Source organism: Phaseolus vulgaris, chromosome 1, assembly GCF_051622355.1.
Source record: "Phaseolus vulgaris cultivar YP4 chromosome 1, ASM5162235v1, whole genome shotgun sequence".
Lineage (NCBI taxonomy): Eukaryota > Viridiplantae > Streptophyta > Magnoliopsida > Fabales > Fabaceae > Phaseolus > Phaseolus vulgaris.
In genome coordinates this window covers 47940401-48062639 of record NC_143498.1, presented here as the reverse complement: position 1 = coordinate 48062639, position 122239 = coordinate 47940401, and the positions used below count along the sequence as shown (strand labels likewise).

General features: G+C 31.3%; 14 protein-coding genes across 25 annotated transcripts; 5 read left to right on the top strand and 9 right to left on the bottom strand.

The window, feature by feature from the left end:
• Positions 1–19083: 19083 nt before the first annotated feature.
• On the bottom strand, positions 19084–20991 carry LOC137814519 (large ribosomal subunit protein eL24). Its single transcript, XM_068617305.2, has 5 exons — positions 20926–20991; positions 20278–20353; positions 20059–20160; positions 19659–19807; positions 19084–19393 (listed from the first exon to the last, which is right to left on the bottom strand). Exons 1-5 carry the CDS (start codon positions 20934–20936, stop codon positions 19240–19242), a joined length of 492 nt encoding a protein of 163 aa, XP_068473406.1. The 5' UTR covers positions 20937–20991; the 3' UTR covers positions 19084–19239.
• A 2555-nt stretch (positions 20992–23546) lies between these two features.
• Positions 23547–24750, bottom strand: LOC137814517 (uncharacterized). Its single transcript, XM_068617301.2, has 2 exons — positions 23923–24750; positions 23547–23851 (listed from the first exon to the last, which is right to left on the bottom strand). Exons 1-2 carry the CDS (start codon positions 24655–24657, stop codon positions 23630–23632), a joined length of 957 nt encoding a protein of 318 aa, XP_068473402.1. The 5' UTR covers positions 24658–24750; the 3' UTR covers positions 23547–23629.
• A 2014-nt stretch (positions 24751–26764) lies between these two features.
• LOC137814518 (Exostosin family protein) lies at positions 26765–30679 on the bottom strand. Its single transcript, XM_068617303.2, has 4 exons — positions 30007–30679; positions 28231–28466; positions 27809–28157; positions 26765–27726 (listed from the first exon to the last, which is right to left on the bottom strand). The coding sequence occupies exons 1-4, from the start codon at positions 30349–30351 to the stop codon at positions 27043–27045; spliced, it is 1614 nt and encodes a 537-aa protein (XP_068473404.1). The 5' UTR covers positions 30352–30679; the 3' UTR covers positions 26765–27042.
• Positions 30680–38313: 7634 nt separating this feature from the next.
• EMB175 (Pentatricopeptide repeat (PPR) superfamily protein) lies at positions 38314–41418 on the bottom strand. The gene has a single exon (XM_068617299.2). It carries the CDS (start codon positions 41350–41352, stop codon positions 38728–38730), a length of 2625 nt encoding a protein of 874 aa, XP_068473400.1. The 5' UTR covers positions 41353–41418; the 3' UTR covers positions 38314–38727.
• Positions 41419–41786: 368 nt separating this feature from the next.
• UPL7 (ubiquitin-protein ligase 7) lies at positions 41787–52555 on the top strand. 8 transcript variants are annotated; one of them, XM_068617295.2, is made up of 15 exons: positions 41787–42082; positions 42256–42378; positions 43630–43870; positions 44125–44714; positions 45443–46408; positions 46498–46832; positions 47517–47795; positions 47901–48153; positions 48626–48796; positions 48886–48978; positions 49264–49371; positions 50384–50500; positions 50955–51044; positions 51621–51714; positions 52164–52555. In XM_068617295.2, exons 1-14 carry the CDS (start codon positions 42059–42061, stop codon positions 51702–51704), a joined length of 3474 nt encoding a protein of 1157 aa, XP_068473396.2. In that variant the 5' UTR covers positions 41787–42058; the 3' UTR covers positions 51705–51714; positions 52164–52555. The 8 variants fall into 8 exon arrangements, 4 of the variants coding, with proteins under 4 accessions (XP_068473396.2, XP_068473395.2, XP_090160589.1 ...); XR_016523047.1 differs by having other exon boundaries at positions 41880–42082; positions 48669–48796; XR_016523052.1 differs by having other exon boundaries at positions 41922–42082; positions 45433–46408; positions 48669–48796.
• A 4247-nt stretch (positions 52556–56802) lies between these two features.
• LOC137814513 (protein CHUP1, chloroplastic) lies at positions 56803–59266 on the top strand. The gene is made up of 2 exons (XM_068617293.2): positions 56803–58011; positions 58404–59266. Exons 1-2 carry the CDS (start codon positions 57175–57177, stop codon positions 58857–58859), a joined length of 1293 nt encoding a protein of 430 aa, XP_068473394.1. The 5' UTR covers positions 56803–57174; the 3' UTR covers positions 58860–59266.
• A 5685-nt stretch (positions 59267–64951) lies between these two features.
• Positions 64952–67275, top strand: LOC137814512 (wall-associated receptor kinase-like 20). Its single transcript, XM_068617292.2, has one exon. It carries the CDS (start codon positions 65103–65105, stop codon positions 67011–67013), a length of 1911 nt encoding a protein of 636 aa, XP_068473393.2. The 5' UTR covers positions 64952–65102; the 3' UTR covers positions 67014–67275.
• Positions 67276–77002: 9727 nt separating this feature from the next.
• Positions 77003–82387, bottom strand: LOC137814511 (cactus-binding carboxy-terminal, cactin). Its single transcript, XM_068617291.2, has 13 exons — positions 81916–82387; positions 81744–81835; positions 81507–81606; positions 80506–80577; positions 79993–80055; positions 79768–79908; positions 79552–79647; positions 79016–79300; positions 78781–78928; positions 78526–78671; positions 78270–78446; positions 77571–77837; positions 77003–77490 (listed from the first exon to the last, which is right to left on the bottom strand). Exons 1-13 carry the CDS (start codon positions 82132–82134, stop codon positions 77371–77373), a joined length of 1926 nt encoding a protein of 641 aa, XP_068473392.1. The 5' UTR covers positions 82135–82387; the 3' UTR covers positions 77003–77370.
• Positions 82388–85426: 3039 nt separating this feature from the next.
• LOC137814509 (polyadenylate-binding protein 7) lies at positions 85427–90915 on the bottom strand. The gene is made up of 10 exons (XM_068617288.2): positions 90501–90915; positions 90161–90279; positions 89858–90051; positions 89486–89745; positions 89275–89381; positions 89001–89190; positions 86883–87175; positions 86543–86695; positions 86079–86264; positions 85427–85989 (listed from the first exon to the last, which is right to left on the bottom strand). The coding sequence occupies exons 1-10, from the start codon at positions 90694–90696 to the stop codon at positions 85792–85794; spliced, it is 1896 nt and encodes a 631-aa protein (XP_068473389.2). The 5' UTR covers positions 90697–90915; the 3' UTR covers positions 85427–85791.
• A 1731-nt stretch (positions 90916–92646) lies between these two features.
• LOC137814510 (aspartic proteinase 36) lies at positions 92647–98961 on the bottom strand. Of its 4 annotated transcripts, none has more exons than XR_016523043.1 (10): positions 98563–98952; positions 98181–98310; positions 97826–98076; positions 97283–97510; positions 95690–95852; positions 94203–94276; positions 94033–94124; positions 93873–93936; positions 93350–93421; positions 92647–93272 (listed from the first exon to the last, which is right to left on the bottom strand). XR_016523043.1 is itself a non-coding variant. In XM_068617290.2 (10 exons), exons 1-10 carry the CDS (start codon positions 98802–98804, stop codon positions 93097–93099), a joined length of 1497 nt encoding a protein of 498 aa, XP_068473391.1. In that variant the 5' UTR covers positions 98805–98961; the 3' UTR covers positions 92647–93096. The 4 variants fall into 4 exon arrangements, 2 of the variants coding, with proteins under 2 accessions (XP_068473391.1, XP_068473390.1); XR_016523042.1 differs by having other exon boundaries at positions 98557–98950; XM_068617290.2 differs by having other exon boundaries at positions 94033–94129; positions 98563–98961.
• A 3333-nt stretch (positions 98962–102294) lies between these two features.
• Positions 102295–103805, bottom strand: LOC137814508 (protein PELOTA 1). The gene has a single exon (XM_068617287.2). It carries the CDS (start codon positions 103776–103778, stop codon positions 102456–102458), a length of 1323 nt encoding a protein of 440 aa, XP_068473388.1. The 5' UTR covers positions 103779–103805; the 3' UTR covers positions 102295–102455.
• A 1515-nt stretch (positions 103806–105320) lies between these two features.
• Positions 105321–106117, top strand: LOC137814507 (Pollen Ole e 1 allergen and extensin family protein). The gene is made up of 2 exons (XM_068617286.2): positions 105321–105505; positions 105598–106117. Exons 1-2 carry the CDS (start codon positions 105343–105345, stop codon positions 105960–105962), a joined length of 528 nt encoding a protein of 175 aa, XP_068473387.1. The 5' UTR covers positions 105321–105342; the 3' UTR covers positions 105963–106117.
• A 172-nt stretch (positions 106118–106289) lies between these two features.
• Positions 106290–111496, bottom strand: LOC137814505 (vacuolar protein-sorting-associated protein 37 homolog 1). 2 transcript variants are annotated; one of them, XM_068617284.2, is made up of 8 exons: positions 111406–111496; positions 110792–110986; positions 110540–110627; positions 107273–107312; positions 107132–107178; positions 106923–107043; positions 106613–106815; positions 106290–106481 (listed from the first exon to the last, which is right to left on the bottom strand). In XM_068617284.2, the coding sequence occupies exons 1-7, from the start codon at positions 111417–111419 to the stop codon at positions 106655–106657; spliced, it is 666 nt and encodes a 221-aa protein (XP_068473385.1). In that variant the 5' UTR covers positions 111420–111496; the 3' UTR covers positions 106290–106481; positions 106613–106654. The 2 variants fall into 2 exon arrangements, with proteins under 2 accessions (XP_068473385.1, XP_068473384.1); XM_068617283.2 differs by having other exon boundaries at positions 106290–106815.
• A 5077-nt stretch (positions 111497–116573) lies between these two features.
• On the top strand, positions 116574–118463 carry LOC137814506 (protein RGF1 INDUCIBLE TRANSCRIPTION FACTOR 1). The gene is made up of 4 exons (XM_068617285.2): positions 116574–116780; positions 116875–117054; positions 117156–117371; positions 117778–118463. The coding sequence occupies exons 1-4, from the start codon at positions 116778–116780 to the stop codon at positions 118006–118008; spliced, it is 630 nt and encodes a 209-aa protein (XP_068473386.1). The 5' UTR covers positions 116574–116777; the 3' UTR covers positions 118009–118463.
• Positions 118464–122239: the final 3776 nt, after the last annotated feature.

The following is a 122239-nucleotide window of genomic DNA, read 5'->3' as shown; positions in this document are numbered from 1 at the left end:
TGAGTGACCAAAATTGTCTTGAACAAACTCAAGGCAGCAACATAAACATTCTATTCTTGGGCCAAAAACTAAAAACCCGAACAACCAAATCCAGCAGGAAACGTATTTCAGATTCTGCATCTGTAAGCCTATTAGTGGCCTTATGCCTTTAGCTCCTACTGATCCCTGACCATCAATCCAGCTCCAGCACACCGAAGCTTGACCAGGTTGACCAATGTTGTTCACAACAGAGCACCTGTGAGTATGCAGTGACTGAAATCCAAGACAGCACACCACTCATAGCAGTATACACTCCCATCGAACTCCTACCTATTTGCTTACCTTTCCTGTACACTCATAGAAGGTTTCCTGTGCTGGCAGAGCTGAGCTAACATCACCATTATTGGTTATTTAGCCTAGTCAACTTAAACTGCATAGACAGCACCCCTGCCATCCCTTCCAAACCTGCTCAGCCTCCCAAAAACCATTACTCTTCACTTCTTCTATGTTGTCCATCTAGTTGACTAATTGGCAAAACTCCTGCAACTCCCTCACCTACTATACCTGCAGTACCACCACAACTACCTTCACTTCATGGAAGCTATACCTCCCGAGAACCCCATCCTTGTAGAACTTTCAATCCTCCAACACTACAAGAACCTGCCGCAGCATACTAAGATCCATTGTGAAAGCATCCCTCTCTTTGTATTTCAGCTTTCATGAACTGTCTTTGGGACTTCATGATTTTTTTTTTCTGTATAGTAGTAACATTTTACTTCAATCATAAATGATGGATGTCTTTGTGAGTTAACACGCAATTAGGCAATTAAATAATAAGGATACTTTTAATAATTTTTGAAATAATAATTTTAAGAAAGAAAAAATAAAACATTTTTTTTTATCTAACACTATTTTATACATAAATTAATTAATAGAAACGTTTTTATATTAGTTTTCTCTTGAAGAAAATTTTTAACTCATTCGTAAATTAATTTTAATATATAAAAAATTTATTTTATTTTTTATTTTCATGAAAGTGTTTACATACTCACCTAATCCTTTTTTCTTTAGAATAAATTATTAAAAAAATCAAAAAAATTAGAAAATTGTAGGTGATTCAACAACAACAGTCAAATAACATATATATGATAAACCTAACAAAACTCACTCCAGTATTATGTTTAATTTACTAAAAGAATATTAAGGTTAACACAAAGAATAAAAGACATTAAATGATAATTAGAGTGAGTTTAATTTCCCTTATTAGTTTTTGTGTGAGTTGTTTTTGAAGAGATTAAAATATTTTTTCTTCTAGTAAGGAAATGTGTTTTGACTTGTAAAATGGTGATTGATCTTATATTTACTTCATGACAAATTTCTAACAAGCAGAAAATGGGTTGAGTTAGTTTTATTTTGGATAGCACGTAAATGTTGGGTTAGTTTAATAAAGATAAATTGGTTAAACTGTTCGGCAAATTGTGATTCTCCCATTAATTGATTGACTAACAAAATGACTACAAGTCTTGGGGCTTCAAGGTTATAGTTATAATAATGTTCAGGAGCAACAAAGATACTTATTAGTTTTATTTCTAAATTTGAGAAGTTTCAACCAAATTGTGTTTTTGTTTTCACACTTTTAACAGACAGAAAATTCTATGTCAATCCTATCATGCCTCTTAAATTCAAGTCAACCCAAGTTTCTAAATCTCTGTTTATTTATCAGTAAGGTCTTCTTTTTCATTTTTATTACCAAGTAGAAAAGGAGATAATTTCATATTGTGATTTGCATTTTGCAACTCAAATTGGAAATATGAAGTCTGAAATTGTAATTAGATGTAGCGATTTTAAATTTAACATTTTATAATGCAATGCTGCAGTTCAAGAACGGCTATGATGACTTTATCTGGTCTGTGTGAGGACACTACTTTTGTTGATTGCTACAGCATTGATGTTGAGTTTCTAGACCTGAAGATAAATGTGAGTTTCTACACATGATTATGTTTTATTTTTATATGATATTGATGAGCTAAATATTATATATTTTGTTTAGAAATATAAGGATTTTCCTTTACCTATACAGTCTTTTAAACACTTTTTTTCTTGCATAAGATTTTGTTTGAGAAACAAAACCCTCTTCACACACAAGGAGGATCAAACAACACTACAAAGTAGAAGTAACGAAAGAGCACAAATTTAGCTTGTTTCGACACCTCATGCATGAATCCAAGAAACATTTCGATATTTATTTTTTTAATTATTTTATTTTTAAAATATATTTTGAGAGTTTTTTAATTTTACCCTTAATTTTTAATAATTTTAAACTCATATAATCTTCTATTTATAGTTATATATTTATCTTCTTATTTTAATTATATGTATCTTACTTTCGTTAGTTATATATACTGTGTATTTATTATTAATGCTATACTAAATCTTAGAATATTTTTATTCAAATTTAAAATGAAATAAAATCAACGGATTTTAAATAGATATAAAATATTTAAAATAGTACGAAATAGATAAAATACGTATTGCAACATAAAAATATTTAAAAATAATAAAACAAGTCGACAATATATCAAAATTATAATGTCAAAATAGTAAAATAAAAAGTCAAACAAATCATTCTGGGTTGTCTCCCTCCGCATTCTTATTATATTAAAATAATATAATTTTAAGGAAATATAAAAAAGATAACTAATTTTGTATAATAAGAGTTAGAGAGATATAAATTATTTTGATTTTTAGTTAAGGATGTAGTTAATTTGAATAGAAGAATGTATTTTATTAAATAATAAAATTATTTAATTTAATAGAGGATAATGTTATGGAAAATAATTATAAATTTAAATTTGGTAGAAAAACCTTGGTATCTAGTTAGATATCAATTTATGAATCATTTAAAAATAATAGAAACTAATTTAAAAATCAAAATTTTTTTAGTCTCTAAAATATTTCAAATTTAGTTAATATAACAACTAATTATTTTTTTTTCTAAAATTAGTTTCTAATCAATGATTTTCTTGTAGTGATAATCTCTTTATATATGGTATGGATATAATAGTTAAATAAATTATATAATTTAAAAGTATTGCAATAAAAAAAATATAGTTTTTTTTATCATTGTCCTTATTTCTTTATAAAATATTAAGAATAAAAAATATTTGGTTAAATAGGGTCATACAAGTTTTTCATTAAAAAAATAGCTAGAAGTCGGCTAAGACGAGGTGTCAAACAAAGCTTATAAATATATTTTTGTTAGAAATAACCATTACATTTAAAATACAAATAACATTTATTATATCCATCTTTATATAGTTAGGAAAATGCTTTTTCTCTAATATCTTTTCACATGGAAATGGTAGGAATATAAATCACCAAGGATTTTAATAAGCTCAAAAAGTTTGGTGATCGGGTTAAGTTGAAATAACCAATTCTTTCGCCACTTGCATTCCTCCTTTCATGTGTAGATGTCATCATGCAACAAAATCAATCTTTTTCTCTAAGTTACTATAGCACATAACGCGAGAGAGGAGTCCAACAATTTGATAAAGAAGAAATACAAAGAAATGAAAACGTTGTTGCAAGTATTAAGAAATAAACTTGAGGTTTGCATCTTCACCCTATAAACCTTTTATGCTTGAGACTCTTCAACTTTCAACTTGTGCGTAACACTATATATTATAGATGACTCGATAATATGATCCGTTAACAATTTGATAATGGATGATATGATACTCTCATTTTGATGGACTCTAAATAATTGATACCATATAAAAAAGTAGAATTTAAATCTAACTCAATATCATAAAATCGATTTATACGTAAGATTTGTATCAATTTATATATATATGAAATGTCTTAATCTCTAATCGACTTGCATCTATACCCATCATTCTATAATCCAATTTAAATTTTATAAGATTAAGTTTGAGGTGCACAGTAAAATAATAATAATAAAATATAAAAAGTTAACATGCAAAAAAAAAAATGCTGAAGAAGATTTTGCAGCAGCGGTTGATGGAGCATAAATAGCATTCGAAGCTTGGGGATTGCGATTACGCCAGTGTATAATTATTTTATGCCGTACCGTATCCGTACGTCAGAATCAGAACTGATCGATATTGAAAAGTATGTAGTGTTGTTGTCATGGTGCATGAATCATAAGTTATGCAGGTTTAGGCAAAGTTATGCAGGTTTTGGCTTTAGTAAGTTCTCTAATTGGTCCGACAGAAGCATGGATAACAGGTGGGCAGCAGGTTTTGTGCTGGGTTAAGCATGTTCTGTTTTTTATTTAGCCAAGGACGATAAGTGCATAGCTAATCTGTAGCAGCTGAGGCAATTTCAGGTTTTCAGGTTTGATGGGTTGTTCCGAGAGGGAGCAGAACCAATGCAGATTTTTTGCTGTATAATGGCCTCTGTGTTGGTTGCAGCTGTCAAATTATGCAGAAAATTCTTTAGTTTTCTTTGTCTTGTAAGTCAAGGGGTGTAGCTAACATTGCAATGTGGATGGTTAGAATTAGGTTTTTTGTTTGGGAGGAAAGTTTTAAAACTTTTTCTGTTGAGGGGCAACGGCCTCTTATCTATAAATATAACAAATAGAAGGCACTTCTGGGGTAAGTTTTTAAAAAAATTCAAAAAGAAAAAAATTCAAATTTTAACTAAAAATAGCAAGCTGAAACTCATTCTGGGAGTGACAAGTGGCACTCTAAAAACTCTGCCAAACGTGTGCAAAATCCCATTTCTTTAAATACTCCCTTTTTTTATATACACTTTCAGCGTTTCTCTCTCCTATTACTCAACTTCCCCGATCTCTCTTATCTGGTTCCTGCACCGTTCTTCTCTTTGTTTCCTTCTCTCTCCTATTTTTCAACTTCCCCTGTTTCTCTTCTCTGGTTTCTTGCACCGATCTTCTCTGGTTTTCCTGCGTTGTTCTTCTCTGGATTTCCTGTGGTTCTCTCCTATTTCTCCAGGTTATTATTTACTCTTTTTGAGTTTTTCTTATCAAAGTTTAGTTCTTTTCATGTTTCTGATGATTTTTTTCTTCTCTGGGTTTCTTGCGGTTCTCTCCTATTTCTCCAGGTTATTATTTCTTCTATTTGGGTTTTTCTTATCAAAGTTTAGTTCTTTTCATGTTTCTGATGATTTTTTTATTCTCTGGATTTTTCCTGCAGTTCTCTCCTATTTCTCCAGGTTATTATTTCTTCTTTTTTGGTTTTTCTTATCAAAGTTTAGTTCTTTTCATGTTTCTGATGATTTTTTTCTTCTTTGGGTTTCGGTTCTTCTCTGGGTCTTCTCTGGGTTTCCTGCGGTTCTCTCCTATTTCTCCAGGTTATTATTTCTTCTTTTTGGGTTTTTCTTATCAAAGTTTCGTTCTTTTCATGTTTCTGATGATTTTTTTTCTTCCCTGGGTTTCTTGCACGCTGGGTTCCCTGCGGTTCTCTCCTATTTCTCCAGGTTATTATTTATTCTTTTTGGGTTTTTCTTATCAAAGTTTTGTTCTTTTCATGTTTCTGCTGTTTTTTTCATCTACATTTCATTTCAGTTTCTTCCGCAACCAGTAGTGGAAGTTGAATGGATTTTCATTCATATCCATTGTATGTTCAAGCACCAAGGTGAAATCTTTTCCAGGTTAAGTTTGTCTGTCCTCATGGTTTGGACTTCTACTCAAAGACATATTTTGTTGGATTTTGCTTATCAAAGTTTCTTTTTTTTCATGTCTCCGTTGATTCTTTTACCGTTTCTTTGCTTCGTTCTTGACATTGTTTTGTTCTTGACATGTTGATTCTGTTTTTTTTTGTTACGTCTCATAGCATAAAAATTATATTTTTTTTTTGTTTTTCTTATCAAAGTTTCATTCTTTTCATGTTTTGATTCTGTTCATCTCTTTTACCGCCGCTTCTTTGTTTCTTTGCTGATAAAATCGTTAATGGAGTTTTTTTTATTTAGGATTTGGACTTCCACTCAAAGAGATCTCCTTTTTTACACATTTTTTCATCTATATTTCAGTTTGTGTAGCAACCTGTAGTGGAAGTGGAATGAATTTTCGTTCATATCAATAGTACATTCAAGCATCAAGGTGAAATTTTTTCCTTCCTCTTTTCTCAGAATTGTTTTCATTGTTCATTTTTTTGCTAATAAAATCATTAATTAAGTTATTTTTGGGCTACTTAGGATTTGGACTTCCTCTCACAGATGTGCAGCAAAATTTTGTTGGGATGGAGGAAATTTTGTCAGATCCATGCACTTTGTGAAGACCACAGATTGATCTTTGACAAGTGGAATAACCTCAATTCATATTATGGTGTTGTTAGTGCTATGAAAATTCAATATTGTATTCTTCTGAATTTAATGTCCACCGGAGAAAATTATTTGTTTATTTTATTTTAGTTATCAAGTTTTGTTTAGATACATGGTCAAATTTTGTAATTTCATACTAAATATTATTATGGAATGTTATTTTGTATTTTTTATTTCAATATGTTACTTTATAGCTTACTTTGAAAAGAGACATGAAATGTGTGTTATTTCTTTATAATAATGTGTTGGCATAAATAAGTTAAACTTCATAAAAAGTTATTCTTCAATTTAATGTATTTAATTATATTTAATGTATTTAATTTTATTATTCACATTAATGTATTCTTTCGAAAAACTTTAACGTTAAGATTATTCGCATTATAATATTATTCAAAATTCAAATTCAAAATTTAAAATTCAAATTCAAATTCAAAATTCAAATTTGTTCAAAATTCAAAACTTTAATGTATTTAATATTCAAAATTTACAATTCCAAGATCATTAATTACTTTTCTGACTCATATCTTCTTTTTTCTGACTTATTCTGCTGCACACTTATTTCCAATTTCAAGATTATAATTATTATTATTATTAATCTTAAAATATTTTCAAATTTTACAATTCCAAGATCATTAATTACCTTTCTGATTCATATCTTCTTTTTCTGACTTCTTTTGCTGCACACTTATTTCCAATTCCAAGATTATTATTATTATTAATTTTAAAATATTTAATTTTTCATATTTTCAAATTTTACAATTCCAAGATCATTAATTACCTTTCTGATTCATATCTTCTTTTTCTGACTTCTTCTACTGCACATTATTTCCAATTCCAAGATTATTATTATTATTATTAATTTTAAAATATTTATTTTTTCAAATTTTACAATTCCAAGATCATTAATTACTTTTCTGATTCATATCTTCTTTTTATGACTTTTTTTGCTCCACACTTATTTCCAATTCCAAGATTATTATTATTATTAATCTTCAAATATTTAATTTTTTAGATTTTCAAATTTTAAAATTTCAACAACATTAATTACCTTTCTAACAATACTTTCATTATCCTTTCTTACTATTTCTGGTCCTATTATTTATTTTCTATTATAAACAAATACAAATATTAAATTAATAAATGTAGTACTTAAATAAAAATTTACAATAAATAAAATACATAAATTATTGAAAATTAAAAATAAATACAAATTATAATTATTGAATGTCATACTTAAATAAAAATTTATAATAAATAAAATTCTTAAATTATTTAAAAATATAATTAAATACAAATCCTAAATTATTGAATGTCATACTTGGATAAAAATTTATAATAATAATATTTTTAAATAATTTAAGAATTTTAACATAAAAATCCTAAATTATTTAATGTCCTGCATAAATAAATAACTTTTTTAAATTATTCTAAATATCAAAATAATAATAATAATTATAAATGATTTAATTCCTATTTAAATGAAAATTTGAAATAAATAAAATTTCTAAAATATCCAAAATCCTAAATAAACACAAATCATAACTTATTTTATGTCATACATAAATAAAACTTCAAAAGTTTTTAAAAATCCTAAATAAGTACAAAATCATAAATTATTTTATTTCCTACTTCAATAAAAATTTAAATTGTTCAAAATCTTAAATAAATAAATATCTAAAGATTTGTAATATCATTCTTAGATAAAATCAAAAAATAATTAAACTTTATAAATTAATCAAAATTCTAAATAAATTCATATCCTAAATTATTTAATTTCATTATTAGATAGAAATCTAAAATTAATAAATTTTTACGTTTTCTAAAATCCTAAAGAAATATAAAACCTAAATTATTTTATCTCCTAAATAATAATATCAAAGAAATAAATTTTCTAAAATTACTAATTTGGATATACTTATGTTTATTTCTTATATATTAATATTTTCATTGTATTTTAGGAAGAGTCTTTTTCTACATATAACTCTTTATTGTTACTAACTTTCTTAACAAATTTTATCAGTTTGTTATACTTTAATTATTTATCTCTGTGTATTATTTATGTTCATGTATTGTATATATTATTTTAGTCTGTTTATTTTTTTATTTATTCGCATATGCTAATGATTATTTCTTATATATTTTTAATTTTTTTATTTTGTCATTTACATTTATATATATATATATATATATATATATAAAATACAAATACTAAATAAGTGAATGTGATACTTAAATAAAAATTTACAACATATAAAATTGCTAAATTATTTAAAATTTTAAATAAATAAAATTCTAAAATTATTCAAAATATTAATAAATAATATTTCTAAATTATTTAATACCCTACTTAAATAAAAAATTTAAATAAATAAAATTTATAAAATATCCAAAATCTAAATAAATACAAATCATAAGTTATTTTATGTCATACATATATAAAATTTCAAAAGTTTTTAAAAATCCTAAATAAATACAAAATCATAAATTATTTTATTTTATATTTAAATAAAATATAAAATAAATAAAATTTAAAAGTTTTCAAAAATCCTAAAGATTGTAATGCCATTCTTAGATAAAAATTGAAAATTAATACAATTTTAAATTCATCAAAATTCTAAATAAATCCATATCGTACACTATTTTATGTCATTATTAAATAAAAATTAATAAATTTCTATGTTTTCTTAAAACTTAAATAAATACAAATCCTAAATTATTTTATTCCTTACTTAAATAATAATCTCAAATAAATAAAATTTCTAAAATTACTTATTCGTATATGTTCATGTTTATTATATATATATATATATATATATTTTTTTTTTATTTTTTTTTTTATTTTTTATAAAGTTTTCGTGTTAGGCATCACTATGCAACTTGACATCTCAGCTAAGCTGACACCTCAAGTAACAACAATCATCTGCCATCACATGAAAAAATATTATTAAAAAAAGAAAAAAGAAAGAAAATACAAAAATATGGGGGGACAAAATATATATATATATATATATATATTTGCATTATAATTTTTTTTCTCATTTATATATATATATATATATATATAATTATATAAATTATATTTTTTACATAAAAGTGAAAGAAAATGCGTCAAATAAATCAACAAAACTTAGAGCGGGATGAAATAATTTTATGTTAAATGACTTTGAAGAAGACAATAGTATGGTTTTCGAGCCAAAGGTTGACATACTAAATAAATGAAATTCGGGTTATTCGACTGTAAAGATGAGTAATTTTTTACATAACTCTGTATTGTTACTTACTTTTTCAAAAAAATTGTCAGTTTGTTATACTTAAATTATTTATTTATGTTAATATATTGTATGTTTATTTATTTTTATTCACATATGCTAATGATTATTTTTTATATATTTATATATATATATATATATTTTGTCATTTACATTTACATTTATATATATATATATATATATATGAAATAAATAAAGTTATAAGATTATTAAAAATATTAATAAATAATAATTCTAACTTATTTAATGCCTACTTAAATGAAAATTTTAAAATCAGAAATTATTTTATTTCCCACTTAAATAAAAATACAAAATGAATAAAATTTTAAAGTTTTCAAAAATCCTAAATAAATAAAATTCCAAAAAATTGCAAAGTCGTTCTTAGATAAAAATAAAAAATGAATAAAATTTCTAAATTAATCAAAATTCTAAATAAAACTACATCCTACATTATTCAAAATATTAATAAATAATAATTATAATTTTTTTAATGCCCTACTTAAATAAAAATTTGAATTAAATAAAATTTCTAAAATATCCAAAATCCTAAATAAATACAAATCATAAGTTATTTTTATCTCATACATAAATACAGATCTATATATTATATAATTATGAATTATATAAATTGACAATAAAGATTTATTTGCACAAGTATTAATTTATATGACAAAATGTAACATCATCATTTAATATGATTTTCGCCTACGATATGTTTCTGGAAGAAATACAAATTTTTTTATTACTTTTACTATAATTGTACTTGGTATAATATAATGAATTAATTTTTAAATTGCAATAATTATTCTAAGAGATTTTTGCATATTAACTTAGCATGAAGTTGGTGAACAATACTTCATTTTCTTCGTAATATATCTTATGAGAACATAATATTAGATAATTATTTATATATTGTAAATTTGTTCAAATTATTTTTTTCTATTGTAATGTATTTGTTATGAGAAAAATTTATTCATTCCTTTTTATTTATAACTAATTTGTGAACTACTAATCTATGTAGCATAGACACTAACACGGGGACACGGGACACGGGGAAACAGGAACACGGGGACACAGGAACACGGATCTATATATTATATAATTATGAATTATATAAATTGACAATAAAGATTTATGTGCACAAGTATTAATTTATATGACAAAATGTGACTTAATGATTTAATATGATTTTCGCCAACAATATATTTCTGGAAAAAATACACATCTTTTATTACTTTTACTATAACTGTACTTAATATAATATAATTAATTAAAATTTTTAATTGCAATAATTATTCTGATAGATTTCCATATTAACATAGCATGAAGTTGGTGAACAGTACTTCATTTTATTCGTAAATATCTTATGTGAACATAATATTAGATAATTATGTATATAATGTAAATTTGTTCAAATTATTTTTTTCTATTGTAATGTATTTGTTATGAAAAAAATTTATTCATTCCTTTTTATTTATAATTAATTTGTGTACTACTAATTTATGTAGCATAGACACTGACACGGGGACACGGGGACACAAATCTATATATTATATAATTATGAATTATATAAATTGACAATAAAGATTTATGTACAAAAGTATTAATTAATATGACAAAATGTGACTTCATATTTTAATATGATTTTCGCCTACAATATGTTTCTGGAAGAAACACACATTTTTTATTACTTTTACTATAAATGTAATTGGAATAATATAATGAATTAATTTTTTAATTGCAATAATTATTCTGAGAGATTTTTCCATATTAACATAGCATGAATTTGGTGAACAGTACTTCATTTTCTTCGTAAATAACTTATGTGAATATAATATTAGATAATTATTTATATAATGTAAATTTGTTCAAATTATTTTTTTCTATTGTAATGTATTTGTTATGATAAAAATTTATTCATTCCTTTTTATTTATAATTAATTTGTGTACTACTAATTATGTAACATAGACACTAACACGGGGACACGGGGAGACAGGGACACAAATCTATATATTATATAATTATGAATTATATAAATTGACAATAAAGATTTTGGTGCACAAGTATTAATTTTGGTACGTCAGAACTGATCGGTATTGAAAAGTATGTAGTGTTGTTGTCATGGTGCATGAATCAATAAATTAACTCAGTTCAAGACAAGTTGGAATATTAATCTATTCTACAATGACCTTTGTCACACGCTGTGCTTTCCATCACTATTGTCACTTTCACCATATTTTGGGCCCAAAGGAAAGGACTTCCCTTGTCGTTTGGAACCCTTAATCACTTTTGTGTCTACCAAGTACTCCAAAAGTCCAAACACGCACAGTCCTGTAACTCAAACACATAAACTGCATAAAAAAATTTAGAAAGGAAGATACCGACAGAAGAAGGAGTGAAGTTGTGCTGTCTTCAACAGTGCATGAAACACAATTAAGGTGAAAGGGAAATGGTGTTGAATGAACATAAGATGAGCCCAAGTTGGTTTATTTACCGTCCTTCACTTGCCTTTTAATGGTGCAGCAGGGTTATTGCAGCTTCTCTGTCTTCCTCGGTGTTGCAATTTTGGAACTCATTTCACTTGTTTCCCTCTGTTAAATCTCTTTCTGCATTATTCACTGCATCAATTCACCCACTCATATCATATTCATGCCATATTTTGTTTTATTTTAATTATAATTAATTTTTTAAGACAGTATTGCTGGTTTGCTCCAATGCGTATTTTTGTCAAACTTATCACCTAATTTCATCACTCCTTAATATATTGAATCAATCACCTAATTGCTAATCAAGGTGTTGCAGAATTAGTAAAAGACTTATAATGAAATCGTTATAAAACTACAGTTTAAATATTACTAACTTTAGGTTTGCTTATTTATGCAATGCTGAGATCTCTGTATACAATTGACCAACCTGTTTATAAAATATTATATTAATAATAAGAATATTATTAAAGTTATTGATGATTGTTGTTAGTTGAAGTTATCTTCAAAAGTATAACCTTCCAATGAATAAAAGTTTTTATTTTATTTTATTTTTGTATTTTTTTATCAGGAAATATTTGTATTTTTCTTGATATTGTTAGTCTAATGATTAGTCTTGTATGTGTATGGCTTGGATTTCAAAAAAGAATTTTGCAATCCATGAATGACTCACACTTGGAGAGAAGATTGAGAGAGAAATTTAAATATAAAAATCTCATATATTGAATGAAGATGAACAAGATAAACAATAGCTAAGGAAAAAAAACTCAAAACTTAATATTTTAAGTTTTGTGTTGAAGATGACATTAGATCTTATCCAAATAACTTTTAGCTTGTGAGTTATTGGATTGAAATCTCCTTAATTTGGTATAAACAAAGAAACCAAAATGATATACGAAGAAAATTTGTTGAGACATAAGAGTTTTCATTTTAATGTATAACTATAAATTAAGGAATAAACTAACTATAAATTGTAAGAGGCACAATCTACTCTTAATAGAATACACAAATGTATAATTTTGAATCATGAATTGCTTTTATAATAAATTTTCATAATATCATTTTAACTCATAACATAATTTATTTGACCACACTTCATGTCAGAAAGTATAGAAAAATTGGTTTCAAGGTGTGATAATGGATATATAGTAATTGTAAGAGAGTCCATGCTAAATAGTTCCTTATTATTTCTTATTATTTTTTATATACGGATTGAAAAATCTTGAAACACTCCATTTTAGTTTTGATTTATTTTTTATATTAAAAAAATCTTACAACATGTTTATCATAAAACACTAAAAAAACATTAAATAAAAGTTAATTTTAAAAAATAATAATTAATTATTATATTGACTAAATTAGATATTATTTCGGAGATTAAATAAATTATTGGTATTTAAAGTAATTTTTATTGTTAGTAAAATTTATACACTAATTTTTAGATTAGTTTTTAATTAACCTATGCAATTTTAAATTTAGTTTATATATTTTATTAATAATTATTATTATTACTTTAAATATTAATAAAATAAAATAGTTTATAATATTTAATTTAATTATTATAATAATTAATTATTTTGTTTTGTTTTTCTTTAATGATTTTGAAATTAGAAGAATTAATGTAAAAGAAATGGTAAGAGAAGAGACTTTTTAAAAACGGAAGGATGAAGGGTACTGAGTGGGCAACTCATCACATGTTTCTTATTTTATCAATTAGAAACCAATTTTAGAGTTAAAATATAATTAGTTTATGTAATGACTAAATTATAGACTATTTACATTAGATTATATACAATTTTAAAATTGTATTGTGTCACACATTTATAAACTGATATTTGTTTTTAGTATACTTGTGATTAACATTTTACTTCAATCATAAATGATAAATATTAAGGATATTTTTAATAGTGTTTGAAAGAGAAAATAAAACATTTTTGTTATCTAACATTATTTTATACATAAATTAATTAATAGAAACGTTTTTAGAATAAATTTTTTAACTCATTCGTAAATTAATTTTAATGTATAAAAAATATTTTTCTTTTTATTTTCATGAAAGTTTACGTACTCACCTAATATTTTTTCTTTAGAATAAATTATTAAAAAAAAATAAAAATTAGGAAATTGTAGGTGATCAAGAATAGTCAAATAGCATGTATATGATAACAAAACTTAAATAGTATATATCTTATAAACTTATAATTATTCTTACAAAATCAACCAAAATAAAAGTGAGTTTTTACTTCATTATTATTTTAATATGTCTAATAATCATTTAAGAGTTAAAGACAATAATAATTTATATATTTCTTCATTTTTCAATCCACCAAAATGTTTTTTTTAAGGATAAAGCCGAAACACTGACCCCCAATACACTCAGTATATCCTTCAGAAATCGAGACGGAAGACAATTTTTTTTAAAAAAAATGGGTTGAGTTAGTTTTATTGGGATAGCACGTAAATGTTGGGTTTGATTTTGGGTTAGTTTAAGAAAGATAAATTGGTTAAGTTGTGCGGCAAATTCTGATTCCCCCAATAATTGATTGACTAACAATGACTGCAAGTCTTGGGGCTTCAAGGTTATAGGTTAAAATAATGTTCAGGAGCAACACAGATACTTATTAGTTTTATTTCTAAATTTGAGAAGTTTCAACCAAACTGTATTTTTCTTTTCACACTTTTAACAGACAGAAAGCTCTACGCCAATCCTATCATGACTCTTAAATTCATTCAAGTCAACCCAAGCTTCTAAATCTCTATTTATTTATCAGTAAGGTCTTCTTTTTCATTTTTATTACCAAGTAGAAAAGGAGATAATTTTATATTATTTTTTTATCAAAAAAAAAAATAGAATCACTTTTCAGATGTAATCAAACTCTTATACAGCTCATAAAACTATAGCACACATCTCGAAAACACCACCCAAAATAGAGGAAAATAAGTCACCACCTAACAAAAAACCAAAACACAGCCTCAAAAAAATATAACAAAACAACACACTAGACAAACAAACTAGAAACCGTCTGAAAAAAACACCCAATCCAAATTCACAAACAACCAACACTCAATTCACACAGAACAACCAACCAAAGACTAACAAAAGTGAGATTTTCAATCACTTATATAGTACGGAATGACTTTATCTCTAATCAATGTGAGATCTCCATTACACCCTTCTCACGTCGAGACCTGTCAACTCGTGTATGGAACTACATATTTATGGGTAATCCAATAGCAGCTTGATAACGGGTGACCTGATAAGGACAACTCATAGTATATAAGTGAGTGCAACCTCACCTTATGAGTCAATCTTATAAGGTTGAGTTAGGCTTAAAGTCCCCTTTTTAAGATGATATCAATTTCATTTAGAATTTATTATAGCGAGAGTTTGTTGCGCTTATCAAGTCACCCGTTATCAAGAAACACAATTTTATAAGGCAGTTTCTTCCTACACCCCTATATTTTTCTTTATGCACCCCTATAATATTATGCAAAGACAAAACTATCCCTATTATTTTTTAAAAATCCTAAAATGCACATAAGACCACACTATTCTTACTTCTTCCTTTGCCCACAGATTGCACAGACAGACTCCATGGACTCCATTTATGAACAACAACGACGATGCTCCATCTCTTGGCACAAGAAGACTTTTTGTTGGTGGTGGTCGGTGGTGTCACGGGAACTTGGTGGTAGTTGGGTGGTTTCTCTTGATGGTTCCCTGTTCGGAAAAAAAGGTAAGTAATTTTTTTGGTTCAAATTTATAGCTTCGTTTTTTTTTTTTTTCCAAGATTCGTATGTAGCATTCCAGACAATGCAATCCGATAGTTTTATGGAATAGAGAATCCACATTTTTTTTCCACATTCCGAATTATTGAATCCATAAAAATTCTGGATTAGGGAATTAGTACATCTTCCAGATCCAACAATCCATAATTCAAACAAATATTCTGAATCCACCAATCCATAATTCAAAATATGTACTCCGAATTCAGAAATCCATAACTCAAAATAAATTTCGGATCCATCAATCCGTAACCCAAATTAGGCTTCTGGATTCAGCAATCCGAAAATCACAATATATAAAAAATTTGCTCCTGGAACACCTTCTCATCCGGAAAACAAAATGATTTACTTACGGTCTGGCGCATTCGAAAATCACATTTTCTCTTCCAGATTGATCAATCCGTAGCACACTCTCGGATCCCAATTTTTGGTAACCACAAAAACTACATAACCACCAATGCTCTTAAAAAATATTAATTCTTATCTCTAAAAATCAAACAACATTTCGGCAAAGCAACTCACTCCTCCACCTTGCGTCGCACAACTAAAATGACCCTCGTCAGAGCTTGAGATGAATGAAGAAGAAGAAGAACAATGTCAAACCAACTCCACCAAGGTGCCCTTTTTCAAATAAAAGGTTAAGGCTAGTTTTGGATTTTTTAAATTGTGGGCTGCAGGAAGAAAAACGTAGGGGTGCAGGAAGAAATTGCCATTTTATAAACATCAAGGAATGGACTTAATGAGATAATACAATTTTTAGTTAAAATTCATGTGGTATAGGAATTTTAACTTTGAACAAAGTTTTAAATGATTTTCATATTCCACACTAGTGATGCATAATTTGCAGCATATACACTTAATGAAATCACCTATGTAAATGTCAAGTGAAATCACTTGTATGAGGTATTGAAAGAATCTCTTGAGCACTCATGAAAATCATACATGTGTATGGTCTAGTTAGTCAACACAATGATAACAAGAATTATGAGGTGTAATGTGATTAATTAACCGCCAGTAAAAGTGTTTGGGCTCATATAACTTGTTACATAAACTACATTGTGTGTTAAATTTCACAATCTAGGAATGATTCATATATCTTATTATACTAGTTTGGATGCATGTGATCCATGATTCTTTTTTATTTTTTTACCTTTTACAATATCTAAGGATTGTTGTACTATAAATATTAAGGCATATAGTCCATGTTGTTTAGTTTCCACATATCTAACTCGGACACTCCTCTTAAATGGCGTGTCCGTGTAGGACACGCGTATTGGACACCGACACTCGTAGGACACGTATCGATGAAGTGTCCAATTCAAAAAATATTTGTTGAATTTCTGACAATTCTAACACGGGTCTAATACAATTTTAAAAATAAAAAATACATTAATTTTCTAAAAACTCAAACTTATTATATAAATTTTTATTATGATTATAAAAATAAGAAACAAATCATTTTGAACAAGCAATAAAAAACATGTTTGTGCTTCAAAAAAAAATTGAAACATACTTAATACATATAAATCTTTATTATCAATTTATATAATTCATAATTATATACTATATAAATTTGTATCTTCATATCCTATATTTTAAAAATTATACATATCTCCTTTTAAAAATTATACATATCTCCGTGTGTGTGTTCGTGTTGTATCCGTGTTTGTGTCCGTGTTGTATCCGTGTGGATTTCCACATTGAGAGGTTTATATACAATAAATCTGAATGTATATTTAAAATAGGCAACAAGGGAGGTAAGTTTTGTTGGCATGAAATTATACATTGAAGCTTTGGTTTACAAATTTTCTGGTTTTCAAATAAAATAAAATAAAAACTCTATTTAACACTCGATTTTTTACATCACTGTTATCATGATTTGTAATGTCAATTATTTTCATTATGTTTTTTTATTTATTTTCGTTGTTATTATATTGTTATTGTTGTTACTTGCAGCAGTGACAAAAATATTAATAAAAATAATAATAAAGAAAATAAAATTATGGTGATAATATTAAAAAATGTCGTAATAGTTTCAAATATTCATATTTTAATTTAATTACAGTTTAATCTTTATTATATTGATCTACTTGTTGAAAATACTATTTTGTTTTCGTGTTTGTTATTATTGTTAAAATTTTGAGTTTATTTTTTATACTTTCATTTATAATTATTGCAAATATAAAATTTAATTTAATAGTTAAATAATTTAAACTGTAATAATAATTATATAATTTTTTAATTATATATTTAATTGTAAACATTAAATTCTTGATTCAGTATTTTATGATCTTTAATATTCTTTTATAATTTTGAATTGAAACTTGATACATAACTTATTTAAAAGTATTTAATATATATTTTTATCTAAAATGACATTAGGAAATTAAATGTGTGCAACATCTATATCGGACTCTAGGGTTTTTCAAACCTTACAAAACCTGAAGACAAAGTAATTAAGTTTAATCATTTTTTTATCTTCGCCTCTCAAATTCAACCACGAACACTTCATTACTATTGTGAGAAAGATAATGCAGAGACAAACCCGTCAAATCCATGTTGTCATGGTTAAACACTCCGGTTAACACCAATCAAAGAGACGAACTCTTTCTATCTATATCGAATGCATAATAAAAAGACAATCTGAAAATTTATAGTCCGTCACATTACGTAGAATGTTATTCAACTTCTAAGTCAATACGTTGATTGAAAAGTTTTAAATACATTAATTATAAACAAAAGAGTTTGAAATTGAAATAGAGTATTACAAAATAAAATAAAAGTAAACGACATTATACGAACTAATGTTGAAACAAGAATTTTCAGTGACCATAACAGAATTGGATACTGATGTATAATATTAGGTGTTTTCAACAACCTTTTAACCACATTCTACATTATCTTCACCAAAACGAGATAATGTGAATAGGAGTTTCATTTGGCCAAGCTAAGCCATCAGCCGTAGCAGAGGAATTGTTCATCGTCGGAGAAATAATCATGAGTGGGAGAATACAAAAGGTCAATACGGGGTCACCGTTGAAGAACAAAGATATCTAGGACTGTGGCTGGTTAAATAAATTAAATAGATGCTTAAGATCAATACGGGGCTTGGTAACAAAATCAATTGAAAGTTTCAAATAAAGAACACAAATACAAAACATGAGTAGCAAGAGCATTGATCGTTCCCATCTCTCTAGGGTCAGTCAAGTTCAAAATCCAAACACGAACCAATAAAAACAGTTTATAAAAGAACGACTAACGTGACTAAGGCGGAAGGCAAAAATAGGTACTTTCTGAAGTATCAAACACAAGTTTAATTAAACAGTAAAATAAAAGATTAATCATGCAAATAAAATATCAGTACATAAGTTTCAAAACAACACTACTTAAATTGTAGCAAAAATAGGAACAAAACTTAAGCTCAGCGTTTCCCGCCTCCACCGCCGAGTTTAGGACCTTTAGGCATAGCACCCTTGGAAACATTGCCTTTCCCTCCTTTTTGTGACTTAGCTGCAACTTCGGCTTTCTTAGCCTTCTTCTCATCCTTTGTTTTCTTGATTCTCTCCTTAATTTCACTGTACCACAACATCCAAGATTCAGATAAATGTGTAATTCATATTGGAAAGCAAAAGAGATGTTGAAAGTTAGTCTCTGAAAATTTACGGTTTCAATTGATTAAAATAAAAAGATTTTAGCTCCTCTAAAGTGAGACATTGAGTAAAGAGTAATTATAGTAATTGATCAGAAAATAAATAACTGAGAATGTGACTGAATATGCACACATCTACAATAAATAAGAGCGCAAATCCAATGTTAGACAGGAATTAACAAAATACACACCGAAGGGCAGCTTCCCTGGCTGCGTCTCTAACTTCTGGCTTCTCAGTCCTCTTCTTCTGGATAACTTCCAGAGTGGCACCGACAATGGACCTAGAGTAAGGCTTCTTGGCAGCGCGTCTTCTCTTCTTCACAGCTTCTTGTGCAATGTCCTACACATCCCATTCACACAAGTAAATGAATAAATGCAGGAATGCTTAGCACAACAACATGTTTCTATGTGAAATTATAACATCTATGGACAAAGCAAAATCAGATTATCAAATTCAACTCAAGTATGAAAGCAACATTTTCATTTCCTAAACGGGTTCATCAATGCCAATAGAAATTCTAATTTAACAAGGTCAGGTCGTCGATATTGATTAAATGTAACATCTTTCAGACATTTAAATTTAATAAATACCTTCTTGTGTTGCTTCCTGTACATTGCAGTCCAGGTAAGCTTTGATGGCTTCAAACGGTTGTGGAAATACCTCTTGCATTTGGAATTGGCAAATAGGAAAACCTGTAGATTCAACAACCAAAAACCGTCACAACTTTTTGCCATTTAATCATAGCAAACAGAACCAGACTCAAATAATGTGATACAACGATCCAAATTAAATGAGACATTTTAAGTCACCTGAGAATCACCACGAACAAATCTGATGCCTTTTCCTGGGTAAATCTTGGCACCACTGAATCTGCATAGTTCAGTTCTGAAAAAATAATATAAAATATTAACAAAAGGTACCCAAAGAAAAATGATTATCCATGGATCAAACAAAACGCTAAGACACTGAATAGTTTAGCTTAAACTATTTTCAACAATCTACAACAGTTATGCGTCTGACATATTTCAAAAGCTGCTTCTATGAAAGAACACATTCTCCAACATTTAAGATTAAAGAAGCAGATGCAAAAAATATTTCAGAGACTGCGTTGAGGAATTGAAATCAAGTCATTAAGCAGCAAAGCATAATGATGTACGTCTTGTGGATTTAATTTTCGGCACATCGCAAATTGTTCCACAGTATGCTCAACAACCACACAGTAATACTAATTTAAAAGACAGAAATTAAAAACAAATTACAAACCACGGAAACAAAATGAGAAGTAAACCGAGTTCACAAAAAAATTAAGAAAAAAAAAACGAGATTAACTGGAACAAACAACGATTTTAGAATACAGATAAGTGCATGCATCAGAACACAGGACTGTTAGAAGAAAGTAATTGCTATGAAATCCTAGAAAAGAAGTTGATGGAAGAAAAAGAAGAATGAAAACGCACTTGAGCACCATGGCTGCTGCTTGAGGTGTGGCCGCTCAGTGTAAACCCTAAAACCTAATTCTTCCTGATTCTCTCTATACCCCGAGTATAAAACCATATAAATGAACTGCTGGGCCCAATGTGAAGTATATTGGCCCAAAGTAAATAGTCTAGTCCATAAGAACCTGTATTTTAGTATTTAGTGTTTCTTCCAGCACCATTACATTTGTCTTCCTGCACCCCTAACTTCATGTGCAATTACAAAATTATACCTATAACTTTTTAATTTTTTTTCCTTCTCTGCTATTGTGCATAGAGCAAACAAAGTGCAGTGAGTGCACTGCGTTCTTGTACTTTTTTTCTTCTCATTTTAAGAATCAAGTATAACATTTACAATCATTTTTAATAAATTAAAATATTTATAAAATTAAAATAGAAGAAAATTTAAAAATTAAATATATACAAATTTATGAAGAAATATCAATGAAATAAAATATTTTATTAACATTATTTTGTTTTTATTTTTATAGTAAATTTGAATTGTGAAGTATAAATTATAATATTTTCTAAATATATTTTTATAATAAAATTTGAATAAAAAAATTATAATAAATTATAATGTTGGTATTTTTTGTTTCTTAAAAATATATTAAAATAAGTAATAGTAAAAATTAAATAAAATTGTTTAAATATTTTATAAAAGAAATAGTAACTAAATAGTTTAAAAATATAAAAATAAAAAAATTAAGTTACTTATGGATGGATGATAATATATGTAATAATAAAAAATAAATGAATAAATTTATTATTAAGTTTAATAAAAAATAATGTATAAATTATAATTTTAAAATAAAAATTAAGAAAAAAATATATTTAAATTAAAAAATTATGAAAATAATGAGTTATATATAAATATATGTCATAAATTATAATAATAAATATTATATAATCATATTTAATTATAAATAATATAAAAAAATTATAAAGAAAAATGAAATATGTGGTGAATACTAATTAAAATAAAATTTATATATTAATTAAAAGTAAAAAAAATAATATATAAGATTTAAATAACATAAATATAAATTATTTTTAAATGTTTTTATGTTTATTAATTATAAATTGTTATTAATTGTAGAAATACTGTATATGTTGAATATAGGTCCTTCAATTAATATTTTTTTAATGATATTGTTCTAAAAGGTTTAGCTTCATAACTAATGCTGTGCAGAAGCACATGATTTTCATGTATCATTTTGATGAGTTAAAAAACTTGATTTATACATATTATTGGTGATTAGAAATAAGATAATCAAAAATGACTTCTACCTTAAAAAAACCTTGATTAACTTAATTAAAATAAGTTTAAAATTCTAATTTACAGAGATGTTTTTCGATTTAGATATTATGAATATTAACCTGATTCAATTTAACACAATCTAAATCAATTAAATTAAATAATAATAAGTTCAAATATTAAATTAACTTTTGTATTACTAATTATTATGCATGGATTATAATAATATTTTTAATTGATTTTTTTTCATATTTATATAGCATGATATTCCAACAATTAACCATTCCTATTAATACCCCGTACATATAATATCAAAGTTTTGTTTGTTCCAACTTGAATAATAGTATATAATTATTAAAATTTTCTGTATAATATCAAAATTTTCTATTCTACATGAAAGGACGTGGATTACATACATGATAAAGGTTTATCTTATATAAAATTTTAAAATCTATATTCCTTTAAACATATAAAATTTTCATATTAAAATAATTTTATTAATATAAATTATGTTTTTATTCCATAAGCAATAATATTTAACGATGTTTTATCAACTATTCTCTGTTTTTATTCCATAAGCAATAATATTTAACGATGTTTTATCAACTATTCTCTATTTAAAATCGTGTTTAATCTTTAATGTTTAACTTAGTTGACTATGGTGTTTATTGGTCATATTCTTATAAAAGAAGATATATGTTTAGTCTTAAAATATTGACTGTGATTCATTAATTTATTACACTTAGTACAAAATAATTATATCTTTATTGAAAACTAAAAGAATCCTTACTAATATTTTAGCACAGAAGTTAACACCACAGTTAATAACATCATTTGATGTTGATAGAGCTGAGCTTCACTTCTTACAAGCCTAAGATATAAAGTTCCATTGACATTATCATTAATTAAATCCTTTTTACAACTTTGGAACGTGATTTCCTATTATCTGAACTGGAATTTACCAGAAAAATATATTTTATCTGGTATACTTACAAGATAGATCTATATATTGAACTTCTACTTGAAGTAATTTATCATTGGTTAATTAAGGCAACTGATAAATAATATTACTGAAGAATGAGAAGAAGTATGTGATTTGATCTGGTTTGCGAAAGCATGGGAGTAGAATGAGTGCTTCACATATATAAAAATTTCTGTGCCTATATCTTCCATGTTAAACTATGTTTCTTAACTGTTAGTTATCTTATAAGCATATTTCAGTATCTATATGGGGCTCTCTTAGTTTAAGAGAAGTTTCTGTGCCTCTTATTTATAAGAATTTACGTACCAAAGAGTGTATATTCTATACAGAAGTGTAGAAGAGTAATTATTGAAACACCCGAACAACATAAAATATATTTATTTATTTATTATACAAAAACAAAACAAAACACGCTATTATTATTATACTTGATCCATCACACACGTTCACATCTTCTCTCTATGACGCTCCACACGAAGGGTCCCTTCTTCCTCCATCACGCCGCCTAAGGCCCTCTCCGCCGCTTTCATCGCATCCGCCACCGCTCCCGGGCGCGACTCTTCCATTTTTATCACCAACTTCTCTCCTCCGTGCCCCGTTCCATAGTCCTTATCCTGCACCCTCACCTCTTCAATTCTCCGCTTATTATCCTCCGCCGTTCCACTCACCTTTTCAAGGAAGCAGCAATAAATAAATAGTCAACAAATACATAGAACAAGTATTGGAAGTTGATGTTAACCTTTGTTTCGTCTCTCGTGCCCGTGAAGAAGCCCATAGCTCTTTTAGCAGCATCAGCAGCAGAGTCCTTCAGCTCCCCAAGCTTCCCAGTTGCACTGTCCTTCTCTTCCTTTGCCTTCTCAGCAGTATAATCCTTGTACTCTGCAGCTTTCTGCAATGTAGCATCTTTAGCCTCCTTTATCCTCTCCGCATAGTCCTTGCTTTCTTTTGCTTTCTGGCTCGCAAAGTCCGTGTACTCCCCAGCCTTCTGCATCCTTTCATCCTTCCTTTCCTTCGCCTTCTGAGTCGAATAATCTGCATATTCCCCCATCTTCGACCCACCTTGCTCCTTCGTTACCCTCTCTCTGTTGGAATCATTACCTTGCTCCTTCGTTACCCTCTCTCTGTTGGAATCATTACCACTTAGCGAGGCCTCAACTGTATGAGGCTTCCCAACCACGGCTTCCTTAGCGGCTCTGAACATCGACCCTATCACACCGGGTCTATTCTCGTCGTAGCGTTGCTCTTTGAATGTGGTGGTAGAGTGGGTGTGGTCCCTCATTCTGTTAACATCCTCCAAATCCTTTGCGGCGAGCTTCGCGGCTGCTTCGGCTCGTGCTTGCCTAAAGTTGGTCTCGGAGTGCAAGTCGAAGTTCTCGTCTCGCTCGTTTTGTCTGTTGATGTCGCCGATGTCTTTGGCAGCGAGTTTGGCTGCTGCCTCCGCTCTGTCTCCCTTGAATTCCTGTCCCGAAGCCATCGATCTTATGGGTTGATTGCACGATGTTGTTTGGAGTTTTAAACCTGGTTGTAACTTGAGTTTGAAAGAACTTCTTGTGGAAGCTGGTGATGAATGGACAATCACTGCGTGATGATATATATATGGTTTGGAAGCGCAAAACGATAAGGGGGGAGAGCGACACGTGGAGAGAAAAGAGGCATGGAAGTGTGACACGTAGCCTGTGATTTTACTCGGTGCTGACATGTTTCAAACCGTCTCCTACCTCCATATCTATCACAAGCATAATCTTACACGTGTCCAACAACGTGGCGTCTGCAGAGCTTGTCTTCATTCATGTTCATCATGGAGACTCTCTTGACCATCCATGCCATTTCCTACTCTCTTGTGCCCACTTGGTTTTCATTAATTCATTTTAAAATAATAAAGTACACATATAAAATTAATGATATCAAAGTATAACAATAATAATTAACTAAGGCTATTTCAGGTTAAGTCCCAAGGCTATGGGAGCCTAATTACTAATTTCTGTTTAAATAAGAAAAAAATTATTTAAAAAATTATTTTAAATATAAAAGTAATTAAGTATTATAATGACTAAAGTAAATATAAAATAAAAAATGTATTTATATTAAAATTAGTTTTCATTATTAATAAATAATTTTAATTTTATATTATTTTTAATTTTAATATTTAATTAGATAACAATTTAAAATTTATTTATTAATAATAAAAAAATAAATATTAATATTTTTGTAATCAGTAAAATAGTATATAATTTATTTAATATAGTAATTGTTTTTTTTAAATGAGTTTCGGTTTAATAATTTTTTCGAAATTAAATTTTAATTATAAAATACTTTTTCTTAAAATTTAAAATTATTATATAGATTTTGTTAAGTTAATATTATTATTCAAACATTTTTTAATTTAAAAATAATTTTATTATTATTATCATTTAAATTTGTTATATATATATATCAAGATGATTGATCGAATATCCATTAGACTTGGTCAACATAGTTTTAATAGATACAACAAATATCATTTAACATAGCATGATTAAGGTAAGACAATTTTTTCATGTATCATACCAGTTTGAACCTGCACCTTATCACCTTTCAAAATTTCTAAAATTACTATTTGTTATATGGATTTGAAAATCCAAAATTAAAAAATACTTAAAATTTAATTTCAAAAAAAGTAAATTCGAAATTCAACATGTTGGAAAAGAAATTCAAAACACAATATCTGAAAATGTATTATGGAAAAGAATTTTCAGAAAATCCAAATCTGAAAATCTATTATGAAAAAGGAATTCTGGAAGTATTCTTTTATCCACATCCTTCCATTTAAGGTCATTTTTATCATTTTGTAAGAACATTTCCATTATTTCACTAATAAATCAGGTGTAAGTTCAAATTGATATAGTGCAGAAAAAAATCATCTTAAAATAATCAAAGTATTTTTCAAGGTTAATTTGATAACCTACCCTAATTTAGGTAGAGTATCAAAGGCCCACCACGGTGTTATAAATGTGTCTACCAATCAAGGCAAAGTACACAACTTTCAACTGTCTTATACAAAGGTCTAACTTAGGCATTTCGGAGATATACAATCTTTATGACAAAAAACTGAAGATCTTGCAACATTACCGATTAGGATCAACAAAATGAGACTAGAGAGAGGAAACACCAAAACCCTCTGTAAAACATACATACAAAAAAATGTTTTAGCTTCAAAAGTGTACATGTGTAGTGGGGTGAGAACCATGTATAACATTAATCCATACCCATGTTATGATTGTTTGAAACCAGAATAAGGACTAATGGGGGAACATGGAATGGGAAGGGGAATATGTCTTAGTTTTATTGCAACGTGTACAAAATATTTTATTATGGTGGATCCCTCCTGGTTAGGGTCATCTTCGATATGATGTGCTTTATTTGGATGTTAGACTTAAGGTATCAAATCTTGCTCTCTTAAACAACACAGATTGAGTCTATATATTCTCATCTTTTCCTGTTCTGAAAACTGCCAGAATCACCTCATGGTGAAGGACACATAACTCACAGTTGTTAATTAAAGTTGCAATTTTAAAGGGCTGCTACAGGACAGCAGAATCGCCTTAAAAGCAAGAAGGTGCTTTCAGATAAGAAAGCATTCCGATGAAGCAAAAATAGCCGGGATAACATGATTGAATCTGTTCTACCAATTTAGTAAGTTCGCAACGATTGTTTGCTTTATATTCATCTATCAAACATATTGGTACCTTAGTAGGTTGGTTTTGATACAGAAATTTGTACTTTATGCAAATAAAGATATTATTTTTGCTTCTGACAATGGAAAAGAATGACAGTCTATTACATAGGATATGAATGAGAAAATAAAATGTTGATCGTGGTATTAAGAGAGTTGTGATTGATGATGGTGGTGGACTTTAAAGTTCAATCTTCTAAGCCACACAGAATGAAGGATCATGTGAAAGACATCGAATCTCTTGGGAGGAGAGTGCACCTCAAAGTGCCTCCTAACTTGCACCACTCTCCTCTGCATTCTTATATACTGTGTTGGAGAAATACTCAACAAAATATCCTTCAATTTGGGAATGTCCTCAACCGAAACCTCAACGGAAAAGGACTTCCAATTCAAAACATCACTGAAGGGAGGGACATAGTGATCTGAAATGAGAACTGGGACACACCCTGTGTAGATTGCCTCCACTACTCTGGGACTTGCTACCTCGTACCCACTAGGACAAAGGCAGAACCTGCTCTTCCTCAGCATCTCATAGTATGAGACACCCTTGGGGAGGTACCTGTGAACCTGCATGTCCTCCTGCTTGTTTTCCCAGTGTTCAAGAAGAATGGGCCTAATTGGGCCGTGAAGCCCACCAGCAAAGAAGGCCAAGAGTGGACGTTTAGAAGCAGACGGCCCACCAATCAAACCGTTTATGGAACCACTTTGGAGATTGATTTCCGGCAAAGAAACATCCTTGGAAGGCTTGAACCCCTCAGAAGTGTTGGCATTGCACAACACACGTATCGAATTATCTTGCAAATTAGGAACAGAACGTGAAGTCTCTGGCCCCTGAAAACCAATTTACAATTATTAATTATTTTCTGACAATTATTAAAATATAACAATAATAATAATAATAATGTTTAATTACCCAATCGTGGCAAGCAATATAGAAATGATCAGCTCCAAGGCTTCTGTTCCAATAGGGGTATCTTCCTGCGATGACATTGACGTAATCCGTGACAGTTTTTTTTATGGGGCCAAAGTCATGAGAGTCACGTACATACACGAATTGGACCAACATTGCCACACTAAAAGGTAAGAAAAACACATGTGCTTTCTCAGGATCTCTTGTTCTGAACTTCTCATTCATCTCAATACCATGGATGAAATTCCCCTCCATCGAGTATATGCTCTTGCAGGGTCCGTTATGAAAAACTGGAGCCTCCCCTTCCTCGTACACATACACTTTCAACTGTTTCTCCATTTCCAAGAAACTCCTGTCACATACAAAAATCAAATTACTTACTTATCTTAAACCAACAAAGCCCTTATGTTATTTGCTTCTTTTACCTGTGAAATGCTTTGGCATTCATGTACATTGGTCCAATAGGAACGTAGTCTGCATCTTGCGTTTGATTTCCGTTTCTTGCTTCTCTAATTGCAGCTCGAGCTTTTACTAGACCTGCTTCAGTTCTATCTAAGATGCTGAATTTTCTTTGCAGTTTTGGCCTCTCTGCTGCTACATAAGACTCATTCACGGAACTCAGGTTGCCCAAATTTTGGGGAACGGTTTCTTCATCCCTGTTCTGGTAAATAAAATGACGGGTCGTCACCACCTTTATTTAAAACTCACGAATGGACAACATTTTAATTTCAACCATACTACAATGCTCTACCTAACAAGTTGTCTCTTGTCTATTCCCCTGTCTTGAAAAGGAATTTCACAACTAGTTTCTTAAAGCCAAAACCTTTTTGTAATCATTACTACATGTGCAGTGCAGGGGTTGAATGTATAAGAAATTGAACTAATTTCCATCTAGAATGGATATGATCCAAAAACTAATTTAGAAGATAAACACAGTCAAATATTTGTCACTCCAATTTAGTTTCGTAACTTCTAGAAACAAATTGCACACTGTAAACCAACTAAAGTATCTGAAAAGTAAAAACCCAAAGGATGGATCATGGAGATACGTATTTCTTTTCGTATTTACGAAGTCACTATATTCAACAAGGGGAAAGGATAGTCATAAATTATAGGTCTGAAATCCTCAAACACGTAAATAACTCATTGGATCGCAACAATTACTATGTAACATCCAAGTTGATACATCAATTTGCATTATTTCAATTCCTTCCGTTCCGTTTCACCGAGAAAACCTGTCTCGAAAAGATGAAAAGATGAAAACAAAGCAAAAATATTTCTCTTTTTTTGTGATGAAGCAAATATATTATTATATTATAATAGCAGTGCGTAGACGTAAGGTTCAGTTAAATGTCAATTTTTAATTCCTCATGACGAGGAACGTTCCAAAATTATATTCATTCTACAATTTCAATCTGGAAAATTTTAAACAACAACCAAGTGCTATGTGAGCTCGATGTTTTCCTCTGCTATAACTTAAACTGAGCTATTGCATCTCCTTACTCTGTAAATTTTACTATAAAAATAATAGAATTAAAATAACTACACAGTCAAATTATATAATAATAAGATAAAATCTCTCTCTCCCCCTTCATTTGGGTATTATGCCTCAACAAATTTTTTCAAACTCCTATATCTTTTCTGCAAAAAGTTTAAGAAAAAGTTAAGGTATCTGGTCTGTAACATTCTCAATGGTTTTGGTTACATTCTTTTCTTTCTATCTGTACATTCTTTCCTTCTTAAATATAAAAATCATCTGGCATTTTCACGAAAATTTCATCTTTGAAGCTTCCTTACTCCAGAGTACTACCTATTTTTCTACCGAACAAAACTTGGATAGATTACAAGTAACTTGGGAAAGAAAAGTTAAATACCCAGATATAAAGTACTAATAACTCGAGGAAGAAAACTTAAACACAGCATCAGATTCAAGTTTGACCTTAATTAATTCGTATAATCTTTTTATTCAAAACATTTATTGCACAGTTCGGTGTTGTGGCTCTGATTCTCATAGCAGAGTGTCTATCCTTAGCTTTATTATTTGGATTATCGCTGTGAAAATTGGATTCTTTATGAGGAAAGTAGAGTTGTAACCAAATTGGGTCCAATCCTACCCCTGTTGTAATGGCTTTTATATAAAGAAAAAGAAATGACAAACTTAAGAGTTGAATTATAATAATTAAAGAAGAAAAAGCTCTCACATGTTGTTGAGGTGTTTGTATGGCCTGAACAGAAAATGGAGGGGTAGAGGAGAGGTTGAAGTGAGTGTCATCAGAGATAACATTCTCTCCTGCGCGATTATCCACGGCAACCACCACCAACCCTTCTCTCTGCTTCACCTCAGAAGGGGTGGTCACAGCACCTGTACTACCAGTTGAGGAAGTAACAGAGCTGAATAATAACGCAGATGGCTTTGCAGTGAAAAGCCAACTAGAGGGGTTAGGACCGAAAACAGAAACAAGCCCTGCAACAAGCACAAGAGGCGCCATGAACAGAAAGAGCTTGATGGATGAAGATGCCCCTGGACCCCATGTAGCAGTACCCATTGGAGCTGTTTTTTAACCTTTTGCTACAGAATTCAGAAAGCCGGTGGTTTCTGTTGTCTACCTAGACGGTGGTTGCAGAACACATGATTGTGTTTTGTTTGTGAAGAAAGAAAGAAAGAAAGAGAGAAAGAGAGGGTTGAGATTAGAAGAGTTTTGGTTTTGGTGGCAGAGACTGAGAGTGAAGAATATGACATTGAAGTGTTGGTAATAAATGGGTGCGATCTCAGGCCAAGCGTCCTCACACTTTGCCCTCAAAATCTGAGTTTTTGCATGCAACATTTTGCATTTCCGCTTTTACCCCTCTTTTTATGCCTCTTACCAACAACTCACCGATCCACTTATTAATCACCTCTTTATTTTCTTCCCATTCTCCAACCCAGGTGTTTTAATCCACACGTGTCGTTTTGTTACTTCGATTCGCTTCAAACGTGTCGTTTGGATCAGAAATATATGAGTATAATATTAGACTATACGGACCTGATATCTTATTTCTAATTTAATACAATATATTATTATTCTTCCCTTATTTTAATTTAATACAAATAAAAATAATTAAGGAGTAAATTAAAGTTGTTCGTTTTAATTAGAGAGTCCAAAATAAAAAATAGGCTAAAAGTATGAATAAAAGTGAAAATATCAAAATTATAATTTAATCAATATTATAAAACGCATAATTTGTGATTAATAAACAGTGGAGCACACTAAAAACAGTGTAGCACACTAAAAACAGTGTAGCACACTAAAAACAGTGAATAAACCGTGTAGCAGACTAAAAACAGTGTATAACAGTTGTTTATTAATTTCATCTTCATATATATAGGATAGTATATGTTCGTATGTCAAAAATTAATACACAAATAACAAAATAAAGTATTATAGAAAGAAAAAAACAGTGTTTTTAGTTGAATAAACTCCGTCAGAAAAACTTCTTTAGTTGAATCACGCTTTTACACCATTATTAAAATTATTATTGTTAGGTTATTCACAATACTATTTAATTTCAATTTCATGACTCGTTTAAATTATATGCACGTGTTGAGTTATTTTTATTGTTTTCCTATTTTCTTAAAGGTATGTTTTCATTTCATTAAAATATGAAAATAATATTTTATCATAAATATGTGATATCTTTAGGAAAATGGAGGATTTGTTTTCTTTTAAAATAATGTTTGCATATAGATTTTATTACTTTTATGTAAAGTTTATTTTTTAATATTTTATAGCAGTTTTTCAAAATGTAATGTTTTGTAAATTAAACAGCTCCTAACTGGAAGTAATGATTGGCAAGAACAAAAGTCCAAAAAAATAAATATAATATGAATAGTAATAATTGAGAGTAAAAAAACAGAAGACTAAGAAGAAAAATAGGAGAAAAAGGTAATTTATTAGAAGTTCATAAGTCATAACTCTGATGCATGCCACCTCCCATTTATTTCATCAACGGGGGTTAGAGGTCAAGCCATGATGACACACTTTTACAATTTTACAATTTTTTTAACTTTAATATCATAGTTGAGAAATTCACCATCTTTATTTTGGTGAGTAGAAACCTTAGTCTAATTTGTGTTAAAAAAGGGAAAAAATGTACCAAGATGGTAACAGTGTCTTTTCCAAAGAGTCCAAGCACAATCAGACACAGTAGCTTGTCTTGTTTTAGAGGCTGTAAAATGACATTATTTTGTTACAACATAGGTGTTAATGGATGAGGTTTGCTATAAATATGCTTTGGATTTTTTCTAAATTTGGTGTTGTGCAAATTACAATCTCTCTTCAGAGTTTAAAAGAGAACAGAAACATGAGGTAATGACCTTTTAAGAAAAAGTTTTAAAATACATTGCTAAATGTAAACGTGCATTTATCTTTTACATCATACTATAATAAAACATCAATGAACCCTATTTTAATAGGCCGCACCACGACGATGTCGATTTCCAAATCATGTAATTTGAGTGGTCATAAAGAACTTCTACTTAAGGCACTACCACTCCCAAACCTTTTATTACATTCTCTACATGTACTAATCTAGTATTTTTATCGAATAATCATACACTTAATGCAATTGTTTTAATAGATAATACTGTTTATTTTTTAATACACACTTTAATTATTTATTTATATATTATATAACTAAATTAAATTATTATAATTATTCAACCTTTTTATTTATAATTATTATAAATTTATATCTCTCAATCATATTATATGTGTTTTTTTTTAATATCACATGTTCAATAAAAATAAGATATTTTATAATAAATAAGTTGGTGTGAAACTTTATAAGATGATTTAAATTTAAATTTCATTTTTAATTTGATATTAAAATTATTTTTAGAATCTATTTTATAAAAAATATGTTAATTTTATTGGATCATTCTCACTATTGGATTATTTATAAATATATAGTTTTGAGTTAATAAATTTTGATCTCATTCTATTAATCGATTTTATAAAATTAAAATAGACTTAAATTTTACTTAATACTATTTTTTTTCCTTAAACATATATTAAAAAATAAAGAAATTTCTTTATTTCATACACTTTTATACTCGTTGAATTGTAGTTTTTGGGATTACGCTAAATATTTTTTAAAAATATTTTTAAATTTAAATTAAATTTTCCTTTTTGAGATATGGTTTTTAAATAATTTAAGTATTAAAATTTGTCCAATTAAATCAATCTACCTAAAAGTTATGTAACCTGCTGTAACTTACGAACCAAAAAGCACCACAATCTTTCTAAAAAACGCATAAAATAAATTTAAAAGACAAAAATAGCGTGTTGTTCACTCAGTTCATTTATATTCCAATCCTTAACGCAAGGGCACCGAAATCTCTTAAAAAAACAAAAACTATTTTCTATTCTCACCATTTCTTAAACAAATGCTACGAATCTTATTGTTGACCCTTGTATTATTAAATATACAAAACAAAAGTAGATCTGAAACCAACAAATTGAAGAAAAAGAAAATATAGGTCCCAAAACTGAACAGCAACACGAAGCAACAGCCAGATAACCTAATATTTCTCACATGTTAACGTTAACAAGCATTGTTTGGCTAAGATTGTTCTTTAATGGTGTGATGTGGTGAACACTAAACATGCGTAATGTTTCTTGTGAAGAGGATAAGGAGAGGTGGATGAGGGTGAGGCATGCCCATTTCTCGTGTTCAATTCACAGGTTGAGGGAAAATTAAACGTAACACCATTCGTCATAACTTTTATTTTACTATATGATTTGGATTTTATTTTAATTCATAGTCATATAGTTTACAAATAACACTGTGGTAATGTAAGAAAATAAGGATTAGTCACAAAGAATATCAATTGCTTACTTTGATTATTCAATTCAACGCTATTATGACTCAGTTGAGTGGGATAAACAGTATAGAACAATTTTTTTAACAACAATAATTCAAAATACTCAAATTAATGAAATAATTAGAAAGTAATTAAGACTTTCTAAAATGTATATTTTTATTTTCTTAACGAAGGAGAAAAAAAATTCCAAATACAAAACTCTAGCAAAAAAGGATAAGAAATATTAGCTTAAAGATAGAACAAAAGAAAACCCGTAAATAAAACAAAATATCATTAAATCAACTCTGACCATGATTACAAAAAGTGATTGGTGGAAGTGGTTGAGTTTGTAGTGATCGAATATTAGAATATTAAGAACGTGCAAAATTTAAAACCATATTTTTACTTTTTTTTTACAATAGAAGTGTATTATGAAAATTAAAATATTAGGAAACCTGCAAAATATAGAACCACATTTTAATTTTATTTTTTGACAATAGAAATGTATTATGATTTATGAACATTAAAATTTCAGTAAACTTGCAAAATCTAAAACCATTTTTTTTCTAAAATATATTCTGAAAACTATTTTTCAGGAAAGATATTTTTGTCAAAAACAAAAAATCCAAAATTCCGTATTTTCCTTCACCCCTATTTTTTTAAAATGCCTATTTTCCCCTTTTTTGTTTTATAATTCATTCAAACTCCAAAATATTTATCATTGTCCTTAATGTGTGTCCTTATTTGCGAACTATTGCTTTCGATATTGAATTCAGTAAAGAATATATCTGGAAGTGAAAGTTTTGTAGGTATTTGAAATTAGTTAAATCTTTTTGGGTAATTTTTCGTTTTTTTTCAAAGGATTTGATCAGTTGTGGAGGTGACATTATTTTCAAGTTATATTTGGATTATGCAAACAAGAAGTCGCAATTGGGAACAATAACTTACGTTAAAGTGAGTTTAAGAATCATACGATTTTGACGCAAATAGTCTAATTTGTACTTATAATAAATTGTCCTCCAAATTGCACAAGAACATCATCCCACTAGAAAGACTATGCATTGTGTAATCTATAATTATAATTTTGACTTCCAAAGAATTTGTAAACTATTTTCACACTGGAGAATCTATAAATATAATTCTGAAATTTTGATTATGTAATTCATAATATATTTTTGGAGTGTGTGATATAGAATGAATTTTCAAATTACATAAAATGCATTTTAAAATTACACAATCTCAAAATATATTTCAAACTAATAATTTGAAAATAAATTACATGGAAAATTTAGATTTTTCACAGTAATGGAGGTGCATAAATAAAGAAATCATGTGGTGTAGGAAAAAGAAGTGGGAAAAATGTTGGTACACTTGTTCCTATTGATTGACAAACATTTATTTAAAGTTATTTATTTCTGCACAACATAATTACATAGTTTTCATGTGCACTCCCACGGGTGGTTAAAAGACCAAAATATTCTTAATCAAATATATATTTTTATCCTATTTTTTTCTTCATTTTCACTTATTATCCACTTGTCATTGTGCACCTTTTGCTGCTTCCTTTGCTTCAAGTGTTCCAAACCCATCGCTGGGACCCATTGTTTGTTGTTAAGAACCACCTTTGCCATATGTTATCCCATCACGCTAATGTTATCGTTGCAGAAGTTTGTTTTTGAAAAAAAAAACATTTACTGTTGTTTAATTTCATTTTGGATTGGTTCTTTAGGAAAGTCTCTAATTACACAATCCAAAATGTACTTTTCAAATATTTAATAAATTGTTTATTTCACAATTCATAAGACATTTTCATATCCATAAATGTATTTTGGATTGATTAAGAATGTATTTTTTCAAAACTTGAATACATTATGGAAAAGAATAAATTATGGATTACACAATCTGAAAGACATTTTGGATCTAGAAATGCATTTCAGATTGCACAATCCAGAATGTATTCAATTTTAGAAAAATACATTATGAATTTGAGCAATCCAAAATGAATTTTTATTTTGAAAAATATATGTATTAAAATTTCCTTCTAATTTAATTTATGAAATAATAAATTTGAATAATATATGATTTATTTAATATGCACATATATGACTAGGATAAGAGGTATTGTCTCTCGAGGTGTTGATAGATAGAGTTGATTTGCAGGAAAGATTGTGTACAAGTTGTTGATGCTAGCTAGTGATGATAATGTAATAGTTGCACCTATAAGAAGACTTGATACTAGGATGGATTTTTTGGAAGACATGTTGATACATTTGTTAGTGGGAGGGTGAGGTAAGAAACAAAGACTGCACTTAATTGTGATATTTGGATTTGTGGAATTGTTTGTACTTACAAACACCCATATTTTTTTCTGTTAGGATTGAGGGAAAATGAAGTTGGTCTTGAAAGTTAAATAAACTTGGGACCCTTTATTGGCATATCGAGGTTGCGATGCTTAACTCTAAGTTATTGTCATTGTGCAATAACAATTATAAGACCACTGATAAGTGGTTGATATTTGACTTTGTGGAGAGATGACACTAAGACACCAATAATTTTCACCTTCTTATTAGTGAGATGATGATCACTTTGAACAAAGCGTTGACATTGCTTTATATCCCTGGTGTGGGATAGTTTTGCACACACACCACGTTGGATTCAACTGCGACTACAACAATGTTGGTTGAGTTGTTAGGTGTGGACATGGGTAATGCCATGACAAAGATAAGGCATTGTCGGGGTGCATACGTGAGGTTGACTTGGCTTCGAGAGGTACGAGGAGTGTTGTGTTCACTAGAGATAGATTGTGCTATAAGGATTTTTTCGTTGTATCTTATTGGAAAACACAATTTTTGCTAATAAAAGTGTGATACCAATCAATGTGTTGTACTTGAGACTCTTAAATAATTTGTGGATGGTGATGGATATTCATGAAGACTTCCGCATTGATGCACATGTATAACTAACTAGAAGACGTCAACTTTGTCCAAACGAAATATTGAAGTGGTTATGTCACACTTTTATAAATAAATACATTATTAATTTGTAAAAATTACATTTGTTTTCATATCATTATGAAAATAATGTTTTTAAATTGTAACAAACATGTACATAAGAACACTTTTTCAAAATGTACTGGAGGAATTTGAATCTCATTTATAAAAGGTCTATTCGTGGGTAGGACAATATGTCATTGAATAACATATATCCACTGTTGGAGTCATGCACTAGATGGTTGACCCATGTTGGACGAAACAACAAAGTTAGTTTCCCTCCCTTCACCATCTTCACTTCATCACAAATTCAGAAAATGAATATCCACACTACACTTTAAACATCACCACCAAACACCACCAAGTGTGAAATACTCAAAGAAGTCACAACAACACATGAGCAAAACAAACAATCCCCTCTGCTGTCATTTAATACCACAAGAACAAACTTAGAATTTTAAATTTGCAGGGTGCAATTGGATGCAGAAAGCAATGACCTTAGAATTCTATACTTCCAACTCTCTTTCACAGACATCAAGTCCAAAACCATCAAGTCCAAAACCAAATTAGGGTAATTTTTCTCACTATATCCATCATTTGGGCTCGAGTAGTATCCCGATGAACTTCGTTTTTTATATAAGCACCTTGATGAACTGGGTAGACATCTAACATTGATGTTTGTTGGGATTAATGATGAAAATAAATATGTTAAAACATAAGTGTACCGGTATGGCCGAGAGGCCGACACCTTAGAAGACTTGGCCGAGTGGCCGACACCTTAGAAGACTTGGCCGAGTGGCCGACACCTTAGAAGACTTGGCCATGTGGCCTAGAGGCCGAGACCTTTGAAGACTTGGCCGAGAGACCGAGAGGCCAAGACCTTTGGAGACTTGGCCAAGAGACCGAGACCTTAGAAGACTTAACTGAGACGGTCGAAGACCACAGGTATTTGGCCGACGGCTGACCCTCACCATGACAATTTGGCCGATGGCCGAGCCCCATTACAATTAACGCTCAAACCGGGATCAGTGAAGCTAATCCATCATCAAGAATTAGGTAATGCAACCCTAAGCAGTATCCACCTCGATAAACGGGCCCAACAAGGTAGGCCCATTAGAATAATATAAATAGCACGCATTCCAAGGAGTAAGGTATGTCATTATTACTGTTCACCTACCTGAGAGCTAACCACCCGCTTTATTGACTTGAGCGTCGGAGTGCCTTCGCAGGTACCCCCACCATCCGGTGTTCACCCGACGACCGAGTCCTGCGTGCCGAAGGATAAGCAGGAGGACGAGAAAAATCCCAGTTCATCACCCATTCACTTGCCCGACCGAAGGAGGAAGAAGAAGACTTCAATAGTTCTCTAGGTCCCATCTCCTTAGCAGGAACAATAAGTATTTTTGTTGAAAAAAGGATTGATTAATTTTACGAAAGTCATGTGAAAAAATTAACCTTTATTTAGATATAGTGAAATTATTATAAAATAACGAATAATATTATTTGAGTTATAAAAAAAATTGCCTTTATCTATTAAATTGGTACAAGAGACGAAGTGATTGAAAATGTTGTTGGTTGAGATAAAAGGTGTTTATCTCCCAAAAAATTTTAAATAATGCCAAATCAAACTATTATATTGCATCAAGTGTAACCTTCGAGGAAAAAAGGAGATGCTGTTCTCATACAATAAAAAAGTCATCTAACATTAAAAATTTATGTAGTTGGAGTAAATATTTCAATAGTCAAAACTCCGACAAAATACCAAGCTGAGTTGGTAAATACTTGACCGTGTTAGATCCCAGACAGCGAAGGTTATCAATAAACTCACAAAATACATCTTTGTTCAGATGAAACTGTGCAGTTCTAACCCCTAAATTTTTTACAGAAACATTTCTAAAAGGAGAATCTTTCTTCCACTTCCTCTTGCTGTTTTACTCATTTTCTCCTTAGATGATTGGTTCCACCAAATTCGTAGTAACATCTACAGAAAAATCTCTCATACAACTCTTACCTAACATTGCTATCCTATAACTAACAAAATTAGCAAAGACCACTGATATAAATCACGACCGGCTACAAGAACCAGCGTTTCACCAGCAGTCTTTACACGAGCACTGGCCACCGGAGAAACAATGAAATCCAGAAGAATCTCTCAGAAATATATCTTTTTTCGTGACAATTGATGCATATTTTAAAAATGTATGGCAGTCCCCACAAAGAAGGATGTTCTTTACAATTCGAACGGGCTTTCCAGGCTTGGTCATCAGTATCCCGTAAGTTGCTGCCAGTTTAGCACTGTGATGGAATAGAAAAATTTCCTTGTGATGCTCCTCTACTTCATGGAGAACAAAGCTTGTGTCAGGTTCATATCCAACTTTTAGGCACTCCAAGATCAGAATTTCCAAACCACTGTATATGTCTTTCTCCCGAGGATGTGATCTATCTCTCGGATAAAATGTATGTATTTTCTTCTCAGAAATGATCCAACTTTGAGCTGGGTGTTTGCGAATCCCCTTTTGTCTCATCTCGTCCCTGACCATTTCGGAGCGGTCCCATCTCCCAGAAGCAGAATACAGATTTGAAACAAGTATAAACGTTGAAGGATCTTTAGGTTCGAAGGAAAGAATATTCTGAGCAGCCCATCTTCCAATGATATTATTCTGATGCTGTTTGCAAGCGTCCAGCAAAGCGCGCCAAACAAGAGCAGAAGGCTGGAAAGGCATTTTATTGATAGTTTCTAATGCTTCTTGCAGAAAACCCCAGTGACCCAAAACACTGATGAAGGAAGCATAATGCAAGGATGTGGGCTCAACTTGATAAACAGTTCTCATCGAGTTAAACAAACTACGACAATCATCAACGAAATTTGAGTTAGTTTGCCTGTAAGCTGAAATTATCAAAACAAATGTAACTTGGTCAGGCTTTATGTTCTTCTCTTGCATTTCCACCCATACTTCCAATGCTCTGTTCCCCTGTCTGTGTATAAGATTTCCCGAGATTAAAGTATTCCATGTAACTATATCTGTATAAGCCATATCATGAAACAACTTCATCGCATCATCCACGTTCCCACACTTAAAATACATGCTAAGAAGTGCATTTCCGACTTGCAAATTAGATCCCAAGCCACATTTAACAACATGACCGTGAATTTGTTTACCCATATCATGATGGCCAACAGTTCCACAAATACCAAGCATCGAAGTCACCACAACTTCATCCATAATCACCTTTTCATTCGATCGACCAACGTGGAAAAGAGAAATGGCCTCCTCTGGCCGCCCGTTTCGAGCATAGCCACATATCATGGCTGTCCAAGACACAGAGCTAAACTGCTCCACCTCCCATCTCAGAAACATCTTCTCCGCATCCACCATGCTCCCACACCTCGTGTACATGTCAAGCAATGCCGCTTCAATACAGGCATTTGATCCAAACCCAAACTTCACGGTAAACCCATGAACCTGCTTGCTGACCCTGGGATCACCAAGCAGTCCACTAGCATTTACTCCACTAGTCAAACTAAAATCCGTCAACTCCAAACCCTCCTCCACCATTTTGACGAACAACTTCAGCGCCTCTAAGCCTTCCTCGTTTTGACAAAATCCAGACAAAACGGTGTTATAAGACACAGAATTCTTCTCGGGCATTTCATCAAACACCTTCAGAGCCAAATCCACCAACCCAAACTCCATATACACGGTCACCATCTGAGTCCAAGTTATAACATCCCTCACTTTCATCTCCTCAAACAACCACTCCACATCCTCAAGGGTTCCAAAGTTAGTATAAAACCCAGTGAGTCCATTCCCAACGTTCAAACTAGTTTCCAACCCTAATTTAACAGCGTGCGCGTGAACTTGCTGACCTTCCACAAAAGACGCACACGCAGACAGAAGTATCGACAAGGTGAAATCATCGACTTGAAACGCATCCGTCGTCTGCATGTCATGGAATAACTGAAACGCAGTGTCGTACATGGATTCCTGCACCGCAGCAGAGATAATAGTGTTCCACGAAGCAAGGTCCCTCTGGCGTGTTTGGTTGAAGAGTTTAAGCGCAACGTGGAAAGGGGCGTGTTTGGCGTAGAGAGAGACGAGGGCGTTTGCGACGAAGGTGGAATCGAAATGAGCCGTTTTGAGAGCGGCAGCGTGGACCTGGAGGCCCAACTGGAAGTGGAGGATTCTTGTGCAGGCAGTTAAAACGGCGACGTATGTGTACGAGTTGGGGATGAGGTGGGAGCGCGTCATTCGGAGGAAGAGCTTGAGCGCATGGCGCTCGTGGTGGGGCCGCTTGGATAGGGCGGAGATGAGGGTGGTGTATGAGACGGCGTTGGGTGAAGGGAGGGAGAGGAAGAGACGTAGCGCGTGAGGGAAGAGGCGGAGTTTGAGGTAAGCGGAGATGAGGGCGTTGAAAAGGCGTGTGTCGTGTTCGTGGAGTTTAAGCAGCGTGGCGTGAACGGTCTTGACGAGTTGGGTGTCGGCAGCGCGGGAGGAGACGTGGAGTGCGTGGACGAGGGAGTCGGAGTCCGGCGGTAGGTAGTGTGTGACATGGCGGAGGTTGCGGCGGAAAGAGAGGGAAAAAGGTTTGGAGGATGGTGGTTTGAGGGAAAGGGAAGAAGACTTGAAGGATTTGCAATGGAGGCTTGGGTGCCACCTATCCCCACCGGTAGCAATACCATATCTTGTGTTGCAACTGCAATTTCCACTCTCCATCCTTCGCGCGTAAACACACACCCTGTCATATATTTACGATTTCTCTCACCAGCAACCAACACCATCACTTCTAGGATCTACTCATTTTTTTTATATATATATAAAATATAAAAAAATATACATCTTTTATTTTACAATCAAGTGAATTAGAGTATAAAATAAATATTTATTTTGTTTTTTTGTCATCTTTTATTTATAGAATTTTTTATAAAAATAATATCACAAAAAAAATTAAATAATAACAAGCATATTATTTTTTATGTTCTTAATAATATCATAACAAGTTTAAAAATAATAATAATATAATTTATAAAGAATAAAAATCACATAAATATTTTTTTATCAATTAATATTTTTTTTTTTTTTTTATCTCCATATAACTAAAAAATAAAAAAAACCACTAATATCTTACGTTTTTTTCATGTAACTAAAAAATAAAAAATCTCTCATATCTTACAAGAATGTAACAACCATTCCCACATTTACCTTAACAGCCATTATAACCCGGATAGTACACATTTTTTCACAAATCACAAAATAAAAAGAAAATCAGCTGTCGACTTCGTGACGAGGAAACTTAAAACAAACTTCTTGTTCGGAATTGTTTTTTTGACACCGAAATTAAGTCAAGCAAAGAAAAAGAGGGCGATGGAAAAGGGAAAGATAGGGAATTGAGAATCGAGGCTGAGCTCTATTAGTGATTTCCATGGACGCACCTCGTAAGCAGCAGGTAGGTACTCACTCACTCTTCTTACCTGCAATCAATCAATTAATCAATCTCGTTCTTTAATTTCGCATGAATACTGCGCTCGATTTTCCTCCGCGGTCAGTTATTCAAGTAATTCGATTTGATCATTACTCGGTGTTCTGATTATGGAGGTTTTGTTAATTTTCGCCGTTAAGGTGTCGTTGAGAGGAGCAAGTGCGAAGGAGATAACGCGAGACGCCCTTCTTCAGAAGGTCTCTCAGGAAAGAGAACTTCGCAATTATGCAAAACGAGCTGCTGCTGCTGCTCTCTTCATTCAGGTTTTTTCCATTTTCTCTCATTTTTAAAATTACCACACCACTTGGGCGCGGGAATACGGTAAATTGTGGCATTGCAAACTTACAGCATGCATAAAATTAATTTAGTGGTTTTAAATTCGAAACCTAGGTAACCAATGATATTAAATATTCGGAGGGAGAAGTTTAAAATGGTCTTTATCTCATTCAAACAAAATTGTCTTATGCAGAGGATACATATGACTTGTACAAAAATAATGTTAAATTAGTATAAATAAAATCTTATACAAAAGAGAGAGAATTCGTGTTTTAAACGAGTATGGATCATTGTAGACATAATAAAATGCTAAAATTTATCTAGTTGTTATTGTACTCAATTTTATAGCGATGTGAAATTATAAAAAAGACAACTAGAAGTAATTAAAGTGTTAATGCAATGTCTGACACTGATACTGGTTTGACACATTATGATTACAAGTTTACGAGAAGAGAAAATTGAGAGAGAAAAGAAAACTCTAAGGTTGAGAAAAAAAAATAAAAATCTGTAAAACTATTATTCTTCTCTTTTTGACATAGCTGTGGTTTCTCATATTTGTAGATGAGCGAGCCTCAACTGTGAGTTAGAGATCTGGTAAAGGAGTAAAAATAATTAGCTGTATAGCAACTGTATGTAACAACTGTCTTTCACAACGGAAAACTATTAGGCAAGTATAGGGAGGAGTGATAGAATCTTATTGATATACTCTATTACAACATGCCTACCATTTAGAAGTTTCCATTGTTTCTTAATGAGCCTCGGCCCAGTGGAAATTTTTTAGCTTGATGTGATCTCTTGGCCATGAGTTCTGGTTCTGGATCACCCTATATGATCACAACATCTTACTTTCCATAGACATCAAAATGGAGTCAGTGTTGCCTTGCTACTTCCTTTTGATGCCAATTTTTTTGTTTGTGAGCAGTTATTCATCAGTGTCATTTCTTGACTGCTTATAGAAGCATTGGGTTACAAAGTGAAACGCAATATTTAGTGTCCAAGTTTTCTTAGGATATTTTACTTGATGCTCTTAACAATGCTTGGTATTGTTTTGTTCAACACATGAAGCTGATAAACTTAGAATCATTGAAAACAAAAAAATGTGTACTTGAGGTGTACTTTGTTATAAACAGAACACTAGAAAGTTGGAACTGCAATTTGTTAGTACATTATAGTTTTCATCTGTGGCTTCTGTTTGTATCAAAATGGAGAAATAATGGCTATTTTTTGGATGTTAATAGAGAGTATGGAGGCGCTTCAAGGTCACAAAGACAGTTTCTCTGCAACTTCAGCAAGAGTGGGAGATGGCAGTGAATCATTATACTGGTCTGATGACAGCAAATTGGATTTCAAACAATTTGTTGAGACCATTTCTGTTCTTCATTACCCGTATCTCCACTCAACATGAAAAGGTCCACTGCAAGAGAATAGATTCTATGAAACTGTGCTTTACAATTGTACTGGAAAGCCTGAAATCTTCTGGTATATCCTCTTATTTGGATGTTATTTTATTGGATTTGATGTTCACTTTCCGATTATACAAGTCAGTTTATTTTAATTACATGACAAGAGATTATATGAAATAATGAATGCCAAGATACTTTTTGTTGCGCTGTTTTTCTTAGTTTTGAGAGTTCAAAAGAGCTGTCCCCGCCCCACCCTCATCACTCCCCCTTTTTCTTTTTGTTTAACATACTTAATACATTACTAATGGGTCTATATTTCTCTTTGGTTAGATTCAAAGCTGAACTTTTGCTTTCTGGCAATTGGTACAACTGAAGAAAGAAGAATGTGGAGATACCAGGCACGCAAGCTGACTTCTCTTAGTTTTCTTATTCTTTCAGAGTTCAGTGAATGTCCTTCGGGGGCCCAAGATATTACTATTGTTACATCTCTATCTATGCGTGTTCTTGTAATGTTAACTGATCTGAAAGGATGGAAAGGAATTACAAATAACAACCACTTTGATGCAGATTTAGCAGTGAAAGATTTAATTCAGTTCATGGGCAGTGATAAAAGTGGTTGTTATGTGTCTATTGGCAGATATATTAGTGCATTAGAAAATCATTCTTCTCAGTCAAAGACCATCACCCAGGCAGATGAAATTTTTTTCGTTACTGCAAGTGCAATAACTTTAGCTGTACGGCCTTTTTATCTGACAAACTATGATGCAGAAGCGCCTCATATGCTGGATTTCAACAATGCTGCTGAGCAGTATATTGTTTCTCTGCTGACTATACCTTGGCTAGTGCAACGTCTCCCCCTTGTTCTTCTACCAGCCTTAAAGCACAAATCTATTTTGTTTCCATGCTTCCAGACTCTATTGGTAAGCATCTTAAAGTAGAACAATTTCACCTGCTAAATTATTGGTCTGCTTTTTTATTTCAGTGACAACTTGGTCTCTTTAATTGTTCTTTATTCTGTTTGAATATTTACTTTCTTCTTCTTCTTCTTCTTCTTCTTCAAGACAGTAACAGATCATGTAAATGTAACACATGTATAATTTAATTAAACTAGTGCCAACTTTCAACCTACTGAGTTGATGATTGTGCGGGCACATTGGGCTTCTCTATGCATACATATTGTTTGATGTTGTAGTTGTATGCCTGCAAAATCAAAGATGGATCTTTCTTGCTTTAAAGCTAAATTTTCTTCCATCTAATTATTTTTCACTATTTATATGCAGTAATATATAGATATAATATTTCTAACTGAAAACACTATATATTTTTCTATAAAAGTGAAAAGGTAATCATTGAAAGGTGAATTTTTCACCCTTAATTATCAAATAAATTATATTTTTTTGTACCTAAATGCATATTTTATATTATTGACGGTGAAGAAAAAATTTCCCTTGTATATATTTAGATGCTGCTTTCCTGTGACAGCTGGAATTAAAAATAACGAGCCTTAATTTATTAGATTTTGAACTTTATTCTTGAATATGCCTTCCTTTAGCTTTCAACTCAAGTCAATAAGATCATATGACTTCATAGTCTATGATTTAGGATTTAAACATATCAGAACTGATTAAACTCTGACAGGCAATGACAGATTTTGAAAGAGAAAGTTTTGATGGAGATGTCAGGGTTCATCAAATCAGAGATTCCTGTCTCTTTCAAGGCTATTCCACCAGTTGGTTGGGCCCTCGCTAACATCATCTGCTTAGCAACAGTGAATGAGAATGAATCCTTCAATCAAGGTTTAGACCATGGATTGTATGTCCATGTTGTTATTACTCTATCAGAGGCTCTGCTGGCTTGTCTTGATAATATTGGATGGGTCAGAAAGAAAAAGAAAGCCCTTCAAACTGATGTTGAAAATTCAACACAGCCAATTGATGCAGTTCAGCACGAGGGTGAAGCAACCGATGAATCCTTAATATTGTCATACATGGATCAATTTAGGCCTGTTTGTCAGCAGTGGCATCTCAAAATTCTTTTGGCATCAATTGATAGAGATTCCAATAACAAGGCTGCGACTGTGCTCTCAAGTAGCCTGGAATGTCTGGGAAACCTTGAATTGTGTGATATTGCACTTTTTTATTCTAACTTACTTAGAATATTTTCAGTCTTGAGTCCAATTCGTGGCTCATTATCAGTTCTCAACATGCTATCATTCACTCCTGGATTTCTTGTGAGATTGTGGAGTGTACTGGAGGGTTCCTTTTTTTCTGGAGACAAACATAATTCTGATAATTACACAAGTGAAAACAGCAAACATAAAGTCTTTGAGAAGATGCAAAAACAAGTCAGTAAAGATGGACCTAATAAGTGGGTCAATGTACTTCATAGATTTACGGGTAAGACACAAGCAGCAACAGATTGTACTAATTTTATTGACAATCACACTGAGTCTAGCAGAGTGAATGAGGATTCATCAGACGTATGGGACATAGAACCTATGAGGAATGGGCCGCAAGGCATTCCAAAGAATATGTTTTCTATGCTTCATCTTTTCTGTGCGACCTATTCTCACCTGCTTTTAGTTCTTGATGACATAGAGTTCTATGAGAAACAGGTAACTGATCTGTTGCTCCTTGTCCCCTTCCTTCTTGTATGAGTTAATTCACATTTTCAAACTAACTTTTAGCAATATAATGTTTCTAGGTTCCATTCCAAATAGAGCAGCAAAGAAGAATAGCGTCTATGCTCAATACCTTGGTTTATAATGGCTTGTCCCATGTTGGTGGTCATCATAATAAGCCCCTAATGGACTGTGCTGTCAGATGCTTACATTTACTGTATGAAAGGGATTGCAGACACCCATTTTGTCCTCCTGCTTTGTGGCTTTCTCCTGCTAGAAAAAGCCGGCCACCAATTGCTGTTGCTGCCAGAACTCATGAAGCTTTAGCAGCCAACCTGAGATATGATGATTCATCCGCTTCGCTGAGTGCTGGTTCTGTTGTCACTATTGTTCCTCACGTTTTCCCTTTTGAGGAGAGGTAACTAATTCCATGACCATTAAGAAGACTGATAAATGTTTTCTCTAGTTATGCTATTCTGTTCTTTATATCTTATGACATTTCAGTTGTTGCATTCAATTGATTCCTTTGAAGGATAAGGTATAAGTAAAGAGCTAGATGATCTGTGTTGTAGCCAAAATGAATTGATTTCTTAAATTTTATCATGTGAGCCGAAATTACAAGTTACATAAAAAGATAATCTTAATTTGGTTGTCTAGTCACCTGGCCTATGTAAACTAACTTAACTGTTCAAGGTACATTCATATATTATATTTTGTTCCCTCTACTCTTGGCTGATCAAATGAAAAATCTTTAAACTGAGTACACCGTAGAAGATTATTGATAATATCTCTTTATCTTTCAAACTATCTTAAATTTGATATGCTATGAAAATCATTTTGAAATAATATTACTCATTTATATTATGAAATAGTGGATATTTTATTACATAAGTGGTTGTATTTATTTATCAATTATACACTATATGATACGCATTAGAAAGACATAACTAAAGAAAATAAATTGGAAAAGTAGAGTAACTGAGTTCAGATGGGATATTTGATTGCAACTTGTCATCAAAATCATGTCATTTGTTGAGTGTAAGACATTATATGGTCTACTATAGATTATAGAAAGAACTCATCTATTTTATCACTGCAATAGAGTTGAGATGTTTCGTGAATTCATCAAGATGGATAAAGCATCTCGAAAAATGGCTGGTGAAATTTCTGAACCTGGTTCACGAGCCATTGAGATTGTAGTACGCCGGGGGCATATTGTTGAAGATGGATTTCGGCAATTAAATTCCCTTGGGTCAAGGTTGAAGTCATCCATCCATGTATCATTTGTTAGTGAATGCGGTCTTCTTGAGGCTGGCCTGGACTATGGTGGATTATCTAAAGAGTTTCTAACTGACTTGTCAAAAGCAGCATTTGCTCCTGAGTAAGTTTGACAAACTATTCCAGACTTTCTTGATTTTATTTCTTGGTTATTGCCTCTTTAAGGATTGACTTTAACAAAAACTGACTCCTCTTCCTTTTGTCTTAGATATGGTCTCTTTTCCCAAACCTCAACTTCAGACAGGCTTCTAATTCCAACTGCATCTGCCAGATATTTGGAGAATGGTCTTCAGATGATTGAATTCCTTGGAAGAGTAGTCGGTAAAGCTCTATATGAAGGGATATTACTTGATTACTCTTTCTCCCATGTTTTTGTACAAAAGCTTTTGGGACGATATAGTTTTCTTGTTGAATTATCAACACTTGATCCAGAGTTATACAGAAATCTTATGTATGTCAAGGTAAACCATGAGAAAAATCCATGTTGTTTTGCTCTCGTTCTTATAATATTTTGTCAAAACTAATCAGAATTCAGGACATTCAAAACGATTCATTGGTTTATATTAGGATCCATGTTTTTTAAATTTGAACTTGGTTTAGTGATGGCTTAACCCCTACAGTTTTTCTTCTTCAGTAGACAAACCAGGTCCATTTGCAATCCTACTAAAAGCATAAATAATATTGTATATGAATATTGCTCAAATAGTCCACGTCTTTTGCTGGCTAGGTGTAGTAACTGGATGTTATATAGCTCTACAATAAAAGTATTATTCATGACATCCTTAAAATTTCAGTAATGTTCTTCATTCTGCATTTTATTGTATCATTGTTTTTAAAATTTAGATTGAGTTTGTTTGACTTTGGTGGATACTGTGTATACGTGTTCTGGCATTTTACCATTCTACTGGAAGGTTCACATTCTCATTCATGCAGAATTATGATGGTGATGTCATGGAGCTCTGTCTTGATTTCACAGTTACTGAAGAATCATTGGGCAAAAGGTATGTGGTTGAACTGAAGTCTGGTGGCAAAGATATTTCTGTGACGAATGAGAACAAGATGCAGTACATGCATGCAATGGCAGACTACAAACTCAACCAACAGGTTTTACCATCATTTCATGTAGTTTAATGCAGGTTATTCACTTCTGTATTGTCTGTTATATCATGGGTATATATTTGTTGAAATTGCAGATGTTGCCTTTTTCAAATGCATTTTATAGAGGGTTAACTGATCTTATATCTCCATCCTGGTTGAAGTTATTCAATGCTAGTGAATTTAATCAGGTATCTTCTTTTTCTCAATGTGTTGAAATGGTTTTCTTAAAGTTTACCGCAGGACATTTTTATGACAAAATTTTGCATTGTCTTATTGTCTGCTGTATCAGTATTGAAGTAGCTATTTAATTTGTTCAAATGAATATAATAAGGCAAATATATTAGAGTCCCCAAATCAAGAGGCATTTCTCGCCAACTACAGCAAAGCAAATGTGAAAAATATTTTTATAGTGAAAAATCTATTTTAGTCAGTTCATTTTACCAGAAAGATTTCTTAGATATACAGGAATGCAGTTGCTTTCAGGTGGAAATTATGATATTGATGTTGATGATTTAAAAAATAACACTCGTTACACTGGTGGTTACAACGAGGGAAGCCGGACAATCAAGATTTTTTGGGAGGTATTGTCATCTCAATAAGCTTCTTTTTATAGATGTGATCATTGAGATAATATAATAAAATTCAACGGTTGGATTGATTAAATTTGTATTCTATAGAGAGTTATTAAAAGTGTAATTTGACTAAGTTTTACACCATGGGTACATGGATCCTAACTCAAATATATTCAGTTCTCATGAATATTTTTCCAGTTGTTTTGTATTAAAACTGTCCGCGCATAGCAAATTATTTAAGTTGATGATACTGCTTCTGCTTTATTTACTATTATCAAACCCAATTTTTTGCATTGTGATCATATAACTAATACCTGGAAAATTTTGTAGATTTTTTTTTTCTGCTGATTTTGCTTGTAAGGAAGAATTAATGATTTGATCTAAAAAAATTGTTTCCTTAATTATATTATTTTTTTCAATAAATTTGGGTAAATTGGACTTGACGTGTTAATAATTCCATTCCACTGATGGCACTGTCAAAAATAATTAAGGGACTTTAGTGCATTAGTTTTTCTTCGAGAAGAGGGTAGAGTAGAGCTACTGAAAACTTCACAGGAAAAGATAATTTTATTTTCTATTTCAAAGCAAACAATCAAATTGTTCTTCTATTAATTTAAACAGGTCAGATACACTCAATGATACAATCGCTGTGTTACTATGTTGATGTTTGACAAGAGTCAAAGTTATTTCTTTAAATTTTCTGATGTTTAAGATCGGTAGGTTATAGATAAGGTAAATCCTACAAAGTTAAAGTTTCAGGTGTCTTCCATTCCTCTTTCCCTCTCCTAGAAAGGGCTCTAGGTTCCATTTTTTTGGTTGAACTACAGATCCTCTCTCTTTCCCTTTGACACATGGACAAATTTGCTACTTTCTGGATTTTTTACGTGTTGATTACGAAATGTGACATTTGACCATTTTTCTCAGCCTCATGAATTATTAAGGAGTCTATTCATACTATTTGTGCGTAGGCAAATTTTAAGTTATCTTTATTCATTTTCTGCTTTCTGCCAATTGTGTACAGGTAATTAAAGGCTTTGAACCTGAAGAGCGTTGTATGCTTCTTAAATTTGTCACTAGTTGTTCTCGTGCTCCATTACTTGGGTTCAAATACTTGCAGCCACCACTAACCATCCACAAGGTATGTTCTCAATCTTTTATGTTTTATGGGCATTCAAAATCATGTATACTAACTCCTCTCTGTTCCCATTCTGCTGTGTTCTTTAATGATTAAGGTATGTTTGAATTTTTTCTGTTGCTCACGCAAAGTATATTAAGCACAACAATTGAGTTAGGAAGCAAAACATCTTGAACTATTCTAATCAGCAATCTAAAATAATTTGTTGCCCTAGATGTTACGAATGAGGTAGCTTTCCATCAGATATTTATTGTTTTAAGTGCTTGCTATGAGATACTCAAGCCTGCATCTTGTACCACTCGCCTTTGTTTTCTAGGATTTCTGTTTTTCTCGTTCTCTCATATGCAACATCAAGGTCCAGTTATTAGAAGAATCCATAAAAAAATATGCATTTTTTAATGATAAAACGTCTTGATTTTATTGATTAGCTAGCACTCATGTCTATTTGTTTACACAGGTTGCTTGTGATGTTCCTCTTTGGGCAACAATTGGAGGACAAGATGTAGATCGGCTTCCATCAGCTTCAACCTGCTACAATACTCTCAAGGTACTACTAATATAATATAGTAACGGCGAAACACATTCCTAACTTTGCGCTTAGGAGACATTTAGCATGATAGAATCCTACATTCCCAAGGTTTTTTTTATTTTATTTTAAATCTATGCATAAGGGGGAAGAACCTTGACACAAAAGTAAAGTTTTGCCTTGGTTACTTGAGGATTCCAAAAACAGCTTCTTTGCTTGTGCAATGGGGGAAGGCTACATATAATCACCCTCCCTCGATGCATTTGCGAAGTGAGGAGCCTCCAACACAGGGGGTTTGTAAGTTTTATGAATAATGTATTTGGAATTTGGCATGAGGTACATGAAAGTCAAAATCTTTATGCTGTTTATGAGTATGACATCACAATCTTGAATTTTTCATAATCTCATTTCAAAATATAATATAAATAGGTTTCTTATTAAAAGTATGGACATTTGGATGTCCACTAACTAACCAAGCCCATTTAGCGATGGAGTCACTTGAGACAAAATTGTTGGCATTTTCAGGCAATCTCTTGTCAATTTGTCATACATCTGAATTATTTATGCTTTTTATTTTCCACTTCTCAATGATTACAGCTTCCAACATACAAACGTCCAGGCACCTTGAGGGCAAAGCTTCTCTATGCTATCAGTTCAAATGCGGGATTTGAACTTTCTTGATCTGCTTCAGGTGCTCAGTATTTTTATGTTGTATATAACAAAGACATGACCAATTTCTGTTGCACTTACTTTGATTAGTGGTGGCAAGATCAGGGCATGTTTCTGGGTTTCTGTTCACCTGCCCTTTATTTATTAGTCTTTATGGTTGTGTCCTTTTTTTGTATTAAGGATATGAAACAAAGTTCTTATGTCTTTATTTCATTCAATGAAAAAGCCATTGGAAGTGAGGAGGTAATATTGGTGTCAAACAAGTTTCTTAAGGAACTGACATTCATTTTAAAGGCCAATTTAGAAACAAGCCAAATGAGAGATGATTGTTTTCTAGAATAACGTCATTTGATTTCGGATTACCAGTTTGAGTTGTGTGACTCTGAAAATCATATACACATTGGGGAGATTTAATTTATTAATACTCAAATGCCTTAGATGGTCTTGTTAATCCCATGCAATGTTTTGCAGTTTAATTCATATTTAAGAAATTTGAGAGCTGTCAATTGAATATTTGTTCATGCGACTTGCCATTGTTCGTGAACTGGTGATCACATCTCAAAGAGGCTAGTATATATCAATTAACAAAGATGCTGTTTCAGTTTTTGTTAAAGAAAAAGGCATCCTGGTTTGGTCTGGGAAGATATTGGTTGCTTCCAGAGATTTAATAATGATAGCGGGCAACACAGCCAGTTTCAGTTGGTGCCGATGTTACTCCAATCTTCCATTATCCCCATGCAAGGAGGTTCTTGTATGTTCATCTTGGAAACGCTGTTATTAGATTGGTTATTTGATTCAGATGTTTGAGAATAATGATAATCATGCAATCAAAGTATATAGTTATAAGTTTTTTTATGACTGAATTAACCTATTTAAGTCTCAATTAATGTATTTTTTAGAGAATCCATGATTTTTTAATTAGTTTCTTAACGAAGAAATATGCATTGAAGAGATGTTTTGAGATATATTCAGTTTCTTTTAACTTAGGATTTTTTTTTTTTTTGCATAAGAAATAATTTCTTTAAAGTAAAAATAGGAATTCTTAAATAGAATAAGACCAATTCTTGAGTAAAATTTATTTCAAACACAATTAAATAAAAGTTTTAGTTTTTTTTTTTTGAGTTTCTTGAAAATTATATATTAGATTTTTAAAAAAATGTAATAATGCGGGACTATAAAAAATATTGTAGGAATAATAAAAATTGGTTTAAAAAACTCTTTTAAGATTTTTTTAAGATGTTTTTTTAGTGCTTTTGAATTGAATCTTATTAGAATAAGTGTTTCATATTTACATTTAGAGACCTAGTATATTACGATTAGTCTTAATGATAGAAAAAGTTTATTATTTATAATACTAAAATGTAAAATTTGGGATAAGTCATGTTTTGTTGACATAATTTTATTATGGAAATGTCTTGTTAAGAACACACAATTTCATCATGACACAATTTTAGTGTAAAAGTAATAGAACTAAAGTAAGAACCAATGATAACTGTGATTGATTTTTAAATTAATATTTAATTGAAGTCATGTCATGGTGATATGATTTGAGTGTAAAAATAGTTGTGTCACTTATGCACGTTTTCTCTCTCGTAAGTTTTAAAATAAAAGTTGAGAATTTGAGGAAGTGATAAAGTTTAAAATATTTGGACTTTAGTCGCAAGGTTTTTAGGGTTAATTGATTATGGGGATTGAGATTTTGTGGCTAAGATTAATGTTAAGGTACATGATAAATGAGCCTTTAAGGTTAGAGTTGAGGGGTTAGAGTGGAGGTTAAGGGTTTAGGGTTTATAATTATAGTGCACAAAAATTATATATATATATATATATATATAAAGAATGATTTTTTTTAAAATATTAATAGTGCATTAATTATAAGTATTTGAAGTTTTCTGTATTATCTACATTTGGTCATGACAAGAATGAGTTTAATTACATGTAAATATGTTAAATAAGAAATATAAGAGAACAAAATATATTTATCATAATACAATAGTTTTTTTTTTATAAATGACAACATGTTATTTTTTATATTGTGCTCCTATTGTACCCTTCATTTATGCAAAGTAAGAGCATTTTTTTTGGTTTGTTTCGATCTGAATCATCCATTTATTATGGGTGTGTCTAGTTATTAGTCTTTCAGATTATTTTCGTTTCATGTGAGGGTTTGGAATGAAATTCAGTCTAGTGTAAGTAGACCAGTAATCCTCATTCGACATTAGATGAAATTGTATCTCATAAGTCTATAAATACTTCAGAGACAGAAAATTGGATGAACAAATGTCGTTAGTTGCAGATGAAATAGGAGCAAACAATAATGACATGAATATAAGAAAGATGAAGAACTTGAAATTCGCCACAATCACACCACCATTCATTTAATTTGGTTATGAACGTCATAAACTATCATACTATGTTTTCCCACCCTCCATACCAACAATTTCCGTCAAGTTTCACCACTTTTGCATCACAGAAAATTATGTTTTCTACGACTTCAAACATCTTTGGTATTTCCACCATGACACTTCTATCAACATTTTGTCCACTTTTGCCATCACATTGTTATCGACCACCACTGTCTTCATACAGGTTTGATACTCCACCTCACCTGAACCAACTTCAACTCACAGAAGATGATCCAGAACCAACCGAACCTGGGTCTCCACAACGGCCTCAAAGACAAAGAAGGAGACCATCATGTGACACATCGTCTCATAGATAGTCTCTTTTCCTTTTTTTATTCAAAACAATAATTTTTTTAATAAAATTTATTTTACGTTATTACTTCATTCTTATCTCAATCTATTTAATCATACTTTTTTTCCCCGATTATAACAATACAAATCACAATATAATTAAAAAATAACTAAATTCACAAATAATATACTTAAAAAATCCTAAAGATAAACCATTACATTCATCAAACTCTTTCAACATTTCCCTTAAACCCTAAAGTCTAAAAAAAACAACCAATAAAACATTCACTTTATCCTAAATTCTACAACTAAATCCCTCATTGAAGTTATAAAAAAAAACCGTATTTAAAAACTAAACGTGATTAAAAAAAGAGAAGTATGAGTATAAAAAGAAAAAGAAATATCTGTCAAAACATATAGTTATACATTTAGTATTAAGTAACACATGGACAATCATTTTTCTTTCAGGTTAATTTTTTTACGAAAAATTAAGAATAAAGACTAAGAAATTTCGAGTGCTTCATCAAATTAAACTGTTACAAGAATATAGAGAGTGTTGTGCTCTTATAAGTCACATAATTAATCTTTTACACTCAAGATGTATGAAGTAAGTGATAGGGATGTAAAAATTAAAATAACCAGTAAAATACACATTAACAAAATAACATAATTGTTTTAGAAAAACTAAAGAATACTTTAAAGCATAAAAAAAATTCCCTTCTTTATATAAGGATAAAATATGCTTCTTTAAAGTTAAGTGGGTTTATCCTAAATTATGAAGCTTCTAATTTGGGGCTAAGATTTTTTCTACTGACTATAATTCTAAAGATTTAATGTTGTCCTCTAAGGCTCCCTTTGGTTCAGAGCGAAGAAAACGAAAGATTCACTATTTGCGAAGAATGCTTAAATATCAATGTACATACGGGCAAAATCACACGGAAATCAAAAAAAATAATTTCATCAAAACTTTCTTCGCTGGACTACTAAATAATATATATATATTTATTTAATTAATTGCAATTTACTTTCTTAACCTTTTTATTTTATATTTAAATTATTATTATTTTTATTTAAAATAAAATTATAATTTAAATATAAAATTATAATTTAAATATAAAATATAATTAAAATTATAAAAAATTATTATTATAAAATAACATAATTAATCATGTTATATATAATAAATTATAAATATAAATAATAATAAAATAAATATATTTTTTAATAATATAGAAATAAATTTATATAATAATTATATTAATTACAAAAAAGTAAAGATAAAAATAATATTATTATTTTATATAAAAATAAGTTTTTATTAAATATTTATAATTATAAATATTTAAATAATATTTTAATAAAATTAATTATAATTTATAAATAAATAAATAAAATTAATTTTTTAACAACTTTTAGATATAAAGATAAATTTGTAAACTTATATTCTTATCAATTAAAAAATATATAATTTCAATCACACCCATCACATCACTCACAAACTTTTTTCACACTTTCCACTCTATTTACCTTAATCCAAACACCTCAACTTTCTTTACACTTTTCCTTCAAATCATCTCACATTCACTCCTCGTCCAAACAAAGCCTAAAAGTGAGGCTATGTTTAGGAGTATTGAACATCACAATAAATAAACTATTAAACATTTGATGCTTTTTTATTGTGCCAGATATTTCGCGTTTAGAAAAGGTCAGAATTTGATACTTTTAATTTTTATTAAAAATAATGTGGTAAATTTTATAATTTTTTAAATTTATAACCAATTTGATACCAAGATTTTGATCATAATAATATGAATCAAAATTTTGTCATTTCTTAAATTCTTTTATATTTATAGAGATAATAATTACTAAGATATTAAATTAAAGGTGTTACATTCATTTAAGTGGTCAATGGAGATACATAACCTATTATCACCTATCAACAATAAATTTACATTAACATAAAACTTTGTACATGTCAATAAAATTGGTTGGACATGTGAGAGTGCAAAAAAGTAATGAATTTTATTTCTTTTAAAGAAAGAAATTAGTTTGATAAGCAAGAATACAAATTTTTAGTAGGGCTAATTTTTATTTTACCAATTGATTTCGGAAGACTGAAAAATAATCCTATTTTTTAAGAGAACTAATTTTCGTAAACTTTTTTAAAAGACTAAAAATTAATTATAGTAAATAGAGATACTTAAAAATATATTTAAGTTTTATAGTTACTTAGTTAGCATCATCACACATAAACCCTAAATCCAAAATCATCATAATTACCACAGTTGACCCAATAATGAAATCTAAATAATTTATACAAAGTGTTGATTCAATCCTTATTATATAAAATTATATCATTCAGCGAATAATTTTTCCCAGGCAACTTGGATGAATATTGTGAAGTCAAGTTCTCCATTTTGGTAATGCCCAATGGATATCCCTGTAACATGTTCAAGCTTTGAACATGTGAAAACTAAATAACATCACTCAATGGTTTACCGTAAAAGGAAAGAAGCCAAAAAATTTGTTAATCCAGAAAAGAATTAGATTCCAAAGAGCACGAACAAGGCTAGTTGACAGCATTTGGTGGCGTAGAAGGCCTCTGGGGGAAGTCAAAAAGCTATATCATTGTGTTTCTTCCTCTAAAAGCAAACCTTCTTTCAAACCTTTGCTAACCCAACACACAGCAAGGATCAAATTAAGATATTTGGTGTCTTCCATTGGGTTTTGATCAAAATAAAAGTCTGACCAAATCGCTGAAATTATACTTGTTTCTGTTCTTCAGGATGGAAAGCTCAGCATCAAAGCATGAGGTCCTAAAGCCAGTGATCCTCAAAGCTGGTGTTCCTTTGGCTGTGTCTTTTGCTGGTTTAGTTTATGCTTGTTTCGTGGCAAAGAAAAGCCTCTCTAAAACCTCTTCTTTATCACCAAATGAAGCAAGTTCGGATGAAACCAATTCCCACCACGATCCTTCATATGAAGAAAGTTGTCATAGTCATAGCCTCTCTTGTATGGAAGATGAAGGAAATATGACAACTATGGATGAAAGTGTTTTTGCTGAAAGTTCTCTGATCCATGACATCCCATGTTTAGAAGAAGAGATTAATGGCTTAAGAAGCAGGATTGAGGGTATGCAAATGAAAGAGTTGGCCTTGCGTTTGCAGTTTGATCGTTATTGTGGTTTGAAAGAGCAAGAAGCTGTGGTTGGGGAGATCAGAAACATGTTGTCACTTGAGACTGCTCGTGCTGACTTCTTGGATAGGGAGATTTCATCGATGGAGACACAGAATAGAAGGTTGGAGAGTTTTGTTGCTCAATATCTCAGAGTTGTAGAACAGATAGAGCGTTGGAAATCTGAGAATAGAATGCTTCGGAGGAAGTTTCAGAAGCTAATCAGGAAATCAAAGGCACAAACCCAAGTGGCCAAGGAGCAGGCTTTGAAGATCAAAATGGAAGAAGAAGAAATATTGAGAAGCCGTGATGCCTTGGAAACAAAAGTTGATGTCATAAGTAAACTAGAGGATAAAATGGAAGAGCTGCAGAGGGCTTTGGATCAATTGCAGGATGAAAAGAATGAGCTTATGAAGAAGCTTGATACAGCAGAAAAATCACATGCTTTAAAGGTAAGCAATGTATAAAACCAATCATTTACTGGTTCAAATCTAAAAGGTTTCTCAGATCAATAAACAAAATAATAGTAGTGTTCGGTATATATAATTTAATTTTGATCTACTTGTAGTGTCAGGTTTATGCTGTTACTCAAATCATATATTAGCATAAAAGGGATGGGAGTTTAATTTGATACAAATTGTGATCTCAATCAGTTAGAGATCAGTCTAGATATGACTTTAAAAATAATTATAACAAATTAATATTTTTTTAACTATAATCAATGATTGAACAATGGAAGAGAAATAAATTTTTTTATTGTTAGTGTGTTCCAATTGAATTCTTTCTTTGAAGGGAGTGTTTATTAGGATTCAAATCATTATAATATAAGGTTTTCCATTTGCAGATTGAAGCTGGAGATGTAAGTAGGGAAGACTACAAACAGCTTGTGGATGAATTGGAGAAGATCAAGAAGGAACGAGCAGATGAAGCTAAAGAACTTATTTACTTGCGGTGGACCAATGCTTGTTTAAGGCATGATCTAATGAGGCCTCACGATCAACAACAGAATCAAGATAAAACCCATTTAGAATTGGAATTTGGGAGAAATGATGTAGTTATTCATTATGACTCGGAGCATGAACTACACAACTCCCTTTTGGAGCATCATAGTGATCCTTCCCTTGATGAGCATCCCAGTAGCCATGATCACAGTGACAGTGCTTGTTCAAAAAGGACAAAGTTGCTTGAAAGGCTAAAGAGATGGGTGGAAGGTGGTGAAAAGGCTAGAGTTAGGCATTCTGTTTCCAAAGGGACAGATGAACATCTAGTTCCTAGAAGGAAATCATGCTCTAGTGCTTGAGCCAAGTTAGTATTATGTTATAGTAAGTTGTTACCAAGAAACTTCTGAGCTTGGCACAGAAGCAGTGACTTTGACACCACATTGCAACACTAGCTAGCTACTTCCTCCTTCATGAGATCACAATTTACAGAGCATATACATATACATACATATATATAGAGAGAGATCCACCATGATTTGATCTACCATTAGCATATCTCATCAAATTTGAAGGTGTTTATCCCCACATACATATTTATTGATATTGTAAATAGGTATTAAGCATAGTGTAAGCACCAGCTACATATATATTCAGTTGAAGTATAATAAACATCAACTAATTGGGAGCTATTAGAGTTGTAAGTTGTGACATCATTTGATTTGAATGTGACAGTTTCAAATTTAAAAGGAGAGTATTTATGGTTTAAGATGATTACATAAGCACGTGTTTGTTTTAGATGTTTCTAAACACTGATTCATTTGCCCTTCCATGAAAGTGTCATTTTGGCTTGATACCATTGAAATTCAGAAATTAATTTGGATTTTGATTAAAGTTTTGAGTTTAAAATACTCCTTACTACTTCAACCATTATCATTAATCTTATATAAAACCTTATCGGGAGATCAAAATTTGCCACCAACAAAAAATGCAAACTTTAGTTTGCGAACTACAGTTCAACAAATATACACGATATGAAAGACGTACTAGCTAATAAGCATATACCATTGCTGCTATTTCATACTCCACATTTCAACATGACTCAGTTAATGGCAAAACAGTATGAATTGGTTGAAAAGGCAATTGATGGGATTTACCACGAACACACGCTTCACAAAACTGAATATTGTTTGCACATGATATATTGTATATACAAAAAATATGTTTAAGAACTTGATAGTTATAGTGACCGAATCGTGCATGCCAGGTTTGAGCAGTAGGTTTAACAGAAAAAACCAAGTGTTATTACAACACAATTATTAATATAATTAAAAGAAGGAAACACATATAATCCGTCTTTAAGAATTCCGTGAAGAAGAGTTAGCATGAAACTCAAAATATACACCATTATCTTTAGCAAAACGAGATACGCTTAACAGATATTTTGTTATGGTACATGTAAAAGATAATTCAGAACAAAAGTGGATTGATTAGATGATAAACTAATAGGAATACCTGAGCCATTACCAATTTTAACCGTCTCACTTTCACAGAGAAAAGAGAGGGGTCATTAGTGATGTGCTGAGTATCACCACTGTTTGGGTACCACAAGGGATCGTCCACAGTTGAAGAAACGTCCATCATGGTGGAATTAGAGGTGTCGTTTGCTGTGGGAGAAAACTGAGAAATGTTAGCTTGAAAAGAAGGTGAGTAATGTTGATCAAACCTTTTCCAACACTGTAAGGTCGTGTGTCCAGGTTTAGCACATATTTGACAGATGGGTTTGATAGACTGAGAAGAAGAAGAAGATGCAGAATTCCAAGAATCGTGAGAATGTGGATGAGGTTGGAACGAACGCTAAAATCTTGGTCCTCCAATAGGAGGTCTGGAGAACATTCTTGCACCACGAGTAGACTGGTTTTTAAATCTTGGGCGAACAGAGAAGGAATTCGAGGAAACCCATGGCCTAGATGCAGTGTTGGCTTGTAGAAGAATTTGATCTATTTTGGTTTGTTTCTCAAGTCGTTCTTCTTCAGCAAGAAGCAGCGCTTCTATGTCGTTCAAGTGTAGAGATCCAATCTGTTCATAACTGCAGTGACAAAGGAATTATAGTCCTCCAAGAGACCGTCTAGCATCATTTCAATATGTTCTTCTGCAGAGATCGGCGCTCCTATAGCCGCAACAAAATCAACGGTCTTCTTGAGTTCAATAAGATATGTATCAATGTCGCGATTGTTCTTTGGAGTCTTGAGTTGAACCTTGAGTTTTTTTTATCTGTGCCCTAGTATGAGAGCCAAAATAATTGTTTGAGAGTATTCCAAATCTGAAGAGAGTGGAGACCAACCATTTTTGTTAAAATCGGTGTGGACATAGAAACAAACATCCAAGCAATGAGATGATTTTGTTGAAAGTAAAGCTTGTACGTCGAATTGACAACTGTAGCAAAAGCATCGGAAGATGAAAGAAAACGAGGAGTAACAGTTCATGGATCGTAGCAATAACTTGTCACTTCCACAATAGAAAGTTGTCTTCGGTGAGCTTTAAAGTAATGGGAGTGGATAAGTTATGGGGAACGAACGAAGGTGCAGGCACGGTTGAAGCTGTATCAGTCATGGCTGACAAAGAAGCGGAAGACATGAAAAAAACTAGCCCATGATACCATGAAAGCTAGGTACAAGAAGATCAAGATAACAGAGAACTAAGAAAGAGAGAAAATGAAACTCAGATTATATTTCCCAGATGCAGTAAAAAGGTAATATAAAGCCAAGCCTGCATGAGCGAAGACACGTGAGAAGAGCAAACACGTAGCACACATGTCAAGCGTCTACAACAAACAGAAAGCAACCGTCTACCCAAGACAGAACAACCGCCATCTGACCAAACATACTGACTAGCGTCTAGACTCAATAAGGATAACACTATATACTAGGTCTGACTAAGGTAGGGAACAATATTTGGAAGACTGTGGTAACTACTGGCTGGTCAATCTGGACTCAAGAATAGAATTTTTTTTAGATCTATACCATTGGACCTTGAGGAGGTTTTTAATGTAGGCCATGAGGATTTGGATCATAAATAAAATTCCAAAAACACAGATGTTCTTTTAGGATTGGTGCCTCTGTCCACATCTGTGTATTAAATCTGTAGCGGGTTAGAAACTCTTCTGTGTCCTAAGGTCTATAACATATTTCTGTGTTGGGATGGTTAGCTCAGTGCTATGTGTGGTGTTTTCTGGTGTAGTTTCGTATCTTAGAGAATCTGGCCCATAGTAGGAAAACTGGTGCTGATCTGGTCTATCTTAAAAGGCAGTGCTGCTTAGTAATGCAACATTTTTCCTACTGTACATTCTGCTCTTTGCCTTGTTGTTTTGTGGTGTTGTTCTGCAGTGCAGGGTCGCATGGTAGAAGGGTTGCACACCACCTTCCCTCTGCAGCCGACATGAAGCCATACTGTTATGCTCCCTGTATTGCTCCTTCTACCTCTGATGGCATGGTTCAATGCAGCAAACGAAGTAGTCAGCAAAAAAGTTATCCACAGCTCTTCTTGCCAAGGGGACTGCATTTGATCACCACTGAGCGCACGGTTATGGCTAGAAGCAATGTTGAATTCATGGATGGGGGTTGATTCTGTGATGTTGGTTGTGCATTAGCCTGACTATTTCATACTCCTTTAACTTTTTTTTCTTTTTTGACATGGATTGGAGCACATATAATGTCTTTATTCAATTTTTTTTCTGATAAAAAAAATAGTATAGTTGTTAGTTGAACCTTGAACTTCAATTCACATAGCGATATTATGGCTTAATAATGTGGTTGCGCATGCATGATCCATGTGTCAGAATAATACATGGCAGAATATAATTACTGATACTGCAATAAGAATAATGGTCTTGCAATTTGATATATTTAAATTACTATAATTTCTCCACTATGATCATACGTATATAGAAAGAAAAACACTGCAAAATTGAGTACATGCCAAAACCTTTTCTCTTTGCACCTTATAAAGGGGGTATACATAGCTAAAAAAGTTTGATACCATACATGTGGTATCAAAACTGGTCCCATTGATCACCACCATTTTTATGACATTTGTTCCTTTCTTATTCAAAATACAGGATTGCGTGTAAAAAAATCCATGCTTGCGTCTATCAGAGATGGGTGTTCAAGCTGGATGATGGAGATGTCATCCAGCTATAAGGTCAAGTTAAGTCATGGAAGACTAATGTTAAGGCTATAAGGTCATATTTGTAAGACTTACTTGATTTCACTACAAAGCATAATAACTATATTTATCTTTATAGGAAATTATCCTTTCGGGAGATTGAGGGATTTGTTAAAGCATAGAGATGTCAATGTGGGATGAGCTATGCAATCTGGTTCGTGGTTCAATGTAAAAACATCAAAGGCGGAATGTGTTATCTATTTTAACCTAGAAAAATGATACATTGACAATCTTGCTTCACTATACAATCCTCTTTCTTTGTTTAAAATTTCAAATAAGATGTCAACATATCATTGCTCTTTAGCCTATTAGTTTTTTAAATTCGTCACGCATTGCATTATATGCGATCAAGTGGGGGTGGAGCGCCTTCATAACCTCATATATTAAAAGAAAAATGGTTTTTTACACTCATACTCTACTCTATATTCCAATAAATATTAATATTTTAATTATTTTTAATTTTGAAAATTATTTTAATATTTTGCATTTTTCTTATATTTTTATTAAGGAGATTTTTTTTTAATTTTTTTTATTACAAATATTAATATTTTGTTGTGGGTGTAAGGTGGAGCAGAGTGTCAAAGTATCATCACCCATATTAAAATTATGAAAATTTGTTTTTTACTTTCATTATTTTTTCCTGCACCTTCATACTTTTAAAATTCTAAAATTATTTATCTCAGATTCTACAACTCGAAATACAAATTTGTATTCCAAATTTTACAATTTGAAATATAAAATTTATTTTGAATGGTACAATATGAAACACGAATTTTAACTTCTGGATTCTATAACCTAGGAAGTTTTCGAAGGAAAGTCTTTGAATTTCACATTTTAAAATTAAAGAAAAAAACATTCAATGAAAAATGTCAAAGGATAATTTAAGTATTTTTTTGAAGTATGGGATGTAAGAAGATACTTTTCTCAATCACTAATTCATAACACATTCACAAAATTTAGTAAGGCTTGATGATTTTCTCTTATTTAATAGTGTGTTTTTATCTTTTTGAAATGCATAGATTGTTTAGGTTTGAAGACTCTTCTAATGTATTAGTCGGATCTAAGTCATTTTTATAATAAAATTAAAATATAGTATTATATATACACATATTATTATTATATATATATATATATATTTTATTTTATTTTTTATTTTTTTTTTATTTTGCGATAAAAATAAATAAATAAATGTCTACATGTTTTAGCTTAAAAAAAAGTGTATATATATTTAATAAAATATTTTATTAGTACAATTAAAATCCAAATTTCATTAAAAATAAAATCATAATAATTTTTTTACCCATATCTTATTATCCCTGTATCGTAAGAATAATATTCCGAGATAATTTATCTAATTAATTTAAATAAATAATAATAATTAATTTAATAAATAAAAAATAAATTTATATTTAAAATTTTATTTTTTATTATTTTTTTAAAAAAATACTTCTTTTGCGGGTTACTAGCAAACATGTGGGTTAATTCTTATGTACGACGAATCATTGAAATCAATATACATACATTTCTTATACGGACGAGTCAACCTAACCTGCATTATGTGAGCCAATACGAGACAGACTAACTCGCATTACCGTTACCTTTCATCTTAATTCATAATTAAACCTCTAAGAAATTATTACCGTAAAAAAAACTATTAATAATGTATATGTATGTCATAATAATTTCAAATATACATAATTCAGCATTTTAACTTTACTATAAAACAAAGTAGAAAACTACAATACGATATTACTGTACATTTGTGCTAAAATAAGGTTAAACTACTTAACTGTGATCAATAAATTTATAAAATTGTAAAGTGAAAATATTTATAAGAAAAAGTTAATTTCTTAAAATCATTTGAGTTATTAATAAAGCATTAGCATTATGTGGATTGAAGGATGCAAAAGTTTACATTTGAGTTCAATAACACTATTATAATTCATAGTAAATTTTAGATAAGGCATAATTAAATGAACTAAAACATGGATTGAGTTTTGATACGGTTTTAAACGTCTTAGAAATTTAACAAAAATTATTATACAAATTATTTAAAATATTATTTTAATATTGAGTTGTTTAAAATTAAAAAAAAAGTCAGTTATATAATTTTATTTAATTTTAAATAAGTTATGTTTATAAAAATTGTATTAAAATAATATTTTTATTCATAATAATTAACTCTCCTTAAACATGTTTAAGAATTACTTAACCAAGCTGGACCTAGGAAGGTTGGGCTAGAATAGTATTCGATGTGGTAGATTCTTGCAGGCACTTTAACTTGCATTTCCCCACTTTTTTCTGCAGTAACTAGCTGCACTCTTTATATTTATTCATCGTGTATCTTTCAGTTCATAACATGTTTCTTCCCTTAATTCTCCATGCAAATGATAGCTGAATCAAACATGAGACCCTGCTTCCATTTTTGCTATTCCTACACCTTTCTTCTTCTTTTCCTTCTCCTTGCCCATCACACTACTTCACAGAAGACTTGTCCAAACTGTGGCTCTATGCAAGTTCCATACCCTTTGAGTACACATCCAAGTTGTGGTGATCCATACTACAAGCTTCGTTGTGATTCCCACTCTCAAAGGCTTTACTTCGACACCCTCAATGGAAGTTCCTATCTCCTTCTGAGGATCATGCCTTCAATCCAGCGCATGGTGGTAGAGCCATCACCTTGGTTACCAGGTTCGTGTGTTACACAAGACATGCAAAGAAGCAATGGTATATGGTTGAACCAGTCACTTCCTTTCAATATAACTTCATCCAATACAGTGTTCCTCCTTAATTGCTCCCCACGCCTCTTGGTTTCTCCTCTTAACTGCACTTCTTCTAGTGTTTGCCATCGTTACTTGGGGAGTTCAGGTCACGTTGACACAAAGCGAGCACTTGAGTGTGCAAGTGGTCTTCACCCTTGTTGCACTTTTCTAGCTGGTGGGATACCTTCAGCTTACAGGATCAGGCTTCATGATTCTGGCTGTAAAGCATTCAGAAGCATTCTTCATTTGAACCAAGACAAGCCTCCTAATCAGTGGGAGGAAGGGCTTGAAATTCAATGGGCTCCTCCACCTGAACCAGTGTGCAGGACACAAACGGATTGCTCTGGAGACTCTACGTGTTCCCCTTCTGGTACAAATGGCTTATTTCGCTGCCTTTGTAATGCGGGACACCGTTGGGACCCTTTTTTCACAACGTGTGTGAGGTATCAGAGAAAACCCAAATGGAAAACCAGCTCGGTGGTCTCGATAGGGGTTGTTGTTACTTTTTTCTCTCTTGTTGTGATTCTGAGCATCATCACAAAGTCCCGCAAAATCTCAACCTATAGAGATAACAAAGCGAAGGAAAGAGAAGACAAGCTGAAATCAAGTGCTGGGGAGAAGCCTTGTAGGATGTTTCAACTGAAAGAGGTGAAGAAAGCAACAAATGGTTTTTCCCAACAGAGGTTCTTGGGGAGTGGTGGCTTTGGGGAAGTTTACAAAGGTGAGCTACAAGATGGAACATTAGTGGCAGTGAAGAAAGCTAGAGTGGGAAACCTGAAAAGCACCCAACAAGTGCTTAATGAGGTTGCAATACTTTCTCAAGTCAATCACAAGAACTTGGTGAGGCTCTTGGGGTGCTGTGTGGAATCTGAGCTACCATTTATGATCTACGAGTATATCTCAAATGGGACCCTCTATGACCATCTTCACGGTAGGTATTGTTCCAACTTTCTAAACTGGAAAACAAGGCTCAAGGTTGCTTTTCAAACTGCAGAAGCATTGGCCTACCTGCATTCTGCTGCACACACTCCCATCTACCATAGAGATGTTAAGTCAACAAACATACTATTGGATGATGATTTCAATGCCAAGGTCTCAGATTTTGGACTCTCCAGATTGGCTAGCCCGGGACTCAGTCACGTGTCAACATGTGCTCAGGGAACGTTGGGGTACTTGGATCCTGAATACTACCGCAACTACCAGTTAACAGATAAAAGTGATGTTTATAGTTATGGGGTTGTGTTGCTAGAGCTTTTGACTTCACAGAAAGCCATTGACTTCAATCGTGATGAAGATGATGTCAACCTAGCAATTCATGTGAATCAACGTGCGAGCAATGGTAATATCATGGAATTGGTGGATCAAAGGCTTCTTTCCGTGGAGACCTTGGAGGATAAAATCTTCACAAGCATAACACTCTTCTTGGAGCTTGCACTTGAATGTCTGAGAGAGAAGAAAGGTGAAAGGCCTAGTATGAAGGATATTGTTCAACGCCTAGTCTGCATAATTAGGATTGTAGAACAAGAGTGAAATAGTACGTACACGTGTGGTTTGTGTTTGATTATAAATGAACTGTGTAGTAGTAATCTTTTTTTAAGTATTTAATTATTATGGTGAAAAACTTAATATCTGTGTTGATGCAAAAACAAGGTAGTGGCAATGGGGTCCCTGATAGATAGTGATTAGCCCACTGAGAAAGGAGGTGAAGTGATTCCAAAACTGGATTTTATTTGGTTGGAATCAGATGCTTTCAATTCATTATATATGTGGAAGGTATGAACTATTCAAAGTATACGCGGTGTTAGAATCTTTGAGAATTTTGGATTTCTTTCTCATCCAAAGTAATCTTCCTTTTACAATTTGAGAAAAAAGAGTTTGAAATGGAAGTTTAACTTTTTGTAGTATGAAAGCATCAGCAAAAGGTTATGATTCAGCAAATGCACTAATCTTCCGCATAACATTATTTGTATATATTCTAACAATAACAATAAACGCATACTACTAGCACTAGCTAGCACCAAGAATTTTAATAATAACCTTCAGTAATAGATATACATAACAAAAGTTTTATAAACACGGATTAAATAATGAAAAATGTTATTTTGGGAACGGGAGAGTAGAAGACATTACTTAGAGAGTAACTTATAATTAGAAATTAGTCAATATAATTTTAAAATTACTTTATTTTAATAACAAAATTACTTGAAATATAATACATTGTTCTCAACATATCAACACTTTTAAATAAGATGGACCATAAATGAAGATGACGGTTTAAGTAGAAATCATAATTAAATTTTATTACTTTTCTAAAACGTTGCATTTCCTTTTTATTTTCTCTTTTATTTGTTTTGAATTTCTTATTTTCTAAAAAAGTGATATCGTTATTTTATTTTTCTTTATCAGGTTTCTTTTTTGGCATAAGGTATTTTCTTTTTAATTCTTTTTATCTTCATATCTTTGTTTTCTCATAACCCTAAGAGTGTGTCCAACTCATATTCTTCCAGTCGTGTGTTCTATGTGTGCTTCTGATAACATCGTGCTCATTGATGTTCTTCTTCAAATCTCCATTTTCTCATAATCTTAGTCGTTATCATTGATGCTTTCAAGTTCTTGATGCCAACAAACTTTTATGGAAGGTCCAAAGTTCTAAAACTGTCAATCATTCTGAAACACCTGTCAACATTGACTTTTGAAAACCCTCTGTAAACAACTTTGAAGGTCTCAATCAAGGTAACCTTTTATTTTTGAGTTATTTTGTTCAGTTTTATTGTGTACAATAAGCTCTCAAGTCTGAGATTGAGCAATTTGATTGTTGTTGTTCATTTTGGGTTTTTTTGTTTGTTTATTTATTGTTAGATTAGGTCGATTAAGCCAAGGAAGGTTGGTACAAAAGATAATTACATTGTGAAGGTTCATTTGTACATTGAAATTTATGTTTCTTTTATATGTCTACATTATTATATTATGTTTACACAATTTTGAAGTTGAATGACCTTACATATTAAAGTATTGTAGAACTTTCTTTTTTTTACTTATGAATAAATGTCAATTAGTTTTAAAGTGTTCAAAATGCCCATAAATTTTAATCATTTAAAATGAAAGATTTCTTCAAACATATCACTGTATTGCCAATTAAATATTTATATATATAATAAAATAAATACAATACTTTATAAAAAAACAGTGATTTAAAAACAAGGCAAGAGCCAAAAAGAATAGTGTTAATAAGAAGGTTTGAAACATTTGGAAATAAGTTATAACCTCTAGGAGATTATTGGGGTCTTAAAACCTCAAGTAAAATCATGGTACTTAAGACATTTATGAAACCTTTGCTAATTAATAAAGGTTATTAAACTTCTGCCATGAAGGACTTTAACCCATGTTAGTTAACAAGGGTTATGAAACATTTAGTTAATTAGGATATCTAACTACAGATAGTTAATATAATAAATCTTGATTTTCTCTTGAGGTTAGCAAAAATTACACTTGATTTTTTTAGTGTAGATACTTCTTACTTTATATGATATGAACATTTAGTCTACCTATTTTTTTTATTAAGAAGTGAATATTCATTCATATTCTATCGAAAAAAAATATGATCATTCGAAACATGAAAACTTTTTGCGGCTAAAATAAAAAGAATTAAAAAATAATTTTTATTTAATAATTTTCTTATAACGAGATAATAGAAACAACTATACAGATTTTCTTAATATTAGTACATTTGACTTTATTGAGTTAATAGTTGTTATAGTTTGGTAACTATCTTAATTAAACATTTCAATAGAGCAAACTAATAGAGCAAATTACATTGCAACTTGTGATTTTAATAGAATAAATAATCTTAATGGAGATTTTAGTCACATCCAAGAAGATATAAATAAAAATTGCAGCTCATGACTTGGAGTATGCCTATCTCTTCACTGAAATACATGAAAATTAAGAGGCATTTTAGTTTGTTTTTCTTTCAATAAATATAAGCATATTCTGTAGGACCAATTTTGTTAGGATGAGATATGAGGGTATAATCTTGGGAAACAACTTATGCAAGATGGTGGGGAAAAACTTGGAGGAAATTAAAGACCACTTTTAAGTGGGATAAGTCAAAAGCAATGTCATTAGTCCCTATAATGCTTGCTTTTGCACACTTCTTCTTCCTAGCAATATGGGAAAGTAATCATCACCAAAAAATTGGCTAGTCTCGCTAATGGCAACACTAGATTCGTAATTATGCAAATTCCATATTCTAGTCCACGCGCAGCCACCACCATGGTATTCTTCTATATATATTCATCAGCAACCAAACCAGATACTTAAGCATTCAACTTTTTTTATTGATTCCCCTTCACCACTCCTATCTCTCATTAGATAAATCTTCTGGTGCTCAAAAACTACTTGAGTAACCTTTTACCAAGATAAGAAATTTTTTTGAGAGATGAATAATCTTTTAAAGGGGAATTTCTTAATTTGGGTCCTCCAATTGCATTCCACTAACTTTAACCCAAATCATTAGAATTATTTACTACCGAACTTTAAGAGAGAAAAAAACTTTTATCTTGGAAAGTTGAAAAGAAAACGAAAATTGTAGGTTGAATTATTACTCAAGCATGACCATAAACTGATGTCTAGTATAGAAGGACACGTGCAGACAAATTAAGGAAGCATGCATGCATCTTCTTTTGTTAACACTTTCACACTAATATTTTCTGTTTCTGTCTAGTACATCTAATGATTAACACAGTTTCTTTATATCTTCTCTACCCAAATTTTAACTAATGTTGCCTAAAGACTTATTTTAAAATATTAAAATAGATTAAATGAAGTTAAAAAAATAAAATTTGCATAAAAAATAAATAAATGAGGAGTTAAGCAGCAGTAAAATATTTATATAGTTTATGATAAAAATAAAGAATTTTCATTAGTAGGTGTGGGGTGCCTAAGTCTCAGTTTGATTCCCCCATTTCACTGGATGTCGTTTGTTTCAGCCACCAACACGGAAACCGCAAAAATTAAACAAACTGAGACATAAAAAAAGAAAAACACAAAAAAAATCAATATAAACTATTAAATTTGCGAGTTAATATAGATAATATAAACATAATTAATTATGTAGTTTTTTTAATTTTCAAATATTTATAAAATAATAATAATATATAAATATAAAAAATAAATAAACTAATATTATAATACAAATATTTCTTATCATTTTTTAATCAAAACAAGTTTTATTTTTACTTATTGTTATTCTTCTTCTTTTTTACATATATAATTTCACTTTCCATTATTTAATCAAAACAAAACGTAAATTATGTGAGGAGATATGGATGAAGTTATCTAATTTTTAAACAATTTAAATAATAAGATTTATGGCATTTTTTATGAATTTAAACATGAGTAACGGGTATGTTCATACATACACATATATATATATATATATATATATATAATATTGATGGATTGAATGAAATAAAATGAAACTACCGTACTAACAATGGTTTTCTGATTGTATTTCAAGGTGAATTAATAAGAAAATAGATTAATGTTGTTTATGTTCATCTCGAATTAAATAATAGAAAATCATATAGTAGATAACATATTATGAGATGTCTTTTTATTTCCATTTTATTTAAATAATTCAAATAATAATAAGCAAGGCTATTTTATTTAATCCATTTCATTTCTTTCAGTTAACCAAAACATAAATTATATTCAAGGCATCGTTGTTCTCTTTCATTTTTGTTTTAGTTTGTGGAAAATAATATAAAATAAATTTATGATAAAAGAGTTTTTTATTCCTTAAAATGTAAAAAAAAAAAATTGTTAATTAGTCCATAAAACCAATTTTTTTTTTCTTGAGAGTGTGCATCAATAATTACATTAATAAAAAATTAAAAAATGTAATTAAATAATAATCTTAACATGTAATTAAGATCAAAATAAAATATTAGTTTAAAAACTTGTTTAATAGTTCATATACTTAATTAATTTTATTAGTTCTAGAGATCAATCTTAGACCACCTTGTATTTTCATGTTCTAAAAGACCATTTACTCCATAAAACACTATTTAAAAGTCTTTAGCAAAATAATTATTATATTTCATCCAAAACGGCAATTATATAAGCCCTAACATAAAAATGTCTGAATATTTTAAAGATAATCCTTAGCAAAACATGCAAATACTTTATTAATCCTCGTACTTATGTTTCTATATCACATGTTTCTTTTCTCATGAGGGAATTTAGGTTTCAAACTTTAAAAAGTAATGTTTTAATACTGCAAGATAAAAGGAAGTACTATTTATGTGGAGGGTGGTAATATGTTAACACTGTGAACAGTGAAAATATACCGTTCATATTTTAATAAATTAATTTATTTATTTTTTAATTAAAAATATTATTATATTATTATAAGTGTTCGTTAAAGGTATTTTATTTACTTTTCATGTGTTAAAGAAACTTGTTTTGTTAAGTGGAGTCTTCGAGGGGAACTCAAGTGTTTGTAATGCAAAGCAACAAAGTGTAGATGGAGAGATTGTGGTGGTAAGATAACATTCGACTTTTTGCATGCTTTGCTTATATTCCCTGCACTTAAGGCTGTTTCATTCTTATTCTTCAACAACTATTAAAGGTTGTGGTCAATGATTCTTCAACAACTTTAATCATTATTAAAGGTTGCTGTCTATCATCCTTATTCAACATCACCCTTGCTTTCATCTCCCTCTTCCTATTTTATTACGTTGACCTAAAAAACATGTTCGAAGGAGTGTGGTGAGCTAGCGTCAGGTTAGGTACTATACTTTGGACGTTTAAGGTTAGATACTTTGGGATTTTGGGATAAGATATGAGTATAAGAATTTTAGAATGAAGTTAATATTAATTTTAGAGTGAGAGGAAATTATTTTTTAGAGAAATTTTGAAAATTATTTAATGAGAAATTCATTATTATTATTGGTTTTATCAAATCATTTATAAATAGTCTCAGAGACACAAGTTGACAGTATCGATATGAGGTGGGTGTACAGGATATCTCACGTCAAATAGAGATGCTGACATTTCATAGAATGTAAATCTAATTTTATAAGCTGATTTTGATAAAGTTGAATTAAACTTAAAGTTCACTTCTTAATATTAATTTGTGAAGCTTTTGGATGGAGATTCATAACCTACCTTTTTTAATAGAAGAAATTTCTAAAAAATGTTATTTTTATTTAATTTTTGACTTGATAAAAACATTTTGTGAGATGCTTTAACACATAGAAGCAATTCCCATTAATATCCCTTCCTTCAAAGTAAGGCATTACACCTCTCAATACAATCCTCTGTATTTTATGCAGGTTTTAGTTTTGTCCGTTACATAAAATATACAGTTTGTGCCAAAAGAATTTCTAATAACAGGTTGGTCACCACTATATTTAACCAAGGTGCAGCTGCTTCAGCTTACGCATGGCTAAAATGAAGGTTAATTTGGGAAGGGTTTGCTTGTATACTGACGTAATAAGTATTATGAATATTCTAGTTTCTTGATATATAACTCAAAAATGTTGTATAAATTATTTAATATTAAAAAATTAGTTGAAAATAAGTAAAAGATATATAACTTAAATAAATGGATTATCTCGTGTTATAATATCAATCATAACAAAATCAACCAATATTTATAATTTTAGCACTTAAAAGTAAGAGTTTCATAGGCTTAAACATTTTCATGGACTGTGGGAGAATACATGGTTAGGACAACAAGCCTTAAGCAGTAGTTTCCTAGGCTTTTCCTAAACAAGCCTTAGTACTAATACATGTCTTCTTTGTCAGTCAATTCAGGAATCAATACAACATCTTCTTAATGTAAGTTAGCAAATTCTGCATGGGATGATTGTTATAGATATGTTTAAATGTCCAACATAATGAAATTAGGAGTTCTTGAACAATTTTATCTGTTTAATGGTAGTCCAAACCAAAAACCTCATTTGGAAAGGTCTTTGGGTTGTTGTTAGTTGAGTATTGGAAAAAGAGGAACTGTTGAAGATCCCACATCGACTAGAGATTAGAGCCTTTCATTGTATATAAGTAGGTGCAAACCTCAACCCTATGAGCCGGTTTTATGGGGTTGAGTTAAGCTTAAAGTTCACTTCGTAACATGGTATCAAAGCCATTTTCGAGCTTATCCTAGCGAGTATTTGTTGGGCCTATTATGCCACCCCCTATCGGGCCGCTATCGGACCACCCATAATATATAGTCCCACGCACGAGTTGGCAGTCTCGGCGTGAGGGGGGAGATCACACATCTAAGGGAAGGTTGGTGGTGAGTAAGTTTTTCAAATGGCTCAAATAAAAACTTGAGTTGAAATATAACTGATTTTCATGTTGGGTTTTATGATTGGATTCTTAATTCTTCTATACTTTTGAAATTAAGTGTGTAGTATTTGGATGGTGGGGTTAGATGCTGGCAGGGATCATTTGCAAATATCATAAATCTTGATTGGAGGTTTTATGTAATTGGTTTACCTGTTAATTAGAACAGTAATAGTCTTGCAAAGGCTTCTAGTACTATTGGATGTTTTACCATGGTTTTGCATTGGACAATAATATGTATCTTTTGATTTGTAGATTTAGGGAAGGTGTTGTGATTGTAAATGTATATGGGTTTCTTGTATGTAGTGGGAAATCAGATCATATTTATGCCTATTCCTTATGTTTCTCTTTATCTATGCCTTTTGGTTTGCAGGACACTGGTTTCAAAGCAGTGGAGACATATATACTTTGCAAGAAATGCAATGGGGGAAGGTATAAGGGAAATTTTGGGAGCGCAAGCACTTAGCACTTTCCAATGAAAAAAAAAAGGAATCATAAAATGACAGTGCAAACATTTTTTTAGGCCAGCAATTAATCCAATCAGATTTTAATATTTTTTATAAGGGTTAATATCTCTAAAATGTTCAAAAAATTTCATTAATAAAAAAAAATAAGAGTTTCATAAGTTCATATTGGCATGGATTAAACATCTCAACTATTTTTTTGAGCATCATTTGTAGGTGAATATTAGTTCTCATTTATTTTTATACTTGATTGTTGTAGAGTTTTTTTTTCAACAATTTGACTTTATTAATTCGATAATTATTGATGAATATAAAAAAATTATAATATTTGTGTAGATTCATCAGTAAAATCTGTAATATCTTTCTTGACGCTAATATGTTTCGTCAATAAAATTCATCAGCATATTATTCATATAATTACAATAATAATATTAATATTAATTAAGATAATAATAATAATAATAATAAATCTTAATCTTAATAATATTTGTTTATAATAATAATACTAATAATTTTATTTTATATGAATATATAATAAAATTAAAATATTAATTACTAAAATATGTAATAATAAAGATAATAACAATAATAATATTATTATTATTAAAAATAATTATGATAAAAAATATAATGATAATAATTTTCTTATTTTTAATAATAATTTATGATAATAGTAATACTAATAAACTTATTTTGTATTAATATATATTAAAATGAAAATATTAATTGAATAATAATATTAATAGTAATTATTATATATTAATAATAATAATAATAATTTTAATATTAATAATAATTAAAATAATATTAATATTGAAAATAATAATATTATTAAGATTATTATTATAGTAGTAATAATATAATTTTAATCATAATAATATTAATTTATTATTATTATTACTACTAATAGATTAGTTAATAACTATATAAAAAATAAAATCTAACAACTATAATATCTATCTATTGTTCTAGTATCAGTAAAACTATATCATTAATCTTAAAATAGAAGTCTATATAATAAAATCTTAGAGATTAAATTAAAAAAATCTCAACTTATACTCACTTTATATTTTTTTAATTTTTCAGAATAAATTGTCGTTTAATATGATAAAAAAATTATAATTTTAGTGCAGAAAAATTAATTTCGTTAATTTTATTTGACCTCCAATAATAATTCAGATACTTAATACATGTTTACTCTTTTATAATAATTAGTTTTAATACACAGTTAATCTTTAAAAGGAAACTTTTTACTGTTTACATTGTAAATTTAAAATTCTGCCTATTAAAGTTAATTTTTCTTTTAACTAATATACTTGAGAATTACTAAAGACCAAACACAATTAGATTAAGAATTAATGAAATTTAAACAAAATCAATAATATTAAAAAATTAAAGTTATTATACTAATACTCTAATTTTTTTATTGTACTAGAAATAAAATGTCCATACGGATTATAATGAACATATTATTTATCAACTTTTTTACTAAAGTTTTAAAACACCAGTTAACTTCCATTCATTTTTCAGTCATATATTATCGATATAAAATCTTTTTTCTTATTATAATTTACCGTTCTACTTATAAAATTTAAGGATTTCTTATTAACTATTAGAGAATAACCATTCAACAGCAAGATCAAATATGATTAGAGAAATCTCGTTAACTAAGAGCTGTTAAGTTGAATAATATTTATCTTTACTACGTTTACAGTTATAAGATTTAAAATAGAAGCAGTGTTTATCCTTCATTAAAATAACAATCCATAATGTTCCTTACATATTCTAGACTAGAATTCCCTATAAAAAAAACAGAATTTATACTGACAAACAAATAAAAAAGAGAAGAATTTATTCACAGCCACTACAGCATTATACACTGATATATATATATATATATATATATATAGAGAGAGAGAGAGAGAGAGAGAGAGACACACACACACACACACACACATGACACTGAATTTTCATACTCCCAAAAAAGACACCATCAAAAAACATACACGACTGTGAAGATGTACGCCCATTATTTTGTTAAATACATCAATTGGATGTGAAAAATCAATACGTCTGAGAAGTTGAATATCAAATAACACTACTCACCAATAACAATAGAAACTCAAAATTGTGAATCCATTTGATCACGTAGAACAACAATAACCAGTGAGCGTGAGATTCGCCTTCAACGTTCCTTGGAAAGTGGAATTTGACTTAAATCAAACACAACTATTTAATGGGTTAACCTAAATTCTTATTTCTTAAAGTTTTACCAGTTCAACATGCTCTCATTTAATGGATCCCTACTGTAAAGTTTTTAATGCAAAATCAGCAATCATATGAACTGAGAATCTGTGCATCTTCTAAAGCAAGGAGCATATTGGATAAAACACAAGGATTATAATGAGAATTAAATTGTTATAACTGATCATATGTCTGCTACCACAACTTCTTTCACCTTCAAGGTAAGGAAAGTCAAGGGCTTTGTGGGTTAAGGGATCTCGATATGCCCCTTTAGACAAGAGTCAGTAGGCCTAGAAGGCTCCTATGCCAAAAGAAAATGTTCTACATGACTAAAGTCAAGGCGTACAATAATCAACTTTTTCTACAGAAACAGTTGGACAATGTAATATTCTCCAATGTATAGGAAAACCTAGTTAAATCAGACAGGAATCAACGAGTTAATAGAGTGTGCACCAAAAATAAGAAAAGACATGTAATTAGTGTCTCCCCCGTTTGGATAGACCCTTGGTCTCGATTTAGTTATGCAATGGAGTACTATACTCAATCCATTAAAAATATAATCACTAGATGAATAGAGTATAACTATTTCCTTAAATCAAGTCTAAAATACCATGACAAGATTTGGATCAAACTTTAACCGGTGCGGGTATCATTCTAATAGTAGTACCTTAGAATTTCTTCTTGGTCTCAATCTCAGCTGTAAATGTCTGGCCATTTATATCTAGTGCCAGCACCATGGCACAAAATTTACTATTAAAATGGCAGCAGCCACTATGCCTTTCTAGTAGGGAAAACTTACATAAAGTGAACCATTGCCTTGTGCGAAATTATCTGCGGTAGCGGTGGCGCTTGAAATTAAAGTATACATGCAGAATTCCACGTTCAAATGTGCACTTAAAACCTTTCTTATGAGAATATTCCCATTCTTTGTTTACGATGCGGAAAGCCTGTGATGAAAAACACAATGAAATAAGTAAATTGATTAAAAATCAAATATCCTTCATAACACAAAGGATAATAGACTTACAATGTCTTCGTATGGTGGCCCAGCATGGAATCTTATAATGCAAGTCTCCCCATTGCTGCCATCCTTCTCAATGGTGTAGGTTGGGGCTTTTGTCTTGTCTACAAGATCAGGATAGAAAATATTAAATTTGTATCCTTGCACAATCTTTGGAGGTGGGTTGTCATGATCATAGTGAGTCTGATTATATTTGTTCCACTCGTATCCAGTGTGAACACGGTTGAAATACTTCGGCTTCCTAGGCCTGTATTTGTCATGCCACCAATAAACCTGCTCCAACATTTATCAGACCGTCAGGAAATTTAAAATACCCGGAGAAAAAAATAACAAGTTTTCTATTTCCCATTAAATACGAAACTCTACCAGGGGGAGTGTATTAAGTACATGATAATACAATCTTTAGGTGGTGTTTCACCTAACTGTTCCTAGCTTTTCTTCTAATAAAAATTATAGAAATTAGGGAAAATATATTAGGAGAAAAGCTCTAAAGAAAATTAAGGAACTTGTTTTTTAGAGAAAAAGGACGAACATAGCTTTTAAAATAAAAACTAACTGATGTATCCTTTAAAAGTGAGCTGAAGAATGTTGTATCCCTATCCAATAACTACATATTTTTCTATCGATAAAAAATACAGAGAATCCTAGCAAAGGAGCAAGATAATGTCATGTGACACTCCACAATATAAGACCAAGACACTATACCTGGGAATCCAGGTTCACTTCAGCACCAGATCCAAACACAGCATCTCCATCTTCCATATCCCCCATAGCTTTTAAAGCCTTCATTTCAAAATTATCTTCAGAAGGAGCTGGCTTTGATGCCATTGCTTCCTGAACTCGTCTTTGCTGCTCTTCTAAGACAGCCTTACGATTCCGCTCCTACAAATGTACAGACAAGGTCAAGTTATAAAATATCTAAATTAGGTATAAGATCAACATTTATTGTTAGAAATATTACCAGCATGGCTCTATCCTCTTCAGGGTCAATAGCCTCCTCACTTTCATCACCATGCAACAGTTGTGGCGAAAATGATCCAGCCTCATCTTCAGCTTCTTGCTCCTCTCTAATGAACTCTGGTGAAAATGATTCATCTGGAGATCGGACTAGCAAGTAAAAGAAACAATAAATTTCAGTATGAAAATTGAGATGATTGGAGCCAAAAAAAATCGTTTCATGTACAACTAAATGTCCTTAACAACAAAAAGTTTTTACCTTTAATATCATCATCCTCTGTATCTTCCTCCTCCTCCTCCGGTATCATAGCATTAGCATCCTCCAATTTATCTTCATCCTCCAATGGTCTCTCTAGAGTTTGCAAATGCTTACGTAGCAATTTAGCATGAATTTCCTTTAAACAAGCCTGTATTTGGAGCAATTTAATAATAGTTGAACAAACCATTGCCTAAAGCCATGTAAAAGAATTGGAAATTAATGCAACTTAGAATACCTTGGCTTTATAAATATGGAGATGTTTTAAAATGGCTTCCCAGTACTCAACCACCTTTGCTGTGCCAGAACGCATTTCTGATTCAATGTGAACCTGTAAAGCCTCCAATTCTGCATGTGTCTTCCCCAGCAAAAGCCTCTTCACATCCGGCTCAACACTGGAATGCAATCCCCTTTCTTCTGCAAGCAGATCAGAAGGAGGTTCTTCTCCACGCACCCTAGCTCGATCAAGCGCATCCTTTTTTCGCACTTCAGCTAGCTCCCAATCACACACCAGAAGGAGTGCCTACATGAAGATGATATTAAACAATCAGCTTTCAACTTTAAACAAGATACCAACCATAATAGTCATACAAGTTACTAAGGCAGGAAAAGGTCATGAAAGTCAACTAGTTCATCTGGGTCCCAAAGCACCTCAAATTTCGTTTAAATATTCCTCAATTTGGTGTTGCCATAATATGATAAGGCAGAACACATAAATTAAGTAGCCTGTGCAGAACTATAATGCAAAAATAAACAATGGAAACAGGGTGATACCTCCCAATATTCTACATGAGTTGGTGTTGCCCTGTCAAGGTCCAGATGCATTTTGATGTCATCACGTAGCTCAGTCATTTCATTTACAGTCAAACCCTGCTCCAAATATCAAATCATTATGTAACTTGTCCAATAATATCTGGATATCCTTAGTCATACTATATAACATTAGAACAGTGACGAGAAATAAAATGAAAAGAAAAACACTAAATTAACCTTGAAGACCATATATGGTTCATTTATTTCTATATCCAAATCATCAGATCCGTTCAGATGCTTGGTTAGAACATCAATTGGTCTGGCACGCCCTTCACGCAATCTAATTTCTGACCTAACTTTGCTTTGATCAAAATGGAACTGCAGATTAAATTGTCTTAAGTCATTAAACAAACAATATTATATAAAATAACATCAAATGAAAAGAAACTAAAGACACAGTACCTCTTCTTCTTTCTTTTCCCAGTCCTGAAACTCAGCTCGAGCACGTTCTCTAGCTAAGAGTGCCTGGGAAAAGAATGTGTTAAATCACAATAATATAACATAGTTTATACACCATCAACAGCCTACAATAAATCAAGCCTAGGCTTGACTCAAATATCTCTATATTTCAGCCAAAGTGAAAAGCCACACAGCCTTGTGTTGTGCCCCACCCCCAAGAACAAATAAAGAAACAATGAAAATACAAAAGCAGTATTTCATATTAGAATATGACCATAGAAAAATACAGTGGCATGATATAAATAGAAACTGTTGAAATTCAAGGAAATAGATGGAAAGGAGACAATATAAATGAGTTGAGATACCAAAGGCTGATCGAATACTCTTGAATATAATTTTATGTTAATGAAAAGTATAAAATGAAGTACCATAGAACTAGTACAAGCCCAAAACTAATAATAGTTTAACACTACACAATAACTACCGACTAATAACAAATTATGAGAAAGGACATACCATTTCTTCCTCATGTCGTGCTTTCTCAAGTGCCCTTTCCTCTCTTCTCTTTTTCACTTTTTCAATTTCTGCCTGCAATATTGTTATTGTATGAAGTGAGGAAGTTAGCAGTTAAGGCCATCAATGAAACCAACAAATTTGGGAAAGCAAGGAACAATGACGCATGATACCATGTAAAGAAAGGAAATGAAATGAATTCTTCCTTCTATTACAATTGGATGAAAATAATCACAGATATATACAGGAGAGAATATCTATAACTATGCTACTATGTTCCTATAATTCTACAACACAATCCTTATAAATCAGCTAATCTAATATGAACAATTATAATATTTTATTCCAAGAATCTTGAGATATAATTGATTTCCTAATAGTGGTGCTACGTGTTATTCTAAGAAACCCCTTGAATAGATACATTGGGCTCTTTTGGGGAACTAGTTTTGGGATTTCAAATTCCAAAAATGACATCTATAGCTGTAGTGGCAGTGAAATAATAAAGAAGGCTTAGATTTTGAAGGTGATGATTGATGATCCTCTCTAGGAAACTTGTATTTGACTTTTGTTGTTGGTATTTACTTATATATTTTAATAACCCTATGAGTTTTTATTGTTAATTATGAATTATTAATGTCATTAATATTAGTAATTTTATCATTTGTTTAGGCGAGCGTTGGTATCTCTACCTGAGATTTAAAGAAGAGGCAGACTCCAAAAACCTTGATATTGCACCCAAATCCCGGTCATACATAGACCATTTCAGAAACCATACTTCAACATAACTAAGCAAACCAGATTCACATTCGTCCCCAATGAAGTAACTAAATTGATGGGAAAATTGTGTTATAGGTCCCTTTAACTGTCGGTAAAGTACAAAAATATGTGTAATGGCGAAAATCTATCGATTATGAAGTATACATGAACTATAACCAATCTTAACGTGAAATTGAGGACCTAAACCATATTTTACCCAAATAAAATTCATGGATAAAAGTGCATACCATCCTTTCTATCTGTCTCTTTTTCTCGGCCTTAACTGAAAACGTATCAATAGACACACCTTGAGAAACATCGCGTTCAATCTTCTTGCGCCAAACAAACCTACAAATAACATTTGTGTAGGTTTACAATCTATAAGAGCGACCACAACTTATCTCAAGATTTATGTATTGTGACCTAGAATAAGTTTAATTTAACCACGAGATACGAAAACCAACGACAAATAAGCAGCAACTTACTTCTCATTGAGATTGGAGTCACCGAATGGATTCGAATCGTTGGAATAGCCCGATACCGTACTGGTTTTCAACTTTTTCGCGACTTTCATAGCCTGAAACAATGGAAAATCATTCAATATGCGAATTCTAACGGTGAAGAGACAAGATATGCATAGAAAAACTGGATGAAGACCTTTGTTTGGGCCTTTTTGGCCATGTACTGCGCGATTTCCTCTTCTGTGATGTTCCTCGAGGACTTCTTCTTCCTCCTATCGCCGTCGGAGTCACGCCGCGTCCGGTGGCTACCGCTACGGTGGCGTCGGTCCGAGTCGGATTCGGACTCGGACGGAGATTCGGATTCGGACTCATCCGATCTTCTTCGTCTTCGGTCTCTTCCGCTATTCCTCCCCATTATCTAAAGAAAATAAGATACTCGCATTGCTCTTCAAATTATTATGGATGTATAATATATCAATATTCAATTCTACTGCTACCCTAACACATCCACTCTAAAATGGTTAGTCTCGTAGATGTCAAACTCGCGAGTCAAAGAGTTGACTCGTCCGAATTCAAGTTTCTACCTACTCTTACCGAGTTAACTCGGTAGTAAATTCCGTTGAGTGAATTCGCTCAAACTGACGACTTTGGGTTTCCGTAGTAATAATAATAAAACTAAATGTAGATTTCGCTAGTTTATCTAAACAAAGGAAATTTTTTTTAAATGTTTTTCTGGTATACATTTTTACTTTTTCATTTTATTCTTATAATAATATTTTATTTTATATTTTTAAAAATATATAATAAGATTTTTTTTGTCATTTATTGTTATCTTAAACATTCATGTCATCTCACTCTTTTGGTATTTATTTTTACTTTTATGATTAAAAAAAGTATCTTCCTTAATAACTTCTCACTTCTCTTCCTATCCAGAAAATTATCTTTCTTACTAACTTCATACTAGGGATGGCAATGCAGAACGTGTCATGCAGACCAGCTCGCACTCCACTATCAAAAAGTGTGGAGCGGACTCACTAATCTAGTCTGTTGACCCGTTTTTGCTCACCTTGCATAACCCGCAGCATGTGTGGGTTAACAGTGGGACGCGGCGGGTTGGCCCACTAGCCCGCATAAATAAAAAAATAATATTTTTTTTGTAAAAAAAAAATTATACTCCATTCACTTATTATTGTAGTGTGAACTTTATTTTATTTTATTTTTTAGAAAAATGAATTTAATGTACTAAAAAAATGAATGTTTTATTTTAATCATCTAAAGGAGTTAGCATTAAGAGTGAGAATGAATTTAGTTTTAAGTAAAATCTTATATTTAAAATCTGTTAATAAAGAAATAATATAAAGAAAAGATTTTAATAGGATAGTTAAAAAAATTATTCATCTTCATTTAGAAGCAAAATTTTGGTAAGATATTCTTATACATTTACATACATATATAGGAAAAAATAAATGCAAAACAAAACTTTAATTGTTTTTAATCAAGCCTTCTAACAACCTTCGTACTTGAATTTATATTTTTATCTTAATTAAATGAATTAAAACATGGATAAAATTTAAATTTTTCAATAGTAGAAATAAGTTTTTTTATAATTAACGAAATTTTAATCTTTAAAAAAAAATTCTTATTAGAACTGGCTCGCGGATTACCTCTTATGCGGGACGGGCTAGTGAAATGAGTCATACTCCTTGTGCAAGACAGACAAACCCAACCTGCATTTTGCGAGCCTATACGGACGGGTTAGCCCGTATTGTCACCCATACTTCACACTTCCCTTTATCAACAACTTCATACTTCCCTCTCTATCAAAAAATGTTTCTCTTATCCTTATTTTTTTTTCTATTTTTTATAAGACACTACATCTATAAACTTAACCATGTTTTTTTTTGCATTTTAAATTTGCAATGATTTAAAAAGGAATTTAAACTTATTTACATGTTTTTTTTTTGTTTTGTTCTCATACTTCTTGGATGTAAAGGTGTAAAAGTTATTAATCAAGAAATTAAAGAAAATATAGAGGAGAAAATACAAAGAGAAAAATAAAAACAAGAATATTTTATGAAATAGTTATTTAAATTTTAATATAAAACATAATTATATATAAATATAAAAATAAAAAATCCGGATACTTAGTTAATAATTAATGTAATAATAGTTTTAGACTTTTAGTCTACAATTTTAATAATTTAAAATACATTTTTTATTATTTTTAAATTTTACATATACATATGTCAGCATATATATAATTATGAATATCAGGATATATATTAATAAATTTCTCTTTATATTATCATTTTATGTTTAAAAATATTTATTCTGAAACTATAAATTTTTTGTTATTTTGTAGATTTAGTAATGTGTTTACTTCTATCTTTCTTTAAGAATATAAAGATCTAGCTATAGTATTTATTGTCATAGACACTTGACAAAAGTTTATGTAAAGTCTTATAATGAAAATCTAATCACAAACCAATCAATGTTTTATCAAACTCAAGATTTAGTAATGAATATTGTAATAAAATACTCAAATTTCTTTCATTTAAACCAAGACATCAAAAGTTTTGTAAATCCTCATAGTAAATTTACTCATTCTTTATCACTCTTGAATCACAATCACTTACTACTAATACAATAAAATTAGTCTAAATACCAAATTGCATTCTATTATACTCTCGGTTACATGTTAAAACCTTTTACATCCCACACCACAACCAACCAATTAACCACCTCTTGTCCGATGTTGGTATTGGGAGTCCCTCCTTATTTTAATGGGGACCATGATTAATGAATCTTGATAACTGATCCATTGGATATATTTAATGATGGTCATTCCAAAAGTCTTTGAATTATAACTCTTTCTTAAAAATATGATGAACATTAATTATCTATTATCTCTTGATGAAGAAGCCTTCCTCTCATTCTCTATATAAAGAAAACTTGTGAAGAAAATAAAGGCAAGCAAGTAAGAAGAGCAATATAAAAAGTAAAAGAGAGAGTTGATATCCATCATAGTGTGAGATTAGAAATCCTAGTAAAAGATTAGAAAGACGTCGTATTCAATCCTAATTGAGTGTTATCCTTATCGAGTAAGAGAAATATTATAATCCTACTTTCGAGACATTTTCTAGACTAGATCTCGTGGATTTTTACTTCTCTTTCCCACATTAAAAAATTTCGGTGTCATTTTCTAATTTGCTCTATTTTTTATTATTTGTTTAGCTTCTACAAATGTCCATTTTGTATCTACACCAAAAATAGAGAATTAATTCTGATTTTCCCAACAATTGGTCACGCACAAAAAGTCATTACCTATTAACTTTGGTCACGCACAAAAAATCATTACCTATTAACTTATATATAGAAAATGAGAAGAGAAAGAGGTGATTGGTTTAGGACTCGTTACACATTATGCAGATGGAGATAAAAACACTCCCACAACTTAAGATATTAATATAGGTGATGAGAAATTTTAGATCGACTCCCTAAACAAACTTCAGGAATTGAGTAGATCATGGTCTGTTTCTAATTATTACAAGAGAAATTATTATCTATATATATGACTTCAGCAGACACTGGGGTAATATTTGTTTGATATATTGAAGTTTACGATCCAGAAGAAAGTTCTAATCCACACACTGGGGTAAGTGGTAGAGTGCAAGGGTACAAAGATTTGAAGGCCAAATAATCAAAACTACAAAGGTAAATTAATGTTTTTGCATATTATAGTTGATTAAAAATTGGTTACATGTGAGGAATATACCCTACGTGTGTATTTAAATAGCATATGAATAGGAAACGAAAAATATTAACCAAGATTCCATCGAAGTTAATCCCTGTAATCAAAACCAAAAACAAATTTGTCCATGATTCTAATCGTCACTACCAAATCTTGTCAAACCTAGGGCCGGAAGACGAAAAGTTCTTTTTCTTAGGAAATATACTGTAGAAGAAACACTCTAAGGCAATCATTGATGTCAAAGTTCATGTCTCAAATTTCTGAGTTCTTGGAGGCCCTTCGTGATCTATATGCTCAAACTAAAATATCAGGTTAAATTCTTCAGTTCACTGCAACTTCAGCTGAAAGGTAATTTGAATGAAGTACGTCCTGGCCAGAAACTTTGGTCTCAGAATTCTTAAGCACTTGCACAGCTTCTTCCACCTTTGCAGAAAGAGACTCCGGCGATTCCAGGAGATCCAACAATTCTCCATTGTCCATCTCCAAAAGCATCCCTGTTATTTTTGCCGCTAGGCTAGGCTGCTCAAGATATCACAGTAAACACACTAAGAATTTAAAAACTTAACCTTGAACAACAAAAAGCAAAAGAGAATAGTAGATTGTTATACCTTTAGTTTCTGAACAAGCATATAAAGATGCTCTCCCAATATCTCTTTTTGCTGCTCGGGAGCAGCACCAGCAAGCAAGCTATGCAGCATTTCTGGCCCCTGGCACCCTCTACCAGAATTTGAACCAGATCCTTTTTCCATGTCACGCTTGCGTCCACTGGATATGTACTTAGGCTGTCCAGTTCTCTTCAAAACATAGAAACTTCAGAAATAACAACTTTCAACACATGTAAAGAAAGGGATTGGCTTGTATTTTGAAATAAAATCCAACTATTCTTAATTGTTTTATATTGAGAACTAAACAGAAAACAATATTTCACTGGTCCTGATTTCAAGTTCAGTTTCTAAAAACAAGTGGCTCTAGCACCACTGTATATGTTTTGAGTATACTCACTGAAATGACATTTATTACAGCAAAGCAAACAGAAAAGGGAGCTCAAAACAAACAAAAAGAAAAGGAAAACCTGATGAAAACTTGACTCTCTTGGAGAGATCATGGACTGAGAAGTCTGCTGGGCTTGTTGCAAATAAGTACCAGAGTTAGTATTACCCAGTGATGCTGAATGCCCATTCAACCTGCCCCTGTTTTGCCTATTCTGCCTATTATTGTTAGAAACCTGTGAAAGAAATACATATATATTCGACTCATTACAGCTTTCACTGAAACAGGACTAATTTTCCAAGTAAAACAAATGTGGCAATATAGTTCCTTCATGCCAAAAGATCTTGATCCAGTCTATAAATCATGAAAAAGTGTATTAATTACAAGCATTTTTTGGGTTCCAAAACAAAGATTTTACTCACTGCGGGAACAGATGACTGTTGAAATGATCTAGCAGGGGATGCAAAGCCATTAGGTCCCCATCCCGGCCTCAATGCAAGAGGTTGATACATCAGCCCAGGTCGAGGAGGCACATGTGAAATAACACCAGTAGCTGGATAATAATAAGGAGGATATCCACCAGTGATAATGGTAGTCGAAGGTCCGGCCAGTCCTGCTGCTATTTGCTGTGTGTATTGATGCTGCAATTGTGCTTTCCTATCCTCTTTCCGCTGAGCAAGGGCAACATACAGTGGTTTACCATGAAACATGAATCCTGTGGCACATAACATCAACTTATAATTAAGGCATTGCAGACAAATAGTGTTACATGTGGGCATGGTCGTGGAATCTCGATTGGAATCGTTAATCCTTTTACATTAATTAAGAACAGTATATTATGAATAATAAATATACATGAAAATTAAGAGACATGAGAAAAATTATTAAAAATATTATATGCAAAAATGAAGTATTTAACCCATAAGAACAAGACATGATAAAATGTAATTGCTATTTCCTATTTTTAAATTTACATTCTAATCTTATATTTTTATTAATCATATTTCAAATCAATCTCAATTAGTTCATCCTTTTCTTTGAATATGATATTCTCTTATATATCATCCTCCTCTTCTTGTTCAAACATTTCTTCAATTTCATTCTCAATGGTTGAACTAGAGTTTTTCTTAGTAGATAAAATAATCAGAATCCTTAAACAATAATTATCTTTTATATAAAATAAAAAATATAATAATCATATACTAATTCAAACAAACAATTGAATATTTTTCTAAACAAAGAAAATAAGAAGAATATTTAAACTACCAATTATTTTGTATAGGAAAATAAAAAAATAATAGTCATATACTAATTCAAATAATAATTAATTTTTCTAAGAAATAAAAAAAATCCCAAAATATTAGAACAATAATACATTGATTTAAATAGTAAATGATTTTAAGAAAATAAAAAAGATCTGCATGGCATTGTAAAATATTACAATAATCTATTCTATAATATTAAAGCAAAGAAAGAATCACCATCACTCCCTCTCACCTCTCACCCCTTCTCCGCCTCTCTCACTGTGCCTAACGATTCTTCTCCGCGTCTGTGCCTCTCACTTCTTCGTCGGCGTGCCTTCTTCACACAGTAGCAGCACAATAACCTTCTCTTTTCGGCCTTTCTTCTTTTCATCCTTTTTTTGCCCTTCTCAATATATAGGCATCAGTAGTCATCCCAATAGAAGAGGCATTTCACGCGTGACTCCGCGTCTACTTAACACAATCTTAGATATCATGAATAGTAATGAGCGGCAGGTGCTGAATCGCGAATCATGCGATTCAGTTCCGATTCAAGCTATAAAACGATTCATTCTTCATCCTTCTATATATACCGCGGAGGAAGGTTTTCAAATCAAATCGTGATTCGAATAGTACAATTCTAATCATCGAAGAGGAAGATTTTCAAATCAAATGGTGATTCGAATAGTACAATTCTAACTACATTGAATGTGGGTTTATTTTGACAAACTTATAAAAAAATTTAGGAAAAAGTCATAAGAAAAAAATGAAATAAGTTTCTCTATTAAAATTAACTTATATATAAGTTATTTGTAGTTTTCTCATATTTTAATTTAGAGAGAAACTCATTATGTTTTTTCTTATTTTTTTCTTTTAGAACTGCATACAGAAAAGTTTGTTCAATCATACATGCAATGCATTTACATAAAATTTTCACTAAAATAACATGTAAAGAGGCAGAAAGGCAAACTTTTAGATCACAAAATGAGTTCCAAACCAATATCAAATAGCGATTGATGACAAAATATATTTTCAGATTTAAGGGTATCCTTTATTTGTGTTGACAAGTAGGATTGGTTGTCACAAAGACAAGCCTGGAAAGGGCTTCTCTAAAACGAGCTTGCATAAGAAAATGCATAACTAATAGGGTATTTTCATCCCTTAAATTTTTGTAGGTTAGATCACTGTATATTTTAACTTAATCCCAATGAATAAAAAGATATATCACATATGACGGGCTACAATATTTATCTAAACACTGGAACAGACCCAATCTTATCATCGACTTAACTTGCTTACCATGAAAAGTGTTCACAGCTTTATTGGCCTCCTCAGGAGTGGAGAAGCAGACAAAGCCAAATCCTTTACTTATCCCTTTCTCATCTTGCATAACTTTTGCAGAAGTTATAGTGCCACATGCACTAAAATGATCGCTTAGTTCTTCGTCACTTACATTGTCATCAATGTTTTTCACATAAACGTTTGATCCCTGAAGTTAAATGATGTGATGAGACTCTTAGACAACTAAAACATAAATGACAAGTTAAGTATGTGAGAATGGCATAGAAATCACCTTGTATTTCAATATTTGTTCCTTCCGTTTCTCCTCAAATTGGTGGTGCAAGATCTGCACGCGCTCAGCTTTCTTTTGCGCTCTGGCTACATACAGAATCTTAGAACCTGTTTATGAAAAATCGAAACTACTTAAAGTACAGAATTATAAATCAAGAAATTCCAACATTACCCTGCAGAAAACCTATGCAGTAAAAGAGTGCATGAACTACCTAATTGTGATCCATTCGTTTCTTCCATTGCCTTTTTAGCATCATCTGGGTTATCATAGTTCACAAAGCCAAAACCCTTGGTCATCCCATAGTGGTCCTTTGCAATAGCCAAGCTAACAATTTTCCCAAAAGAGGAAAACTTCTCCTTCAGTTTTGCTTCTGTAATATCCAAGTCCAAATTCTTCACGTACAAGTTTGTATATCTAGCATCCGCGCCAGGCAAAATGCGATCACTTTTTTTTACAAACTTCCCAACATATCTGGCCAAGCGTCATAACCAGGTTATAATTAATAACAGAAAATAATAGACGTGCAGAAATTGAATGCAAATTACAGACATTAACTGATTATACAATGCAGAATTTCACATACAACTGTTTATCACCAACAGTAGAGCCATTCAGCTTCTCTATAGCAACATGTGAAGATTCCTCCGATTCAAATTGAACAAACCCGTATCCTTTGCTCTTTCCATCGTCAGACGTGACAACTTTGCTAGACAAAATATTCCCGTATTTCTTGAATATATCTTGCAGTCCAGCATTATCTATCGATTCAGGAATGTACTGCCAACACCCAAGAAACTCTCAGTGAGAATCCCTTCAGAAACAACCAAGAACCAAACAATGTCTTAACTATTTCAATCTTCAAACGAAAGCTCTGTCTACCAGATACCTTGACAAACAAGTTCCCAATAGTGCTCTTCCTCGCATCAGGATCGCGACGCGACCACATCACCCTCATCATTTTTCCATTCAGCAACGTATGATTCTTAGTCTCGATTGCAAGAATCGCTATAGCAAACATCATTTCATTAACACGATAAACATACTAAGAGATCTCGATCAACAGACCTCCGTCGCTCTCTTTCATTCAAGCAACGTGTTTATATATAACATAATTAAGAAAAAATAATTAATCCAGAAACAAACGAAGATCAAGGTTTCATGAAAATAAAACGGAGCACAATTGCGTAAAACCTAAAGGCAGAAAGGTGAATGGAGGCGAAACGCACCGTCCTGATGAGAAACAAAGTTGACGTAGCCATAACAGAGGGATTTGCCGGTGGAGGAGTCTTTGCAGACGCGAACGGAGGTGAGGCTCTTGAACTCGGAGAATGCGTCGACGAGGTGAATGTCGGAAACGTCGGGATGGAGGTCACCGACGTAGAGCGACGCCGGAGAGGCGGCAACCGACGGAGGAACCGCCATGGATGAATCTGATGAGCGAAGGAGTAAGGAAGGGAAGAGAAGGCGCAACCGCTGAAGTTTGTTATCGCGTTCTCTGGAACGGAACAAAGAAACGTTGGTGGTGATGTGAGTGAGAGAAGAAGGAAGAGGGAAAGTGTGTGATACGATTTGATATTGGCGATGGACAGAGAGAGAGAGAGAGAGAGAGAGGTTGGGGTGTGTGTGAGTGAGTGAGTGTAGGAGGATTCCGCATGCATGGCCGTTGGATACTATAAACCATCCTCTCCAGCCCCACGCGCCTTGCCCAAGTGTCACCCACACTCCTCTTCACTTTGCAATTTTTCGTCCTTTATTATTTAGGGAAATTCGCACCTCATCAACAAATCGTCAATGCCACCATTACACCAAGAACACAGATATTATCACTTTGGATAAGTTTGTCTCTGTTATCTCCTACCACTTCTATTTACTGCAAACTTTGCATAATTTTATTGTTTGTAGAAAATGAGGGTGCTGGGCGAAATGTTACCTCTGCTATTTATCTGTTTCTATTATTTAATTAATGTGTTTAATAGTATGGTCTAGTAGAAGAATAAAAAAGATGACATAATGGTGTGCATTTAAAGAAGTGTAGTTGTTAATATTCATAGTAGTGGATATGTAATTATGAGTGTGTTATAGTTTAGAAATGGGGTAATATTTTGATTTTAGGTTAATGTTAGAATGCGATGGGAAAGAAACTTGGTGGAATTGTCTTAGAAGAGAGAGGATGGCGCGTGGTAGAAGAAAAGGGAAAGAAAGGGCAAGGAAGAATGTGGAATGAGCGTGAGGAATGAGAAGAGAGGACTGTTTCAAACATGCACCAAAAGGAAACGCTTCCGTATAATTTTCATATGGTAATGATACGTTATACAATAACATATAACTTTTACATGTTTTTTTATTAAATAACATTATAATTCTTAATATTATTTTTTAATATTTTTTATATTATTTAAATTTAAATTTATTTTTTATTATATATATTTATTTTTAAATCTGTTACATCAAGAAGAATTGTATATAGTTATCAAAGTATATTTTTCTTTCCATATAATTACACACTTACACGCACCTTGTAGCTTCTGTTTTAGTCCTTCTGTAGTCTCTTTTCATTATCCACTAATATAAAAAAAAAAGAAACTGACTCAAATCGAATGACATGTTTTAAAACAACTCCTATATATAAATAATGGATATCGAAATAATATATCTTTTAGTACATATATTTACAGAAAATATAAATATTAAACTTAAAAGGATAATATTTTAATATATAATTATTGTAAATATGATGATAAATTTTCAGTTTATTTAAATTATCATACTCTCATTCTTGGTAAAATATTAAACATAAGACCATGTGTTTTTAGGTATTCTCTTGAGCGACATAAAGTTTTAGTTCTCCATTGTTTTCTCTCAATCTCTCTCTAGAGTACCGATAAATAAATTATTATAGACACGTTATATCTCTATTTCTCTCAAAATATAGAACATAATTTAATGTTTATTAAAGTTTTCTTCTCTGTGTAATTACTCCTTTATTTTTTGACAGCAAGGTTGGAGAAAATCTCTGTTTAAATTAATCTGACTTGGCAAAAAGATAAGGAAAATCTAACCATTAAGTTATTTTCACTAATGGTATAATTCAATTTTTAAATTCGTGTGATCACACACACACACACATATATATATATATATATATATATATATATATATATATATATTTGTATGTATATATATATATATATTTGTATGTATAAATCAATTGTTTTGTTCTCTACAATCCGTAGATAAATACTAAAACTACTAACTTCCTTTTAGATATGAACCAAAACATAAAAATTATGTAGATAAGTAAAAAAACAATATATTTAGTAGCATGAATGAAAAGCAAAAATATAATTAAGAAATCTCCATAAGCAACTCTGATTTAGGAATAGAATAACTAACATAACCAACTACCTTTTCAAAAATATATTGTTCGTCTTTCTTTACATTGGTTTGACAATTTTGTTGCTGAACAGTGCACACATCCATCCATTGGTGACAATATGAACACAATTCCAAGAATATGAAATTCCCATATCCTTTGCTGAAAATCACAAGTAAACTGTTTTATGTAGTAAGAGTAGTTTATAAATAGTACAATTTCCATCTACTCCAGAGATAAACTAATATACAAACATGCCTTTTCCCAACAAGAGAGACCCTTTGTAATGAGATCCTCATTTTCAGCATGCTAAGGATACCAACAAAATTAAATACGCCGCAGAAAACAGCAACCACCTCCCGTTTCAACCCAAGGTATGCTGATAATAAATAAAACATCAGCCAACCCATGTAAGCTTCAAAGAATGATCTTTGAGTCGTGGTAGCGGTTTACAAAAATGGGAACTCCATGAAAACTATGTGCACAAGGAAAGCAGCAATGCCTGCTGCTAGCAACTTGGAGAAAGTGCCTATGTGGGAGCAGCCCTCACTGATGTGTCCTGAATTGTTTATGTATGCATCCTTGCTCTTGCTCGTAGCCATAGAGACGTTTACAGCCAATGAGCCTGACCACCAACTCAAGATTATGACAAAGTAAAAATACCATACATGCAGAAAGATTCAGTTACTTTGGTGAACTTACAGTCATAATTCGCCCATCCAATTCGTTGATTAGCTAAGTCATATACAAATATCTTATCTTTTAGGACAAGATCTGCAAAAGAAGCAAAAAAAAAAACTTGGTTGATCCACTTGCTGACCAAGTAATTTAATGCATAATTGACACAAAATAAATATGAAATTGAAAAATTAAGTCTTCGATAAAAAAATTAATTAGAACATGACATCACAGAATCTAACCATTTTTATCATATTTTTAAATCCCATTTGAATGTTTACTGAAAATAAACCGCTAAGGTTCTTTGTGACACACCTTACCATGTGTTTTCAGTTTTGCTAATCTCATATTCAGCCTATCAAAACGAATTCTCGAAGAAATAACTGCGTAATAGTATTTACTACCATCGAAGACAAGACATTATCAATTAAGATTTTCTATGCTACTTACTAAAGAGCCCATTTCATAATCAATTTTGAAAAAGTTAGTTTTTCTTCAAACTCCATGCAGATTTTACTCTATTTAAATAATTTTCCCAGCTTCTAACCTCCTAAAATTGTGAATCCCTGCTCCCCTTTTTGGAAGCCAATGCACCACATTGCAGCAGCATCCTGTGAAATCAAGGTAGCGTACATCAGACTACTTCTCCTACTTGGGCAAGATAGAAGAGGCAATAACGTGACCAAACTAAAAATAGATATACTTACAAGGAAACCATAATGCATGAGGTAATGTTCTGGATCTAAAACCATAGATGCCCCACCCATGAAGTTTAAACTGACTTGAGGAAATATATCACCTACACTGAATAAGCATAAATTCAAATGAGATCCTCAAACTGTAATAGGACAAAAAAAATTATGAAAATTGAAATAACCTGTTTGATACCAGATAACACTGGTTTCCTTTTGAAATAATGGGTTTGGAGAACTGTGACACAGCAGCAGTTATCTACACATTCGTTTAGATATTCAACATCAGTACATGATATACAATTTCTTAAATTTTGATAAATATGCTCAAGAATTTGTTTGCCTCTTTCAATACTTTGGGGCAAAAAATTGTCATTTTTCAGCGTCCAATGCATATTGAAACATCTCCAAATAGGAGGGCATTACCATTTACAGATCATCTTCTATCTGATAAAACAACTACCGTAACAGTAGTCTTTTCATTTAATAATATGCGCATGTAAACATGGAATCAAGGGTGTAATCGCTTGGACTTCTTAGGTGGATACTAGATTTTGTTAACAAAAACCACTAGACAAAAACTATAATACAGAAGCCATAATTAATAAAAATATCAGGCAAGTTTTAAAGTTTGAGAAAATACATTTTGGAAGCCAAACAACTCTTGCTATGAAAGCCAACGGTTGTAGTCAAAGTCAATAGTCAACTTTGTCAAAGCCAATAATCTACTATCAACGAAAAAGTCACCGCTCAACAAATGACACGGAAATCATAAGTGAGGCGGCAACCAATAAATGACATGGACATCATATAAGTCCGTTGGCTGTATGCTGATGTGGATAGTTAACATATGATGCTGATAGGCATCAGCTAATGTGGACTTGCCAGCTACATACGGCAGTAAAAAATGACATGACTGTGAATGACACAAGGCAACTGTGTGGATAAGGTTCATAAGCTAGGCTAGTAGGGCATAGTAAGACAAAGTGTTGTGTTTGGGTCTTAGTAGGTAATAAGGTAATAAAACTACATAATCCAATCTGCATAGACAATTTGTTTAGCAAACATTTCTGAGAATCAAATTCCATAACAAAGTTCACTTTACGAACACTCATGACTCAACCTCTCTTCCTACAACAGCATAACGTTATAAGCCTCTTTATAACTCCATCATAGGGTCTACACTAATATATGGTAGTAACAAAATTTGAAAAGTTTCCTATGAAATTACCATCTTCATACTCAATCTATTAATTTAGTTTGAGGGAAAAGTAGCAGCAACTCCCCTGCTTTCGCAAAAAAGACCGGGTCTTGCAGATGTTAAAATATCTCTGGTATTCTGAAGTTGGCAATTGGTCAATGTGATTTTTTTCCAAAGAGATTAAGGAAACAGTTTAAGGGGCATGTAAATAGCCTCTTAAAACCATCCTTGGAGATTGATCATTCAATTAATTACGGACCTATTGAAAACGGAGGAAAACCTCAAATGAACAGCCTAATCTTCTGGTTTAGATAAAAAGATCTTCCTGTTACATTACCATTTGTTATATTAGGGTGGCGGGCCATGTCAAATTTTATGTACTCAGATCAGAAGTACATTTGGAGAATAAAACCACAGAAATTGGCCACAACAGACTTTAGTGCCACAAATTTCAAGTAAAAGTAAACTCACAGCATCGACAAAAGGATTGTATGCTTCTTGAACAAGGTATGCCAATGTTGTTCCAGTGTCAACTATAGTTCCTCGATTATTAGTTGTTGCAAATACACCTGAATCAATTGGGAGAAGTTGTCCATTCACAGCAATACTCTGAAGATTTAAGTTGTAATGAGGCCTGAAATTTCACCAAAGAATTAACCAAATAAAAAGTGAGACATAGAAGACAGCAATATACTGATATATATATAGAACTTTTTTTGGTCCATGGACAAGATCCACCACACAGAATCCCAAATCTAACAACCAAAAACTAATTTGTGTTCGTGGTACATAGCTTCTGCAGGCCAAGCATTATTTCAACGTTGTGGGAACTGATCTTGAGATTATCACATCTACCCCATGCCCCAGGGCACCCCTTAGAACACTAGAGGTCAGTCCGGTGATCCCAGGATAGAACTGCTGCTAATTTGTCAACTGAATAAGTAATATTCGTTATTATGTTCAATTCAAAAACTTCTTTTCATTAAATTAACAGAGTTTGTTGTGTACTATCATTTATAGTCGTTTTTTATACAAATTTTGCTGAATAAATAGTTCATAATGCAAGGTTTCAAATCCCCAGAAATTGAAAAGAGGTTTACCACTTCCAGGTTTAGTCATGCTCAATTAACAAGAAACATAACTGTGCGCTTCATGAAAATAAACTGTCTTGGTAAGGAGAGGGCTGATTCACAACAACATCACATTGAGAAACCACAAAAGTTTTCTCCTTCTCCACTAAAGGCATGAATATGAACATACAAACTAAACCCATTGCCTTTATAACTAAAATACTAGCCAAAATCAACATATTTGGCAAAGCAATGAACAAGAAGAAAATTACCCTTCAGAAAATTGCAAGCGAGGATAAAAGATGACAATTTTATGAGCAGTCCTCACAGATTGACAAATTGCAACAACAACAAAAATCAGTACAAACAACCGGCTAATATTTTTAAGATGTCAACTAGCGCCGCTGATTTCATGTTTTATTTTAAACAACTTGTAATGTAACTAGCAAATTGTTATGTTAAATTCAAGAATGATTATCTCATAGTTGTCTACCATTAAGGGTGTGTTTGGATACCAGTTGGGAGGCCCAAACCAACTTTCATCTTCCATAGAATGTTGTGTCAACAAATTTTGCACTTTTTTTTCACCTCTAGATAGAAACAAAAACAAAATTCAGCTCACACTCCGGCTGAACTAAAAGGTAGTGCGTGTTTACATTTTCTTTAGAAAATTAAGTTGAGTTGAACTCAGTTGGAGTTGATACAAAAGCAAATCATTATAGTTTTAAGTCAACTAGAATTTAAGATGAACTTTATTTCTGACTGGATCTAAGAGAATGTCAAACTTGTAGACATAGTTTAGTTGAGTTCAACTCAACTCAACTTCCTAACTAGCATCCAGACACACACTAATTAATCTTTAACAATAATACAAATACCTAGTTTCATAATTTTCTTGGAAATGAATAGATCCTTTAGTTTAGTATTGAGGAAAAATATGCCCATCAACAGAGTAAAGTAAACTTGGAAAAAGAATGCAGAAGAGAGAATATACTGTGATGGGACAAGTGGGCTATAAACAATACTTGGCTCCAAAATTTCCCCGAGAACTAGCAAACCTCCTCCATTGTCTGCTCCTTTTAGGCAATGAGAGAACACTTTGGGTGTCACACCCTGTGATGACAATTGTGATATAACAGATAGAGCACCAGGGCCAAACCCAAAAATTCCATCAACTGCTTTGTCTGTTTTGGTCAAATCCCCAGACTGGTAGGTGCTACACCTGTTTCCAAACAATAATCCCAATAGGTTCATTTAACTCAATATCCATCTTATACAAACAAGGAGTAAGTGTGCAAACTATCACAGCAAAAAGAGGAGGTAAAATAGCGAGCAACCTCTAAATAAACAGCCCATATTGTGTTAGTGTTACCCTGATCCACAGAATTATATTGTTACAATGTTTGCTACTAAGCTCAGAACATAATCTTCACACACAAAAACTACGCTCCTTTGACACCCTATTATCCAGCTCTGATCCTTATACGTCCCCAAACTCACACATGACATGACTATCCACAGAATTATAAGGACTCACCCAAAAACGATGGTAGATGAAGAGTTAGAAACCAATTCCTGTCCCAGGACTGTGTCAAAATACATCGTATCAGAAACATAATAACCAGTTGTCCCACTTCCATCCCCATACTGAAAAGTGTAGCTGCAATGATTAGCCTGAGAAGAGCATTCACTTGTCGCAGTTTGAACAGCATAAGAACATATTGGATCAGCGCAGGAAATAAACGCAGCAGTGGATGAGCTGGCCGTGTCAAAGAAATCCAGCACAATCTGTAGAGTGCATACAAAAACACCAACAAGAGGATCAAATCATTACACTATCATTCACAAAGTAAATGTTAAATTAAATGACAACAGGAGCATCGAATTCGCACCCCTAGCCCACTAGATTGCGGGCAATTACTGCAAGTCATGCAATTCAGCCACAATACGTCACTTCCAGTATCAATCTGAACGTAAAACTCTTTCGCAGGAGATCCCAACTTCACTTTCGTGAAATACAGCCTGAAAAAGGAAACCAAGATTAACCCCATGGTTCAAGAGTACGTGCTATATGCTACTTCTAACTTCTTAGCCGTTAATATTATTATCATAATATAATACAATAATCTCAAATAAATATTCTGGCTATTCCTCTTTCTTTCTTCTTCTTGCAAATACGGCAAACAGAAAATGCGTAACGAAAATGGAATATTAAGAATAAGAAGAAATACACGAGGAAATTTGAAACTAAGCGAAAAAAAGATTTACCCGTACCCAACGAAGTAAGGATCGGAGGTTCCTTGGACGGCGAAGTTGACAACGCCACCAAAGCCACCTTGCAAGATTCGACCGTGGCGTTCTCTGTCGCGAGCTCTCAGCACCTCTAACTCCACTCGTTGGTTCAGAGGAATGGCCCGTTCCAGATGAAGAAATGTCCCCGTCAAACCGCCGTGCACCATCGTCGCCGCCAACACGACGGTAGCTAACGCGAGCGACAGGGAAACACAGCCCCGCATTTTGGTCTGCCTTCTTCTTCTTCTTCTTCTTCAATCGCGACCACGACGACTCACTTGGTGCATTGAGTCTTCTACACTGAGAAACAATAGAGAGAGAGAAAGTAAGAGACCGGGTCTCTTTTCTCTTACTTGTTAAGCCTTAACTCAAATATTACATGATAAGAGTATAAATTAAAGAAAATTAAAGGAACATTTTTATTATTTTTTTTAATATTATTTTCTAAGGCATATATAATATGTAGCACTAACACAAAAACTGATATAAAAATATTTAAAATCTCGTAGATATGAATATATTATATAACTATTAATTATATAAATTGACAATAAAAATTATAAATATATTTTAGATTATCAAAAAATTTATTTATATAATAATAATTTATATAATAAAATTTAAATTTTTAAAATTTAATATATATATTTTTAAATTGTATTAAAATCGTATTATAATTATTATAAATTTAATAAATATTTCTTGAATTAGAGACTTTAAAATACGTATTTTACATGTGTCATACTACATCATTATTCGATGCAACACGTTTAAAATGAGTGTAAGAACTTCATAAAACTACTTCCCATTCCTTAAAAATCTAATCTTTAAAATAAACATCTACTTGAATGTGATTTTTTTGTTGTTATGGTTGCACACATTTTGATGTGAGAGAGTGAAAAGTAATGTTTGTTTGAGTTAAAGATTTTGTGTGTGATGAAATTTGAAGGGGGACAGAACCCAAGAAAGGATATCCGTTGTAATGCACTGTCAAGGCAGGACTGTGCTACTGCCACCACTGCCTCCTGCTGCGTGCAGACCTGAACTATCTCGTCTTTTCCTATTTTTTTTTTTCTTTTTTCCCTTATTTATTAATTTACTTGTTACTCATATCATTCAAATTTCTGTCTAACCAAATTCACAAAATAGATTCATCGGATAAGAATTCTTCTTATGTAACTGTAAAAGATGTAATAAAATTGTTTTTCACAGCATCTTCAAACTATAAACAAGAGATTATGATATGAGTTATATTATTTCGTTATTCTCTTAATGCATAACCAATGATACAAATTGTAATCAATCAAAAAAAGTCAAGTATGAATTATGTTTATTACTTTCTTAGAAGTATTTATTTTATTTGTAATTATTTTATTTCTTAAAAAAATTACTTTGTTCTAAATTTTGTAAATGTTTCATCAATATTTTTTATTATGAAAAAATTAATTGATTGTCGAAGAATTTTGTCTCATTACTTATTATATGTAAGTTATATTAAGTTTCTTACATTTTTTCTTATAAAAAACAGAGTTTTAAACTTATATATTATTAAAAATACCACAAAATCTTAGTAGAAGAACCATGTTTTTCTTACCACTTTAAATATTGTAAGCTCGTATATGTACAATACATTATTAGAGTATGTGTCTTTTTTTATTGTACTCCATGTATGTCTAATATCACTTTTACCTTATAGTTGCAATTAGATAGCATATTATTCTAACGCATTTGTTTGGATAATTCCAATAATTTTGAGAGATTATTTTAAATTAAATAATTTCAAAGTTGTTAATAATATTGAAAATTTAGAACATCATTATATAATGCGATTTAAATTAAACGTTAAATAATCATACACATGTATTTTTTGAAAATGTTTTTATAATTTTTAAAGCAAAAATTCAACATTTCAAAAATTTAAACCGTGATTCAAAACAACTTGACTATAAAACATGATCGCACTTCGTCTGTAAGATAATAGTTCTATAAAAGCAACAAAGTATGTAAGATACAAAATCTCTATCTAACATATGATACAACATTATGTAGTTTTTTCTCAAAGTCTTATAAGGTGCACATAAGAATATATGTAACAAATACTAAACATCAGACAATACACATATATTAAATGAACCTCATACTTAAAATGAATATTTATATGTTTACTCTTATTTGTAGTGAATGTCCATTCAAAAAGATCTATTTAAAATCATAAATCAAAGATAACTCAAGACACAAGCTAAAGTTTTTTAATTCATCAATTTTATGACAAAAAGAGTTTTTTAAACTCCGACTCATATACCTGTCATGTACGAAATGTACCCTAGTCATGAATTTGTGCGGAAGGTATATGCTAGAAGCATTTAAAATTATAAGAATGTTATAGTACCTATAGTTTTAAAAAAATTAAAATATTTATTCCTAGTGACAAAAATCATTTAGTCTTACACAATTCAAAAGATTTAGAGGTAGGAAATAAACTATATTTTTAAACATTTATAAATTATGTTTTGAAAGTCTTTTATTTTTAGATTTTTTTTCAAAAATTGAATATATAAACACTTATACCAACTTTTTTTTTTTTTATCTAAAATCGTACTTTCGCCAATCTCAAACTTTCCTTTGGCAACCTTCACGATCCTACCTACAACCAATACGACACCATGAAAACTGCATTTTGAAATAAAATAAGAAGATAAATTTAGAATTTCAAAAAAAATAATGGGATGCAGGAAGAGGAATGATAGGGTGTAGAAAGAAAGACCTACGGTACAATGTCCATTGGAGAAGATTTGATATTCATACTTAAAAAAAGATAATGATACTTAACACCCTTAACAAAGTAAAACACATTAACAACTCAATAAATGATTATTTTAATTATATTTATTTTATATTTTAATTTAAAATAGTATTATATTATTATAATAGGTAGTGATATTTTAACACCCAGTAAAATACATACACTCTACACACTAATAAATTATTATTTTAATTATATTTATTTTATTTTTTAATTTAAAATATTATTATATTGTTATAATTGATGGTCAAATGTGTGCGTGATTTACTCTCTGGATCTTATTAAAGGATATGGATACCAAAGTTATAGAAGAATTGTTTCTCTTAAGGTGAATAACTTTTATTTTGTATTCTAGTATTTATTTTATTGATTATTTCTCTCTTTACCTAAAAGTAGAATGAGTGTAATATTTGTATATATTCAGACTATTTGTTTTGATCTAGCATAATAATATCATAAATATTCATTTTCATATCATTTATTTTTCTTTTACTCTTTTGTTCATCTCTGTTCTATTTTATAATATGGTATCAGAGCTATTTCGAGCATATCCTAGTGAGTGTTTGTTGGGCTTATCAGGTTACTCGCTATGAGACGGTTATCGGACCACCCATAATATGTTGTCTCACGCACGAGCTATCACTCCTGATATGAGGAAGTGTGTTGGAAATCTCACATCGACTAAAGATAAAAATATTTATTGTATATAAGTGGGTCAAAATCTCATTACATGAGTCGATTTTATGGGATTGAGTTAAGTTTAAAGATGTATGTGAAATAAACTTTTCCTATATATATTATAATTGGTGGTTAAATGTATGTGATTTTTTTGAAGTGTCAAAGTAACTTTCCTCTAAAAAAAATATTTTTGAAGCCTCCAACATGCATTCCGAGTTTCTGGTCAGACAAGGTAAACAACAATTTGAACAGCTGATTGCATACACAACACAAACCCATATAATTACACGTAATATCGACAATCCACTTCCCCTGACTTCAGCCGGAGATTAATTAACAATTAACTATAACTAATTAATCTGTACAACACAACCCTGTTTGTTAAAACAGCAAATTATTTAACACAATTTCCATCTTGGAGTTCGAGATCAGGCAAGGGAAACCGGAGAATGGCCGCAACGCCGGTGAGCTGCGCCAGTTGGTGCGCCGACACATGCATCGGCGAAAACACCAAAGCCTTTCCTCCACCGTCTTTCACCGATTTCACCAAACCCGCGTATCTCTGCCTCGTACCAACTTCCTCGTTCCTAAAAAGATCATCGGTAATCAGAAGTGTTTCAATCGCTCTCATTTCTTTCGCACGCTCCACCTCCTCGGATCCATAACACGCGCGGCCAGAATCGTTGCACACCATCTCCCACAAATCCCTAAAAGCCCCAATCCTGCTGTCTTTCACCAACTCTGTCACCGTCGGGTCACTCAAAACTTTCTCCAAACAATCACCATCCTCCACGACCACCACGCGCGTCTTGTTATCCTCGATCCACCGTATCTTCAACTTCCTCGCTTCCGACACCGCAAACTTACGAAACTCCTCACTCGTTACCACCACGCTCCTCAAAACCTTGAAATCCACGACCCTCACCAACGCCGCCAACACTCGGCGGAAAAACACGGACGAAGAAACTTTTCCGTTTTTTCTGGAGTTGGGAGAGGATTCGACCTTGGTGCAGTGCGCGGTGGCTCCTTCTGCAATGAGGTGGATCTCGGCGTGGTGTGGGTGGAAGAGAACGACGGCAAGGTCGGGAATGGAAGTGGAATTTGATTTGGAATGTTCTTTTTGGGCGGTGTCCTTTAGGGTTTGGAGGGCGTCGTTTTCCCAGAGATTTTTTCGGAGGAGGAATTGTTTGTGGGGTTCGAGGGAGAGGGTGTGGAAGGAGCCGGCGGCGACGTGTTGGTTGGAGTGTAGGTTTCGGCCGTGGAGGCGGAGGGTGGAGGAGTCTTTGTGGAAGTCGCGGGACGTGACTTTGAGGTTGAGGGTGAGCTTGATACGTGATGCTGTGTTTTTCTTGGAGGAGGAATCGAGGTGGACCTTGCGCGTGGTGTCGGCGGAAACGACGTCGCCGGGGAGGATGAGGTTGTAGAGGACCCAGACGTCGTCGGGTTCTTCAGCCGTGAGCTTGACAGTTCCGGCTTGGTTGAGGGCGAAATCTTTGTGGAGGATCTTCATTGTCGAATAGGTGTGTATGATACAGGAAGAGAGAGGAGGAAAGCTGGTGGTGTTTTCCTCCTTCTCCTCTCTTCTTCCGGTGGAATACCTACGCTGTTGTGGTTGGAATTGCAGAGGGATAAGGGTCTTTGATCTTGTTATATCTAAGTTGGTATATTTGGTTTTGTTTTTGGATGCATGGAATGGAATTAATAGAGATATTGGCATCAACTTGTTTCTTTCACCATACAAACAATCCATTCCTTATTTTGGGTGCAAGCTACATCAATCCATGCATTCCTTCCATGCAACCTGCTCCATTTATTTGTATTTATCACGTAATGTGTATTTGTAAAATGATCATAAAATAATTATTACAAAAATTAATCGAATATGTAAATTATTACTACCCACCTCAATGTAAATATAAAGAAATTTACGTAAAATATAATAAGTTATGTATGTATAAAAATCATCTGTTCCCGCAGTGGCATACTTAGTCTCAAGTAAGTATAGTGCTCCTGATTTAGGAGGGAGCAATGTGAGCACGATAAACTACACTACATGAATACTTATATTCATTAATAACTTTAACACATTACTTTTTTTAGTTTTTATTGTATCATATCACGTGTTATATTTAACTTCTCTTTCAGTACCATCTAGATGTTAGGTTTTCATAAGTAATTATTCCACATAAAACTTAGTAAAAAAAATATAAAATATGATTTTCACACTTTTAATATGATGTTAAAAATATGTTTTAAAAGTGTGTTATTTATATTTTTTGTCAGTTGTTTAAATTGTAACTTAGTAATTATGGGATGGCAATTAGGACTTCATGTTGGAACTTCACACTTAATAATAAGGCAATTACTTCGTGCACACTCAATCTCACTATAAAACGATGAAAGTGTCCTTAAATAAATTGTGAGTACAAATAAAAATACATTTTGAACTTCCTTTTTCAAAATATGTTTTTGGATTTCTTTTTTTAGAATAAATTTTTATGTTATGGAATTATTTTTTCAAAATGAAATTTCAATTTTTGAATTATATTTTGAATTTTTATTTCCAGAGCACAATAATCTATTCCCTATTTGTTTTGCTGAAATGTATTATTTCCAATTCTGAATTTTTATTTTAAAACAAAAGATATTTTTGAAAATTTAAATCCTAAATCCTAAACCAAGGTGGAGATTAAAAAAGATTGGGTGTAGGAAGAATTTGTCTAATAATAACGAAGGAGTGCATCCAGTTAAATGTATGAAGACGAAAGGAGAAATAGTAGAAGATAAGTGGGTAACATGAGGTTGCTCCTAAAAGGAATGGCGTGATTGATGGTGAAAATAAATTATAATTATCTTTTAGAAATTTAATACAAATATTTTGATATGATCATCTAAATTAGTCTAATTTTATTTTTACCAAAATTCTCATACTTATATCCTATTGTATTAAATTAAATGGCGAACATATATAAGCTTCATCTTGGTTCTTAAATCTTAAAAGATAAAACAAATGAATTGCTTGAACTCTTTTCAAACCAGTCATAAAAGATTTGACTCCATCTTCTAAAAAATATAAGAAAAAAAATATAAAAAAACGTTTTTTGCCTTGATCATTATGATAATCGGTTGGTGTATGATAAATTAACGTGGGAGTCGAATAGTGTGGTGCACGTCCTAAGAGGATAGTATAGTAGTGGCCTTCCACTTTTGTCAACAATTCAACTATATATATATTTAGTTGTTTCAGCCATATATCCATGTGAATCAAAAGAGAGGAAGAGATGGGATTTCCAAGAGCATTGATGATCATTATTACCTCAATGCTGGTGGGTTGTTCCTCAGCTTTGGATGAACCGGGAGTGAGTTACGTGGGTGGAAAAGTGATGTGCCAGGACTGCACCCAGGGCTGGAACGAATGGGTTAATGGTGACAAACCTTTGAAAGGTATCGTAGCATTGTCATTCTAATATTTTCCTACATCGCAATTCGTATTTATATTTACCGCAGTTGGTTGCCAATTTTGCTTGCCCTACCAGGAGTTAAGATCTCCATAACATGCATGGACAAGAGAAACAGGGTTGTGTACTATGCAAGTGATACGACAGATGAGTTAGGGCAATACGAATTGAGAGTGAGTAACTATGTCTGTGGCAAGGAATTGGACATAGAACGATGCTCTGTGAGGTTGGTGTCGTCTCCAGATAATGTTTGCAACATCCTCACTGATTTTGGTGGTGGAAAGTCTGGTGCCAAGCCCAACAATCCTACATCAGTGTATCGAGGTTTGAAAAAATATACGCTCAAACCTTTTTATTACACCACTCCTATGTGCGATAAACCAGACACTGAGGTCTCTGATTCTGAACCTCAAGATCAACATGGACCAGGAGGCTATTACTAATTAATGGCCACACTCCCTCTGCTTAATTTCAATACAATTGGTTATTATTTGTTCTCACTTATTTACTTTTGCAAGAAATGTGTATGTCAACCTAAAATTTGATGACAATAACGAAAATATATATATATTTGTGCTTCCTACAAATATAAAATGAGCATTTCTCATGTCCAAAATAAATTTCCCAATCACAACTTATTTAAGGTTCTTTCATTTTGTTTTCCAAAAAAAGGTTTTTGTTGTATCATTATAACAAAAATAGCGAAAACGAAGAATCCGGCAAAATGTTCGCAAGGGCTTAACATAAAATGGGTTCTGAGAAACATGTACTTGTTCCAAAAGAAAAGGAGAATTTGTTTTATATTTTACAACACAACACTAAAATCCTATATCAGCGATGATGAACTCAGCATGTACTTCAGAGTTCATACAAATAGTGTTGAAGGTCTGCAGACGAGTACATACCTCATCTCAGTGGCGTTGAATCCACTCGACAGTGTAGCTAGAATGAACAATCTCAAGCTGTACATATATGAACAATCTCATTAATAGTAGATTGCTGAATCCCAATGACCACAAATTTGTAATAGGTGGCACGTATCTTTGACCAATGTCAACTATTGACAATAATGAATCAAAAATCAAATACGTACTTGCCAATACAAGTTACTTTCTTAATATTTCATAATTCGCGCTCATACTGTTGATGTTTTAGCAGCAAGATGTATGAGAGTCTTTTTGTGGTTAGTTGTACGTAGCTTCTTGTACTTTTGCAAGAAAGCCGCAAGATCAATCTCTCTGTCAAGGAAATGCTGGTGTAGATTGTCAGATTCCTCTTCAGTCTTATTCACAGACTCTGCAAGTATTATATAGTTTATCATATTTAGACCTACCCTTTGACTCAATATTAATAAAATTGCTATAACCAGAACTATTGCTTCAAACTACAACTTTAAGTCACACCTTGAATCCTCTGGATAAGGGATGCTGGCGAATTCAGTTTCAACATTTCTTCTTTCTGCTTCTCAAGCTCATTTAGTTTCTCCTTTGCCGCAGCTAACTCAGTTGTCCGAATTATTCTACACTGTTTCCATAGGAGGAAGAAGAAACTTTAGTAATCATCAATAGTTCGAAAAGAAAAAATCAAACTAATCATAGGATTGTGTTCTTACTTGATTCCTAAGTTCCATGATACGAGGTTCCTTTTGAAGATTTTCTTCTGTAGAAGGCAATAGTTTAGGCTCTACTACAATTTAACAGTAAGTCGACCATTTAATGGCATTATATCAAATAAAAGATTTTAGATAACACACCTGCAAGCTGTAAATTCTCCTTGCAAAGTTCATCTTTCAGCTGATCAAGTCAATAAGCCAAAAAAGTCAATATACTACCTTGCATATTACATTTATTATTTTTTTCGTTTTGTATCTTTTTCTTATCTCTTAAAATACATACACTTCAAAACATGCAAAATTTTAATTTTTCAAAAAAAAAAATTAGGAGCACTTTGCCTTAACAATCGATCCTTGATTAAAAAAAATAGTGTATTTATATCTAAACTATTAAAACGAAAATTTACGAATTTAAAGACATCTGCCTTACATTAAAATAAATATTGGTCAGCTAGAAAATGCTAACATTTTTTCATTTTCATTAAATACATAATTAGATAGAAGTCACTTCCCACAGTTTTTAGCAATACGTTAAAAAAATATTAAATTAAATAACACATTATATTCATTCGTATCTACAGCAACACCCAGTTGAAAGAGCATTAACAAGATTGAGGGCAATCCAGAACAACGGAATTAAGGGATTGGGGAAGGGGCAATGAAGGAAATACTCAATAACAACTACAAATGCATCCAGTAGCAAAAGCAATGGAATCACACACAATCACAAGAGTCACAAATTCCCGATCTAACAATCATACATAATCATTTCAATTGCAGTGTCACACATCCAGTAGTGCTTTCATGCTGCTTATGAAAGGGTTTGGGGTTTAGTTTTATGTTGAATTTTTAAGTCGCTGTCAAGGTTTTTGTTTTGGTTGGGAGAATATTTGTTAGATGTGGTAATAGGACTGTTACAAGATAACAGGTAATGTTTATGTTGTTCTTGACCATTTTTTGGTAGGTTTGTATAAGGGTTGGGACACTCCTAAAGTGTCCCTTTTATTTTATTTGTTAATTCTTTGCTGAAAAAAAAAAACAAATAAGACCAGGTTTAATCTCAGGTGGGTTGAGTTTAGGCTGATTCTCATTTAAATGATTATTGACTACACAGCTTCACCATCCTCTACTGCTTTACGTCTACTTCCTGAGTTAACCAAGTCACAAATCCTACCATACTTATGCCATTGGACGCAATCCACCAACCCGAACATCATTGCAGTTCAGGATTCTTCCATCCCTTCTAATGTGTAAAATAGTAAAATTCTAAGAGTTGACAAAAAAAGTTTGAATTGTATAGGAATAAGATCAACTGACATCAGATGTTAGGCTTTATAATCAGCACCTTTAATCATGCTTATCAGTATCACACAATTTGCGATACAATACATATAGTTTGATAAGACTCAAGAAGCTGGTAATACAAATTGAAGAGAAAATAATTTTGGTGCATGAATAGGACTTGAATTGCAAGAATCACAATCTGGAGAAGTTCTCCAAGGCCTCAGTCTGCAAGGGTCATCACTTAGGCATGGAGATTTTTGGTCAAAGTCAGAACAGTGACTGGAGCATGAAAATTGTGCCCAACTGCAGTTCTAACTTTTGTTCCACTCATGTATGGTTGCATCTAGAAGATTAGAAAAATACTAACCTAAATAACATAGTATAGTGTCTAGTTTTACTTTATCAACTTGTGTTTTAGTTGCAAGACAGAACATGTTTAGACTTTGGGCCATCATCTTTCACTTTTAACTATTGACATGATACTTGATTAATGTTCAATATCTTTTATTTATAAATAAAATCTGTAATAAAAGACAGTAAATTTTTTTTATGGTTTTTCAAATACAAATATTTAATTAAATATGTAATAATTTTTATACCTAAATATTTATTATAAATTTAAATTCTAATATCATTTCATTTTAATATATTTTAATAGACCTCATGCATCTAATGCTCCTAGAGTCACACAATTTTAGTTATTGATCACGAATATGCGTTTTAATTTAATTATTACTGATCATGAATCTTACAATTGACAGATCCGTGATTCAGAAAATGGTGGGTATTCCAACTCACGATTTGTTTAAGATTCAAGTACACGCCTCTAATAGCTTTCTGAAAAAGATAAAACTTACTTTTGCACAATGTTATTAAAGGTATCAATTTACAAAACTCAATACCTGGCGTCAATTGATTGATAATGTAAGATGCTGCTAGTGTACTGCCAGATATTTTTCAAAAGTATTTACGAAAGTTCCACCAAAGTGCATTTTGAAACATTCAAGTTGCAACTTGCAATACTCCTAGAAGACAAGTGGGAATACATTGGCACCACCCCTCTAGTTTTTAGAATGAAAATAATAATTTAGCAAGTTATAACTTTGGGAGTAGGTTAACAAACACATAGTAATAAATGCACTCTTTCTAAAAAATAAGAGATTATATAAAGTATTAACAATCCTATACACAAGATTGTTAAACTTGAGAGTGTATGTAGTGGAGCCCCATAAACTCTCGTTAGCAGGGCTAGCAGAGTTGATTCGTAAACTCAGTGAGAGACATAATAAAAACATACTAATAAACCTGTTAATGACATATACTTACACTTAACAAATACTCTAAACACACATAATCCCTTTATTCATCAAAAGAAAAGAAAAACTCTAAACACAACAATAATTCAACATTTCAACTTCATAATAAAGTAAAATAGAAAATCACAACAAGTGTAATAATACACTGGTACTAAATAACATTAAACTACATACATGACCAAATTATCTTTAAATTCACAAAAACATAAGTTCTTGATGTGATTTTTTATTTAAATCAGTTAATTTCTTCAAATAATTTGAGTAAGGTAAAACACTGTTTGAGAGTTTACACGAGTTTAGCCAAAAAAGTGTTTGATAGGGAGTTGACTCATTTTTTCTACCTATAATAGTAAATTATAAGAGTTTAAGAGTTAGCTCAAGAGTTTAACAAGCATGTCAGTACATATTCACACTCTCAGACACCGAGAAATGCTGCATGCAACTGAACTCAATCTCAGTACAGTACAAAGGAACGAAAAAATTCTGAAGTAATCATTGCAAAAGCAGAACAACGAAATAAATAAATTTTAAAGAAAATAGGGACAGCCCCCAACCTTTTAAAACCACTTATCAATAGAATAAATGAAGAATTTCTCTAGGATGGAAGTGAAAAAGGCTAGGACCAGGCCCTACTACCAACCCTAAGGCATTGGCACTACAATGAAATCAATAACTTTACATCTTGTAATGGGGGGAGTGGGGCACTCTTCCAACTCCATTGAGAGAAGAAAGTGAAATACCAACAAGAAAACATACCAGTTCCAAGGTAATAAACCACTAGAAATTGGAGTAAAGATATGAAACTTACATTAGTTTGAATCTTGACCTGATCAAGCGAATGTAGAAACTGCTGATATGCATCTTTGTCAGATAAAAGCTTCCGCAACTCATCAACGCTGCAATTTTGATGAGAAGAAAAATTAATTAAGATCAGCATATTCAACAACTGGAACAGTTCACAACTTCAGAGCAACTAAGAACACCCTCTCCAACTATTTTCCATTTACAAAATCAGATACAACAAAATTATGAATGGCAAATAAACTATGAAAACTCAAACCTCTTGTCCTTCAAAACGGCAATAACTCCAGCAGCTTCCGAGGGCGGAACATGAGAAGAAGGCCTATGCGATAATGAAGAAGAAGATCCAGATGGTGTAACAGGCCTTGACGAACTTGGTGAACTTACCACTGATGGGGGATACCACGACTGTGACTGCGAAGAACCATCCTGTGATTGTTGGTCTTGTGATCCCCTGCGCATAATTGAAAGACAGAAATTCTTATACGCTATTAACCCCTCTGCAAATTCAGTTTAATATCTTTATCATTGTTCTACTGAAAGTTGGATATTACCAAATGCACAATAGCGATTAATTGGTCAAAAAGACTACTGTGAATAACGATTAATTGGTCAAAAAGCCGGAGGGTTGAAAAATTGAAGGATAAAAAAATAAATTCCCAATAAAACAGAAAGAAAGATCCATTTTGATCACACACTCTCAGGTTTGGAAGGTAAGAAAAAGGCTGAAAACAATGGAATCAATTGGAATGAGTTCCCAACCAAAAAATGGGCATTAAATCCATCCAATCACATCCCTTTCCGCTTCAATTTATTTCCGTTAATCTAAACCGAGAGAGATGCATGTATACAAAATTTAACGAGAAGAATTACCAGAATCTGAACATGGCTAACTGGTTCCGATTTGCTGATCCGCCGAACGAAGAATTACCAGAAACCCTCGAAATTTCAGAGAGAAGGAAACTTCGGAAAGTGGGAACAAACTAGTTCCTTCTTTGAATTTAGTTTGATTTATGTAAGTTTTAGACATAATCCTTTTAGGGCTTTTTGGGCCCTCGAAATTCTATGGCCTGGCCCGTTCATTTTGGTTTATCGCTTTCTTAGTATTTCATAAAATATATTAGACAAATTATCCCTCCTTCGTACATTCTTCCTTCCTTTTTATATATTTTTTAAAATTTTAACAATATTATTCTTAGTATAGTGGAGAGTGTAATGTTTCTTCATTTTCAAGTGGTGGTGTTTACTTGTGGTTACCCGTGGTAAATTTGAATGTTGATAGTTTAGTTAAGTTTTGTGGTGTTTTTATTGATGCTGACGATGTTTTCATTCGTTTATTTTTTTTTTACATTTTTTTGGAAATTACAAAATAAAATAAAAAAACTAGCAAGGTACAAAAATTGAGTACGAAAGTTAAAAAAAAATTCACACTGAAAACGTTGAATACAACAAATTTTATCGTCAATTCTCTCACGTACTTTCAAATGATTAAATTGCTCTATCAAATACTACGACTAGATAATAATAATAGATAATAATGAAAGTCTTGCGATGGAAGAAATGTATTGATGTTATGTTTTATGTAAGATTATTTTAAATTTTTAAAAAGATTAAAACTGAATTTTCATAATTAATATGGAGGGAAGGATATGAAGGTGGAGGGACAATTTTGTCAATTCTGAAAATTTTATTAAGTATTATTCTATAAAACTCTTTTTGAAAACAATCTTGAATAATGTAGAAAGTTTGCTACTAAAAGTATCTCATACAGGGTGATTTTAAAAATTATGGGGTGCAGATAGTTATAATGGAGTGCAGGAAGTACAACCTAAAATAATTTTAACAAAATCAATTTTATTGAAACAAACTCCTATATTATAAATTAATATTAAAATACATAGTTTGGTTTTTATCTTTCAATCCCTTAATTAAGCATTATCACCATTCCCTTAATTAATCCATGTTTCAATCATAGCTTCTGCAGTTATTATCCTATTGTTTCACTAAAATACAATGAATAGTATACTATTAAAGGAGGGTTTCACTAAAATAGACGATGAAATATTTATATTGTTTAATTAATAATATAAAAAGTGTTATTATGATAACAGCAACCTTATAAAAATAATAGTGTAATCGCAACATCAATCTAAGAAAAATAATGAAAAGTATGTAAAATAAGAAAAAATGAGAGAAGTTAGTTTGTGTCTCATCAGATTTTTTTTCGAACGTGTATAAAAATCAAAATAAATAATTTACTATCAAAGGAAGGTTTTCTATTGAAATATTGCCAAATAGTTAATAAGATTTTTTCTAAAAGTAAGAATATATAATAACTTATAATGTCGTGCATTTATTTAAACAATATTTGAAAATAATATCTATAATATTAAAAAATATTTCTTGTGTTACTACTTATAAAAAAAAATATTATCATAAAAAATGGACACAAATGCAGGTAGTGAATATGTTTCTGTTTGTCGTAAATAAAGTAAATTACATTTTTTTACTATTGAGAGATGAAAAAATGATATCATCCTTTTTTTATATTAAAATTTACACTTTTTTCTCGTACAGAAAAAATTATGATTCGTATTATTTTATACATTAAAATTATTTAATAAAATAAAAATTATACTTATTCATAAGAGTAGAGTATACTTATGAAATAGTTTAAAAAATATTATTAATATATTATTATTAACATTTAACATTCAATCATTTTATAAACTACTTTTAACTAACACTTTTATATATCGTTTTATAAAAACTAATGGTATGAATTCATGTTATTTGAAAAGTTAGGTAGTTTTTTAATTGTAATTTTAGTTTTAATTTTTGTGAAATTTGAATTCATTCTATTTTTATTATTGAATTAATTTTTATGAAAAACGAAAGAAATTTAATCTTGATGTTTTAAAATTTTTCTTTCTGGTCAATTATTAAAATTTTGAGGACATTTTTTTTAATATTTTTCTTTAAAAAATATATTGAAAGTCATAAATTTTAATGAATAGTTAGATTTGAATTTGTGTGATAAAATAATTGTATGAATTAATTTAAAAAGTGTTAATTTTAATTTAATTTATATTTAAACTTTAACTTATTTCATTATGTGATGTTTGTTAAGAAAAAAGGGGGTGAAAATAGTATATGAACAATGGATCTAGTAAGTAAGAATAGTTGTGGGCTTTTATTATAGTTTATATATAGAAATTACTTCTTGCCGTATGATTTTTTTTATCTCAACTTATAAAATTCTAAAATTGCCTTTATTTCATAATTGAAAATCTAGAATTAAAAAATAAATTCCAGAATTGATGGTTGTGTTCTGAAAATAAATTTCTGAAATAAAATTAAAATATCAAAATCTCATTCGGTAAAAATAATTATGGAATAAAAAAATACATTCTAAAAAAATTCCAGAAACTAAAAATGAAAATATATTATAAAAAATATAAAATTTGGAAAAATGTTTATGTATTCTAGAATACCAAATATAAAAAAATTACGATCATTTCGTATCAATGATTATGTTTCAGATAAAAATTGATTGATAATTGCCTCTGTATATAAGAGATAGGGTTGAGATCGGTGAAACAGAGAGCAAACATTAGTTAATAATTAAAAGTTCAAGTTCCTTCATTTCCTCATTCTAATAAACGAAGGAAAAAAAAAGACAATTCCTTCGAAAAAAAAATGTTATTTATTTACAAATTATTTTTATATTATAAAATCTCTCTCACTTTTTTCTTCAAATAAACAAGACAAAGATAATTCAATTTTTTCTTTATTTTCTGAAATTAAGGTTTCATTGATCGAGACTAATAAAATAAAGTAGATAAAAAAATTAAAATAGGTGACAAGAAAAATAAAATTAATATTCCGTTAAAGAGAAATAGAAAAACTAATAATAAAAGATATAAATAAATAATTAAAAATATGTAAAAATAAAATGAAAATAGATCCTACTATTTTTAAAAATTGTTCTCATATATTTTCACCAAATTATTTTCATTTATTCTTTTCCTGTAACTTGTTACCAAAAAAAGGTTAAATAATTTCAAATGTACTATTTGTTTCTTTTAGATCTCAAATTAACAAAGTGTAACTAAAGTGATAGTAAAACACAAAAAGCAAAATGATAGTAAGAGAAAGTACAATGAAGAGAGAAACAAATTATTGATTATTTGCTTTGCATGACATTGATTGGATTTGAGGCAAATTAAAGTTAGATCAATCCATCATGACATGAAATTTTGTCTACATTATGCATAATGCCATTCATATAATTAAAATCACCCAAAATAAAATAAGAAAACGTATATACACATTTGTTTATTCATTTTCTCTATATCATTGTTAATTATTTTTTATTTTTATAATCTATAATATATTATTTATATTAAGTGGTCGTGATGATAAAAATTAAAAGTAATTTTATTTTATAATTGTAATAACTAATAACAAGTATATTATTTTCTAATATTTTTTTATTACAATTTTTTTAATTTGTATATTTTTTTATTATAATTTTATCAAAAAAATCAATTATATTAAATTTTTATTATCATAAAATGTCAAATAACATCCCTATTTCTATTAGTTTTAGTAATATTTTTATTCAATTTAATACTCTCTCATTTAAGGTGATCTGAGAAGTTATTCTATTTATACATAAGTTAATTTCATTAAAATAAAAATTTGTTTAGTATCTCTGTTAAGTAGTGAACTTTAAGCCTAACTCAATCTCATAAAACTATCCCATAAAACTGGCTCAATGAGGTGAGGTTTGCACCCACTTATATACTATGAAAGGCTTTAATCCCTAGTCGACGTGAGATCTCCAAATCTCCAACATGATTAGTATCCTACCTGATTAGTATCCTACCTAATTATATTGTAATTTGAAGAGAGAAACTCTCTATATATTTACTTTGCATGTTATATATATATATATGTATGATTTTATTAATTTTAATTAAAATAGTTAATCACGAAACAAAAATTTATAACAAATTCAAATTATAAGAAATAATTATTTTTGTTTTAGAATAACGTTATTAAAAAAACAAAATATAAAAAAGACAGCTTTAAACAATATAAATCTAATCAATCAGTTTGTTTGTCAGAAAAGAGAAGAACATGATAAGTTTATAAAAGAACAAATAAAAAGGTACTCATAAAACTTTCAATAAAACTTAAAAAAGAAGGTGGAGTGTAGAACTATGAAGAGTCTATAAAGAGGATGTTTCAAAATGAGAACATTTGTGATTTTCATTAAGGTAAACCCTAAATACATAAGTTTGAAAGAGAAACAAAATTCAAAGATAAATGTTCTTGTAAGTTAAGAATAGAGATAAAGAGATTATACAATATAAATATTGCAAGTGATATTAATGTAACGTTCTTCCATAATTTTTTATCTTTTGATATACATGCATGTATGTTTTTTAAGATATATTTTATAGGATTGAAGAAGATATATTATAAATATGGTACATCATGTTTATAGGTTAGAGCACCCTACAAAATTCTAATTTATTAATTTATTATTGTTGGTTAAAATATTATTTAATAGTTCCACTTTACAAAGTAATATCTCTGTCCTTTTTTTCTTTATTATTGTGTAATTTTATAAACAAACTGCAGAAGAGTGTAAAAAATATATATAAAAGAGAAGAAACAATTATAAAGAGTCTGAAATTTTTTTTAATATATAATTAAATACTAGGGCTAATAATATTTTAAAAAGAGGTAACAGGAGATTCTTTGAGAGTGGGAGCCACTAATCTGTGAGTGACCATAGATGTGACGCCACGTGGATAAGTATGGCATGTTGGATGGTGAATAAGTACTAGAATACATCTAGGGTAGGTAAATTTTGTATTGTGCCAACTTAGAGACGCAAAGAAGATCCAAAGTAGCGTAAACGCCAAACACATCTCCAAGCATCCAACGGCTGTGATCTTCCATGACTCCTATCTTTCCATCTCATCCCTACATTCTCCTATTTCTTTAATCACCCTTTGTACTTATACACTCTTTAGCGTTGTTGTGTAGTTGAATTCTAAGTCGAAGGCCGTTTATTATTTTCTTTGCTCTTTCTCTCCCTCGCCATTTTCATCTTCATCTTCAGCATCTGCGTTTTCTTTTTCAACAACTGAATCAAAACGGTTCTAACATTCTGCACTCACCCATTCAATTCAGCCACATTGTTAATACTATATCCTCATCTACCCACCATGGTATATATATTTATTTTACAGTCTTAGATTTCGGTTGTTTTTTCAATTGACGAGGTTTACAATGTCCATTTTCTCCGACAATGGATTTGAACAGGACACAGTTCTGGTACCTCCTTGGCTTGAGCAGCTTCTTCACACACCTTTCTTCAATGTTTGTCGAATTCACGCAGACGCAGCAAGGAGTGAATGTAACATGTTTTGTCTAGATTGCAGTGGCGAAGCCTTCTGTTTCTATTGTCGTTCTTCTCGACACAAAGATCATGGAGTGATTCAGGTGGGTGGAGTAGTACACACAGTTGTTCATTTGCATATATATATAATAATGTTTGATTTTGTTATATTGAATAATTTTGTGAGGCTGTTATTGATGGATAGATAAGAAGATCTTCGTATCATGATGTAGTGAGGGTGGGTGAAATTGAGAGGGTGTTGGACATAAGTGGAGTGCAGACATATGTGATAAACAGTGCTCGAGTTTTGTTCTTGAATGTGAGGCCTCAACCAAAATCTGGAAAAGGAGTAGCTCACATTTGTGAGATTTGTGGAAGGAGCCTCTTGGACCCATTTCGCTTCTGTTCTTTGGGATGTAAGGTGAAACAAATACTATTAATCTTCTTATCATTATATTTTTGCCATATTCTTCATTTCATTATCAACATGCACATCATTCACAACTCAATCATCCTCATCATATGGGTATAACACCCACCACCCATACATCATCACCTACATTTGAAACCCCATCACCATCATTCACCATCATAATTATATTCCCTCTACTTTTGAATATTCATCATGTCTCTGCATAACAACATGCCACTCATATTTTAATTCCTTCTTAATAGTCATAATCATAATTATAGTTAAACAAAGCACCCGTTTTACAATTATTTAAATTCTAAGTATCCTTGGGAACATGACGTGACATATCATTAATGTCGCCATTTAATTCAATGTTTCTGCTAATACATATACCTTAATTGTGGAATTTAACTAGCTTGAAGGAATAAAGAAAAATGGGGATTCAAGCTTTGGTTTGGATGGTAGGAATAATGATGAATTGACAATGGAGACTACTACTACTACTTCAACTTCAAGAGGATCAATCTCATCAAGACAGCAAGAAGAAGGATTGCGTGAAGGTTCAACACAAGACATGTATCCAGCCACACCTTCAAACGCAAGGAGAAGAAAAGGAATTCCTCATAGAGCTCCCTTCGCCTCCTAATTATGCTTATTCCTATTCTTCTATATTCCAACAAAATTATTGAATAAAAATTTATTTTAAAAATAAAAAAATAACTAATCACTATATTGACTGAATTGGATATATAGTGATTAATTATTTTTAATTTTTAAAATTAATTTTTATTTAATGGTTTTTATTATCAGTTAAATTGATACCTGTTCAATATTCAAGATCATATAGTCCCTTTGTAATATATAATACAACCCTCTTTGTGGGAAACCTCGTGATAATAATTTTTTTGAATAAAGAAGTAGGAGGGTTTGGGCAAGGTCCGTGATGTGGGAAAAAAGAAAGGGTATATAGGAAAGTTCCCTCTGTTGGGGTCCAAAAAAAGGAATTCCCCCTTCTGAAGATTCAATAATGCAGATTTGTTTAATGTTTAATTATTGTGGGTGTATACGTAATTAAGGAATAAAAAGGCAAGTCTTTGGGAAGTCCGTTTTATAGTTTTCAATGGCCCCCCATCCACATGGGTCATTTACATAAAGATAATAGTTTTTTTTTTTTTTTATGTATCTTTTGTATTTTATTTAATTTATTAATTCATGTGCATGTAAAGTAACAGGGACAAATCAACTTTCCATTTATCATTGCCAATTTTGGAGAGCTCAATGAGTTGCCCACACTTTCTCTCCTTTTGCCCTACATAACCTCCTAAAAATACGCCCACTGCTTTTCTCTATATTCCTTTGTTAATTTCTTTCCTTCTTTCACTTATTCTTTTAACTCTGTAAATGTGAATCATTAGTTATGCTTATACTTGACCACACCAAAAAGTTATCATTGCGTAGACACCTTTTCTGTGATTATTAAACTAACGACACAATGCAATTTTTTTTTTTTGTACAAAGAGATGAGGTAGTTAGGTAGGAGCGCTGGAAATTTGGAGCCTCACTTAAAAACAAAACTCATACATCTATCAACCTACCTTTGTCCTAAATCTATACAAATTAATCAATAATTAATTTTAGGTCTTAACATTATCATAACTTCAAAACAAGAATATGGATCGTGTCGGAGTTGTTCCAATCCATTAAGATGGAGTTTGATTATTAGTATAGGTTTTAGTTATCATTCAATTTTGTTAGTTTTTTGTTAATGTTATTACCTAATTTTGATATCCAAATGCTAATAAAGTAGAACTTTTAATTTTAGAGACCAAGTAGTTCATTCTATTCTGCAACTACACATGTGGCTTGGAGATTTCTCAAGGGAAGGGTACCAACAAAGGTTAATTTGAAACGTATAATAGGGTTGGGCTACCGGGTATACTTTGTGAATTTAGCAATCTGGTTGAGGAAACTGTTTCACACATGCTCTTATAACTTGTAAGGAATCTTATTTCATATGGTGTATGTGTGTTAAGTGGGTTGGAACCCAATCGGTACACCATTAGGACCCAATGCAACATTTTATAAATTTTAATTTAATATATTTGAAAGTGAAACAAAATAAAATTTGGAAGAACTTTTAGTGAGTTATTGTGTGAATGACTTGGAACAAAAAAATAGGATAATTTTGAAGCAAGGAAAATATATCATCAAGATTTTCAAGATATTTTTTTTATAGTAAGGAAATAATGATTATCAAATTATGCGTAATTATAGACAATTATATGTAATTAATTTGATAATGTTCCATAATTAGTTTGTAATTTGGAGAGAAAGTCTTCGTACATTTGTATATATTTCCTATACATGGAGTGATGTAAATACGCACAAAAAAATAAAGGAATTACCATTTTACTTACCATCTTCTTATATGCCATTTTCTTATATGGTATAAGAGCAAATTCAAGGCTTCACTATCGATCAAATTCAGCAATTGACAAAGGCGGTTTACTCGCTTAATAATAATGGTAAAAGTGATGCGTTTATAAAGTTGCAGGTCTGTTTGTCCATAACTCGTTTATTGATTCTGCTTCTACGAAACCATGAATTTTGGATAGCGGAGCAACTGATAACATTGCATCTGATTCACAATTTTTCAGACACACTTCATTATCATTTATTCCAAATGTTAATCTGCTCACAGGCTCAGCTGCGACCATCTCATCTACTGGCACAATTAAATTCAATGATAATATCACTCTAAAAAAAAAATGTTCTTTGCGTTTCTTATTTTAATTTAAATCTCATGTCTGTTAGTAAGATAATCAGTTCCCTAAATTGTTGTGTCGTTCTTTTTCCTCATGGTTGAGTTTTGCAAGACTTGGCTACGGAGAGATGATTGGCTTGGGTAAACAATAGGCGAGCTTATACTACATATCCTCTCTTCCAAACCAAGCCCGCGCATCTCAAATTTCAACCGACCCTTATTTATGGCACAATCGCCTCGGACATCCTTCTCCGACGCGTCTACAACTTGCATCTTCATTACTACCGTAAAAATCTTATTTCCATTCATAATAATTGTAGTATTTGTCCCAAAGCTAAACAGACAAGGTTACCCTTTCCTTTAAGCACAATAAAATCTCGTTCTCCATTTAATCTATTGCATTGTGACATTTGGAATCCTTATAAAATCCCAACTCATTTTTGAAAATATTTTCTTTCTCATTATAGTCGATGACTATACTAGATGCACTTGACTGTTTCTTATAAATCACAAATCTTAAACCTAACATATCTTAGAATCATTAATTACATTTGCACAAAATCAATTTCAGACATATATTAAAACCATCCCGCGTGACAACATATTGAAATTTATTTCAATGCGAATTTCAAAAAAGTATTGAATGTCAATGCATCTGCGTCTAGTAACAAAATGGACTAGTAAAACACACAAACATAATACGAGCCTTCCTATTTCAGTCCCATTTACATTAGAATTTTGGGGAATGCATTTTAACCTCCACATATATATCATTAATCGCTTTCCACCGCCTTTACTAAAAAATAAATCACTTTTTGAACTGTTATATAATCACCCACCTTCACTTTCTCACCTTTTGGTCGTCTAGACAAATTTCCAATGGAGCAATACCTAAAACTCACATCGGACAATGGAAAGTTATTAAAGGATCTAGTCAAATACATGAGACTTGTGGGACGGCTGATATACCTTACGGTTACTTGGCCTGTCATATTGTTTTTGGTTTGGACCCTATATAGAGACTCCACGAAAACCTTATTGGGATGCCGCAATTCGAAAGGATCACTAGGACAAGGATTGCTATTGTCATCTGAGAACAATTTGACATTGACAACTTATTGCGACTCAGACTGGGGAGGTTGTCAGACAAATCAGAGATCAGTATATGGGTAATGCATTTTTATTGGTTCTTTTATTATCTCATGGAACTAAAAAAAACAGACAAACTTATCAAGATCATCTGCTGCGCAGAAGCAGAATACCACGCGATGACCAATACTTGTTTGGAGATAGTTTGGTTACGATATTTGTTGAAGAACTTAAAGATGCCATGTAATTTGCTAGTTCATTTTTACTCTAAATATCTCTTATTCTATATTTTTCTCTATGATTTTATCATCAATCTTAGTGGGGTTAGTTGGGAAAAGTGTTTCTCTCAACTTAATTAAGCTCATACTAAAATTTGGTAATGTTTGTATAACTTGCTCGAGGTTCCTAAATTTTGGAGTGGGTAGAATTTCTATCAGAATAAAGAAAACTAACTTTAATTTTTAATACTACCCTAAGCTAAAAGATCTGGATGTGGAGGGAACGTGGTCCCAATATTCAATTTATCTTGCAGGGATGTTGTTTGTTTATATATTGTGTGTTTTTATTTATATATATATTGTTTCTTGTAAAAATATTAGATTTTGATGGTTTAGTATTTAAGTGTTATATTTTTTTATGTTAAATAGGTTTTTGAATGTTGTGGATTTGTCTTTTGAATGATATTGATGAAAATGATATGAAATTGAGTTAATACATTTGAAATAATGTATAGATTGATGTTTGTTTGTGTATTAAGTATTGATGCCTATGTGGTAATATAGATCTTCGAGTTTTACTGATGATCTAATTCATATAGAAATGACTACCTTAGATTCTAAATTCTAAATTTGGTAGCAAAAATCTTAGTTGCTAATTAAATACCAATTTAGAAATTATTTAACAATAATAAAAACTAATTTAGAAATCAAAATTGTTTTTAGTCTCTAAAATGGTTTCTACTTTATTCACTATAACAACTAATAATTATTTTTTGTCTGGTTTATCCTTGTTTTTCTCGTTGTGT

What these genes read in the sequence shown, in the direction of transcription:
- LOC137814519 (XM_068617305.2), bottom strand. An exon ending in ACAGGAAGCAACACAAGAAG is followed by an intron (nt 19,808 to 20,058) that starts GTATTTATTAAA and finishes TGGGATGTGTAG; the next exon opens with GACATTGCACAAGAAGCTGT. An exon ending in GCCAGGGAAGCTGCCCTTCG is followed by an intron (nt 19,394 to 19,658) that starts GTGTGTATTTTG and finishes GTTGTGGTACAG; the next exon opens with TGAAATTAAGGAGAGAATCA.
- LOC137814517 (XM_068617301.2), bottom strand. Translation starts at nt 24,657, where the DNA reads ATGGCTTCGGGACAGGAATTCAAGGGAGACAGAGCGGAGGCAGCAGCC. An exon ending in GCACGAGAGACGAAACAAAG is followed by an intron (nt 23,852 to 23,922) that starts GTTAACATCAAC and finishes TTCCTTGAAAAG; the next exon opens with GTGAGTGGAACGGCGGAGGA.
- LOC137814518 (XM_068617303.2), bottom strand. Translation starts at nt 30,351, where the DNA reads ATGGGTACTGCTACATGGGGTCCAGGGGCATCTTCATCCATCAAGCTC. An exon ending in TACAAACACCTCAACAACAT is followed by an intron (nt 28,467 to 30,006) that starts GTGAGAGCTTTT and finishes TTTATTTACCAG; the next exon opens with AACAGGGATGAAGAAACCGT. An exon ending in AATGCCAAAGCATTTCACAG is followed by an intron (nt 28,158 to 28,230) that starts GTAAAAGAAGCA and finishes TGTATGTGACAG; the next exon opens with GAGTTTCTTGGAAATGGAGA.
- EMB175 (XM_068617299.2), bottom strand. Translation starts at nt 41,352, where the DNA reads ATGGAGAGTGGAAATTGCAGTTGCAACACAAGATATGGTATTGCTACC.
- UPL7 (XM_068617295.2), top strand. Translation starts at nt 42,059, where the DNA reads ATGGACGCACCTCGTAAGCAGCAG. An exon ending in CTGCTGCTCTCTTCATTCAG is followed by an intron (nt 42,379 to 43,629) that starts GTTTTTTCCATT and finishes GGATGTTAATAG; the next exon opens with AGAGTATGGAGGCGCTTCAA. An exon ending in AAAGCAGCATTTGCTCCTGA is followed by an intron (nt 47,796 to 47,900) that starts GTAAGTTTGACA and finishes CTTTTGTCTTAG; the next exon opens with ATATGGTCTCTTTTCCCAAA.
- LOC137814513 (XM_068617293.2), top strand. Translation starts at nt 57,175, where the DNA reads ATGGAAAGCTCAGCATCAAAGCATGAGGTCCTAAAGCCAGTGATCCTC. An exon ending in AAAAATCACATGCTTTAAAG is followed by an intron (nt 58,012 to 58,403) that starts GTAAGCAATGTA and finishes TTCCATTTGCAG; the next exon opens with ATTGAAGCTGGAGATGTAAG.
- LOC137814512 (XM_068617292.2), top strand. Translation starts at nt 65,103, where the DNA reads ATGCAAATGATAGCTGAATCAAACATGAGACCCTGCTTCCATTTTTGC.
- LOC137814511 (XM_068617291.2), bottom strand. Translation starts at nt 82,134, where the DNA reads ATGGGGAGGAATAGCGGAAGAGACCGAAGACGAAGAAGATCGGATGAG. An exon ending in TCCATATTTATAAAGCCAAG is followed by an intron (nt 78,929 to 79,015) that starts GTATTCTAAGTT and finishes CTCCAAATACAG; the next exon opens with GCTTGTTTAAAGGAAATTCA. An exon ending in GGCCACCATACGAAGACATT is followed by an intron (nt 77,491 to 77,570) that starts GTAAGTCTATTA and finishes TTTTCATCACAG; the next exon opens with GCTTTCCGCATCGTAAACAA.
- LOC137814509 (XM_068617288.2), bottom strand. Translation starts at nt 90,696, where the DNA reads ATGGCGGTTCCTCCGTCGGTTGCCGCCTCTCCGGCGTCGCTCTACGTC. An exon ending in TTGGGAACTTGTTTGTCAAG is followed by an intron (nt 90,052 to 90,160) that starts GTATCTGGTAGA and finishes GGGTGTTGGCAG; the next exon opens with TACATTCCTGAATCGATAGA. An exon ending in AACAAATATTGAAATACAAG is followed by an intron (nt 89,191 to 89,274) that starts GTGATTTCTATG and finishes ATTTAACTTCAG; the next exon opens with GGATCAAACGTTTATGTGAA.
- LOC137814510 (XM_068617289.2), bottom strand. Translation starts at nt 98,804, where the DNA reads ATGCGGGGCTGTGTTTCCCTGTCGCTCGCGTTAGCTACCGTCGTGTTG. An exon ending in CCTTACTTCGTTGGGTACGG is followed by an intron (nt 98,311 to 98,556) that starts GTAAATCTTTTT and finishes TTCCTTTTTCAG; the next exon opens with GCTGTATTTCACGAAAGTGA. An exon ending in ACAATCCTTTTGTCGATGCT is followed by an intron (nt 94,277 to 95,689) that starts GTGAGTTTACTT and finishes ACGAATGTGTAG; the next exon opens with ATAACTGCTGCTGTGTCACA.
- LOC137814508 (XM_068617287.2), bottom strand. Translation starts at nt 103,778, where the DNA reads ATGCCAATATCTCTATTAATTCCATTCCATGCATCCAAAAACAAAACC.
- LOC137814507 (XM_068617286.2), top strand. Translation starts at nt 105,343, where the DNA reads ATGGGATTTCCAAGAGCATTGATGATCATTATTACCTCAATGCTGGTG. An exon ending in TGGTGACAAACCTTTGAAAG is followed by an intron (nt 105,506 to 105,597) that starts GTATCGTAGCAT and finishes TTGCCCTACCAG; the next exon opens with GAGTTAAGATCTCCATAACA.
- LOC137814505 (XM_068617283.2), bottom strand. An exon ending in GCCGTTTTGAAGGACAAGAG is followed by an intron (nt 110,628 to 110,791) that starts GTTTGAGTTTTC and finishes TCAAAATTGCAG; the next exon opens with CGTTGATGAGTTGCGGAAGC. An exon ending in TCATGGAACTTAGGAATCAA is followed by an intron (nt 107,044 to 107,131) that starts GTAAGAACACAA and finishes CTATGGAAACAG; the next exon opens with TGTAGAATAATTCGGACAAC.
- LOC137814506 (XM_068617285.2), top strand. An exon ending in AAGATCATGGAGTGATTCAG is followed by an intron (nt 117,055 to 117,155) that starts GTGGGTGGAGTA and finishes ATTGATGGATAG; the next exon opens with ATAAGAAGATCTTCGTATCA. An exon ending in TCTGTTCTTTGGGATGTAAG is followed by an intron (nt 117,372 to 117,777) that starts GTGAAACAAATA and finishes GAATTTAACTAG; the next exon opens with CTTGAAGGAATAAAGAAAAA.